Source organism: Astatotilapia calliptera, chromosome 23 (genome assembly GCF_900246225.1).
Source record: "Astatotilapia calliptera chromosome 23, fAstCal1.2, whole genome shotgun sequence".
In the NCBI taxonomy this organism is placed as follows: domain Eukaryota; kingdom Metazoa; phylum Chordata; class Actinopteri; order Cichliformes; family Cichlidae; genus Astatotilapia; species Astatotilapia calliptera.
Window position 1 is genome coordinate 43,656,304 of NC_039323.1, and position 121,233 is coordinate 43,777,536.

At 42.2% G+C, this 121,233-nt stretch overlaps 1 protein-coding gene and 1 pseudogene across 1 annotated transcript; both read left to right on the forward strand.

The window, feature by feature from the left end:
• Positions 1-11,667: 11,667 nt before the first annotated feature.
• donson (DNA replication fork stabilization factor DONSON) lies at positions 11,668-34,017 on the forward strand. Its single transcript, XM_026158226.1, has 12 exons — positions 11,668-12,528; positions 12,656-12,730; positions 12,858-13,052; positions 23,591-23,769; positions 24,790-24,865; positions 24,936-25,038; positions 25,403-25,505; positions 32,021-32,158; positions 32,244-32,442; positions 32,544-32,613; positions 32,710-32,840; positions 33,302-34,017. The coding sequence occupies exons 1-12, from the start codon at positions 12,106-12,108 to the stop codon at positions 33,440-33,442; spliced, it is 1,833 nt and encodes a 610-aa protein (XP_026014011.1). The 5' UTR covers positions 11,668-12,105; the 3' UTR covers positions 33,443-34,017.
• Positions 34,018-61,150: 27,133 nt separating this feature from the next.
• LOC113015865 (protein NLRC3-like) lies at positions 61,151-98,598 on the forward strand (annotated as a pseudogene).
• Positions 98,599-121,233: the final 22,635 nt, after the last annotated feature.

The window sequence follows — 121,233 nt, forward strand, 5'->3', positions numbered from 1 at the left end:
TCCGCGTCTGTGAATACCCATGTGTGCATACCTGTGTGGATCAGCATGCTTGCATTCCAAAGGTTTCTCCATGTAATGATCTGCTAGGGAGTGTGGGGGGGCCACAGCCCCGTCCTCCAGGGTGTGAAGCGGGTATGGAGGAGATCAAAACTCCAGACATCCAGAGGCCCCCAGAACACAAGAGACCATGGAAGACCAACAGAGGGGCAGCCGCGCCACTGTTCCAGTAAGAGCTGAGGAGAGTCCCAGATGAGGGCTCGCCCAGCAGCTGCGGAGCAGAAGTCAGGGGGAGTTGCAGTGACGCGCCCGTGAGCTCCGCCGGCCCCCAGCTGCGCCTGAGTGACCGAGCCCCAGGCCGAGAGGCCGGGGGCACCCCACCTCCAAAGGGGCCCGAGCGAGCCCCAGGCCCCAGGCCCCGACAAGCGGCCGCCAAGGAGTGAGCCGGTGTGTACCCGGACGCCCACCCCCAGACACAAAGAACCACCAACACACCGACACCTGAGGGAGTCCGCCACCGGCAGGGGAAGTGGTGGTGGGTGGAGATAGGCCTCCAAACCTTGGAGGGCCTGAGATGTCCCCAGAGAGGTGGCGCCTGACACCCAACCTGACATATAGACACAGACATACAGGCACACACAGACACAAACATCCATTCTCACCCTCATGCTCTCATATGCACTCACTCCACACTCAACCAACGTGGAGACAGACATAAAGAGACGCTGTACACACGATCACACTCCCCAAGCGTACTCTACAAACCGGGTCTAGGTACCCTTGTCCCTGGAGGGGGGAATTGCACCCAGACCCAGGTGGTGTTACCCCTTTCCCTGCGGTGGGGAGAGGCAGACCACCCCGACTCCGCAGCAGCAGGGAGGTCCCACACCCCAGACCGCAGTCGGACGGCCAACTCCTCCTACTAGCCCTCCCGCTCCAGCAGGCCGCAGAGAATGGGGGTGAGAGTTGGTACACCTTAGAGAGTTGGTACTCTCTAAGGTGTGTAGCATGATGTTTCCATCTCATGACGACAGGTATTGGTGCTTTCTTTTGAGTTTTGATATATGACACAGTATACACTATATTGTCAAAAGCATTTGCTTGTCGGACTTCACATACATATGATATCCCATTCTTAATCGATTAGGTTTTCCACAAGGTTTAGGAGTGTGCTTATAGGAATGTTTTAGCATTCTTCCAGGAGTGCATTTATGATGTGAGTCACTGATGAAGGACGAGAATGCTTGGCTTGCAATCTCCACTCTAACTCATTCCCAGGTCTATATGCAGGCCAGTCCAGTTCTTCCACTCCAAACCGCTTTGTGCACTGGTGTGCACTCCTGTTGGAACAAAGTTTGGGGCTTGAAATTGGAATACTTTGATATCCTAAATTATTAAGAGTTCCTTTAACTGGAATTAAGGGTCCCAGCCCAAGTCCTGAATAGCTACCCAACACCATAATCCCCCCTCCACCAACCATTACACCTGGCACAGTGCAGTCAGACAACTAACTCCTGGCAACAAACCCAGACTTGCCCATTAGACTGCCAAATGGAGAGGCATGACTCTTCACTCCAGATACCACATCTTCACTGCTTTAGAGTTTAGTGGGAGCATGCTTTATTTTTATCCAACACTTTGTGTTGTGCTTGGTTATGTAAAGCTTAGATGTAGGTCCTCATTCATGGAAACCCTTCCGATTAAGCTCTTTGTTCTTGAGCTATTCTGAAGGCCACATGAAGCTTGGAGGTCTGTAGTAATTGACCCTTCAGAAAATTGAGTACTGAGCAGATGATCTATTGGACTTAGATCAGGCAAGCATGGAGCCCAGTGCATTATATTATTTCCTCCATCCAAAAGGATGAACTACTGTTAATACTAGAGATGGACCGATCCGATATTACATATCGGTATCGGTCCGATACTGACCTAAATTACTGGATCGGATATCGGAGAAAAATAAAAAATGTAATCCGATCCATTAAATATCACGAAAGCACCTCACAAAACTTGCAACACGCCGTAACTCACCTCAGAACGTTAGCACGTCGGAGCAGTATGCATCACGTGATAGAGCGGCTGTGGCATGCAGGACCTGTCGGTGGTCTGGATAGCATGTGGAGCTTCGCTAGCAACCCGGCATTTCATCTCCGACAAAGTTATCCCGAGAGAAGTATAGCAAGTGTGTAAGTCCATCTCTGAATGTTAGTAAAGCATTCCTGCGTTAAGCTTAACAAACGATATATGGAGCGACTGCCTCTTCTTGCTGCTACTTCAATCATGAAACTGCTTAACGATCAGCTGATCGGCTTTTCTGTCACGAGTCCGTGTCTCTAGTTTGCTTTTGGCCCACTTTGCACCAGAAAGAGGAAACCAGCGGCTGAACAACAGCAGCACGTTTAAGCTTGATAAGCTGTTGTTAGAATTTATTTAATATTACTTTCTACTCCAGGATCTTTTTCTACGTAGCTGACGCTGGTAACTGTGCAGGGGCGGATCTAGCAAAGTTTAGCCAGGGGGGCCGATAGGGCATGAACAGGGAAAAGGGGGCACAAAGACATACTTTTCTTTCTTATTCTCATTTAAAATGTCGAGCTTTTAATAAATAATTATCTGACACCCAAAGTTTTAATTTGATGCAAAATGAATAGAAGTCAATTACTGTATATAGTAACTATTAAGTCTAATATATATACCCTAGTAAGCTATAGTACTTTTTCCTTTGGGAAGGTACCATCTGTGCAGTCTGCAATTTTGTTGAAGAAAGATGTTGAATCTATTTAATATTTCTTGAAAAATAATTGATTTCTGTGCATTTTTTTTTCACACTGCATCAAATTAAGGTTGATTACGTTGATTAAGCATCATGAGGTGGAGTGTGAGGGGTGGTTCCCTATTTTTTATTTATTTATTTTTGTTGTTGCTGGGAGTTGGAACCCTATTAGTTAGGTTGCTTAATATTTACGCTAAGTACTCTTTAAAATACCAGAATAGGGAGGATGGTGTAGGTTTAAGTTTATTAGATTGATCAGTATTGCTGAACTATGAAATATTTTTTTTTTTTGCATATAGGTATAACAGAATAGCTTTAGTGTAGTTGTTGTTTTAAACTTGAGTATGAACTTATACAAAATGCAGCAAGATATTTAAAAAAAAACAGTTTTGTTGATTAAAAAACACTATATCGGATTCATATCGGTATCGGCAGATATCCAAATTTATGATATCGGTATCGGTATCGGACATAAAAAAGTGGTATCGTGCCATCTCTAGTTAATACATGAGGGAGGCCATTGTCATGCATTGTCAAAGGAAGTCAGAGCCCACTGCACCAGTGTAGTGTCTAATAATGTGTTAAGACAATTTAATCCCAGTATCTAATGGTGGTCAGGGTGCCATTGCCTAGCCTGTAGAGGTCTATGCAATCCATTCATTGATTTGTCTTCCCAGATCATTACTGGCACAGTACCCAAATGGTTATGTAGAACGATGATACAAACAACATAAATGACAATTGGACCTTCACACCACTGGCCTGCTGAAGGTCATTTTGTAAGGGATTGGCAGTGTTCATCCGGATACTGTTGCTGCTGACTGTTTAAAAAGTTTTTGTTCAACTATCCAGAGTAGCTGTGTGTCTCCTAGAATCTCCTCCATGCTCCTGAGACTGTGCTGGGAGACACAGCAAACCCTCAGGCAATGGTAGAGTCCAGGTATCGCCTCATGCTACCCATAGTGACACTGAGCCTCGCCAAATCAAAACTAGTGGAAAAAACTCTCTGAAAAGATGAGGATAGAGTCAGCCAATTGTTTCCCCCTTATTAACACCCCCCACACAACTGACCAGATGAGTATCCCAGAAATGTAATACTGTACTCTGATCCAGGTGCTCCATTTTTTGAGCTCTGTATGACTGATGACAGATTAACAAGGAGCTGGATTCTCATAAAGTCTCAGTGATCATCATGACAGGGAAACAGGAGCTACAGTGAGAAAAAAAAACCTGAGACTATTTGTTTCGCTGTTTATGATTTTCCTTCAATAGTCTGAACAAACTCGTTAAAAATTTAAACTTGTATTTTGAAATTTTCATTTGTAAAATTTCTCACACAAATTTGAAATTACAGTTACAGTTTAAATCTCCAAACCTGTATTCACATTTTATTCATGTTTATTTATTATTTTAATATTTACAAACACAGCTCTGTGAGCTCTTAAATCAGTGAATACAAGTGCTCAACTGCACATATTTACATATTCTATGCTTTGACTTTTGCAACACTTGTTGCACTTGTAGCTGAAGGGGGGAAGTGGCGGTTGGGGGTGTGGGGGTGGAAGTCAGCCAATCAGAAAGCAAAAGACTGAGAGGTCTCATTCGCAGCTGCCCTCATCTTTACTTCTACTTGCCATTCACAGTGGAAAGATTTTCCACAACTTAAAGTACATTTAATAGAAAAACCTTATTTGAAAAAGACAGGATATAAAAAGACCAAGAAAGAAACATGTCACTTGAAGTCAAACCATCTTCCACCATCGCAGGACCTGTTGAAGTGAAATTTATAGATTTACTTTTACTTTTTTCCTTGTATTGACTGCATAACATACGTGATATTGTCTGATTGGTCCTGTCTGATCTTCACTGTACTAACCATGGTTTTCGCTGTTCCCCTGAATCTCCAGTGTCACCCACCATGCTCATGACCCAACCTAAACGCCACTGACACTTTCATCATGCTTCATGACCAAGCACCTACCTACTTAACTCCCTGCATTTCACCTGTTCAGCCTGCGCTCTCCTGCTGCCCTTCTTTCATCTCCAGAGGCCAGTTTTAATATATAAATCAATGTAAATATATCCCTTTGATTTATTTGGGTCCACGTGTTGTCAAATACAATGATAATATAAGCGCATTAGTGTTTTAGAGATTCTAACTAACCCTCCATCTCAAATTAAACATCTGAGTTCAGAGGGAACTGCCACAGATACCAACTACAAACACTGGAGACTCCTGAATCTAAATAACTACAGATCCACTTAAACATTTATTTATATCACGAGTTTCAGAAATACCTTAAATGTGTTCAATATTCCTTAACAGCATATATCAAATCTTCAGGCTCTGACATCCATCTGAAGCACTGCGCTGGTTTCTGCATTAATGCCTTGTGACTGAACAAAAAAAGAATCACTCTTAGACACGCATTTGTCTACTTTTAATACAATATAATGAATAACACATTGAACAAAAACAGTAAACCCTTAGTATTAGTCAAACTTTACATTAGAAGTTGACTTTTTTTAAAGTAACTAGTTAACATCTGTTGCTCTTAAAGCCTGTTGAGTTCAGGGATTTATTATACAAGTGTGAGTATGAACTTGGTATAGTTTCCTTTTGGAATAATAACCATGGGCGAATCAAAATGAAAGTACTGAGGAAAACTCTGGTCTGTGTACTCTGGTGATGCTTGAGTGAAAGTGTGATAGTCCTGTGGTTTATTGTCAGGGGTGAACTAACAGTTCTGTTTTACTGCCAACAGTGGGACAAACTAATACTGCTGGATTGGCATCTTATTTTCATGTACTGGACATTTAAAATATGTTCTATTGAAAGTCTCTTTAGATATAAAATATGCTGTGAAAGAGGATCCTCTGCACTCCCATGGAAATCTTACATATTCATACTCTTTTAAGCTTTAAAAAATATTTTTAAATAGATCTTTTTCTATATATTAATATGTTTAGTATGGGATCTCCTCTTTGGAGACCTTTACTTACTTGGACTTAGGTCCTCCTGTGCTGTTCAGCGCATTGGGCGGCAAGTGTCCACCAACATACTCGATCGGCTGCTTCGGCCTCATCCCATGCAATGTCTATGGTGCATAAGTCATCGATGAAGGTCCTCCGCCATGTTGTATGGGGGCGGCCTGGTTTGCGTCTTCCATGGGGTGGGTTCCATGTGATGGCAATCTTGGGCAGTTGATGTGGGGGTTGACGTAGAACATGACCTCCAAACCGCACACGCCACTCAGTCACAATGTCCTGGAGGGGACGTGTGGCAGTTCGATGGTGTACTTATTCGTTGGTGACATGGTCCCGGTAGGAGACCCCCAGAATACGTCTTAGCCATTGCTGCTGGGCCACATGGAGTCTTTTTGCGATTCTGGCTGATGTTTTCCACGTCTCACAAGTGTAGATTGCAGTAGGTATAACGATGGAGTTGACCACGATCTTTGGGGTCGACCAGATTGGCCGGAGCTGCTGAAAGACCGCACCTGCTTTAACAATTCGACACACAACGTCATGCTCAGCATCTCCATCACTTGCCAGGATGCTGCCCAGGTAGGTGAATTGATTCACCTCCTCCAGTGGTTGCAGTCCTACCGTAATGGGGTCCTGTTTCGTCACGTAACCTGTCCTCATGACCTTGGTTTTGTTTCCACTGATCCATAAGCTCACTTTGGCTGCCTCTTGCTCCAAGCATGATGTCATAGTAGTCATGTTTTTCCGGACGTCAGCCAACAAAGCGATGTCGTCTGCAAAGTCGAGGTCCTTGAGGCATGTTGGTGGATGCCAAGGTATCCCAAAGCCATCTTGGTCCATGGCACTCTGCATAACAAAGTCAATGGCAAGAAGGATGAGGAAGGGAGAGAGGATACCCCCTTGCCTCACACCGGTCTCAATGGTGAAGAAATCCGTGTAGCCATCCTCTGTGCGGATGCAGCAACTGGACCAATAATTGTGATAATCTGATTAAATGCAGGGAAAAATGTTGTGCAGCTTATTTCTTCGCTTAACAGCACTTACACATAAAGAGGAAGTCTTTAGCCAGCTAGGAGCTACATTTCATTTGAACATATCAAATCACCAGGTCTATGTTATCATCCATCAAGCTTTTGTCCTCCACTGGGATCAAAACTCCCAAATATTTAACAATATTTTTAACTGGGATATTTCTGTATCAGCAATGTCTTTTAAAGCAAGAATGTCAAAATTATTTAAATTAAGGTTTAAGCCTGATGTTAATAACAGATCAGACTTTGAGATTTCATTTGTGTCATTGTGACACATTGAGGGGCAGGGATAGCTCAGTAGGTAGAGTGGTTGCCCCATGATCGGAAGGTCGGGGGTTTGACTCCACTGAACGGCTCCCCTGAGGTACCCCTGAGCAACGTACACATTATTATTATTGTGTTTGAGAGAGTGGAAAAGCACCATTCATATCAGTCCATTTGCCATTAATACAATCACTTTTTTCTTATACTTATGTGCTTTTTATCTAACAGTCACACACATTCGTACTCAAATGGATGCATCAGAGAGCAGCTTGGGGTTATTTATGCAGTCGGGGATCAAACCACTAAAGTGACCCCCACTCTACCTCCTGTGCTACAGTCACCCCAGAGACAGTGACTTGTGTATATTTAAAGATAATGCAACTAAACTTATGGTAGATTATTGAAAGGTTCAGAATTTGGCTTACCGCTAAGAAGAGATGGGACGGCCATAACGAAATTCCCCTCTTAATCGGAGTGATGGCAGTTTCACCGATGATAAGGTCTTGATTGCTTTGATAAAAAAAGTTATCAAATTTTTAAAAATTTAGGGTTAAAGTTAAAATTGTGGAGAACTGTAGAGAATCAAGAATAAAATCAGGTGACTGCCAACAAGCCATTATTTGTAGTTAGCTCCAAAAACAGGTGAATATTATTGAGATATGAATGCCACTCATGAATCCACAGTGGGATTCCTGAATTCTTTTATTTGGATCAGTGTTTCAACGCTTTGCTACTATGAAAATTGTCATTTTATAATCATTGTTGAGTGTAATTGGTCTCCAGTTATCAATAAATAAAGGATCTTTGTTGGTTTGGGGAATTAAAGGGAGATGTCCTTTCTTCAATGAAGGGGACAGTTCTTCTTTTACAGATCGCTTCATTAAAGAGAGCAGCTAATCATTTAATTGGTAAATTGACAGCAGAAACATCATTATTTTTTCTATTTTTGAGCTATTTTTATGTGCTTGTTTTTTTGCCATATGCAGTGGCTATCTTTCTCATTTAAAACCTTAGAAATTCCCAGTATTTTCCACATACATTACTTTTTGAGGCCAAATTCCAGGACTTTCCTATAACATCCTTGATATCTGATATGGGCTGTTCACTCTTCAGAAGTGAGCTAGTCTGAGCCTAACCCCTTCTATTGTTCCACTTACTGATATTTGGTGTCAGTGTCAAAATGTTGTGGTCTTTCAAAATAGCAGGAAAAATGTCTGCCTGGTTTATATTCAGTGATTATAGACAGAGTAGAATCTTTGGATGTAAGCCGTTTCCACAGCGCTGCTCTGACCACTCTCGTTCTCACCAAAATGAAGCTTCTTCTCTTTCAGGAAGGAACTGTTGTTTGCTCTCTTTCAGATGTTTCTCACAGAGCAGAGGACGATGATTGCACATGGCTCGTCTGCCCAGCGTGTGCGTCACATCAATCATTGCCTTCTGTCTGAGCTCGGTAGCAGCTTTCTGACAGAATCAGGATACTTTCTGTCTCATGTCCTGTTCTCTTGTTCATTCTCAGCGTACAGATGCAGACGCCATCCTTTTTTGTAGCACTCCGCTTCAGATAATCTGTTACTGATATCACTTTGCTGTTTTTGAATATTTTCTCAAGAGCTTGTTTTTTTCTTTTGTTAATGCCATTGATTTCTTCATAAGCAAACTCTAGTCATGTTTAAGCTTCTCTATCATATTGGGACCACGTTTTCTAGCTTGTTTGCCTTGTTTACCTCGATTGTGAGAACACTGATTATATTAGTGTGGAACAGGGCATTGGTGTTCCTCTTTTTGACCCCTGGCCTATTTTGAAATTCTAACCAGGAAGGAGGAAACGGGTTAAACTGGACCACAACCATAAAATATAAGAAAATAAGATGTATTAAATTTTATATGCCATGGGACAGATTTACTAAGCGAGGCAAATTATTGTGATATCAAAACTTCAGTGTGGAGCAATTTATAAGCAATGGTGCAGTAAGAGCACTTCAGTAAGACCAGTACAAAATACTGGCTCAAAAATCCAGTGTAAGCTCATGACCGGACCTGGGGCTTGCAGAACCTTGGCCCCTTTGGGAAATGGTCATGGAGGGAGTGGTTCCCTCTTCCTACCACTTTCCGCTGGACGATGCTGCCCCTCCCTGGGATGTAGGGAGGGGCAGCATCCCAGGGAGGGATCAACGGCACGTGGCTGGATGTTCTGGTGTGGTTGTTGAGCCGCTCCCTTGCTGGTATGGGATGGCTTGGACCTCTTCCTTGTTAGGGGGCTCTGGCTCAGGTGCTGGCCAATTCTTGGGCGCCTGGAACCCTGGGACCCTGTTCTCGGCTCGTGCCACTATCCTTTTATTATATTTTCCCTTATTTCTTCCCTCCTTCCCCCTTTTATTTCTCCTCTTGCCTGTACTGCCTTAGACATTGTCATACTATAAAGGGAGTGCAGAATTATTAGGCAAATGAGTATTTTGTCCACATCATCCTCTTCATGCATGTTGTCTTACTCCAAGCTGTATAGGCTCGAAAGCCTACTACCAATTAAGCATATTAGGTGATGTGCATCTCTGTAATGAGACGGGGTGTGGTCTAATGACATCAACACCCTATATCAGGTGTGCATAATTATTAGGCAACGTCCTTTCCTTTGGCAAAATGGGTCAAAAGAAGGACTTGACAGGCTCAGAAAAGTCAAAAATAGTGAGATATCTTGCAGAGGGATGCAGCAGTCTCAAAATTGCAAAGCTTCTGAAGCGTGATCATCGAACAATCAAGCGTTTCATTCAAAATAGTCAACAGGGTCGCAAGAAGCGTGTGGAAAAACCAAGGCGCAAAATAACTGCCCATGAACTGAGAAAAGTCAAGCGTGCAGCTGCCAAGATGCCACTTGCCACCAGTTTGGCCATATTTCAGAGCTGCAACATCACTGGAGTGCCCAAAAGCACAAGGTGTGCAATACTCAGAGACATGGCCAAGGTAAGAAAGGCTGAAAGACGACCACCACTGAACAAGACACACAAGCTGAAACGTCAAGACTGGGCCAAGAAATATCTCAAGACTGGTTTTTCTAAGGTTTTATGGACTGATGAAATGAGAGTGAGTCTTGATGGGCCAGATGGATGGGCCCGTGGCTGGATTGGTAAAGGGCAGAGAGCTCCAGTCCCACTCAGACGCCAGCAAGGTGGAGGTGGAGTACTGGTTTGGGCTGGTATCATCAAAGATGAGCTTGTGGGGCCTTTTCGGGTTGAGGATGGAGTCAAGCTCAACTCCCAGTCCTACTGCCAGTTTCTGGAAGACACCTTCTTCAAGCAGTGGTACAGGAAGAAGTCTGCATCCTTCAAGAAAAACATGATTTTCATGCAGGACAATGCTCCATCACACGCGTCCAAGTACTCCACAGCGTGGCTGGCAAGAAAGGGTATAAAAGAAGAAAAACTAATGACATGGCCTCCTTGTTCACCTGATCTGAACCCCATTGAGAACCTGTGGTCCATCATCAAATGTGAGATTTACAAGGAGGGAAAACAGTACACTTCTCTGAACAGTGTCTGGTAGGCTGTGGTTGCTGCTGCACGCAATGTTGATGGTGAACAGATCAAAACACTGACAGAATCCATGGATGGCAGGCTTTTGAGTGTCCTTGCAAAGAAAGGTGGCTATATTGGTCGCTGATTTGTTTTTGTTTTGTTTTTGAATGTCAGAAATGTATATTTGTGAATGTGGAGATGTTATATTGGTTTCACTGGTAAAAATAAATAATTGAAATGGGTATATATTTGTTTTTTGTTAAGTTGCCTAATAATTATGCACAGTAATAGTCACCTGCACACACAGATATCCCCCTAAAACAGCTAAAACTAAAAACAAACTAAAAACTACTTCCAAAAACATTCAGCTTTGATATTAATGAGTTTTTTGGGTTCATTGAGAACATGGTTGTTGTTCAATAATAAAATTATTCCTCAAAAATACAACTTGCCTAATAATTATGCACTCTCTGTACCACACATAATGTAATAACTGAAATGACACAAAAAGAAACGAATAAATAAACTGATAAAAGATACACATGAACAAGAGGAGCCTATAGCGAATTTATAGAGCTGATCTTGAAAAGGAAAACTGTACTCACTCGAGAGGATGATACAACCATGTTGTTCCCTCTATCTGCAGCTGAGCACTGGTTGGCTTTTCCCCACAGAAGAGCGTTCAGCATGTAACAACAGATTATTTAAACCATATACTAACCTTTACAGGCTACTGTATAGTGTCTGCAATGATAAATAACGCTTTCAAGTTTGTTTGTTTTTTAGAAAGAAAAGACTACTTCATCTGAAAACAAAATGCAGGTACACAGTGAAAGACCAGATGTCCCAGTTTCACACTGGAACTTGAAAGCAGCTTACATTTGTGGATCTGTGCGAAGCTGGCGACGTTAAATTTGTCTCAAATCCCCTCTAAATTCCAGGTACTCGTCACTGTATATCCGCCGGTAAGGCACAGGAAGCCGCTGCAGTATTCTCCTGGATGATAGGCGTCGCCACTCAGACAATATTGCCACATAAGCGCTGATATAGGAAGAGAAGAAGTCAAAGCCGGAAGTCAAGGCTTTGCCTTGTGTTTTTCTGAAAAGGTCTTTCCACAAACCCTCAAGTTTTCAAACTGTTCCAACATCTCCTTGTGTATACGTCTCTGATTATTATTAAATTATTAATTTAAATCATACAATTCAAATGTAGTAAAACCCGACACGACGTCACATCCTGACGTACTATAACGTCCAAAGTTCCCGATGAGTAAAGGCTCCAACAGATGCAATAATTGCATTTAACACTGTAGATTATTGTGTATTTATTTTTAACGTGCGTCACAAAAACAAACGTAAGGAAATGACGTCCGTTTAGCTCCTTTTCACAGCCATTAACACGCGGGGACTCTTTACGTCAGCACGCTGCGCGCCAAATTTTTACAGCGCAGAAAGTGCAAAACAAAAACAGCCGCGGGTCCTGCGCTTTCTAAAGGAAACAGCGCTAAAAGCGGATTGTTTGGGGCAAACTGCATCTCCACAGGATGTCGGAACACTTTGGATACTCACCCAGCTTCAAGCGACCAGCGGAAATTTTGCGAATGAGGTGCAAAAGAGCCCGAAGCGACACCGGTGCCGGGTCCACAGACCGCCCCGAACAAAGCGGCTCATCTCCGACGTGCGTGCGGACTTTCTCCCCGGAACCGCTCTCCGGCGCCCAAAACCATTCCGGGGTTGGAATAAAACGCAGGAACCCGTTCGCAAAAATAGAAAACACTTACAGTCCCAAGAAGAAACGTCTGACTTTCAGCGACGCCAGCTGTAACCCCGAAAACTCTGATAGCTCCGGGATCACAAACAATGAGAGAGATGAAGAATCATCGAAGAGAGAAGGCACGCTAGATCTGGCTCTCAGTTTCAGGCTCGATGAGGCACAAAAACAGGAGTACCGACAAGCTTCCAGCCAGGTTGGTCTCGGTCCTTTGCACCGCCCGTATCATCAGAAAGCTCCTGTGTTTATGTGGTAGAGATGTAAACATGAAGGGAGACACTATAGGACCCCCTCTTACCTTTCCTGTCTGTGTCCTGCTGCAGAAATCTGGATCTCTGTCTGAGAGTGATGTGTTGTTGGAAGAAGAACCGGAGCATATTAAAAGCCCCCTGCTAAAGGTGGGGATTTTTTCTGTATTTTTTTAAATGCTGACTGACATATCTGTGAGAATTGTCACTTTTTCCCAGGTTTTCTGTTGTGCAGTGTATAACCGTGTATTCAAAGGATTCCCCTCTGTCCTTCTAGAGCCCCCAAGCCAGTGCTCCCACTGCAGCTCCTGTGTGCACCCAGTATCCAGCAGACTGGAGCCTGAAGACTCGTCTCCTCCTGACCTCTCTGGTCTCCCTTTCATGGGCAGAGCAGCTCAAAGCTCAGGAAGAAGCTCAGGGGCTCAGCCAGCACTGCAAGGCACAGTTCAGTTCCCTGCCACACAGTCCACAGGTAGGCTCATTGCATACATGTGGAAGATGGACAGGCACACAATAGTCACATATGTTGAGACACCAGTGACACCAGTTACAGCCCTCCAAATAAATATTTTTTTCAGCACTTGTTGAGCCCTCACCATGTCACGACTTTTCGATTTTAGACCTACTTCAGATGTTTAAACCTAAAATCTTGTTTTTTATTCAGCCAGATTATTTTTTCTGTAACCAAATTAAAAAATGATATCACAGAATAACAGAGATGATCAGTGTCACCGTTTCCATGTAAACCTGGATCAGTTTGATGATTCTGAGTCTCAGTCTAAAACAACGATTTGCGTCTTAATAATTATTATTTATAATAATAATGAAAATTGCAGGTCCCTGCTGTCATTAGTAGGGGTTTTGTATAAATGAGCTCTTTAGCCAGTAGGCGTGGATGATGTCAGGGCCTGGTGCTGCCCAACGCTTCATGCTTGAGACTCTTTCATGGATGTCTGCCGCTGTGATGCTTAATGGATCCCGTTCAGAGATGCTGCTGTGGTCCGCTCTTAGAGCCACTGAACACTGAGCATTGCTGTCACGGGTTGTGTCCTTCTGCTGTATACTCTTCCGATATTGCTCCATCTCCAGCACCTCACACCTCAGATGATTTGATTTTCATGGCTTCGATCTCTCTGGTGTACCTCTTCAAGCTGCTAGCCAAGGCTGTGAGTCTTTGATGATCAGGTATGACCAGCTTGCTGTACTTCTTAGACATCCCTTCCTTTATCACACCTTTCTGCAGCTCCGATACTTCCCTCTATGCTGCCTTGACCTTGGCCTCTAGTTTCCTTCTCCATGGAGGGTACTGCTCCTTGTGGGTGCTCATTTTGTTGCCAGAAATCTCACTGATCACTGCTGTTGTGGGGTAGATCAGTTGGTTGGTTACATTGATGACCACAGTGGGGATTGTCTGTAATGTTGCATTCACATCGCACGGGGGCTGCACGGCCTCGAGTCCTTTCTTTTTCTCAAAAATCGACAGTGCACCTTATGTATGAATTCTGGTTGTGCTTACTGACCGTGAACCGATTTTATGTGCTACACGGCGCTCAGCAATCTGTCAAAAATGTTGTAGTACGACTTTGGTAGCTACGAAGCTGCACCGCTTGATGGATTGTCGGAGCATTACGGAGTGATACGTACTGTGCTTCAACGCAATACTACCGGACTGTGTGCGTATAAGCACCACAAATGGCACCTGTTAAGAGACGTGGTTATGAAGCCAATTTCAAACTCCAGGCTGTCAGTCGCGCAGTAAACTTGGGAACAGAGCAGCTGTGAAATCTGTCTTTGTTATTTTTTTTTTTTAACATTTATTTATTGGTTTTAACCGGTTTTACATGGTGCACCGTGAGCATTAAAAATAAATAAATAAATACATAAATAAAAACAAAACCACAACAACAACAGAAACAACATAGTAATAGAAACAAAAACAAAGCAAATCATAACAAAAGGGAAGGACAGATATACAAATCAAGTTAGAGTTTCAGGCCGTTAAGTCCACAGCGTGCACGCTGCAGTTCTCCAGAAAGTTGTAGAATTTTGACCATAGAGCCCCAAACTTGTCCAGTTTATTTCTTAATGCATAAGTTATTTTCTCCATAGTTAGTATAGATGTCAGTCCATTAAGCCACTGAGATAGTCCACATATTTTTTGATTTTTCCAACTCAGGAATACAGCGCTTGGCTTCCACAAGTCCAGTCGTTAACAGAGCTCTGTTGTTTGCAGCAGGTACAAAATTATTCGGGTATATATTTAAAATACATATTTTAGGATGAAGTGGAATCACATCACCAATAATTTGACTCAACAGATTTATTACCTTTTCCCAAAAGATTTTCACATGTGGACAGTCCCATATACAGTGAAATAAAGTGCCTGTCCACTCCACACTTAATACAGGAGTCTGGGATGTTTGAGTTAAAATGATGCATTTTTGACGGAGTAAGATATTGTCTTGTTAACCATTTATATTGAAGTAGTCGAGATTGCACATTAATTGTCTGACTCTGGGCTAGGGATGGGTATTGATAAGATTTTAACGATTCCGATTCCATTTTCGATTCTGTTTAACGATTCGATTCCTTATCGATTCTCTTATCGATTCTTTTTTTTTAAAAAGGAGAACACTAAAGTCGATTAGCTTAGAACTGTGTTTTATATCTTCTCTTTGAACAAGATAGAAATTTAGGAGTAACATGGCCTTACAAACCCAACAGTGAGATCTTAAGAGATCCACAGCCTACGGCTCTTCAATGGGGTGTCACAGGGTCCCCAGGAAAAAAAATGTATATGTAAAATAATAAAATAAATATTCTCCTGTAGCAATAACAAAGTTTAACATAAATTATTCTGTAGCAATTACACAAGAATATCCAGTAATGTCCCTGCCTACAATTAAACACATTCACTTACCAAAGTGAAATCGGGGGCATCTGCTGTGGCAAATGGGTGCAAGTCTTTGACCACAAACTTAGACACTGCTCGGTGACATTCGTCTATCCTGGCCTGAAAGGAGACGCTACCGGTAGACTGCAGTGAGAACTGCCAGCATCTGAGCCAGCCAGACTCTGTCTCTCTCATCATGGTTATCTAAATGCAACGCACAGTAATAGCAGGTTTTGTAATAAGGTAAATTGCGCTAACATAATGTGCAATGCTAATTGATTAGTTACCTGCAGTATTAACGGGAGAGGACGTGGAAACGCTACCGCTGCTGCTGGGTTGAGCTTCGCTAGTCCGGAGCGGATCAAAAACACGACATTCGTTGAAAGCAATCGCGTGTTTTTTGAGCAAATGCTTTTGCATGTTCGTAGTGTTTCCTCCCTTTGATGAAATCTCTACTTTGCAAGTATTGCACGTTGCCCTGTTGTCATCCTTTCTCATAAAGTGTAACCAAACTTTTGAGCGTTTGTGCCGCTCAGGCGCCGTGTTTCCTACTGGGTAAAAGACGTTACTCAACGTGATGACGTCATTCGGGGCGACTGGAATCGATAAGGGAATCGTTTATAAAAGTGGCAAACGATTCCAAGGAATTGAAACAGTGGGAACCGGTTCTCAGCAAGAACCGGTTTTCGATACCCATCCCTACTCTGGGCCAAGGAGCATGATTTATACCACTCATCATCAGATATGTTCATTTGCAAATCATTCCTCCAAGCCTCTAAAATAGACTGTGTTGATTCTTTGGAATTGCCCATAAATAATTTGTACAATGCAGAAACTCGGCCTCTCCCATTTAGATGCTTTATAACTGTGTTCTCTAGAGAGGAGTAGGTGGGGATTTCTAAGCTGTTACCTTCTGTGGTTAAGATAAAATTTCTTAATTGAAGAAATTTAAAAAAATGTTTGACAGGAATAGAAAAAGTACTTCTAAGTTGTTCAAAAGACATAAGAGTATTATTCCTAAATATATCAGACACTTTTCTTATACCTTGATCAAACCAAAATTTAAAACCTGCATCCGCCCTACCAGGAAGAAAGCTGTTATTTCCAAATATCGGAGTAAACCTAGACAGCTGTATCATTTCTCCCAAGTAGTTATGTGTTTCTAACCAGATCATTATAGTGTTTTTTTTAAAAAGGGGTTCTTAGTTTGCTTATTTACTGTCTTCCTGTCGGCTGAGTAAAGATATAAGTTCGGGGGAATTTTGATTTCTGTGGATTCCATAGAAACCCACACTGAAGTCTGCTCATTAACAAAATAAAACATTGCCGCTCTGATTTGAGCAGCCCAGAAGTACCACTTTAAATTTGGAAGTTGTAAACCCCCTCTTTCATAAGGAAGGTATAGTAATGAGACTCTGAGTCTTGGTCTTCTGTTGTTACAAATAAAGTTTCGGAATAGTTTTTGCAAATCTAAGAAGAAAGAGTTTGGTGGAGAGAGAGATACTGATTGAAAAAGGTAAAGATATTTTGGCAAAATTGACATTTTTAGTATATTAATACAACCAATTAAAGATATAGGTAGTTTCATCCATCTGTTTAGAAGTGTAGTAACTGACGTCGTTAAGGAATTATAATTGGATGCCAGAATATTTTCAATTGAGTGAGTTAATTTCACACCCAGATAAGTAAACCCATGTTCACTTGTACAGCTGCTGTTATTGTGTATATATATATTTATAATTCTTCATACATTCTTATATATTTCTATACTGTATATTGTGTATTTTGTTGTACAGTTATTTTATTTTCAACTTTAACTTATATATTTTATCTTATTCTTTCCCAGTTAAATTTACCCTTTTTAATTTTCATATTTATTTCCTATCTTATTCATAGCCTTTTCTTTTTTTTTCTTTAGGTCACGAGCAGTTGTCTAAACATTTCACTGCATATCGTACTGCGTATGACTGTGTACGTGACAAATAAAATTTGAATTTGAGATAGCAGAAAGGGAGTGTTGATTGGAGGATTTTGTCGTTCATTTTTATTCAAAAATAATATTTCGGATTTATCAAAATTTATTTTATAACCCGAAAATGTACTAAATGTATTAATGAGACTTAATATGGATGGTATTGATTTGTTTAAATTAGTGCAGAACAGGATCACATCATCTGCATATACAGGGCTATAGAGTGCGACCAAATTTTTCAGTGGTGCGACTAAAAAAAAAAAATATTTGGTTGCACCTGTGCGACCAACTGTTCGGGTAGCAAAAAAAAAAAAAAAAAAAAATCTGCAACCTTCCCTGTGGTCAACAACAGACACACATTTTGCCCCTATCGTGGACTAAACCAATTAGAGATAGTCGGGGCGGGACCTCTCTGATTGGCCGTGGTCCAGTTGAAAGTGCAGGTGGAAGTGGGAGGTGAGTAGCTTGAATAAAGCCATATCAATTCATTAAATCCTGAATCGACTTTTAAATATAACTGTGTTTTGCCAGAAACGCCAGATTCTCAGATTAAAGCTCACAAAACCATTTCAACAACAACCAAACAGCAAACGAGAGCAGGTACACGGACTCCACACAAAGACGTAAACACAGAGCCAATGCATCAGAATCAACTTTGTCTTTCTCGGCTTTCTCACCCGCTGTCGGAGCTCAGCGATCCTGATGCGTCCGGTCCGCGCTGTGATTACGTCTTTTTGCGCTGATTCTGAGCTGCAGGTTTTGTCTCTCCAACCAAAATTCACCGAGCCAGCAGCAAAAGAAGCAGCAAACTGCGCTTCACATTTGATCAATGTTGTCATGAATTTTGCTGTTTTGCTTCCACGACTCTTAAAATCACACTCCATGCACAGCTAGCTCTCTCTCTATCTCTCTCTGTACTTCAAGAACAGTTTCCCGTCTCCAATCTCTGTTTTCTGTATTATTCATTCGCTTATTACCCACCAGTCTACCGTTATTTACAGTGCTGTGGCTGCTGTCTTTTTTTTTTCTTTTTCTTTTTTTCACTTAAATGACCTCGGACAAGAAAGCCTGTTTTTTCTGTTGTTCAATGCTGAAGAAATTTAAACTTTATATGCAGAACATTGTAGAATATTTTTAAGGTTTTCTGCTATAAAAAGCCAGACCAGGAAAATCTCCTTCATGTTTTTCTGTGTTTTATTCTCAGTTACTTTCACACAAAGGCATCTGCTGTGATGTTCACAATTCTGATGAAGTCAGTACTGATAAATGATCAGAATTATAATATTTCTGACTGTCTGAGGCTAAGTTGAATCGAATCGGGACTTTGAAAACCGGAATCGAATGGATTCTAGAAGTCAGTGATGATACCCAGCCCTAGTGAGCAGCCTAGGCACGACAGACGTGGATGTAGCTGTAATAGGAAAAGAACTATTGCTAACTTTTCTGTTAAGGCCTGATCCTTCTGAAATTCATAGCCAGTGCTCTGACACGGTGTCATCAATCTTTGAATGCTGAAAAAGCACAGTGTATCCAGAAAAACACATTATATTATATCAATTATTATAAAATTTGTGTGCGCCTAACTTTTTAAAGTTAGGCGTACCGGTACGCCCATGGCAAAAAGTTAGTCTAGAGCCCTGATATAGGGCAATACGGTGGTCAACATTGCCTACTTTAATTCCTGATATGTTTTTATGATTCTGAATTGCCATCGCAAGAGGCTCAATTGCCAAGGTGAACAAGAGAGGTGACAAGGGGCACCCTTGTCTAGTTCCACGATATAATCTGAATGATGCGGAAAAAAGACCATTAATTAAAATCTCTGCTTGAGGGTTGGAGTATATCAATTGAATCCATTTAAAAAATCTGTTTCCAATACCAAACTTTTTCAAAACTTCAAATAAGAACGGCCATTCGATCCTGTCGAAGTGTTTTTCCGCATCCATTGAGATTAACGCATTGTCTCTTTTTTCTCATAAATGATATTCATGACCCTCCGTATATTGTGAAACCCCTGCCTCCCCTGGATAAAGCCGTTCTGGTCTGAATGAATCATCTTAGGCAAGAGTGTCTCTAGTCTTATAGCTAATAGTTTGCAAAGTATCTTGTAATCATAATTCAACAGTGAGATTGGTCTATAAGAACTACAATGTGTTGCATATCCAATAAAGGCTGGATTAATTTATCTTTAAATATTTTAAATATTTCTATTGGTATTGTGTCAGGTGCAGGAGTTTTGCCCCCTTTCATGTTCCTTATAGCATTAGTAATTTCTTCTACTGTTATATTAAGCTCTAGTTCATCCATATCGTTTTCTGGTAGTCTAGGAAAATGCAGTTGATCCAAAAAGATTTTTTGTTTTGATGAAAATGACTTTAAATGCTCAGTTTTGTATAGCTGTTTATAAAAAGTACAAAAAGAGTCATTATATGTTTAGGATCAGCTGTGATCTGTCCTTCATCTGTAGTTATAGAGTTTATTGTTCTTTCAGCCTGAGTTTGTTTAATACGCCAAGCCAGTATTTTACTTGCTTTTTCACCCTGTTCATACTGTGACTGTTTCAGTCTTAGTAAACTTTTAGTAGCTTTATTTAATGACAAAATATTAAATTTAGCTCTGAGTTTATTTAACTCTAGAATTTGAGCATTAGATTTGGATATAAATATCTCTTCCTCAATATCTTTTATCTTTTTCTCCAAATGAACCAGTTCCATCCCGGATGCTTTAAAAAGCTTGTAAAACTGATCATTTGCCCTCTCAGGAAAGCTTTAAAGGCCTCCCATTTTATAGTCGCCGTAGTTTGAGTAGTGTTATAAGCAAAATAATAATCTATTTGCTTTCCAATATATTCTAAAAATTCTGGATCCTTTAACCAGAAAGATTGCAGTCGCCATCTAGTGGTAAATAATGGTAAGTTAGGTAAATTTAGTTGAAAGGAAACGGTGGAGTGATCTGATATAACAATACTATCATACCAGGATTTAGTTACCATGGGTACCAAAGATGCAGAAAGTAAGAAATAGTCAATTCTGGAAAAAAAACAAAAAGCAAACAAACAAAAGAAAACAGAGCCGCTCTCTAATAATAAAACTAATAAAATAGAAAAGTTAACTAAGAGTGGATGGTCAGATATTATAAAATAATAACAGTAAATTGCCACCACAACGAAAAAGAATTAAATCAGGCCATGACACTTCTATACTCAAAGTATATTTGTTATTCACTAACTATATGGCCTGGAATTAAATTATCCTTAAATCCAACATTACAATCATGACAACAGAAGCTTTACCGGTAAGTGAACATTTGCCTTTCAGGTCGTAACGTTCTCTTGTCCATTTGGCTTGAGCTGTTGTACATATGAACTTGCCTCAGATGGATTAACAAAAATATGTCGGTCCCCTTGAAAGGTTATCAACATCCTTGCTGGGTAGATGAAGCCAAAACGGAGGTCCGGGATGCGAAGTGTTAACAGCTGGGTTTTTTTTACCGGGTCAAACAACCTTCGTTGTTTACAGAGCTCCACTGAGAAATCTGGAAAAAACATGACTCTCTTGCCCTCATAAAGTACGCTGCCCTTTTGCCTGGCGATTCTTAGAACCCGAACCTTATCAGCAGAGTTTAAAAACTTCATTAACACCTCGCGGGGCCGTGTTGGATTTACTGTTGACTTTGAAACATCCCGGGGTCTCCCGATTCTGTGGGCTCGCTCAATCACTATGGGTACTGGGAAAGATTGAATCCCAAGCACCTCTGGGACCCACTTAGTTAGGAATTCACACATATCTGTGCCCTCTTCTCCTTCACGGAGACCCACCAAGCGAATATTATTTCTTCGGCTGTCATTCTCCAGCTCTTCTACCTTGCGTGTTAGTATCTCCAACTTCGTTTCCAAAGTATTCGTAGCTTTAACAGCAGCAATGTCGTCCTCGTTTGTTCCAATTCTGTCCTCTGCCAGCGCGACACGGTTTGCCAGAAGTTGTATATCACATCTTGCGGCATTGATTTCGGCAAGCACAATATCAAATCTTTTCCCAAAGTCTACTTGCATTAACTGAAGTACGGATGTCGGGACAACTTCGCTAGCATTAGCATCCGTAGTTAGCTCATCTTCCGTGATCTCGCTAGCTTGTTGTTCCGGATCTTGAACCAGGTTAGGCTTTTGCTGTTTTGAGTGTTGCTTTGTAGTTTTGGGAGGCATCGTATATATTTTTTTTGAATTTGGCACTTCCAGTAAAGCTAGAATTTGATGTAAATTCGATTAAATTAGTAGTGAACTTCTTGAAAGTTAGGAGCGGCTCTGCCACGCGACTGCTCAGCAGCGAACCATAGCGGAAGTCTATGGTCTTTGTTATTATGCTCAGCGTCTGTTAGTTCACGTTTTGACTGCACAATTGTGAGCTTTTTGTTATGCACAAAAACAACATTGTTTTCTTTTATTTATGGAGCATTATTATTTAATAAATGCTCATAATTTATTTCTGAGTAATTTTTTCATGTACATCTGTGCTGTATGATAATGAAAGTGCCTGTGTGACATCTGGGACACAGCTTTGACTAAGAACTCTCTTTTTGTTCTTACTTTATGGCTTTAAAAAAATATCGAGATATATATCGTCATCCAGCTAAAGAATATCGAGAAATGAATTTTGGGTCATATCGCCCAGCCCTACTTCACATAGTCTTCGTAATCATTGAGGGTCCAGATTTTCCTCTCAGGTCAGCGGCTCTTTCAAATCTCTAGTTGCAATAGCAGTTGCTTCTTCTGCATGTTGGAACACTGAGCTACTAGTTATTTCACCATTAGGTTTTAATACTTGTGCTTATCACACAAAATGCATGTGTGTATTTGTTATTAGTCAATACCAGATGACAATTAATCTGCACCAGTTTAAGAGCACCAGAGTGAACAAATTATCTCCAGAAGTATAGAACTAAATACACATGTGTAACATACTGTATCGTTAAATAATCTCGTCTGTAGGTCTGCCACAAACGATTATTTTGATAGTCGACTAGTCACCGATTATTTTTGCGATTAGTCGACCAATCAGATCATCATCCATTGGACGTAAAACGTACAGCTTATTGCACCAGCAGCATCTGCTCTTATATAACTATCATTAGCTTACAGCTTTAAGTGTTTACGTATGTGCTAACTAAAAGTAAAGACAAGATGAATTAAATTTTAATGAAATCTGCAGGTTGTTTCAGTGGAGTTTAATAAACTCAGCCGTCTGCTCCTTACTATCTAAAATATAACAGGACACCGGAGTAAATTCTCCAGCATCTCACACTTCTGATAATCAGCTGTCTGCTTGACATTTATTCAGCTGTGTAAAAACTTTAATCTCAGCCAAACCGATTTACTCAGGAACAAATAAAATACTGAAAAAAAGCCAAACAATAACATTTGTAAGTTATCTGAATGACTTGTATATCCTGTTTAACCTGAGTAGCAAAAGACAGCGGTGGGTTTGAAAACGATTTGCCGGGAGTCCGGTGTTCTCACGGCTCTAGTGAGCCTAGCCCCCGGTTAGCTATCGAGCTAGTGGGTAACAGACGTCTCCGAAAACGTCAGAGCGCTTTTGAAAATATGTGGTGTCCTGATAAACTGAGCAGATATTTGAGGTTTACACAGCTACATTCTCGCCTGAAAATATGTTAAACGTTTATTTTGTGACCCAGAAAGAATAATAAGAGTAATATTAAAACTAACTAGCTGCCGCCATTGTTGGAAACTGAGCTGGGCCGCGCTATGAATTGTGGGACACAGCTTCTTCTTCTTCAGGGTTTAACGGCAGCTGGCATCCTTGTACATGCAGTGCTGCCATCTTCTGTTTCAGTCCGTTATTACACTCTTAAATCCTACTACTTATTCCTGCGTCTTTTGGGATCTTACAAAGCTTCAAACAACGCGTCGACTATTAAATTTGTCGTCGACGATTTTAATACTCGTGACTAGTGACTAATCGTGGCAGCCCCACTCGTCTGTTACTGTTACTTTACTGGAGCAACTGTAACCCACATAATTTCCTTAGGTATTAATAAAGTATGCTGATATGGATACCCGACAGCTCTTAGTTTATCTTGGGTTCTTCAGTAGCTTGTTCCTCAGCCCGACCTGTCTCTGTGCCTGCTATAGGATCCCAGGTCCTGCTCAGAGCTACGTTGTGCCTTCCAGCAAAGCCTGGTCTACTGGCAGCATCCCTCCATACCCTGGCTGTCTCTGTTCCCTAGGATCAACGCTGAAAGGAGCTTCTTTGGCAAGAGCGCCCCCTGGGCTCATGATGCAACAATACAGCAGAGTCTCATGACAGAATGGTGAGGCTGACAGGGTGACAAGGTTTTACTGCAATGATTCATTTTTCTCTCTGTCCTGATTTTAAATGAATCAAGATGCGATTGAATCACAGACTTTCAGCTTTAACTCGACGGATTTTAATAAAAATATTGTTTGTTTAGGAATTGCAGCCATTTTTATGTATAACTGACTGATAGGTGGTTTCACTGATATGTCCTATTGATAAATGAATCATTAAAAAAAACTGAACTTGATTCTAAGATTTGAGATCTTTACACTGGAGGTCCGAAGAGATGTAGATGAAAGAGGTCATTGTTAGGCTGAGTAGCCCCAATAAATCTGTCAGAGAGAGAAGGAAGTTATGACCTCCTTAGACTGTGTTTTAGTATCAGGGACCTTTTTTTCCGCCGAGTTATCAGCTCTGTCACAGTTAGCTAACACAAACCCAGTCTGTTAGCAGCAGCCAGCTAACCATCGGACCCAGTGACATCACGCTCTGTACTAGCGCTAAACATGTTTAAACACTTCTTTCCTGAATCCAGCTTCACAGGTGGGGTTAAATCTCACACAGCAGGGTTGCACATTAAATGAACCTTTGTACAGTGAAGTGTTTCATGGCCAAGTAAGAGCAGCCACACAATGAAGTAGCATTTTTAGGTGGAGCTCCATGGTGATGCTCTGCAAAAAGACTTCTGACATTGTTGTATCTCCTGGACCAGGTGACGTGTGCGTGTGTTCAGCTGTGAGTTTGAATGTAACTTTACTGTAGCTGTGACAAACAGGTCAGGTGTAGTTATAAAGTGAAACAGGTGTTTTAACGCCAGCCTGTATCCAGTAAAGGTTTTAGTGGAGCTTCCAGGAACAGGTGCTGCCTTGTTGAGGTCTTTTTTGTAATTCAAAATACTCGATGCAGCCAGAGTCAAATGAATGCTGTGTGTACTGTGAAACTGCTGAACACTGGCTGCTGTGTTCTGTATACTGTACATGTATTCAGTGGCATTATTCCCACACTCCTTCCTTTGTCCATGTTTGTTGCTCAGGTCCGTCAGTCTGTCATCTCTCTACAGTCTGTTAAAGGCCAGACTGTGTCCGTACTTCTACCTCTGTTCCTATCAGGTAGGTGTTAATATGCAATCTGAACTGTGCTCAGCAACACCGTCCTTCAGCTCATCTGTTTCATTGTCAGTTCACAGTGTTGTTCCGGGCAGCAGGTCTTGGAGGATCCAGCAGCATCACTGCTTTCATTTCCCCCACAACGAGGGGCCTCAGAGAGGCAATGAAGGCTGAAGGTGAGAGCTGAACTGTAGCTTTGGTCTCAAAATTAATTTTCATTTGATACATTTACAGCCGTAAAAGGCTGATAAGGTATTGTTGTCAGCCGGCCGGGCAGGCAGCGTGGACAACCAACATTTTCTTTCCACTCGTCTGAAATGTGACATGTAGTGGCAGTAAAATAGTCCACAAACCTGACCGCTGTATGAAAAAGCTTGGCCTGTAGTTTATTCTTTAAGACATGACTCAAATAAAAAAGTACAAGAAAAATTAGCTGTAGGAGTCAAACAATGTCAGACCTCTAGCCTGAGGTTAGGACTGAACAGAGGACATGACAGCTTCATCATTCGCTGCTCCTCACTGATCAGTTTACCCATATAGGTATAGAGTTCACCCTCCCTCTGCTGGAGGAACAGAGGAGGTGCAGGGAGGCACAGAAGCAGACCATTCACCAAGAGGAGGAGCAGGAGGAACAAGAGGTCACGTAAGTGCTGCTCTTTCATTGTCTGTGCTCAGTAGGGCTGGGAGCTGTCGGGGTTCTGATTCTGATCACTGTTTTGAAAATATGTGTAAAATATCAGTTTGGACTCACTCAGCAGTTTCCACACAGCTTCATATCATTCTAGAATAGCTGACTTCTCATACAGCTAATAATAAATAATAATACTTCCTTTTTTAAAATGAAAAATCATTGGGTAGTTCACATCTGGCGGAGCTGCCAGATGGGAAAGATTTTTAAAAAGACGATTGAAGAGACAAACACGATGTCTGAGCGGCCATGAGCCAATTTAATAGTAGATGCGTCATTTGATGCTTTGTAGGATCCCGAAAAACGCAGGAATAAGTAGCAGGACTTAAGAGTGTAATAACGCCTGAAACAGAAGATGGCAGCAATGCATGTAAAAGGGTGCCAGCTGCTGTTAAACCCCGAAGAAGAAGCGGAAGAAGCAGCAGCTGATATGGAAGAGTGGAACTCGAATCTGCATTCATGAGCAGACCTGGAGGCTCCCACCATGTGGAGGCCTTGGAAGGATACAACATCTGATTCTATAAATGATTTTATTAAAACAGCTCAAGAGCCCTGAGTGGAGTCAAACTCAGAATACAGCAGCAAAACCCGAAGCAAGACATTTGATCCCAGACACCAGCCCTGCTGCCACAATAAAAGTGTACAGGCTGGTAGTGTACAGCAGGGCAAACAAGGCAGTGAAGGATTTAAGGAGACCAAGGGGATCTGCTTCACAGGACACCTCGAGGCGGAAACTGAGAAGCGCCCAAGTCAGGACTAGAGATGGCACGATACCACTTTTTTATGTCCGATACCGATATCATAAAATTGGATATTGGCCAATACCGATATGAATCCGATATAGTGTTTTTTAATCAATGAAACTTTTTTTTTTTAATGTATTGCTGCATTTTGTATAAGTTCATACTAAAGTTTAAATAAACAAACAAACACTAAAGCTATTCTGTTATACCTGTATGTAAAAAACACACTGCACCCAAAATATTTCATAGTTCAGCAACACTGATCAATCTAATAAACTTAAACCTGCTCCATCCTCCCTATTCTTATAATATAATATAATATAATATAATTATTGTGGGTGATTTTAACATCCATGTAGATGCTAAAAATGACAGCCTCAACATGGCATTTAATCTGTTATTAGACTCAATTGGTTTCTCTCAAAATGTAAAAGAACCCACCCACCACTTTAATCACACTCTAGATCTTGTTTTAACATATGGCATCGAACCTGAACATTTAACAGTGTTTCCTGAAAACCCTCTCCTGTCTGATCATTTCCTGATAACATTTACTTTTACAATAATTGATTACACAGCGGTGAAGAGTAGACTTTATCAAAGTAGATGTCTTTCTGAAAGCACTGTAACTAAGTTTAAGAATATAATCCACCCACTGTTATCATCTCCAATGCCCTGTACCAACACAGAGCAAAGCAGCTATCTGAACGCTACCCCAACAGAGGTCGATTATCTTGTTAATAATTTCACCTCCTCACTACGTACGACTCTGGATACTGTAGCTCCTGTGAAAACTAAGGCCTCAAATCAGAAGTACCTGACTCCGTGGTATAATTCTGAAACACGTACCCTAAAGCAGATGACTCGTAATCTGGAGAGGAAATGGCGTGTCACAAATCTAGAGGATCATCATTTAGCCTGGAGAAATAGTTTGCTGCTTTATAAGAAAGCCCTCCGCAAAGCCAGAACATCTTACTATTCATCACTGATTGAAGAAAATAAGAACAACCCCAGGTTTCTCTTCAGCACTGTAGCCAGGCTGACAAAAAGTCAGAGCTCTTTTGAGCCAACCATCCCTTTAACGTTAACTAGTAATGACTTCATGAACTTCTTCACAAATAAAATTTTTATCATTAGAGAAAAAATTACCAATAATCATCCCACAGATGTAATATTATCTACAGCTACTCTTAGTACCATTGATATTAAGTTAGACTCTTTTTCTCCAATTGATCTTTCTGAGTTAACTTCAATAATTACTTCCTCCAAACCATCAACGTGTCTTTTAGACCCCATTCCTACAAAACTGCTCAAAGAAGTCCTGCCATTAATTAATTCTTCGATCTTAAATATGATCAACCTATCTCTAATAATCGGCTATGTACCACAGGCCTTCAAGCTGGCTGTAGTTAAACCTTTACTCAAAAAGCCATCTCTAGACCCAGCAGTCTTAGCTAATTATAGGCCAATCTCCAACCTTCCTTTCATATCAAAAATCCTTGAAAGAGTAGTTGTCAAACAGCTAACAGATCATCTGCAGAGGTTTATTTGAAGAGTTTCAGTCAGGTTTCAGAGCTCAGCACAGCACAGAAACAGCTTTAGTGAAGGTTACAAATGATCTTCTTATGGCCTCTGACAGTGGACTCATCTCTGTGCTTGTCCTGCTAGACCTCAGTGCAGCGTTCGATACTGTTGATCATAATATCCTATTAGAGCGATTAGAACATGCTGTAGGTATTACAAGTACTGCGCTGCAGTGGTTTGTATCATATCTATCTAATAGACTCCAGTTTGTGCATGTAAATGGAGAGTCCTCTTCACACACTGAGGTTAATTATGGAGTTCCACAGGGTTCAGTGCTAGGACCAATTCTGTTTACATTATACATGCTTCCCTTAGGCAGTATCATTAGAAGACATAGCATACATTTTCACTGCTATGCAGATGACACCCAGCTCTATCTGTCCATGAAGCCAGATAACACACACCAATTAGTTAAACTGCAGGAATGTCTTAAAGACATAAAGACCTGGATGGCCGCTAACTTTCTGCTTCTTAATTCAGATAAAACTGAGGTTATTGTACTCGGCCCTGAAAATCTTAGAAATATGGTATCTAATCAGATTCTTACTCTGGATGGCATTACCTTGGCCTCCAGTAACGCGGTGAGGAACCTTGGAGTCATTTTTGACCAGGACATGTCCTTCAACGCACATATTAAACAAATATGTAAGACTGCTTTCTTCCATTTGCGCAACATCTCTAAAATTAGAAATATCCTGTCTCAGAGTGACGCGGAAAAACTAGTTCATGCATTTATTACTTCCAGGCTGGACTACTGTAATTCATTATTATCAGGATGTCCAAAAAACTCACTGAAAAGCCTTCAGCTAATCCAAAATGCTGCAGCAAGAGTCCTGACAGGGACTAGAAAGAGAGAGCATATTTCTCCTGTTTTGGCTTCCTGTTAAATCCAGAATTGAATTCAAAATCCTGCTCCTCACATACAAGGTCTTAAATAATCAGGCCCCATCTTATCTTAATGACCTTGTAGTACCATATCACCCTATTAGAGCGCTCCGCTCTCGCTCTGCAGGCCTACTTGTTGTTCCTAGAGTATTTAAAAGTAGAATGGGAGGCAGAGCCTTCAGTTTTCAGGCCCCTCTTCTGTGGAACCAGCTTCCAGTTTGGATTCGGGAGACAGACACTATCTCTACTTTTAAGATTAGGCTTAAAACTTTCCTTTTTTCTAAAGCATATAGTTAGGGCTGGACCAGGTGACCCTGAATCCTCCCTTTGTTATGCTGCAATAGATGTAGGCTGCCGGGGGATTCCCATGATGCATTGAGTTTTTCCTTTCCAGTCACCTTTCTCACTCACTATGTATTAATAGACCTCTCTGCATTGAATCATATCTGTTATTAACCTCTGTCTCTCTTCCACAGCATGTCTTTATCCTGTCTTCCTTCTCTCACCCCAACCGGTCGCAGCAGATGGCCGCCCCTCCCTGAGCCTGGTTCTGCCGGAGGTTTCTTCCTGTTAAAAGGGAGTTTTTCCTTCCCACTGTCGCCAAAGTGCTTGCTCATAGGGGGTCATATGATTGTTGGGTTTTTCTCTGTATCTATGAAGCGCCTTGAGGCGACTTTTGTTGTGATTTGGCGCTATATAAATAAAATTGAATTGAATTGAATTGAATTATTCTGGTATTTTAAATAGTACTTAGCAGAAATATTAAACAACTTAACTAATAGGGCTGCAAACTCCCAGCAAAAAAAGAAAATAGTGAACCCCCCCCCCCACCCTCCACCTCATGATGCTTAATCGACGTAATCAACTTTAATTTGATGCAGTGTGAAAAAAAAATGCACAGAAATAAATTATTTTTCAAGAATAATTAAATAGATTCAACATCTTTCTTCAACAGAACTGCACAGATGGAAAAAGTAGTATAGCTTACTAGGGTATATTAGACTTAACAGTTACTATATACAGTAATGGACTTCTATACATTTTACATCAGATTAAAACTTTGGGTGTAAGAGTCAGATAATTATTTATTAAAAACTAGACATTTTAAATGAGAATAAGAAAGAAAAGTATGTCTCTGTGCCCCCTTTTCCCTGTTCATGCCCTATCGGCCCCCCTGGCTAAACTTTGCTAGATCCGCCCCTGCACAGTTACCAGCCGTCAGCTGCGTAGAAAAAGATCCTGGTGTAGAAAGTAATATTAAATACACGTTTAAGCTTATCAAGCTGCTGTTGTTCAGCCGCTGGTTTCCTCTTTCTGGTGCAAAGTGGGCGATAAACAAACAGGAGAGACGGACTCGCGACAGAAAAGCCGATCAGCTGATCATTGATCAGTTTCATGATTGAAGTAGCAGCAGGAGAGAGAGAGAGAGAGGCAGTCGCTAACGCTGGAATGCTTTACAAACATTCAGAGATGAACTTACACACTTGCTTTACTTCTCTCTGGGATAACTTCCTCGGAGATGAAATGCCGGTTTGGTAGCAAGGCTACAAATGCTCAACCAGACCGCCGACAGGTCTGGCGCGCCACAGCCGCTCTATCACGTGATGCATACTGCTCCCACGTGCTACGGTTATGAGCCGAGTTAGGAGTTGTCGCAAGTTCTGTGAGCTGCTTTTTTGATATTTAATGGATCGGATTACATTTTTTATTTCTTTTTGATATCCGATCCAGTAATTTAGGTCTGATACGTAATATCGGATCGGTCCATCTCTAGTGAGGACATATGAGAGCTAACAGAGCAACCCTGCAAAGCTTCCAATGGCTGTGCTAAATTACAACTTTGCAACTGAAGGCAACAGTTTGAAAGAACTGCATGGCAATAATGAAGAATTTGGGTAAGAGAATGTGCAGGTAGAGAAGTCGACACCAAGCATGTGGAGTAATGCCATCGCTGGAATGTTTAATAACTGATCGTGGTTCACATTTCACTTTTATGGAACCACATTTTCTTGGTTCCTGCGTGGACAGAACTCCGGTTCTCAGCGGAGTCGCCTTCTCACAGAATTATTCACTGAAGCTGGTTCGTGTGGACGTTCATACAAGCGCAGTACCACACTATGGATTCAAATACTGGATGGAGCAGCCAAGTACTGGCAACACTTAGTACTACAGATGTTTCTTCTAACATTCATAGTTTCCTGGCCTTTGCACTGGATGCTTGGACCGCTGACAGCAAGGCGAGTGCACCAGGGAGTGTCTGGCCTTACTATATCATTGAACCCAACTTTCAATGACTTGGTGGGTTATGACTGTTTGTATGTGCATGATGACCAGGTACCCCTATGACTAACATAAGCATAATTCAGACTATCCACTGAATAATGAAACATTTGGTGAAAGATCGAATCTAAATGGACAAAATGCACAGAACACACTTTAGAAGTTGTTGTTTTTTTTCCTGTTGCATTAAGGGGGCTCTGCTGGGTTAGCTACATTATCCCTCGCACACCAAAATAGCTAACGCTAAAATGAAGTTCTTCCAGTTCTGTTTTCTCTCTCTCATTCTTTCTGTTTGAAAATATCCATCAGTGTGCTTCATAGTTCTGCTACAGCTCACGTAACTCAACTGTTAGAACAAAAACCAACCAAATGCAAAATCAAGTACGTAGTATGATTACCCTTCATGTAAATGGTTTGCACAACCCAATCAAGAGGAATAAAGAAAGGATTTAATTAGATTGCAGCAGAGGCTTCGGTAGTCCGAATACACAGTGGAGATTAGGATATTCATGCGTCAGATACAACAGATCTAATACTTTTAAGAGACTCAGATGCCTGGATTATTCTTGTTAATTAGGTTAAATTAAATGTTAATTAAACGGGGAATGACTGGAATAACTTTTTGGGCAATAAAAAGAAACCTGCACCCTACAGACTTAACACAAGCACTCTACAAAAGATAAGAAAAGTAAAAAGTTTAGTTATTTTTATGATAAAGACCCAAGGACCATAAAACTGTTAGCAAGGAGAAGCAGGGAGCACCACATATGAAAGTCTACTTTAACGATGGTAAGTTAAGCCATAAAGGCCTGTAGAAGGAACTAGATATAACCAGTCGTCATGCTTTAAATATACCATAAGGAAAAATGAGGCACTATTAACCTGGAAATTGTACAAGTGTAATCAGTCAGACATAAGAAGAACCTTTTGTTGTGGTGTTTTTGTGCCATCGTGTGTAAATGTGGTCTCAATGTATAGGTGCTCCAAGCTGAGCGATACAGTTGATGGAGGAGACCATGATGGAGACTACAGAGATGAAGACAGCACTTTGTCTTGGCTGAAGGAGATGGGAGTCCAGGACAAAATCAAGAAGCCAGACCTCCACACCCTACACCTGTATCCTCATTAGCACTGTCACGTTAGTCTGTTTTACATGTACTCTGTGTGTTTTTCTGTGACAACTCCTTGACCTCTTCTCTAGTCATAAGGAGGGCCACGTCATGTCTGTGGACCATAAGCCTGAGTCTGTGATATGTGTGAAAGGACTTCACACTTTCACTCTCATCAACTTCTTCATCAATTGGAAGGGTGTGGTTGCTTCATCCGGCTCCCAGGCAGGGTTACCGCCCACACTGTTGGCTCCCAGTGCTTTTAGAGGAGCTACAATGCACACTCTGAAGGTGTTTGGAGCACACACACGAAGCTCTGTCTGTAACCATCTCACGTATCATTTATACTTCTGAGTTGAATTTGACACTGTGTGTGATTTATGCTTTGATAGAGCCGTTGTGTGAACGTGAGAAGTCAAGTTGGTTCTTCCTACCAGAACATCAGCAGTCTGGAGATCACAGGTACGCAGCTGGACAAGCAGACTTTTGTCTCGTATCAGTTCTCAGCTCCCACTGTGTGTGTTAGTGTTCAGTATACTTGTACTTGCCACACTGCAGGACCTGTCCTCCCCTCGTCTCTCCATGCTATCCTAACGTTACTTCGGCCTGCGCAGAAAGGAAACTTCTCAGCTGCGCTTTACACACATACTCCTACCGCGGTTATGAACGTACACAGCACCAAGCAGCAGGTAACACACAGAAAACATGAAGCTGCTTTTTGTTTGATTCATGAATGTCTTGCATGTATGAGCTGTAGCCTGAATGTGATCAAATCAACTTTAATGTCAACTTTACTTCTTAGCAAGCAACCTGCAGATGATGCCTAAACCATAACCAGGGTTATCTGCATGTAACGTGTGAAGCCTCTGTCTTCTTCACACAGTCGGGCCAGCCACTTAATTCACGATAATTTACTAAATGTACCCACTGAGGCGCTCAGGTTTCTGGCACGTGCATTGGTAATTTAAATAATGCAGATGTTGAACGAGCTAGTTTGCATGGCTGGTTTTGCTGTTTGTCTGTTAACCTGTGTCAACGTGCTGTCCACAGCACTTAGTGCCAGCTAGCAACCTCAGATTTATTCTAAAATAGGAGTTGGAGAGAAAGTGTGAATTAGTGTAGGGGTATTTATTCTGTGAACACTTTGCAGGTTGGCGAGGCCTCGGTAGAACTGTCCTCTTGTGGTCTCCATCCTGCTTCCATCCAGCAGCTGCAGCAGCCTTCCACCCTGGGAAAGACAGCCCTGACACACATCACCATGAACAACTACAGCTACACATGGAAGAACTAAGAACGTGCTGAGAGTTTACACAACACAAAGAAGTTTGCATTAATTTGAGTTAACAGCTGCAATCCTGAAACTCAGATTCCACTGTGACGCTGTGTGCATACTGGAAGAGATTCACAGCTACACGCTGACCAGAAAGTGAAGGGTGTTCCACGACTACAGCGGGCAAAATAACCACTGGTGATGTGAAGTAGACGGGATTCAGAATAAAAGTTTATTCATTTTCAGGCGTCAGGTGAAAGCCTGAAGTGCTACCTGTGGGAATGAAGAATATTGTTGATTTACAGGGTAGTGGTATCTGGGCAACTGGGGCCTGGAGCGTCAGCAAGCGACCAACCACCAGCTTCAAAGCAATGTGTGATGAGCGAATCACTTCCGGCATGTACACAGCTTAAGTGTCTGTTTATGTTGAGGTTTCTTTTAAGCAAACTTTATTGCACTGCACCGGATGTGATTATTTATTAAACTCTATATTGCTTAATTACTTTTAATCTTTCTTCTCATACAAGATTTATCAACGATAAATGCTGGAATGTTTTCAGGTACTGGAATGCTGATGAAATAAATTGTTAAAGTTACTGAGCTCGAAAGATTTATTAACTGCAGTATCAAGAAAACATGGTGAGCAAGTTTCTTGCTTTGATTTTTTCAACATATTAGATGGGTGGATGAAGTCATTTATCAACTCCAGTTAAATAAAAGGAGAACATGAGGAAAGTAAGAGCGAGGCCGTCTGCCAGGACTGCTTGAACAAAAACCTTTTGGGCATTGACTGTCACTGACAGTCTCCATTAAACACAGTTCTTTCCTTAAATACATGCAGGAGAGCACATAAGTGGTCCTACAGGTGCACATGTGCTGTCAAACTAAAAGACGCGCACCAGATAAGAAGTTGCAACGCGCGTTTGCGTATATAAGATTTTCTGGAGGAGGACAGACATTTGTTTAGAACTCTTAAAAATGTCGAAGAAGCAAGCTCCTTTAAATGGACTGATTCTTATAGAGCGCTTTTCTACTCTCTCGGAGTACTTAAAGCGCTCTATACAACATGCCACATTCACCCAATCACACCCATTCTCACAAGCACTTCATCTATACTGAGTGCTATCTAACTACATTCACACTTCGACGGACGCATCGGAGAGCAACTTGGGGTTAGTATCTCAAATTCAAATTCAAATTTATTTGTCACGTACACAGTCATACACAGTACGATATGTAGTGAAATGCTTAGACAACTGCTCGTGACCTAAAGAAAAGAAAAAGGCTATGAATAAGATAGGAAATAAATATGAAAAATTAAAAAGGGTAAATTTAACTAGGAAGGAATAAAATGTAAAAAATTAAGGTTAAAAATGAAATAACTGTACAACACAAATTAGAATGAAGGTTAAATTTAACTGGGAAAGAATAAGATAAAATATATAAATTAAAGTTGAAAATAAAATAACTGTACAACAAAATACACAGTATAGAACTATATAAGAATGTATGAAGAAATATAAATATATAAAAATATATATACACACAATAACAGCAGCTGTACAAGTATTAACTGGAAATGAAGAATATAGTGACCAGTGTTGTGCAATCCCCATTATGTCTTGTGCAGTGCAAATATGCTTAAAGTGATTTAAGTGATGAAGTGAAAACAATGTCCAGAATGTCCAGTGTGTGTGTAAGAACTATATGTGTGGGTCAGTACTGTGTGGTGGTGTGATTGAGAGACCGTATCGCCTGCGGGAAGAAGCTCCTCCTTAGTCTCTCTGTGTTGGTCTTCAGGGAGCGGAATCGCTTTCCTGACCTCAACAGAGAGAACAAAAGAGAATCTTGCCCAAGTATACTTGACATCCAGACTGGGGGAGCCTGGGTTCGAACCTCCAACCTTCCGATCAGTAGGTGACCTGCTCTATCTGCTGAGCTACAGCCACCGAAGAAATTACTTTGGTGTTCCTCCACTTCCAAAGAAATGTCAGCAGGAGTACGAACAGCAAAAGAAGTGCGTATTCTCAGAAAAGTGGTTGCAGGAGGTGAGCTGGGTTCAAAGCAATGAAGAACGCACAGAGATGTGGTGCAGAATATGCTGTGAAAATCATTTGTTTGAAGCCAGCTCACCTTATCTTGCGTACATAAGATAAAATCTTATGTAAGCAAACGTGCGTTGCAACTTCTTATCTGGCGCGCATCCTTTATTTTAACAGCGCATGCGCACCTGCGGACCACTTGTGCACCCCTGAATATATGTACACTAACACAATCATTCATTACCTAGGGTTACCTCTTAAAGTCTTCAAACACCGGAAGAGACACCCAAGCACAAAGAAAAAGCTCAGAGAGTGGAGACTGCACACAAAGGAAGCATCGGTGATCATCGGAGACTCCAATGTGGGCATGATCCCTCCATATGTAGCGGAGGGAGTACAAATTGACAGCTTCCCAGGAGCCAGATGGGGCCATGCAGAGATCCATCTAGATGAAGCAGACTATGACACATCGGTGGAGAAGCTGGTTCTCTCCTTCGGCCTGAATAACAGGCGTCAGAGGGATAAAAATGCACCAATAACGGAGCTGAGAAGGGCGCTGAGGTCAGCACAAGAAAAGTTCCCCCAAGCTGACATTTATATCCCAGTGATTAACTTCTCTTCTGCTCTTCCCAAAACAGAACAAGACACATTATTGCACATAAACAATTTCATTACAGGTCTAAAGGAGCACATACCTGCACTCCCTGCGGATAAATTCAGTATGGAATCAGACAATCTCCGCTGGACTGACAAGACTGCAGAGCACATGTTGGATCATTGGAATGATCATGTTAATGGGGCATCTCCATGAAACCAATTTGAGTGACTGATTTTATGTATTTCTGTGCTTGAGGGAGGCTTCAGATGCCATTATGTGAGAGTTTAACCCCAATACAACCCACTAGAGGGTGCTGTAACTCCAATTAAGTGAATTTTCCCCTTCTCTTTACTTTTTTCTTTTTTCCTTCACTTTTTACTTGTATAGGCCCTTTTATGGCCATCCCATTATAAACTCCTGGCCCTGAGGCCTTCCCTAACCTTAACCCCCTTTAACCCCATGCAGGGACTTCATTCCGGCCCTAAACCTAACCGCCTGGAGCCCCAACCGGACATTGGGCCCTAATTTCAATCCCCATCTTCTTCCAGTCCTAAACCTAACCTCTGGGTTCCCTAAGCCCAGCTTCAACCCCCTTATTCGGGACAAGAGAGGACACTTCCCTCCTGGAGAGCAATCCGTGAGTGACGTGGGGGCCCGGGATGGGAACAGGTATGGACTGTGCATGTTCCCCCTTTAGTTCCCCCTAACCCGCCCGTGCCGCCTGGCCCCCCACTCGGGTCACCCTATGTCCTCACATTGCAACAACTGAGAGGAAAAGGGGTCCCCAACTAGGGGCATCAGCTGAACTGGACAATAAAAAGATGTGCCTTTTGTGTATTTTGATTGTGTACATAGCTCAGAGGATCATTATAAGCTCTGTACATCCATTATTGTTTACAATCTGAAGCCCAATTCTGATTTGATGTTTTTTAATAATAATAATAATAAATTTTATTTATGAGCGCCTTTCAAGTCACCCAAGGACACTTTACAATAGGATAAAACACTTAGTAAAACAATGGCAGAATAAGAACAATAAAACAAAAGCACAAGGTAAAATTAGCAGTGGATTCACAGTGAATATGCAGATTTGAACAGATGAGTTTTGAGTTGGGATTTAAACTGGGGGAGAACCAATGTTTCTTATTTCTGGGGGCAGAGAGCTCCACAGCCTGGGAGCAGAGCAGCTGAAAGCTCTAACCCACTTATTGGGACAATTTATGTTATTATCAGTGTTGGGTAAGTTACTTTAAAATAGTAACTTAGTTACATTACTAGTTACTTCTCTCAAAAGTAACTCTTACTAGGGTTACTAGGGAAGTCAAAGGAGCTTGCAAAGAAAAGCGTCTGGACTTCTTTAAGTTACTTGAAGACGTTTCACCTCTCAACCGAGAAGCTTCTTCAGTTCTAAGGTCAAATGGTGGAGAGTCCCAGATATAAACCTAGTGGGAGTTTCCCCCCACAGAGGGACAAAAGGACCCCTGATGATCCTCTAATCGCCTGAGCCAAGGTGTGAAACTGGGTGTGGGCCGCAATCAGCCAGAGTTTCGGGTGGGTTCATTGTGAAACCTGGCCCCACCTTATCATGCGAATTCCTGAGATCAGATGGCCCAGGATGTGAGTGGGCGTTAAGGCGTCTGGGATGACTGAGAACCTTCACAGACATAGTTACTAGGGAAAGTAACTTTGGTTTTACTCAGAATTCTCTTGTTAATGTGTTTCTTCCATAACTTTGCCAGTCTTCTAGCTTGCTTACTTGCCACGAGTGCACTGTGCCACCTACCAATAGAAAGGAAAAGATAATGTGCATATTTCCACGAGAGAAATCCCACGCCTGGACCGTCATTGACTGCTGCCATGATTCTAGCCTACGTCACAGCGTCATGTGTGCCTTTTACATCCAACACAAAAACTGCAGTCGTGGTGCTTTGATTGTACTCAGAACTCGGAAATTCTGCCTTCTGAATAGGAAGATGTAGGTAACACCAGACTGCAGATGAGCTGCATACAGGGCTGGACTGGGACAGAAAATTGGCCCGGACATTTTGACTAGAGACCGGCGCATTATAGGAAAAATAAAGCCTTTGAATGAAAACAAACACTGTTGTGACAGTGATGTACACTGTTCTGATGGTATATATGCATCAATCTATCAATCGTTTGTTGTAAGATTCAGATAATTATTTTTTAAAAGCGAGACATTTTAAATGAGAATAAGATAGAAAAGTATTTCTTTGTGCCCCCCTCTCCCTGTTAATGCCTACCTGGCCCCCTGGCAACACTTTGCTAGACCCGCCCCTGCACAGTTACCAGCTGTCATCTGCTTAGAAAAGGATCCTGGTGTTATTTGTCTCTCAGAAACAGTTCATAACTTCAACTCATTCATGTCACCTAAAAGGTAAACCTGTTTCTCCATCACAGCTCTGATGATCCAGTAAGGACATCTCCTGGTTTCATCTTCATGTTTCCCTCTCACCAGATATCCAAACCGACATCATGACCAGCAGCTTTTTTGCAGCTGTGGCTCCAGCAAACATCAGCTGATACTAGAAATTAATATTAAATAAATTCTAACAACAGCTGATCAAGCTTAAACCTGCTGCTGTTGTTTAGCGCGACATCCGCTGGTTTCCTCTTTCAGCGCAAAGTGGGCGATGAACAAACAAGAGAGACGATCAGCTGATCATTGATCAGTTTTCATGATTGAAGTAGAAACGGGAGAGGGAGGGGGGAGAATGAGAGGAGAAGAGGCAGCTGTGCAGCAAAGACACAGAATAACTCCAGCTTTGTGTCTTTTCCATTGTAGCTGAATTACGGGACAAACTGTTCCTTTTCACTTCAATACGAAACGCGTAATATTTTCTCTGAATACCAGACGGGACGGTTGGCAACTCTAATAACTTATGAACAAAATAAAGTTCAACATCATTAACTTCATAGCACCCACCCAGCTGTATAGAAACTCCGTCATGCTAGCTAGTACGCAGTACGGAAAAAGTCAGCATAACGAAAATAAACTCCACCTAAACTTGGTTTATATCTGACCCAGAGAGACTGCAGGTCATAACTTCTTACCTGAAGTTCAGTTCACACTCGGACCGGCGGCCGCCTCAGGTCTCTTTTCCTCCTGCGTCCCTTTCCCTTCATCCACCTGCTGGCCTCCACCACTTGCTAATGTTACTGAATCTGTGGAAGCTCCGCGATAGCCACCACACGAAGTAACGAGTAACGACCCTATCTAAATCCCAGTAACGACTAACGAGTTCCTGATTTTGGCATAATAATTAGTTACCGTGCTCGTTACCACAATAATAACGTAGTTACTGTAATGCGTTACTTAATAACGCGTTAGTCCCAACACTGGTTATTATGAGGACTTTTTATGGACAAGCATGATGGGCTCAACATAAAAGAAACTTTTTTGAGGAAGCCCATGTCATGGCAAACTGTTCTATGGGTTATACTCATGACATGATAAGTATGTTTATATGTTTTACAGACTTTGAACGGCCATTTTGCCTTACTACTGTTCATTGGTACGGTCTTATAATGTGGAGATTGATAATTTGTTTTCCAACGGTTCCTGAAAGCAACATGCCTGTGTGCGACCAATCAGAACGGTGTTTTATAAGGACCTTTGACCCTAAGCATGAGACTCTTTGTTATTGGTTATTTTAGCTGGGAACTCTAAGCATTATGGGAAATGTGGTCTGATTCACACAACACTGCATGGACTTTCTGTTGAGCACACACACCTCCTGCTTCGAAAAAAAAATATTGAAACCGAAAAAAAAATATTGTAACTGAAATAAATGTACTGAAAAATCTTGTATTGAAACTGAAAAAAAAATTGATAGTGAAAAACAATTAATTGAAACTAATTTCTTTGTTTCCGCTTACAATTTTTTTTTTCAGTTTCAATCCATTTTTCGGTTTCAAACCATTTTTCAGTTTCACTCTGCTGGCACTGTTTTGGCGTCGGGGGTCGCGCTGGGGGGGGGATTCCGACCCAAATGTATTTGCATATATTATAATGCTGACCAATGACTGGAGAAAACACTGACGACGCGGCTGCGGTCACGGACAAACTTGCATGTGTCTGTTCTAGTGATGGGATTTCCGGCTCTTTTTAGAGAGCTGGCTCTTTCAGCTCGAGTCACTAAAAAGAGCCGACTCTTTCGGCTCCGAACCGGCTCTTCAGGTTGTTTTGTTGCTTGAATTAATTTATTATTAACAATAATATAAAATTATGCACAAAAGGAATTACTAATGTAAAAAAAAAAGTGGTTTTATTTATATATGTTTTTATATAAATATATGCGGTGGCCCCTAGAGACAAAGCACGTACAAACTTCAAAACATGTACAAACTCCAAAACACATTTCTAGCGTTAACTGAACTTCCAAACAGAGCTACCTAGATCACTGAAATTACACAATTGAAAGCATATGTGTATTGTTTGTGTATTTATACACAAACACTCATATATATTCAAATAATTTAAAAAAAAAGTTCGTTTACCTGTTACTACCACACACCAAATCCGGTCGTTGGTACTTGCTGGCTTGTGTAGCCACTAGGTAACAAAAGCTCAACACTGCCCCCTAGCATCCTGGAGCACGTGTTTTGAGTTTTTATGTGCTTCTGAGTTTTTACTTGTTTTAGAGTTTGTACATGCTTTGGAGTTTGTACGTGTTTTGGAGATCATACGTGTTTGTACGTGTTTTGTCTCTAGGGGCCACCGTAAATATACTTTTATTTATTCACTCCACATAAAATGTAATAAATAAATCATATAATACAAAAATCAACTATTCACATTTCAGCTTTTAACTATTTAAATTTTCAGCTTTTTCCTTTTAAACAAATTTAAAGTGAAACAACACAAAACACTGCAAACCACAACACAATTAAATATAAATTCCATCCATCCATCCATTCGCTTCCGCTTATCCTTTTCAGGGGCGCGGGGGGCGCTGGAGCCTATCCCAGCTGTCATGGGGCGAGAGGCGGGGTACACCCTGGACAGGTCGCCAGTCTGTCGCAGGGCCAACACACAGGGACAGACAACCATTCACACTCACATTCACTCGCACATTCACACCTATGGGCAATTTGGATTATCCAATCAACCTATCCCCACAAGCTGCATGTCTTTGGACGGTGGGAGGAAGCCGGAGTACCCGGAGGGTAAATTAAAATATGAAAAAATATGAAAATTGAAAAAAAAGAAAAAAAAAGAAGATGCACATTCTCTGTCATATGGACCTGCATGAATAAACTTTCTGAATCCTTTATCCGTTGTTGTCCCTGGCTCTCTTTCGCTGTCTCTCCCTCTCGCTCTGTTCCTGTGCTACTGCCAGTGTAAGGTGTGTTCACACCGAACTATCGCGAGCGAAAACGCTCCAGACGCCCCTAATTTGACGTGTGCACATTCGCACTTCAACGCGTGTCCAAGAAAAATCCATCGCGCCTCAAAATTGCATATTTTGACGCGCATGAACCGGAAATGTGGGAGGGATGTGGAAAGAAGTTGTGCCAGACGGTATCTTTGCAAGCTGTCGTGCTAGCGTTTGAAGAGACAGTCTCCCTTCTCTATTTACTGTGGAGAGCAGAGCAGCGGCGTTAAGGACGTCCTCGCCGTACCTGGGTCCATCAGGTCCTCCAGAGGCGTGAGCAGTTTGGTGAGTTTCACCACTTGCTCCAGGAGCTGCGCCTGGATGACGGCCGATTTCAGCAATACCACCGTCTTTCACTCGCCCAGTTTGAGGAGCTGCTGTCGCGCGTTGGTCCAAGCATTGCCCACCTAGACACCAACTACAGGCGCTCAATCCCACCAGAGTGTCTGTCCGTCTGCCTGAGGTTAGTAAAAGTGTTTAATACGGTAGTCCTTTATTGATAGCTGTGCTAATATATGCTAAACTATCGTTTATAGACTGCTAACATGGAAGTGCTATGCTATCAATGAATGCCGTCTGTGTTTACTGAAAGCAAACTGTGGTATTGAGACGACTGTTTATAATATTTCTAGTGATACTCGAAAGGTCTCATCAAGTCCTGATTTAATTCAATTTATGCTGTTATCAGTGTTTGATAGCATGGCTGTGGTGTCATATCAGTGTATGCTCTCGGTGTTTGCTGATATCAAACTGTGGTATGAGGACCACTGTGGGTTAATCTTTGTAGTGATACTCACTCCTTTTTCTTCTTTTTTTTTATTTAGACCTGGTTTAATTCTGGGATAGTTGAATATTTGTATATAATCCCTGCAGCTGTCAGACTCTATAACAGGGGTCACAGCCTTTCTTAAAACTGAGATAAAATTGTGAACAGTTCATCTTTTGTTATACGATAATAACAATTCTATCTTGATAAGCTATGTCTTATCACAGCTTAATTTTTCAAAAAAGGCCTGGGTCGTGTAGCAGCCAACAACTCCTCCAGAGAGGCTGCCCTGGTGAGAAATTCATGGCCCACTTCTCAGCGGCAGAGGGAGCTGTGTCTTGGCAGCCAAAAGAAAAGCCCATTTGAAGTCCCAGTGACTTCCCCACAACGGCTCTGAGCCACCCACAAACCTCTAAAGAGCGTTCCTGCCTTTTTAAAATTTTCTTAATAAATGGAGCTCTACTCCAAAATAAACTAACCTGTTTTTATTCTCTTAAATAACTGGTCTTCACTATGTTCCTATATATTAGTATTTTTTTTCATTAGTATAATATGAAATAAATTCTACATGTGTCAAGTCGTGTGCCAACATTTGCTGTGTAGTAGAACTGAGACATTAGTCATTATAAAAATTTATTTGAGTTAATATTAAAATTCTCAAACAGAAGAACATTAAACATAAATATATAAAATATAAGTATTTACAGAGAGACAGGAATAAAAAGGACCAGCTGCTCTCCAGAGCAGGAACAAGGCTGAGGAGGAAATGCTCCATTGGAGACTGGTGTGGCCTCTTCAGGGACTCCAGCATGGCCAGCTCCACCGCCGATGGACCGTCCTGGGACCCGTCCTGGGACCGTCCCTCATCTGCCTCGTAGCCGTCCTCCCCTGTGGGCCTGTAAAACAGCACAAAACACAAAGAAATGAGAAGGCTGCTACTAGATTTTAATTTTCAACATTGAAAACAAAAAACAGGATATAATCAGTTTGGTTGTAGACATTTAGTAAAACGTAAAAGTATTATTATGCCGCGTTTTGTCTTCATCTGCCTGCCGCTTTCGTGCGCCTTTTTCCCTCCCGGTGCAGGTGTCTATTTCCGAATGAAGGTCATAGTTATGGGTGTTTTTGTGCTGTTTTTTCTATTGGACGTGATGGTTATCAAAACCAAACATGATAAATTTGGCAAGCGCAGGAGACACGACACGGAGGAGATTTGTCAATCAGGCTGCAGAATGCAATGCTGTACGGTGCAATAAAAAAATCTGTGAAAAAGCAAGGCAGTGACGGATGAACAGCGGGACCACTGTGTGCTGTTTATTACTAAACATTAAAATATATTCCTATATGACAACATGCATAAAAGCAGAAAGCTATTTGTACACCAGTGGGAAAATAGCGGGACGGTAGGCGGGCTTTTGTGCGGCTTCCCCGGGTCAGTGAAAACTTTCAAAAGAGAAATGAATGAATTTACCAGGTTGCCCGATCGCTTCACATATCTTCCTCCATATACAGACATTCCTGTCTGTACAGAAAGCAGCTGGTGTGTACAGCTCCCGATTGTTTGCTACGGCGTTGATTAGCCTTTCCGCCATATTGAATGAAGTATGAGGGCTTTGGCTGGATCTGCCCCTTTGACCTAGGTCAGAGCCACGTCACCAGGCTCCTGATTGGTTGTCGCAGCGCGATTTGACGCTGGAGTTCAGATTTTTCCAACTGGAGCGGTAGATGCGAAACGCGCGTATGCACAAAATGCAACACAAAAACTCACGCGCGTGGCTTTTGATCTCTGATCTCAGACCTGCACAGCTTCTGTTTTAAACACTGAATGTACTCAGCTACATGAAGAGCACATGATGTTTTCTCTGACACAATTAAATAAAACCTGATTAAACTCAAAGGTTGTTACTTGTATTTGAACTAAAAACTTGTGATCTGGAATTCTTTCACTGTTTTTTGACAATAGTGTGTTATTTATCATAAAGTAATTCAGAGTCATTCATACCAGAGTAACCAGAGAGCACAACATATATTTAACTTTCTACAGGACTTAAAGATATATTATGTAAAAGTCCAGACCCTCGGAGGATTATCTGAGTACTTCTAACTAGAGATGGACCGATCTGATATTACGTATCGGTCCGATACTGACGTAAATTACTGGATCGGATATCGGTGAGAAATAAAAAAATGTAATCCGATCCATTAAATATCAAAAAATCACCTCACAAAACTTGCAACACGGCGTAACTCGGCTCATAACCGTAGCACGTGGGAGCAGTATGTGTCACGTGATAGAGCGGCTGTGTGTATTTGTAGCCTCGCTACCAAATCCCAGAGAGCGTAAAGCAAGTGTGTAAGTTCATCTCTGAATGTTTGTAAAGCATTCCCACGTTAAGCTTAACAACCGATATATGGAGCGACTGCCTCTCTCTCTCTCCTGCTGCTACTTCAATCATGAAACTGATCAATGATCAGCTGATCGGCTTTTCTGTCGCGAGTCTCTCTTGTTTGTTTTTGGCCCACTTTGCACCAGAAAGAGGAAACCAGCGGCTGAACAACAGCAGCGCGTTTAAGCTTGATAAGCTGTTGTTAGAATTTATTTAATATTACTTTCTACACCAGGATCTTTTTCTACGTAGCTGATGCTGGAAACTGTGCAGGGGCGGATCTAGCAAAGTTTAGCCAGGGGGGCCGATAGGGCATGAACAGGGAAAAGGGGGCACAAAGACAGACTTTTCTTTCTTATTCTCATTGAAAATGTCGAGCTTTTAATAAATAATTATCTGAATCTTACACCCAAAGTTTTAATCTGATGTAAAATATATAGAAGTCCATTACTGTATATAGTGACTATTAAGTGTAATATACCCTAGTAAGCTATACTACTTTTTCCTTTGGGAAGGTACCATCTGTGCAGTCTGTAGTTCTGTTGAAGAAAGATGTTGAATCTATTTAATTATTCTTCAAAATTAATTGATTTCTGTGCATTTTTTCCCCACACTGCATCAAATTAAAGTTGATTAAGTCGATTAAGCATCATGAGGTGGAGGGTGGGGGGGGTTTCCTATTTTTTGGGTTTTTTTGCTGGGAGTTTTAGAATCCTATTAGTTAGGTTGCTTAATATTTCTGTTAAGTACTCTTTAAAATACCAGAATAGGGAGGATGGAGCAGGTTTAACTTTATTAGATTGATCAGTTTTGCTGAACTATGAAATATTTTGGGTGCAGTGTATTTTTTGCATACAGGTATAACGGAATAGTTTTAGTGTTTGTTTGTTTTTTAACTTGAGTATGAACTTATACAAAATGCAGCAAGATATTAAAATATAAGTTTTATTGATTAAAAAACACTATATCGGATTCATATCTGTATCGGCAGATTTCCAAATTTATGATATCGGTATTGGACATAAAAAAGTGGTATCGTGCCATCTCTAATTCAGACCAGGCCTATTTTCACACCTTCTGCATTACTTCTTGCTAAGCAAAGACAAAGCAAACTGTTTTTCACCTCTACCCCAGAAACTAATCTACGTCATGTCTGTGTCTGTAAGCGTGCATTAAAAAAAAACTGTTGGTATGCAAGTACAAAAGTTTCCAAGCGAAATGTGTCTTAACTCTGACCTACAAGTGAACCTTCATGTTATCTGTGTCTAGAAGCATTTTGTTTTTACATTGACCGTTTACTTATTCTACTAAAAAAAATCAAAGAGAAAACAAAACAAGCATTTTCAATCAATTAAGTTTAAGCATAGAAGCAATTACTTATGAGTAAGTTTTATCATAGCTAAATTATCAAGCTCCCTTGATAAAGCCCCTTATTTCAAATTAAACCCAAAATCACCCCCTCCTGACACATCTCATGTGTCAAATACGCTAAAGCCAGCTACTGAAAAAGAAAATACTGAAAATACTTCACCACCCCTTATAAAAATGACAGGAAAAACTTAGTCACGTCATTTCTCTAAAACTCTCAGCAATTCTCCAAACCTGTGTTTAGGAATAAGATCAGTCTAATCATCCTGTTAAATCTTTTACACCACTGGCTTCATTCAAACCTGCCTAGAAACAACACCTGTTGTTAACACTAACTTCATTTTAAAACTCACATTTCCTGTGTTATAACATGTTCTTGATACAGCATATTTTGATTTCATTTTGCTCTTCTTAATGTAACGGTAGATTCTTATTATACTTTATCATACTTAACCAAACTATATATGCTTTTCTTACTTTGATCCTGTTTTAACCCTTTAAAGCCGCAACCACAGTGCTAGCGCAATAATTTTTTTTGCATATGAAACCAGAGGAGTTGTACTTACATCTTATGCCACCAGCTTGTCCTAAGTCACAGTTTCCTTCCACATATATCTTTGCAAAAACTGACATAGATGCTTCTTTCACTCCTCTTTCAAACCATCTGTCCTCTCTGTCCAAAATGTGAACACTGGCATCCTCAAAGAGTGACCTTTGTCCTTTAGATGCAGATGGACTGCTGAGTCTTGTCCTGTGGAGGTGGCTCTTCTATGTTGTGTGTTTGTGAAGTGGCTGTTTGGTCTCTTCGATGTAGAGGTCTGGGCATTCCTTGCTGTACAGCATACACCACATTGTTAAGTCTGTGTTTTGGAGTTTTGTCTTTTTTGTTTGAGTCACTGAATCAGGAACTCTGCCTCCTTTTGTTCTCACACTGGGTTTAATGAAAGAAGGTTTCTGTTTGTCCATTAAAGTTCTTTGTTGTGATCTTTTAAAGGATCCTGTGATGATCCAGAGCCTGGTTTGTCTACAGGAGTCTCTCAGTGACCTGAGCAGCAGCTACAGCTCTGCTGGCCTCTGTGTTCACCCTGCAGGAGACGTGGAGACCCGCGTCACCTTCTGCAGCACTTAGACACAGCTGCAATGAGGGAAGGTCAGTCATCCTTTAGCAGGATATCATTCAGGCTGTATTAGCATCACTGTGACTGTTATTGTGTGTGTTTGTCGGAGGTTTCCTCTGCAGGTCTCAGACAGCAGCAGAAACATCAGCCTCCCTGTCAGTGGAGATCAGTTCTTATGTGCTGTTGGCCAAACTCAGCGCCTCCCCGACTGCTGAGGATCTGGGATATGCCTCTGGGATTATCAGGTGGCTGACTGGGCAGCAGAACTATTACGGAGGCTTCTCCTCCACTCAGCTACTACACCACCCGAACAGTACGAAGCTCATCTTTGAGTTCATACAGTCTTGGACCAAATCAGAAGAAATAATCCTGAAGCTTTCATGTTGTTGCTGTGCTTTTCTCTCAGATATGCAGACTTGTTTTAGGAGGCAGGGATGTTTTTATTCTTTATTTACAAGATGAAATCGACTTTGGTCTAAAAATGTGTTGTTTTAACAGAACAGCCTTCTGTGCACCAACTACACATAACAGCCTGTAAATAACAGCTCACCTGCAGTCTGTAAGTTTATACCTGTGATTTCTCTACTTTGTTTCTCTGAGATCATCTCTGTTAAACATGTTTAACCTGTTTAACCTTTATTTAACCAGGAAGTGAAGGTTAGAAACTCTTTTGTGAGAGTGTGTTGAAGTGACACAGGCAGTTTGAACTTCATGTCAAAATGAATCCATCCTGTAGGACACAGTTGGAGGCTCTTCAGGCTCTCTGCTCCACTCTGATGTTCAGTCCTGAAGGTTGGAGCACAGTGACAGTTCAGGCTCCAGCAGTCAGCTGACATTTGATAGAAATCAGGGCAACAAACTGCTCTACCAGGAGGAGGCGCTGCAGGACGTGTCAGGAAAATACAGGCTGGAGGTGAAGCTGCATGTGCTTCAGTGCAGCTCAGTGACAGCATCATGTGACCAGGTCCTGGGGCCCGTTCTTCGTACCTCGCTAAGTAAGTTAGCTGGATTAGATTGTTGACGATTTCGCGTGATCTTGGATCGTTCGGTTCCCCGAAGCTCATCCGGGACTTGCTGCCATAGCAACAGAGCCGTAAGCTAAAACCTGCTCGGGAGCAGGTTTACTTTATGTAAACAGGATTAGATCGCGGCCACGCAGGTATGTCCGCTTCATTTATACGAAAGCAACAGCGATATTCCACCACTGTTTCACCATAAATAAATAACATCAATGTAACTAAAGATAATGCAGCACTTGATCCTTTTATTGATTTCACACAGATACATACAGGTCATTTCCTAAAAAAGGGAAATGTACTATTAACATTCTATTACATGTATGTGATTATTACAGATGTAATTCATATTTCAGAGTAGTAATTGTAAATTACTTCGTGTAATCAAGATGAGAGACCACGGCTATAAAAGCGAAGGTGGATTTGGGAAGTCTGTCGCAGCCATGTCCTGTCCGTATACGCGAGCAGCCCATTGTGGAAGGTGCAAGATTGATAAGGAGAGTCCTCAGAATCCAACGTATATTGCCGGACAGACAGGATCCTTTAGCTCAGCGCGACAGTGTGCTCATTGAGAGATATCGATATTCCCGTGAGGGTATTATTTACATAACCAACTTGTTGACGAGGGGGTGCAGGACCACCACCTGTCTTTTTTTCCTCTGCCCTTTTCTTGGTTGCTGTTATGAACAAACTAACAGAGTATTACAGGCCAGTATTACCTTGCCAAGAGACGAAAAGCAATCTAAGAGATAAATATTACCATTCTGTAGAATACTCCTGTATTCCACTTTTACTTGTTCCCATGTTCTTGTGGGTCCTGTTGTGGCTCTAATGTGAAAGGGGATATAATATAACATATTATAATATAATATAATGCCATATGATATTGGACAATATAGTGTCATATGATAGATCTACCCTACCGCCTACTGGTGTTGGCCAGAGGGGCCGATGGCGCGATATGGCAGCCTGGCTACAACCGTAGCTGCCTCCACCAGTGTGTGAATGTGGGAGTGAATGAATAGTGGTATCGTAAAGCGCTTTGGGTGCCTTGGAAAGCGCTATATGAACCCAATCCATTATTATTAGTATTATTATTAAATTACCTACGAGTTTGATTTGTCAGCAACTTTCTGCCAGCCCTCTCTCCTTGCTTCTGCAGCCTTTGCAGTTTTCTCTTGCGTTTTAATTAAACTCTGAAACTCCTGAAATCCCTCACTCATGAGTTCTTGCTCTGCTGCCGGAAAATACCGAGCGCGCCCCTTCGACATTTTCGCCGACCAATCAGCGGGTTGCCGATCAATGTTTCTACTATCGATGCGTAGCCCCTTTTACGACACCCAGTGATGTCACATTACTGCGTCCAGCTGTACTAATCGTCAACAGCAGGCGTGTTCGGGGAACCGGATTAGCGAGCTCACGGTTAGCGCGATGATTTGATCTTGGATGTGTCATTTGATCTTGGATGTAGTAAGCGACGTACGAAGAACGGGCCCCAGGTGACGTGACTGTCTGAGAGGCGGAGTTAAACTGTGGCTGGTAAGCATGTGGAGGAGGAGCAACAACATGACGCTGGAACATCATCATTGCATTATACAGTTTCCTCTCTAACTGGATGCTGCTGTGAACAAGAACAGCTGTGGAACCAGGGTCCTGAGTGTCATCTATGGATGAATGCAGGTCAGTGTGTTGCTGGTGGAGCTGATGAATCACAGTGTCCATCTCACGTTGGAGTTTTTCTTTTTTTTCTTTTTTCTTTTTTTGTTGTTGTCCCGTTTGGATCTTTAGCCATCAGAGTTGTTGTCTTAAGGCCAAGAAAGATGCCAAGCGGATTTCTTTTACCAAGTGGATCATCATGGCCTTGCCATATTGGTCCATTTGATTGACCTTTATTATAATTATGTATTTATTTGATTTGATTTTCGGTTGTTACAGACGGGACAGACATGACTGGGGGATAGGACAGGGAGAAAGAATGAAAGAAAGAGAGGGAGAGAGAGAAAGAAAAACAAAGGGGAGAATAGACGGTGAGAAAGGGGGGAAGAAAGACAGAAAAACAAACAAAACACCTGGATCACCAGTATGGAGAGAGAAAAAAACAGAAGAGAAAACAAACAAAAAAGAGCAACATAATAAATACAGCACCATCACAATAAACCAGCTAGCAGTAGATAACAGTAGATACTAAATATTAAACGATATTGTGCAGCACGCAAGATAGCGCACAATGTGCTTTGAGGCAGCAGCCAAGAAAGGTGTAGTCCGTGTCTGTGAACACCCGTGTGCACACCTGTGTGTACACCTGTGAGGATCAGCATGCTTGTATTCCAAAGGTTTCTCCATGTAACGATCTGCTAGGGAGAGCCATAGCCCCGTCCCCCAGGGTATGAAGCAGGTATGGAGGAGATCCAGGCCCCAGACATCCAGAGGCCCCAGAGTACGAGGACCCGAGGAGGACCACCAAAGGGGGGGAACCGTGCCACCCTCCTGGGAAGAGCTGAGTAGAGCCCCAAACGAGAGGTCACCCAGCAGCTACGGAGCAGAGGTCAGAGGGGGTTGCAGTGGCGTGCCCGCAGGCTCTGCCGGCAGCCAGCTGTGCCAGAGAGGACCGAGCTTCAGGCCCAGAGGCCAGAGGGCACCCCATCCCCTGGAAGGGGCCCAGCCAGGCCACAGGCGCCAGGCCCCGCCAATCGGCCATCAGGAGTGAGCCGGTACATACATGAGCGCCCAGCCCCAGTCGACAAGAACCACCAACACACCAACGTCTGAGGACATCAGCCACTGGCAGGGAGTGTGGTGAGGGGAGATAGGCCTCCGTACTTTGGAGAGCCTGAGATGTACCCAGAGAGGTCGAGTCTAAGACCCAACCTGACATATAGACACAGACGAACAGGTGCAAACGTGCATTCCCACCCCATATACACAACCAAATACTCGGCACTCACCCAACGTGTAGACAGACACAAATAGACACTGCACAGACAGTTGCACTCCCCAAACATACTCTATATCCCAGGTCCAGGTACCCCCGCCCCAGAGGGGCAAGCCGCACCAAGACCCAGGAGATGCAACCCTTCTCTCTGGGGTGGAGGCAAGCTGTGTGCTGTTCTAAAGTGCATTTAAAACACAGGAGAGCATGGTTCCTGCTTCCTATCAGAGAGCAGCACGGCTCCTCCCGAAAACCCTCAGTGTCTAAATGCATTTAAAATTGAGGGTAGGGCACCAGTGCCAGAGGTGGGTTGGAATACACCGACCATCCTCTGGATGCTGTAAAACGTGCCCACCCCCAAGGCCCTATATGTATGTGTTATGTGAGAGTGTGAGTAATGTGGATGTCTAGGTTGCAGAATAAAATTGAGGCACAGGCGGTCAGAAGGGGACAAAGGGGGAGTGCCTCCCCTACACCCTGGTGACATACCTGCACCCCAAGCCCTGCGTGTGTGGGTGGGTGTGGTAGAGCGGGAATAGGGAGGCAGCTGAGGATGGGGAGGGAAGAAAGGGAGGGGCAAGCGGCCCCTCCCTGGGGCCAGCTCCCCCGCTGACCCCAGTCACAGCTTTTCTTCAGCTGCTCTGCTCTTCAAATGTAAGGTATCAACGGCTCTGCTTTTTAGCTCCGTTGGAATATCACCTTCTTCTGTCTGACAAATATTCATGAAACAAACCTGACAAAACAAAAACAGCAGCAGTAAGAGTAAATTGTACTTATAAATTCACAGAAAACCCACCTTTGAACTCTAACTAATTGTTCATCAAGGCATGAGTACAAGTGCAAGAAGACGTCACAGACATGTGTAAATTGTCCCTGTGATGTGAAGACGGTGGACTGTGGTGGCCACTGCAGACTGTTGGACTCTGTTACAATCTTCTTCAGTCTCCTGTTACAGTTATTTATTTATTTATTTTGTTATCATTTATTCATATTTATTTTTCAATGAAGATGACGACCAACTGCGGCTTGAGTCATTGAGTTTACACCAAGCACAGGTGACCAAGAGGTTTTGCAGGTTTTTCCTCCCTACTGCTGTCAGACTCCACAACATGGTCTCTGCAGAGGACCCCACATGTGCAGACAAACACACACATCCCATACACAATTGTAAATCTCGTCCTGTCTCCTTGATGTGCAATGACACCAAGTGCAATTTTTCCCCTTTGTAACAAAGTATTTTATTCGACGTATTATATTATGTCATTCTGTTTATCTTAGTCTTATTCTACTCTTTTTCTCTTTTTTCTCTTAATCTTTTACTGCTCTTGTACTTTCTGCCGTGGCCATCTGACATAGTGCTGCTCATCCAGATCACATCCAGGAAACTTCCAGCCGTGATTGGCCCGTGCAGGCTTGTGATCAGATGCTGATTCTAGGAAGCACTTGACTTTCTTTTGTTTTGTGTCCTCTTGGGATTCAATATCACAAGGTGTCACACGCTGATCCATCCTCCTCCTTCTCTTCCGCCTTCTGCTGGGTCTCTGAGGCTAAAGCAGCTGGACTGATGCTTGTGGACATCCATGGGGGAAGAAGCTGCTTGCTGAGACGGATCCACGTCCATCATTTCATTTAAGAAGCCCAGCTAACGGACAAGATGCTGGAAAGTCCGCTGGTCCTTAAATGTATCCTTGTAGACCTCAGTGCAGCGTTCGATACTGTTGACCATAATATCCTATTAGAGCGATTAGAACATGCTGTAGGTATTACAGGTACTGCGGTGCAGTGGTTTGTATCATATCTATCTAATAGACTCCAATTTGTGCATGTAAATGGAGAGTCCTCTTCACACACTGAGGTTAATTATGGAGTTCCACAGGGTTCAGTGCTAGGACCAATTCTGTTTACATTATACATGCTTCCCTTAGGCAGTATCATTAGAAGACATAGCATACATTTTCACTGCTATGCAGATGACACCCAGCTCTATCTGTCCATGAAGCCAGATAACACACACCAATTAGTTAAACTGCAGGAATGTCTTAAAGACATAAAGACCTGGATGGCCGCTAACTTTCTGCTTCTTAATTCAGATCAAACTGAGGTTATTGTACTCGGCCCTGAAAAGCCTTAGAAATATGGTATCTAACCAGATTCTTACTCTGGATGGCATTACCTTGGCCTCCAGTAACGCGGTGAGGAACCTTGGAGTCATTTTTGACCAGGACATGTCCTTCAACGCACATATTAAACAAATATGTAAGACTGCTTTCTTCCATTTGCGCAATATCTCTAAAATTAGAAATATCCTGTCTCAGAGTGACGCTGAAAAACTAGTTCATGCATTTATTACTTCCAGGCTGGACGACTGTAATTCATTATTATCAGGATGTCCTAAAAACTCCCTGAAAAGCCTTCAGCTGATCCAAAATGCTGCAGCAAGAGTCCTGACAGGGACTAGAAAGAGAGAGCATATTTCTCCTGTTTTGGCTTCCCTTCATTGGCTTCCTGTTAAATCCAGAATTGAATTCAAAATCCTGCTCCTCACATACAAGGTCTTAAATAATCAGGCCCCATCTTATCTTAATGACCTTGTAGTACCATATCACCCTATTAGAGCGCTCCGCTCTTGCTCTGCAGGCCTACTTGTTGTTCCTAGAGTATTTAAAAGTAGAATGGGAGGGAGAGCCTTCAGTTTTCAGGCCCCTCTTCCGTGGAACCAGCTTCCAGTTTGGATTCGGGAGACAGACACTATCTCTACTTTTAAGATTAGGCTTAAAACTTTCCTTTTTGCTAAAGCATATAGTTAGGGCTGGACCAGGTGACCCTGGATCCTCCCTTAGTTATGCTGCAATAGATGTAGTCTGCCGGGGGATTCCCATGATGCATTGAGTTTTTCCTTTCCAGTCACCTTTCTCACTCACTATGTATTAATAGACCTCTCTGCATTGACTCATATCTGTTATTAACCTCTGTCTCTCTTCCACAGCATGTCTTTATCCTGTCTTCCTTCTCTCACCCCAACCGGTCGCAGCAGATGGCCGCCCCTCCCTGAGCCTGGTTCTGCCGGAGGTTTCTTCCTGTTAAAAGGGAGTTTTTCCTTCCCACTGTCGCCAAAGTGCTTGCTCATAGGGGGTCATATGATTGTTGGGTTTTTCTCTGTATCTATGAAGCGCCTTGAGGCGACTTTTGTTGTGATTTGGCGCTATATAAATAAAATTGAATTGAATTGAATTGAATTGTATGGCTGTTTTTGTGCACAGCCTGGATTCTCAGTTTGTGTCGTAGGGCTTCAGGGTTCAGGATCAGGTCTCAGTGCTGCTGGCTGAACTTTGTCTCATGTTCTGAGTCTTAAATAAAGTCAGTCAGGATTATTTCTTGTGTCGAGTCTCATGAAAATTTTGTGATGTCAGCTGGCAAGGATTCAAAGCAGAGCTCAGAAATCTGAATCATATTTGAGTTATAAATGGAGTTAAGAGAACGAGCTGTTGATGAAGCGAGCTGTGTACAGGAGGTCAAAGGTCAGAGCTCCTGTGGGTCTGAGGGCGGCCTCACGCTGGAGAAGGATGAAGGAGTCTGATCTGAGCCAGTGTTTGACATCAACACATCAGCACTGCTATCAGTGAGCTTGTCACTGTGGTGGTTACAGAGACTCAGTGGGTTGACTCAGGGCGACCGTGGCTCACTGGGTTGGGAAGCTCATCTGTAACCGGAAGGTTGCCAGCTCTCTCTGTCTTGGTCGTTGTGTCCTTGGGCAAGACACTTTACCCTACTGCCTACTGGTGATGGCCAGAGGGGCCAATGGCAGTTTGTGCTTTGACCTCCAGAGGGCGACAAATCAGCACAGACAGAGAGCTCCATTCAAACTTTGCTGCCATCAGTAATAATTCTTCAAATATAATCATCAGTGTTTGAGCAGCTATGATATCAGGGACAATCTAGACACGTGTGACAATACTGAACATGTCACATGACACACCTTAAACATCATGTGATCCACTCTCAGTTTTGCGACTTCAATCCACAAATAAAGCTGCTGCTGGCTGAGTTGGTTTGAGCTGTGACTCGTCTGCAATAAGCCAAACTGAGCCCCACTTGTGTTTGTGTATTTATTTCAAAAGAAAAACAACAAACTTTCCGCTTTTATTCAAAGCAAATAGCGCATCTATGAACTTTTATCATTTGAGAACAGGACTGAAAGATAATGTGATTATTGTCTGAATATTGTGTAATGTGCAAAAACCCACTGACTCAACTTCTTCGTTGAGAATGCCAGCATCAGGTAAATAACATGTGACCACGCCCCCATGCAATCACCTGTGGTGCAGGAACAACACCTGTGCCACCAAAAAAAATAAAACATAAACATTCACTTTGGCTCTTCCACTCAGTCTGCATTTTCATTCATGAATTCAACAGGTTGAAATGGGCTTTGAAGAAACATCAGTTTAGTGCTGAAATATTCAAACGCTGCAGGAAGAAGAACAACAAAGTGATGACAGATGTTTGTGCTGCAAACAAGATATCAAGCAGGAATAAATCACGACCTGCCAGAGGTTTGAGAATTTCCAAGGACTATTTGAATGCAGCACACAGTGTATCGATGCTCCCGAGTGTCCTCAAACGCCGCATTAGGCTGAAAGTTTACTTTCACTTCCTGAACTTCGTGGAGTAGAGCTTGTTGTTGGTGTGTAAAGAAACTGTAAGTTTTCTTTGTTCCCTCCTTTAACAGTTTGTCTTTAGGACCTTTACTGTTTGTTCAGCTCATGTTTGATTTCTTCACACAACAAACTGTGTGTTTGTATTTCCGGTGTTCCAGATCTACTGGCGTTTAGATCAACTGGCGTTAGTCGAACAGATGTGTGGCAGACTTGCGTTTCAGGAGCTGCTACCGACAAACCAGCAAAAAAAACCGCCATATGTGTCATCTGTGACACATATGAGGTTATCTCAAACACACCCCGTCAGTCTTGATGCTGTTGAACAACAAAATGTCTAAAAATGTGGCGAGTTTACCTGATGATATCCTCATGCGTGACGCGATCGCGAAAACAGCAAACAATTAACACCACGTTGATGTTGTTCACAGGACAGCAAGAGTAAACGATCGGGAGACTCTTGTCGTCGTTATCGTTCCCCTCGCACGGTTTATTTCTCCGATTTCAGCGTTTTTGCTTCACAACTACAGCGAGCAGTTTACTTTGTGCACTAACATGGAGTCGAGTCAACCAGCGCCACCTCTGGCCAAGTGCCACAGCCTACAGCCAGATCAACTTGTGACACACATCTGCAGCACGTTTGAATTCGTGTCATGCACAATACATTTGTACCTTTCAATTGTGTCTGTTTGTGCGTCATGCAAATAAACCTTTGAAAAGAATGAAATGACACTAATATTTCACTAGTGTTGTAACATCACATGTCGTTAGCGTAGTCTGTCTGTGTCTTTTCTCTGCGAACAAACATGTTAGAGTTGGTTGTTATATACAGTTTGTATAAGTGTGGTTAATCTAATAAACATTTGTAAGGAGATGGCAGTTACTGTGAATGTACAGCAGGTGATTAGTAATAAACAGTCAGACAATGACCCTGACAATCTCATTCAGTCTTGCAGATTGAATGCACCTTCTGTGGAAAGTGGTACCACACAGTGTGTGTGGACTTCCCCTGTGCAGAAGGCAACTACAAATGTTGTGGGTGCTAAATAAACAGAAAAAAATTGATCCCTGTTGTCTTTGCTTACTGATTGTTTTTAGTGTTGACAATCCACATTGCCGGGATTGCATCTGTCAACATGTTTGTGGGTAGATCTGGATGTACCAGGGGTTAGTGCAGCCACTCAGCCTCTACTCAATGGCTGTATCCCAATTCAGGGTCTGCAGCCTTAAAGTATGCAGCCTCAACGATCCTCAAGGGCCGCGTACTCAAAGACTGCTAAGGCCGGAAGTGCGAGGCTTGTGAAATGGGACGGTCTAGCCTCCGTTGCGCTGATACTGTTGTTTGTCAATAAAGTTTAAAAAAAAAATAAATAAAAGAGCCTCCGTTGCGCTGCCCAGGTTGCCTAGCAACCATGATACTAACCACTGGAAACGTGTCATAGCTTTGTTTGACAGAAATGAAGGAGAAAATCTTTTGTTCATATGTTTGTTTGTTTCTACATGAGCTTTGATCATTCTCTGTAAGATTAAGCTCAGCTATTGGACGGCGTATATTTTAAAGTAAAGGCTTTAAAACCAAGTTAGTACAAACGTCACTAATGTCACATAACTTTGCCGACATGTGGCCAACAGTAATGTTTAATGTTCTTCGTTATTAAACATTTGCACATAAATAAGTGACATAATATTCAGTACTTAAAGTGTACTCTTTGGCCGCCCCTCATCTGCCGTTTTTTTTCTGCAAATTTATCCACACCCATCGCCGCGCTATGCATTCTGGGGTATGTTGGGCCACGAAGTCTACACTGCCACAGCCTTAAAATTCAGGGGAATGAAGGACGCATTTCAGGGCCGCATTTCGAGCAGCCTTCGGCGCGCCGCTGTGACGTAATCGGCCTTGAAATGCGTACTTTAAAGCTGCAGACCCTGAATTGGGATACAGCCAATGTCATCATAGCAGCAGGTGCAGATGTGTCACAAGTTAATCTAGTAGTAGGCTGTGGCACTTGGCCACAGGTGGCAGCAGTGGACTGACCTCCATTGGAGACTGCTCCAGCTGCTATGTGATAGTGGATCTGCTAAAAATTGAAGATCATAAGCAAGTTTTGGAAATTAACCCTTGTATTATGTTGAAGAACAAACAATTGACATTGATTTTGTTGCGGGTCATTTAGATCCGTACTGTGTAAATCCACTCAGAATTATCCAAAAACTGCAATAAAACAATAGCAACTTTATTTTCCATTAGATAAACATGTAGAACACAGACATACAACAGTTAGACTTTCCACAACTATTTTAGGAACAATTTGGTTTTTCGTTCTTGCAAACATTTCTTTTGAACTTGCCCAACGTTCTCAGTTTTTCAATGCTCAACATTTTCTATTTTGTCCAGATGATGGACAGAATGTAACTGTGTGCTTTCTGCAGATGTACTTCTTGCATTTCTCACAAAAAGTGCTTGTTTTCAAACAGGAACCTTCCTAACTAAGATTTAAAACAAAAGATTTCTACGTCTCCTCCAGTCTCACAAACAGATGACAAACCAAGCGACACACCTGAGTCACTGACTTTCTTAAATCCACTCACTCTCACTGGCTGTTTATTACTAATCACTGTGTAACTGCTGTGAATTCACAGTAACTGCCATCTCCTTACAAATGTTTATTGGATTAACCACACTTATACAGACTGTATATAACAACCAACTCTAAAATGTTTGTTCGCAGAGAAAAGACACAGGCAGACTACGCTAACGACATGTGATGTTACAACACTAGTGAAATATTAGTGTCATTTCATTCATTTCAAAGGTTTATTTGCATGACGCACAAACAGACACAATTGAAAGGTACAAATGTATTGTGCATGACACGAATTCAAACGTGCTGCAGATGTGTGTCACAAGTTGATCTGGCTGTAGGCTGTGGCACTTGGCCAGAGGTGGCGCTGGTTGACTCGACTCCATGTTAGTGCACAAAGTAAACTGCTCGCTTTAGTTGTGAAGCAAAAACGCTGAATTCGGAGAAATAAACCGTGCGAGGGGAACGATAACGATGACAAGAGTCTCCCGATCGTTTACTCTTGCTGTCCTGTGAACAACATCAACGTGGTGTTAATTGTTTGCTGTTTTCGCGATCGCGTCACGCATGAGGATATCATCAGGTAAACTCGCCACATTTTTAGACATTTTGTTGTTCAACAGCATCAAGACTGACGGAGTGTGTTTGAGACAACCTCACAAGTGTCACAGATGACACATATGGCGTTTTTTTTTTTGCTGGTTTGTCGGTAGCAGCTCCTGAAACGCAAGTCTGCCACACATCTGTTCGACTAACGCCAGTTGATCTAAACGCCAGTAGATCTGGAACAGCGGTCTCTCCATTAAAGTCAGTGTGTAATGTTTCCTGGCTAACATCAGCTGTTTGCAGCTTAGTTCCAGCACAAATCTGCCGCTCCATAGTTCACGGCAACGGACTCACAGCTGGACCAACGAGGCCGAGTGTGTCCGCCACTGAGCTACGTTCATGTTTGTGTTCTTATAGTTTGTACTTTGTGAGTTCACTAGTGATGTGCGGATTGATCCTGAAATATCGATTCCTCCGATACCAATCATTTATGTTCTAGAATCGATTCTCACATTAAAATATCGATATTTTAGTAATTTAGAGTCAATTTGTAGTTTATCATTAACAGGAACACAGTGGAAAGAAACTATAACATTCGGATTGTCTACATTCAAAGGAACTACTTCCTCTTCCGCGTTTCATAGTCATGTGCGAAATACGGCTGTATAATAACTCGCAGCCGCTGGCGTGCGCACTCACGACAATGGCTGAGCGTAATTGTGCGGATGTATTTTACCTCCACAAACAGCTGAGACCTAGTTTGCGATACATGTGGCAAAAAAGTGCTCCAAGAGTGAGGTGTTGTGGCCATACTAGGGAGACATTCAAAAGGGCTGTTGGGGGGGGGGTGATAAATACATTTTACAGTGTGTATTTATCGGACGTTAAATGTCACTGTTATTATTGGCCGGCCCGGAAACAGCGGGGGTGTCCAAATTCAGAGGCTGCTTCCACCTGAGGACCCGGCCTTCGCAGTCTAAAGAAAGCCGGGTAGTACGGCACGAGCTCCCTCGGTGGAGTGAAACTCTGCCGTCTGCTCCTTGCTATCTAAAATATAACTGGGCACTGATGTAAACTCTCAACCGTCTCACACTTTGTTTAATCAGTTTTCTGTTTAACGTTTATTCAGCTGTGTGAAAACCCCGGAGGAACCCTCCCGAGGGATTAAAAAGGTTTAATTTATTCTAATCTAATAACTTTAATCTCAGCTAAACCGATTTACTCACGAACAAATAAAACACTGAAAAAGCCAAACAATAACATTTTTAAGTTATCAAAGTGACTTATATATTATGTTTAACCTGAGTAGCGAAAGACCGCGGGGGTTTGAAGACGATGTCGGTCGGCTCAGATATTTGAAGTTTTCACAGCTACATTCTCACCTGAAAAATATGTCACAAGTTTTTCTGCGACCCAGAAAGAGAAATAAGAGTAATATTAAAACTAAGTCGCTGCCACCATTGTTGGAAACTGGAATTGGCTGGGCCGCGCTATGAGTTCTGCGATATGGTTTTTCAATTTTGTTGTCCGGGTGGAAAATCGGGAGAAATTCGGGAGAATGGTGGCTCCGGGAGATTTGCGGGAGGGGCACTGAAATTCGGTATTCTCCCGGAAAAATCAGCAGGGTTGGCATGTATGGTTGTGGCAACATCACTAACCTTGTCAAACACCTCAGAGTAAATCATATCACAGAATATGATGAGCGTATGTTGAGACAAACTGAAGAGGAGGAGAGGGACAGGTGACGTCTCTCACGGAGTCCTTTAGTGCTGCAGGCAGGCAAGGTGCTCAAATAGCACAACTTCAGTTTTTTTATTTCTATATGATGAACTCTGCATTATTAAGTGATAAGAACAAGTAATTTGATGTAATCATTATGATGCTATAATTTGAGATACAATAAATAAAATACGTTTTTGTACAAAGTATCGGTATCGGATCAGTATCGTCGATACCACCCTGAATATTACTTGGTATCGGATCGGAAAGAAAATCAGTGGTATCGCACATCACTAGTGAATGCATCGTGTGTGCTTCACGGTTCCATCTAGTGGACTAATAGTAAAGCAGCTTCCTCTGCCTCACACTGCTGTCTGACTGCATTCAGCTGACACTGAGATGAAGCAGGAAAGAAGCAGCTGATATTTGGACAGCACACATGATGGAAAGGAGGATTTCAGTTGATGTGCACATGAATGATTTGTGTTTCCTCTGCAGGTGAAGGTAGAAAGTGTGTGTGAGCTGATGTGAATTCAGCAGCATGGATCAGTGTGAGGGCAGAGAGGAGGGAATCCCTCCCTCTAAAACCACTCTGTGTGGGGAACATAAGAGCCCGACCAAAGCTCAGAGGTGAGATGACCATCTCTAACTGTCCATGTTAGAAGTCTCCATGTCACAGCTCAGCACTCACATCACTGCTCCATCATTATTCACAGGAAGAAACGAGGAACTAAACGCAAACATGAACCTGAACCCAGCTGTGTGTCCTTAAAGAGTGATGGGTCTAAAGATCACCCCCTCATTTATTTTAAAGTCCAGCCTGTGTCTGCTGCAGAGAGGTGAGCTGCTAGTAACATGATCTCTTTGATTCCAGGTTGGTGTCTGATTTAAATAAACTGTTTGATGTTTCCTGGTCTCTAAACTGCATCTCAAAGGAAGTAACTGAGTGAGGAATTCCTTTATTCTATGAAAAATGTCCAACATTTAGACTCCTGCTGCTCACAGTAGGACCATCAACAACACAGACTCACCTTAAATGCATTTAATGTAAGGTACAGATATTTGTTTAAAAATGTTGGCAGTAAAAGTAAAAAGTTGTCATAAAATCACATTTAAAAATTTAAATTAAATTTAAATAATTATATTATTTAAATTGCACCGTGCCAGCACGGTGGTTAGCACTGTTGCCGCACAGCAAGAAGGTCCTGAGTTCAATTCCACCATCAGGCCGGGGTCTTTCTGTGTGGAGTTTGCATGTTCTCCCCGTGTTTGCGTGGGTTCCCTCCGGGTACTCCGGCTTCCTCCCACCGTCCAAAGACATGCAGCTTGTGGGGATAGGTTAATTGGATAATCCAAATTGCCACCAGGTGTGAATGTGCGAGTGAATGTGAGTGTGAATGGTTGTCTGTCCCTATGTGTTGGCCCTGCGACAGACTGGCGACCTGTCCAGGGTGTACCCCGCCTTTCGCCCTATGACAGCTGGGATAGGCTCCAGCGCCCCCCGCGACCCTGATAAGCGGAAGCGAATGGATGGATGGATAATTATATTTTTTTATCCCACAAAATACATTATGGCTCAATGTCTGTGAAATGTGAAAAAAAAGTATGTCATTTATTTTAAATTAATAATTTAAAGTAGTGGTCAGTCTCGAGTCAGAGGTGATGGTCAGAGAAGTGATTACTAGTGATGTGCGATACCACTGATTTCCTTTCCGATCCAATACCAGGTAATATTCAGGGTGGTATCGATGATACTGATCCGATACTTTGTACAAAAACGTATTTTATTTATTGTATCTCAAATTATAGCATCATAATGATTACATCAAATTACTTGTTCTTATCACTTAATAATGCAGAGTTCATCATATAGAAATAAAAAAACTGAAGTTGTGCTATTTGAACACCTTGCCTGCCTGCAGCACTAAAGGACTCCGTGAGAGACGTCACCTGTCCCTCTCCTCCTCTTCAGTTTGTCTCAACATACGCTCGTCATATTCTGTGATATGATTTACTCTGAGGTGTTTGACAAGGTTAGTGATGTTGCCACAACCATACATGCCCACCCTGCTGATTTTTCCGGGAGAATACCGAATTTCAGTGCCCCTCCCGCAAATCTCCCGGAGCCACCATTCTCCCGAATTTCTCCCGATTTTCCACCCGGACAACAAAATTGAAAAACCATATCGCAGAACTCATAGCGCGGCCCAGCCAATTCCAGTTTCCAACAATGGTGGCAGCGACTTAGTTTTAATATTACTCTTATTTCTCTTTCTGGGTCGCAGAAAAACTTGTGACATATTTTTCAGGTGAGAATGTAGCTGTGAAAACTTCAAATATCTGAGCCGAACTCACTGAGTTATAGAAATAATTCTGCTCTGACATTATAATCAGTTTTGATTCTGGTTGATTGTCTGACTGTGTTTGTGAGCTGAGAGGAAATGAAAATGAGTTTGTAACAAAAATCAGTTTTGTCCAGTTATCCTGTAAAAAGCTGAACTCTAATCTAAGAGGATGTTACTGACAGGAAACAGCTGCATTATCTGCAGTCTGTGTGATCACAGCTGCTTCAATCATGTTTGTGTCTGCAGAGGTCAGAGGTCACAGTCTGCAGGATCCAGCTGTCCATCTGTGAGGAGTGACTGGTCCAAAGATGATCCTCCACTCTTCAGTGCTGAACCTGGACCAACGAGGTCAGAGAGCTGTGATGACTCCTTTACATGTTTGTGTTTCGTGGCTAAATATGACCTGAAACATCCTCAGATTGTTACAAAGATTCATTAAAAAGAAAACGATGAAAGAGAAAAGCTCCAAATGTTAGACTTGGTCATTTGCTGTTTGAGGACAGTGATGCTCATATCTGTGGGGAAAGTGTGACCTGAGTGGGTTCATGTTTGTCTTTAAAGAACAGAGCTGCTCTGATTCTCTTTGTGTCTGATCTGTTAAACAGTCTGAGAGGTCACAAAGAGACCTAGCAGCTAAAGCCTGGATCATACTGGCTGCTGTTAATGAGACCACTATTAACATACTCGTTTATCCACTTTGAGGAATATCCAGCAAAACTCTTTCTTTGATTATTATTTATTAAAGCATTTAATTAGGGCTGTGCGATATGACGAAATATATCGGATGACGAAATTAAAACATCTATCATTGGTTTCGTGGTGTTGCAAAATGTACTGTTTATGGCAATATGTTTTGGTCACCATGCAGGCACAGAAACACCAGCATGGCCAGTGAAGATGAGGCACTTAATTCTCTATAAACGTAATTACTATTTGATTCATAGTATGAAGGTAAAAAGTCCACTCATTCATTAAATATGCAAAATATGTTGTACAAAACAATACATTCAGTGATTTTCTATTTTTTTTATTTATTTATTTTTAACAAACTGACTCATCATTTCATTGACTCATTGACCTCGGACAATGTTATGGTTTTAAAGCAGTGATCTGCTTCTAGGAGTGATGATGCCAACCCCAATACACACCAAACACACTCATCTTCTCCCACTATTGAGTAATTTAACAAGATAAACTTGATCCAACTGGCCTCCTCTGACATTTTTGGACATTTATTTTAATGTTTTGTTTTTTTGTTTTTTGGCAATCATTTTGGCCGTCTTATAGCTCGTGACATGGATTTTTGCAGGACATCTTCTTTTTAGCCAAATTTGAAATATGCTGTCTTTTCCTGTTACATGTCATCCAAACTGTGATGATGCATTTCTCACTCTTTCAACACCTTCGTGGATAAAAATGTACACGCACAAAGTCTGCCACAAAATCCTCATACAGCAAAATTTTTCAGCTTTTTTTTCATAAAACACATAAATCACTGAGCTCTTTCCAAAATGATCAAACATTAAATTATTTTCAGGATTTTAAGCCTTTAAATGCCAGTTTAAACATTTGAATTATTCAGTATTTATTGAAAAATCTCACAAAAACCAAATTATTTCCCGTATAATAAATATCATGGGGACGGGACATTTGTAGTGATCACAGTCTTGGATGTGTCAAACATCAGAAACAAAATTGGTTTATAGCATTATTAATTTTTGTGTGTTGCCTCTCGACACGTTTGTGGACAAATGTCTCATCCATTTCCATTCAAACTACATTTTTAATCTGTCTGCCACTGCAGGATAAAACCATCCATCCTGTAATGTCAGCATTTTCATATGAAAACATGAAACCATTGTCACATGACTCCCGTTATGTTATGGAGTCATGTGAGTGATGGAGTGATTTGTATGGATGTGTGTGTGTGTGTGTGTGTGTGTGTGTGTGTGTGTGTGTGTGTGTGTGTGTGTGTGTGAGTGAAACATTTTTCAAATCAGTCTGATTCATCAATGGGAACATTTCTGATGTAAAATGCACCAACACTGAAAACTTCACAATAAAACCCCCCCACATCAGAACAAATGAAATCTGAACAAATCAACGCTTTGAATATGTGTGTGTGTTTGAGACAAAAAGATAAATGGATTGAAAGAGAGAGAGAGTGTGCGTGTGTGTGTGTGTGTGTGTGTGTGTCATATTGTTGCATCAGGATTTTATGGCAGATTTTGTGTGTGTACATTTTTGACCACAAAGGTGTTGAAAGGGCAGAAAATTGGAGAGTCTGAGGGTTAAATCCTATTTATTGTTCTTCTCTCTGATCATTGAGGAGACTCGACTTCAAATACGAGACTCAAAAACTGAAATGAGAACTAAAATCAAACCAATGAGAAAAGGACTTGATCACTACTGTGTGTAGAATGAAAACAGAAGGAAGTTGTCAGGTTTCAAACACTTCATGAATTTAATGCACAGTTACATTCAGGGACCTTCTGGTCTCCTGAGAGCATTAGCTGATGGTTTTACCTTCCAGTGAGGGAATTTTTCAGTTTAATGAAGTCTCAAAGTTTTCTCTGAGCTTCTGCGACATAACTTACATAACTACTGAAAGAAAGAAAACAGACTGAATATTGTCGATATCTTCAGAATCTGAGAGTTTAAAGCTGGACAACTTAATTCAGATGATGATATTTGAGCAAAAACTTCTGGATCTTTATCCTATGCTGGGACTAATTCTTCATGGTTCCTCCACAGAGTGGACCAGGAGAGCTCAGAGAGTTCGGAGATTCCCAGTGATCACCTGGACTCCATATTTATGGTCTGTACATGTACAACAACTACTTTTACATATATTCTGTTCACAGTCATCTCCATGCTGCTCTTTGTAGTAGGGATGGGCATCGTTTATGTTTTATCCGATACCAGTGCCAAACCAGTACTTTTGAAACCGTGCCGGTGTTTAAACGGTGCTCGAACTTTTAAAAAATGCTATGCGTTGCCAGGTTTGTCGTCAGATTTGAGGTGTTACCTCCTTTGCACAGTATCACAGTATCACCTTAAAGCACTTGTTGTCACGGTTCTGGGTCATTTCGACCTAGCATTTTGAGTTTCTTATGTTTTGGTTTATTTTTGCATTATGGATTGTTTTGGTTTCTTTGGTGCGTTGATTATTATGATAAATCTATGTTTTAGTTATTCTGGTGAGGGATTTGTTGTTCGGTTGTGTCTCATGTTTAGTATAGTTTGAGTTCCATGTGTTATATTCTGTCTGCCTCTTAGTGTCGAGTCTCCGTCTTTGTGTGGTGGTCTCGTTTCCTGTTTTATTGTGAAAGTCCGTGTCTTATGTGAGTGTTTCAGTTTTCCTCCCTTGTCTCATCTTGTCAATTACTTCCACCTGTGTTCCCCACCTGTGTGTAATCTCCCTGTGTTCTCTGAGGATATTTAAGTCGTGTCTTCTGTTGTTGTAGTTGCTGGTCCGCCTGTGAATTTACCGTGCTTCATTCCGTGTGTTCTCCCTGCTATCTACCTCCATATGCCTCTGCTGACTCTCCTTTATGTCCGTGTTCATGTTTGCTGTTTTGTAGTTTAGTTTTGTTCCCAGTATAGTTTAGCTTTCTCTGTTTGCCATTTTTAATCCTGTGCTTCGTTTTTCAATATACCACCTTCACACCTCCTCGAGTGCCTGCAATTGGATCCTCCTTAATTTCTCTCCACACGGCTCATCCCACTCGCCGTGACACTTGTTGCAGGCTGCTGAGTTTGCATCTTTTGCTGTGAAGTACAGCCAGACTTTTGACCGCTTCGCCTTGGGCATTTTTAATTTGTAGATCTGCTCTAAAAGAACGTACATACCTACGTCCGCCTACTGTCCTTGAAAAGGTAAAATGATTGGCTAAAATCAAAAGTGTATGACATCTCAGGAAAAAAAAAAGCACCGAAATGTGTGCTGCTTTTCAGTCTGGTTACTACCGTTTATGACAGAACCGGTGCCATTACCGGTACCCATCCCTACTTTGTAGACCAGTGGATTGTCATTGTGTCCAACATGGATCTGATGTTTGGCTCCATGATTTCAGTCTGATTGGCTCATTCATAAAGTATTCTGTTCCAGCTGCTGGAGGACAACATCATCACTTTTGTGAAGAACGAGCTGAAGAAGATCCAGAAGGTTCTGAGTCCAGGTTACCCGGAATGCTTAGAGAGTCAGAGGGAGGATGATGAGCAGAAGAGCAGCAGAGAGGCATTTTTGAAGATTACAGTGGTCTTCCTGAGGAGAATGAAGCGGGAGGAGCTGGCTAACCGTAAGCGGATTTCTAAAGGGATTTAATATGATGGATAATATTTAGAAATGTCAAGATGTGAAACGCATGTGTTAAGTAATTTCTTAGGTGGAATGAAATTGAACTGAAATTGTCATGAGTATTGTGTAAAACGGTGTGTCAAACTCAGTTGCACAGGGGCCAAAACTCAAGGCACACTTTAGGTCGCGGGCCAAACAAGATAAACATTTATTGAACACACTAAAACAATGTTTTTGAAACATAAATATGAATAAAAACAGACAGGAATATTATTCCAGAATAAATAAATTTAGAAAAAATAAACTTTAAATAGAAAAAATAAACAAAAATTGTGCTTTGAAGTAAACGCTAAAATAACAACAAATCAAAACAGTGAGATTTTGTTGCTATTATTCCAATTTATAAAAAAATTAAAGTATTTTGCTCTTCATAAAAATATCTGCTGTCAAAATGATAAAAATTCAAAATATGAACATGATGCAAAAAAACTTCTGCTTTTCAGCAAAAGTTAAAATAACAACAAATCATAACATTTAGTTTTCTTTGCTCTTATGCCATTTTGTCAGACCTGGGCCCTATTTCAGGAAGCCGGTTTAGAAAACTCAGAGTGAAAAACGATACTCAGGGTTGAGTAACCCCGAACTGTCCAACTCGGAATATTCGGTTTCAGAAAGGCTGATAACAAGTAGTTCAATCAACGCGGAGTTGCTTTAACCCCAAGTTAAGCGCGCGCACGAGGATACATAAAGCCCTGATTAGTGGAGCACAGATTAAGCGAGTCACCATGGAGACGGAGGGAAAGAAGGCGCGGTCAATGTATTTTACAGCGCTTGAGGCCGAAATTCTGATGGCAGCATATGCCGATAACATGCAAATTTTGCGGAAAAAAAGTAACACAGCCTCAGCTGCAAAAGAAAGGGAGCATGCATGGCAAAACATAGCCGACAGAGTCAATGCGTGAGTGTTAATTTAAACATTGATCTAGGGATTTCCACCCATTTAACACGTTATTTTATTATATTATATTTTATTTTTTATTTTATACATTTTATTTTGTGACGTGATGTGAGCGCAGGTGCAACCCAACAGGCCAAAAAACGTTCCTGGCAGCAAGTAAAAATGAAATATATAAATATAGTCCAAACAGGTAAGGTGTAATTGTATTACGAGCCATAGTGCTTGGTCTGTTTGTCCCATGTAAATCAATTGCAGTTAGAGGCTACATTAATTTTCTTTCTGTAAGCACTTATTGAAATTATCTGAGCACATTACAAGTACATATTTGCTTACTCTGTATGCTCAAATGTGACCCGTTATAGCCAACAGAAAAAAAGCGGAGGCCCGAAAAACAGGTGGGGGTCCTCCACCACCACCACTCACAGAGCCTGGCCACTTGGCTTCCACATTTGTGATAATATTGGCAGCATCACATATGATCTTCACAGTGCAGAGAACACAAATTAGCATCCATTACTATAGTGAAATAATTTGTTAGTTTGAAATGCTACAGGGAACTATGTACCTGCACATTAATGCTGTGGAAAGACTTCCTGTTCACATAGTCTCCTTCATTTACTGAAGGAGCAATGATTGGAATGTGAGTGCCATCTATACAGCCAATCACGCCTGGGAACCGTGAAAATAAATGTAAAATTTAAGTAGTAGTTCAAGTATCACCACATCATGAATTAAGTTTTGTTCATCCTGCTATCTACAATTTTGTGGAATCCCTCTTTGATGAATCTTGTGGGTCTGTGACCGGGGAACACCACAGACGAGTGCAGGAGACGTTTCAGTGCAACTGTAACATTCCTGACTGCCCGACAGACGGTAGCCTTGGAAACGTGCTCAGCGTCACCAATATTATACAGAAAGCTCCCGTTTGCAAAACACCGAAGTGCAATACAAATAATATGTACAGAACTGAGACGATGTGTCACATGAGCAATATTAGGCCTGAGGATGTTCTTCAAATAAATTATAGATTGTGCTGAAAAACGGTAACGCTCACACAGAAAATCATCAGGAAATGATAAAATGTCCAAACGCGCTCTAATCACTCTCTCCCGGCGGAGAGCTCTGCGGAGAATTTGGGCTTCAACATCTACTGGCTCTTCAAGGAAGGGGCACGCCATGTCTGACACTTCCTACAGTCAGGTTTCCGACAAAGAGGCGGAGAACGTCAGGGTTAGTTGAAGTAAACCTGCTAGGGGGCAGGTTAGCTTCACAGAGTGTGTCGTCATAGTAACTCACTCAGGATTAATCTAAACTCACTTTGTGAAACTGAAAACCCAGAGTTTTCGTTAACGAAGGGTGTACTTACTCAGAGTTTGCACTAAACCGGCTTCCTGAAATAGGGCCCAGGATGCTTGGCATTTTTTTTGGCAACAAGTTCGTTTAAGTTTGGTGTGAGAGCTTGTGTTGTAGAGATTCTCAGGATGGACTGCAGGTGTTCATCAGCAGAGATGGGCAGTAACGCGTTACTTGTAATGCGTTACTGTAATCTGATTACTTTTTTCAAGTAACGAGTAAAGTAAGGGATTACTATTGCAAAATCGGTAATTAGATTACCGTTACTTTCCCGTAGGAACGCTGCGTTACTGCGTTACTAAAACCGTGATTTTTTTTGCGAGAATGTCTCATGACAGTGATGTAAGCAAGTTCGCCGTTGGTGACAACAGCTGTGTGCAGATCAACAATGGATCATATATCGATTGTGGGAGAGAGTATGAGCGTGCAGCGTTTAAAGCGTGGAAGTACTGACCTTACTTTGAGTTTGATTCCATAAAAAGTGACAAAAACATTAACGTCCGTTGTGCGTGGGAAGAAAACTTTTTACAGGGAAAAAAACCCCTAAACTTCTAAGCAAGCACCGAGTGCGCAACGACTTAACGGGAAACTCACAGAGAAACTCGCGGATTCTTCAACTGACCGCAGCACACCTGCACCAGGGTAAACCTCCGCCTACCCCCAGTCCTGCTTTACAGGTGAAAATAGAGCAAAAGGACCGCTAAGTCTTTGACTTTATTTATTTTCTGCTGTGTTTTACTTGCATCTATTTGAAAGAGTGAGTGTAAACACAAAAAATATTTTATTTTATGTGCTGGAATGTGCAGAAAATAGGTTTAAATGTTAAACTAATTTATTCAAGTCAGAGAATGTTGCATATAATTATATTTTTGCTTGATGCATAAAGTTAAAAGATTAAAACTGATAAAACAAGTTAAAGAAAGAGACTTTTCCATTTGATTACATTTTGTATGATGGATTATATAGAAAAAGTAGAATTGGGCTGAAAGATCTATCGCTTTATCACCTCTTCAGGTTGTAAATTGTGTTTTTAAAAAGTAACTAAGTAACTAAGTAATTAATTACTTTTGAAAATAAGTAATCAGTAAAGTAACGGGATTACTTTTTGGGGGAAGTAATCAGTAATTAGTTACTGATTACTTTTTTCAAGTAACTTGACCAACACTCAATCTTCATCAGTGAAAACAGCTTCTCACACAGATATGTGCTACCAAACATGCACAAGGTTCCAGCCGCATGTAGACGGAGCTGGGGCATTGCTTCAGGAATGGAATGAATAAACTGTGCCCTTCAGTGTCGTACTTTGCCTTGAGTGTCCCATTATACTGCAGCTCAATCAGCTCCATCTGAATCTGTACAGGTGCAGTTTCCACGTCAACTGTAAATGGGTTGTGATGCAGCTCGAAATTCTCTTTCTGTGCTTCAAAGTTACCAAAGTGCAGTGCGCTCAGTTTATCAGCATTTGGGAACACCATTGCGCTGACTTGGTTCAACATTACTTTCATGTCGGTTACACTTTGACATACGTTTTCAAAAATGTCTTTTCCTGTCGTCCCGTGCGTCGATTTAATGTCCAATATTTCCACTCCACGGATGAAGATGGCCAGCTGTGCAATGTCCATCATGTCTGTACTTTCATCCACATCAAGAGAGTATGCAATAAGGTTTTTGCTTCTTTCACACAACTGTGTTCTTAAATCAGTGGCCATCTCACAAACCCGATCAGCAATCATATTTCTCCTCAGACTCACATTTGCCAAAATCTGCGTTTTGTCTGGACACAAGGCGTCGCACACCTTCATCATGCAGCTCTTCAGAGTGGTACCGGGCTGATTTGGCTATTTCCTTTGCTACAATAAAACTTGCTTTCACAACAGCTGCACTTTGTGATTTTGCTCTGGTGAAAAACGTTTGCTGAAATGTTAGATTCTTCTTTAGCTCTTCTACTTTCTGTCGTTTCTGCCCTGCATTTAGGTTTTTCAGCTTATCCTGATGTTTTGTCTTGAAGTGCCGTCTTAAATTAAATTCCTTAATTACACCCAAATTAGCTCCATAAATAAGACACACGGGTTTAGCAGCAATGTCTGTAAACATATATTCAGCCTCCCACCGGTGCTGAAAGGCTCTGTTTTTAGAATCAACTTTTCTCTTCGCCACTGTGAGGGGCTAGCTTCGCAATAACAGAAGTATGACTTGATTGATGCGGGAATGTTCCCAGGTAGCCTAGCGTTCGACAAGGAGGCTGCAGCGCTGTATTAATGGATCTGTAGTTTGTGTATTATCAGCACCTCATATCGCCGGGCCATGCATAACAATAATAATAAATCTATATGAAATGATGTTGTGGGCGGATATAAATGTACGCCGGGCCGGATGTGGCCCACAGGCCTTGAGTTTGACACATGTGGTGTACATGAACTGATTTTTCTTTTTCATTTTGTTTTTTCATTTAGAACTTTCTTTTGGCGCTTGTCAGCGTAACCTTAAATCTGCACTGAAGAAGAAGTTCCAGTGTGTGTTTGAGGGGATCGCTAAAGCAGGAAACCCAACCCTTCTGAATCAGATCTACACAGAGCTCTACATCACAGAGGGAGGGACTGCAGAGATCAATGATGAACATGAGGTCAGACAGATTGAAACAGCATCCAGAAAACCAGACAGACGAGAAACAACAATCAGACAAGAAGACATCTTTGAAGCCTTACCTGGAAGAGATGAACCAATCAGAACAGTGCTGACAAAAGGAGTGGCTGGCATTGGGAAAACAGTCTTAACACAGAAATACACCCTTGACTGGGCTGAAGACGAAACCAACAAAGACATCCAGTTCATATTTCCATTCACTTTCAGAGAGCTGAATGTGCTGAAAGAGGAAACGTTCAGCTTGGTGGAACTTGTTCATCACTTCTTTACTGAAACCAAAGAAGCAGGAATCTGCAGCTTTGAAGACTTCCAGGTTGTGTTCATCTTTGATGGTCTGGATGAGTGTCGACTTCCTCTGGACTTCCACAAAACTACAATCCTAACTGACCCTAGAAAGTCCACCTCAGTGGATGTGCTGCTGATAAATCTCATCAGGGGGAAACTGCTTCCCTCTGCTCGCCTCTGGATAACCACACGACCTGCAGCAGCCAATCAGATCCCTCCTGACTGTGTTGGCATGGTGACAGAGGTCAGAGGGTTCACTGACCCACAGAAGGAGGAGTACTTCAGGAAGAGGTTCAGAGATGAGGAGCAGGCCAGCAGGATCATCTCCCACATCAAGACATCACGAAGCCTCCACATCATGTGTCACATCCCAGTCTTCTGCTGGATCACTGCTACAGTTCTGGAGGATGTGCTGGAAACCAGAGAGGGAGGACAGCTGCCCAAGACCCTGACTGAGATGTTCATCCACTTCCTGGTGGTTCAGGCCAAAGTGAAGAAGGCCAAGTATGATGGAGGATCTGAGACAGATCCACACTGGAGTCCAGAGAGCAGGAAGATGATGAAGTATCTGGGAAAACTGGCTTTTGATCAGCTGCAGAAAGGAAACCTGATCTTCTATGAATCAGACCTGACAGAGTGTGGCATCGATATCAGAGCAGCCTCAGTGTACTCGGGAGTATTCACACAGATCTTTAAAGAGGAGAGAGGACTGTACCAGGACAAGGTGTTCTGCTTCATCCATCTGAGTGTTCAGGAGTTTCTGGCTGCTCTTCATGTCCATCTGACCTTCATCAAGTCTGGACTCAATCTGCTGCAAGAACAACAGAGAACCTCGATGTTGTCTAAGTTAATTAGCAAACCAAACCTACAATCTCTCCACCAGACTGCTGTGGACAAGGCCTTACAGAGTCCAAATGGACACCTGGACTTGTTCCTCCGTTTCCTCCTGGGTCTTTCACTGCAGACCAGTCAGACTCTCCTACGAGGTCTGCTGACACAGACAGGAAGTAGCTCACAGACCAATCAGAAAACAGTCCAGTACATCAAGAAGAAGCTCAGTGACAATCTGTCTGCAGAGAAAAGCATCAATCTGTTCCACTGTCTGAATGAACTGAATGATCGTTCTCTAGTGGAGGAGATCCAACAGTCCCTGAGATCAGGAAGTCTCTTCACAGACAAACTATCTCCTGCTCAGTGGTCAGCTCTGGTCTTCATCTTACTGTCATCAGAAAAAGATCTGGATGTGTTTGACCTGAAGAAATACTCTGCTTCAGAGGAGGCTCTTCTGAGGCTGCTGCCAGTGGTCAAAGCCTCCAACAAAGCTCTGTAAGTAAATATGTAATCATCGCTTCATTCTTAAAATCGCAATTCTACTAAACATCAGGCTTGCTTAGTTCAAAGAACCTAGCCTTTAAAAAAAAAAGTAAAAATAGTGAATTAAATGATCATCGGTCAGTCAGTCAAATACGATACTTTTAATATTTCACTTCAGCAGGATGTGTCAACATTTCTGACACATTTTTGTCTATATCTCTTATCAAAGTACAATCCAGGCCCAGCCAATAAGAACATGAGCTCTGATCCTTCAGCCCCTCTGACAGGTTTATTATCGTCAGCTTGTTCACTTGTCTCCAAATCCAGCAGTTTAGTTCTTTTTTTTCTAAAGCATATACTTCAGCTACCAGACCTTACCTGCATCTTCTTCTGATGTTTGTAATCCAAGTTCTGGTTTGTGTCTCATCTTCAGTGCACATTGCTCATTTTTTATTATAAATCTCTGCTGTGACTGTCCTGTTTTCATCCAGGATGGAGGGAAAAACTTGGGCTTCATAATTGAAATTGCCACTCAGGTCCTGTTTCTTGACAGTATTCATATCTAACTGTAAGGCTGCCATAACCTGGCTTCCCACAGAATTATAGTGGGTTCTCTCTGGGTATTCTACAGTTTTCTCCTACCGTCCAAAGACATGCAGTTAGGTTACCTGGTGATCTAAACTGCATGCAGGTGTGAGTGAGGATGGTTGTCTGTCTCTCTGTGGGATAAGTGGAAGAGACTGGATGGATATCTGGTTTACCTTTGATATTTCCTGACAGCAAACATTCTCCATGAAGTCTGCATTTTGGCTCGTCCCCTTTATACACACCTTTATCTGGAAGAGTTTTATACAGCTAGTTTTTAAAATCCAGTGTTCCTCACTGAACTACTGTCACTAAATCTACCCGCTCTTCACTGGTTTCCATTTAGATACACTGGTATTATTGTGTTTCTACAAATACAAAGTATTTTCTTCCTGTTAAGGAAAATATTCTAAAACACTTCTTCAGTAAAGACTCAGAGGAGAGAAACACAGACAGTTTTACTTGTTGCTTAGCAAGGGCAGCTCTGAGCTCTCACACGAGAGTGAGGGCTCAGAGACTCGCGCTCAGAGACTGCCCCGGTCTTTATTTTATAGTTCCAGTGTGTGTGTGTGTGTGTCCTGCTGGTCAAAGGGTCATAAAAGGTACATCCTTGGTCAGGAGAAGGGTGAGGAAGTCCAGCAGTTAAAGCACTTAGACTAAAACTGTCAATGGAAAATTGTATTTAGTAGTCAGTATAATCTTTTAGTGATATAAGTTTGCTTATGGTAGGATGCTGTTTGTAGTTATTTGTATTAGGAAATGTTTAACCATGTATACTTAGAGGCATATAATTAATTGTGTAGTGACAGGATGTGTGCACCCCAGGAATGCACCCCCACGTCCTGGGAGCATGAGAGCTCATACCTTGTCTTATTGTTTTACGGCAGGATTAACGTAGCTATGTCTGTTTTAGTTTAAGTGCTTCTTTACATTTAGATGAACTGCAGGACTTCCTCACTGTGTTATCTAGGGTGAACCATCTAGGGTAAGGGGGAGGCTACCCTCTTCCTGACCAAGGATGTTTGACCCTTTGATCAGCAGTAACACACACACACACACACACACACACACACACACACACACACACACACACACACACACGTTCAATGGAGTATAAAATAAAGACCAGGGCAGTTCCTCACCGGAGTCTCTCAGTAGGGAGCTGCCCTTGCTAGCAAGAACTCTGTGTGTTTCTCTTCTCTGAGTCTTTACTGAAGAAGTGTTTTAGAATATTTTCCCTAACATTTACTTGGTCCTTCGAGCCGGATTTAAAGGTCCACATCTCACTATGTTGATATGGGATTGTGAAAGCAATATGCCAACATAGGAGAGTTGTCTCGCATGTGTTAAGAAAGGTAAATGTGCTTGTAGCAGTATAGAAGTTACTGCATGCGGTACTCTAATAGTCAGGGTGTGTCCCAAAACTATGTCGGCAGATTTTTGCACTGCCTCTGCAGCTGCTGCACACGCTTGTACACAGGTTGGCATTCCCGAGGCCACTGAATCGAGTTTGCTTGAATAATAAACTGCCGCAAGACTCTCTTTCACCTATTTCTTGCAGGTTGAAGCCAGGTGATTGGATCCTTGTTCGAGTACTCCAAAGGAAAAATTGGAGTTCGCCACGGTGGGAGTTGGAAAAAACAAGCTGAGAATTGAAACTTTGGATTACCGGTTTGGACTTTTTCTGAACGCTTCATGTAAGATCAACGAACAGCAGAACCAGGAAATTGATGCATTACGGATTACAGCGATGCAACATCAAGTAGCTCTGGACATGTTATTAGCAGAGAAAGGGGGACTTTGCGTCCTTTTTAATACCACATGCTGCACTTACATACCAGACGACGTGCATTCATCAAACATGACTGACGCCCTGAATGTTTTGAGACAGATCCAGCAGGCTCAAAATCAGGACTATGTAAGTGATACAAGTGACTGGTTCTCTTGGCTATACACTGGCTCCTGGTTACAGGTGCTAAAAAGACTACTCATCGGAGTTGGGATATTTTTACTTTTATTTTGTGTTATTGTAACGTGTATATTGCCATGCCTAAGACTCATGATTAACCGCATAATATTTTCTACTGTTGCTGCATATACAGCTGTGACAAATGATGATGATAATTTTGGCCTGTTGGAACATGAAGACTTTGTGTGATTAATGACGATGTGACAGAAAATGTACAACAAGATGTTACAAACTGGTATCTCACTTCAAGTTTTACTGACAACAGGAGGGAATGTCAATGGAAAATTGTATTTAGTAGTCAGTATAATCTTTTAGTGATATAAGTTTGCTTATGGTAGGATGCTGTTTGTAGTTATTTGTATTAGGAAATGTTTAACCATGTATACTTAGAGGCATATAATTAATTGTGTAGTGACAGGATGTGTGCACCCCAGGAATGCACCCCCACGTCCTGGGAGCATGAGAGCTCGTACCTTGTCTTATTGTTTTACGGCAGGATTAACGTAGCTATGTCTGTTTTAGTTTAAGTGCTTCTTTACATTTAGATGAACTGCAGGACTTCCTCACTGTGTTATCTAGGGTGAACCATCTAGGGTAAGGGGGAGGCTACCCTCTTCCTGACCAAGGATGTTTGACCCTTTGATCAGCAGTAACACACACACACACACACACACACACACACACACACACACATACGTTCAATGGAGTATAAAATAAAGACCAGGGCAGTTCCTCACCGGAGTCTCTCAGTAGGGAGCTGCCCTTGCTAGCAAGAACTCTGTGTGTTTCTCTTCTCTGAGTCTTTACTGAAGAAGTGTTTTAGAATATTTTCCCTAACAAAAACAGACGTAACTATGTTAATCCTACCGTAAAACAATAAAACAAGATACGAACTCTCCCATGCTCCCAGGACGTGGGGGTGCATTCCTGGGGTGCACACATCCTGTCACTACACAATTAATTATATGCCTCTAAGTATACATGGTTAAACATTTCCTAATACAAATAACTACATGCAGTATTCTACCATATGCAAACTTATATCACTAAAAGATTATACTGACTACTAAATACAATTTTCTATTGACATTCCCTCCTGTTGTCAGTAAAACTTAAAGTGAGATACCAGTATGTAACATCTTGTTGTACTTTTTCTGTCACATCGTCATTAATCACACAAAGTCTTCATGTTCCAACAGGCCAAAGTTATCATCATCATTTGTCACAGCTGTATATGCAGCAACAGTAGAAAATATTATGCGGTTAATCATGAGTCTTAGGCATGGCAATATACACGTTACAAAAACACAAAATAAAAGTAAAAATATCCCAACTCCGATGAGTAGTCTTTTTAGCACCTGTAACCAGGAGCCAGTGTAAAGCCAAGAGAACCAGTCACTTGTATCACTTACATAGTCCTGATTTTGAGCCTGCTGGATCTGTCTCAAAACATTCAGGGCGTCAGTCATGTTTGATGAATGTACGTCGTCTGGTATGTAAGTGCAGCATGTGGTATTAAAAAGGACGCAAAGTCCCCCTTTCTCTGCTAATATCATATCCAGAGCTACTTGATGTTGCATCACTGTAATCCGTAATGCATCAATTTCCTGGTTCTGCTGTTCATTGATCTTACATGAAGCGTTCAGGAAAAGTCCAAACCGGTAATCCAGAGTTTCAATTCTCAGCATGTTTTTTCTAGCTCCCACCCAGGGGAACAATGAATGGAGTACTTTCTGTCCAGTCTGGGGGCAGTATGAAATATGCCCGTTGTCCACATAACCAGTCCATTCCTTGCACCCAGTACGTGCGGTTAGAGGGTCCACTCATGTTCACAGGTGGGCCCTCTCCGTGGCCTGCAGTTTGGACACAGTTTGTGGTGTCTCCAAGGGGTCTGTTACCTTTCTCTTGCTGGTAACACATGGAGTGGTTCTTTCCTGGCACTTGGTCCAGGAACACCGGGAAATGGATAGAGATATTCCGATTTGTCACATTGAAGTCGATCCAAAAGAGTTGATCACATGTTGCATTACTAAGTCCAACAGCGTGTGAGATTTTATCGTCGATGATGATTCGGCTGTGTTGGAATCCAATGCTAGCAAAGCTGGCTGCACACTTTGCTTGAGTGTTGTTCATATATTCGCCATATAATGTGGGGTGTGTCGACGTGCTGGGTAGATGAGAACAGACATAACAGTCTGTATTTGCCGATTCTGCCTTTGTTCTGTCGTGGATATAACGGTACCAGGCATTATTCATCCACGGATGAATGTGATCTTGCGTCATGTCCCTTAGGTGAGAGTTGTCGTGTGTCCATCTCTTCTGCCTGCCTCCTGGTTCAGCTGCTGTTGAGGTTAGCTGAAGTCCTGTAAGGGTGAGCATCGTAGTCAAGGTAACCAGGAGGGTCCACCTCCCCATGGTTGCACACAGATCCATCACACCTCACACTTGGTTGCCCTAGAGTTGATCAGAGGCTGGAGGTTGGAGTGCGAGCTTACCCTACGGGGGCTCAATCAGCACTCCCCCCTCACCAATGAAGCAACCAAGTGTGAGATTTCTACTGTGCTGTCTTGGGGGTGTCGGGGTTTTCCTGGGACCTCGACCTTTTTGCAGTGGCTCTGATAAATCCAGGAGGGTCTCTCCGCTATTTTGCAAGTCAAGGTGATGTTCATAGGAAACTGCTGTCATCACCACCATAGCTTCTGGTTCCTGTGCTTTCACAGAATCATGATGTCATCCTCGAACTCCTTCTGCGTTGTCGATGGAGCTTGGCACGCTCTCTCCATCCCTCGAGTTTTCATGTTCCAACGCTGCTGAAGATTTAAGGCAGAGCACGTCGTACACCTTAGTTGTCTTCCTCAGCATCAATATTGAATCTTTCATTTTATTTAAAATCTTGCTGTGGGAAGTCTCCTCTTGATCTCCTGGAAGCTCAGTAGCACAGCTCTCTGTGTCATGTCTGCTGTGCTGAAGATGATCTCTGATCCTCCTGAAGTCTCTCTCCTGGCCTCAGCTCCCAAGGTCTGATCTCATGATGGGCCCCAACCAGCTTGACCTTTGACCTCAACCACTGCCTGGGCTATGCCTGGAATGTTTCTCGCTTCTCACTGCTGCACCTGTATTCAGAAAGACTTCTATTTGGAGAGCATGTCAACAATCATCAAACCACATTCTTTAGTTCAGTGAACTTCACTAATAGGCCATCAAAGCCTCATCTGAACATGGATGCACCACTTGCATAGATTTAATACTTGTAAATAAACAGCTAATCACACAAATCACTGCAACAATAATAGTAAACATTGTTTAATGTTAATTCTGGACCCCACCTCTTGACGCATGGACACTCTCATGCGTCAACTCACCAAACCTGGATCCCTGTCTTAAAAACTGGCTCCACCAGGAGCCTGCATACACACCATCATGGCCTGGAAAACAAGATCTGGAAATAAAATCAAACTTCACACTTATAAACAATATATCAGAAGAGTAATAAGCATTCAACATCAGCAAGACAAGTGTCATGTGCAGGTTTCCTCAAATCAGGAAACTACAATTATTTCCCTAATTTGCCTCAGACATGGATCATCCCATGTGCTCAGTTAACATTAATGTAATCGGTGACCGCCCTTAAGCAAAGTCACCCCACTCATATATCCCTATGGGCTCAAAGTGGCCAGCTAAGAGCCCATATTCAACTTTCCCATAAACACCGTAACCTCTTATTTGTTTTACTCATGTCACTTGTCCGCTTCTGCCGAATCCTCCACAGCATTCTCAGAGAAACAAACATTAGCAATACACATTGACTGTGGTCAGACGGAGGTTAGACACAGGTCAACAGGTTCCAGAGGTGCCATAAAAACACCATAAAGGTAGCCAGCCCTAGCTGTGGAAAGAATGACAGTCACATATAAACCCAGAAATCCTATAGTAGAAAAACATTAACTAATCCTCTTAAAAATCACATGCTCAAACACATGAAAAACTGTAATGCTGTAGAAAAGAAAATACAAATGTTAACGCTGCGCAGGCGTATGCATACTTTGTTACCGTTACCTCTGTAAGCAACACAAGGTAGTGAATAACACCCCTGGTAGATGCACAGACACAGAAAATGGCATTTCACAGGTTAAATCATCACACAACCTCAACTGTTGCTGTCATCTTCCTGCTCCTGTAACAGAAGACACATAAATTCATCTGCACCTTTGTCAGGTGGGGGTTAACTTTGAGTCGTGTTACATCAGTAAAGTCTTGTCAGCTTTTACCAGTTAGTCAGTTTTTTTCCTCTTTCACTCATACATTCATACATGCATTCTTTCTTTCTTTGCTGATAGTGGAACCTGTCGTCGCATTCAGTTTCCACTCTCAGCAAAATGACGTTATTTCAAAAAGAAAAAGAACTTTAGATCGGATTACATCGCTGAATCCTTTTTGGACAGGAACTTGTCCCAATAAGTGGCTTTCTCCAGAGCCCATTTTAATGTGGAGAAACCCACCCGCAACGGCCCTCTTGACAGGTCGTATAGCACTTTCAATTCCCGACGTGCAGATCTGCTTAAAGAAAAGAAATAGACAAACAAAATCAGTGCTTGTTCAAAAGATAAAAAATGAAAAATAACAGATTATCAAACAAAACTTTCAGTGCACTGTGAAAGTATCAAAATAAAAAGGCCTTGTTAAATCATGACACAAACTCCTCATCAACTTCACAACAGGAGAAGAATCATCAGCTAGATTAACTCCAAACCAACCATCAGCTGCACAACCCACAACATAACCCTAATGTCTTATTAACTATGAGTTTAATCACCAGGTCTGTGCTCTTCAGTCATTTAGGTCACAGATCTATTTTATTCAATTTTCCTTTTTCCCTTCATCATAAAACATGTGACATGCTGTCATGCACTTCACAAAAGAAGTTTGTTCTGACGTATTCAGAGTTGTGTATCTAAATACAGGATTCACTCGCACATCAAAACAGGAAACTCAGTGTTTTAGAGTTTCCACACAACACAACAAACACCAACACATCTCATTCACTCGTGCTAGAATTCAGTCACCTTTCATTAATCTAAAACCGATCAACTAATTTGCATATCAGCTATTAACCCACTAAGTTGACAGGACAACGGAAAAGCATGTTCAAAATAGTATCACAAAAGACAATTTCCCTCATACAGTAAATCACTTGCTGCATCAATCAAGCAGGAAGCTTCTCCCAATTTACCATTTTAACACTAAATTTATTGTCTGATCACTGGTTGGTCAAACCAGGATCCTTTTTCCCACAAAAGTTAAACTGTTGTCCTGCAACCTAGAGAGTAAATTTTTTTTTTTTTTTTTTTTTTGGATAAATTCAGTATTTGATAACAAGTGTCTGCTAAATTGACACTATTTTAACACTGATGAAAGATAACAAGCTAATTTTCATTGCATGTGTGTTTGTGTTATTAGGCAGGTCTAATGCATGTCTGTGGAGCTGCATATCCAGCAGAGCATGTAATGTGCTATGAGTTCCACTGGTCTTTGCATCACACGAGGTGACTTGAACAAGATGATAAACAGACTCACGCTTAAGATGTTGTCTAATCTTCATGAGCTCTCTTGTGTTTGGAGTATTAGTAGGGTTAATGCATGTTCTGCTTGTGTGTGATTTTGTATATGTTTCTATTTTCGCAGTGTTTCAGACTCCTTCACAATTTTCCCACTTAAGCAGTCAGTTTTCTTTTCCCAGGTTTGCTAACCCAAATTTTAATTTCCCACATTTAATAACAGCATTCCTCTGTGTTTCCACTTACTCACACTCTGTTGTCATCTCCCACAACAGTCCAACAGCCGGCAGTTCTCCTTCAGCTTTGTCCTGTGTTCCACTGTCTCTTCTTGCCATTTTACTCCAAAGGTGGCAAATGTCAAACTCCAACAGTCTCCTCAGTTCTCCTCAAAAGTTTTCTTCACATGCATAGTGAAGTTGCAGCTTGTTGTAAACACAGTGCCATTCATCCGATCAGTCAGGATGATGGGTTTGCTCTTCTTCTCTGGTGCTGTTTGTCCACATTGCTGCTGCTCGCTGGGACTTTTTGTTCAGGATTTTGCTGCTGTCTCTTTACCTGCCATGTTATTGCTCTTTGGAGCTGCATTTCTTGTCTTCAGGGAGGTGTAAGAGCTTGCTTGCTTGTGAGGTTGAGAAACACATGGCACTGTAAATAAGTCAGCCAGAAACTTGGCCTGCATGTTTCCAATGATGTTAAACTATAACTTTCTTCCGACTGCTGCATGTGGAAAATTGATTCAGGTCTGCTTTGCACCTGAAAGTGACAAACTAAGACATTTTCGTTATTATCATCACTGCCTAATCAACACACATCTCTCTCTCTCTCTCTCTCTGTGTGTTTTTGTGAACCATCCTTTCTTAAAAGCATAAAATGACATTGTAGTTTTTTTTCGGCTGATCAACACGAAACCTTTTTCCTATGATTATTTTTCTTCGTCTACAATGTAATTTTTGTCTCTTTTTCACTCTTTTTTTTCTTATAATAGCTGGTGACCTGCAGAATCACCGCTCACAAAAGCAATCACCCCTACACAGCGCACAAAACACTGTGACGTCAGACACATTCACACTCACTTTTTCATCTGCGTATATAAATCACATGGCTGATGATATGTGCCATGGTGATCCATAAATATGATCACCAGTTTATTTAACTATTTTTCAACCCAACAAAACAAATAAACAAAACATAATGCTGATGTTATGAACACTCTACACACAAGTCAAGATGCAGGAAAACTGCTCACGGCCACTATGCATTCTTCTCTCTTTCTTTTGGATTAGTCCTGCTCCGGCTTGCTGTTTTTCTAGACCTTTCTCATCAGGTGTTAATTTTACTTGTTTATCACCCATTTTCAAAGATTTTGCTGGGCCGTCACTGGCACGCTTGACTTCAGAGTGGTTTACTGATACGGCCTTCGACTTCACCCTAACGGTGAAGCGGTATCAGTTTTATGAGATGAAACTCAACCGTTCTCCTTTGTCACCAGAACGTGAGCCTCAGCAAAGAAAACAAAAATGGAAGTAGTTCAGCAGTGTATTGTGCTGTAAAATCAACTTACTTCCAGACACATACACACACATAGACATTTGCGCGCTAATTTGTCACGAGATAATTTCAGCTACCTCTTAAACTGGTCAAAACACAGTTCCTTTCGGCGAACTTAAACCTAATTTGTCACGAGATAATTTCAGCTACCTCTAAAACTAGTCAAAACACAGTTCCTTTCGGCGAACTTAAACCTAATTTGTCACGAGATAATTTCAGCTACCTCTAAAACTAGTCAAAACACAGTTCCTTTCGGCGAACTTAAACCTAATTTATCACGTTACTTAAACGTATTTTTAATTTATCACGTTACTTTAAATCTTTGCGGCCGTCTTTATATACCAAATAGTGTTTCTCACCCCCGATGTCCCACTGATGGTTCGGATCACCAGACTGAATCCCAGCACCGTGGACCTGGTCACCGGCCCAGACTCGAATTCACGCTCTGGGACTCTCTCCTCGTCTAAGAGGGTTGTGCACAGACTTCGGTGCCGGCTCCCCACGGCGTCAGGAATCAGTGCTGGATCCTGGAACAGAGTCACAGATAACAGTTCTGATATATTCTGATCCGGCTCGAAGGACCAAATAAATGTTAAGGAAAATATTCTAAAACACTTCTTCAGTAAAGACTCAGAGGAGAGAAACACAGACAGTTTTACTTGTTGCTTAGCAAGGGCAGCTCTGAGCTCTCGCACGAGAGTGAGGGCTCAGAGACTCGCGGTCAGAGACTGCCCCGGTCTTTATTTTATAGTTCCAGTGTGTGTGTGTGTGTGTGTGTGTGTGTGTGTGTGTGTCCTGCTGGTCAAAGGGTCATAAAAGGTACATCCTTGGTCAGGAGAAGGGTGAGGAAGTCCAGCAGTTAAAGCACTTAGACTAAAACAGACGTAACTATGTTAATCCTACCGTAAAACAATAAAACAAGATACGAACTCTCCCATGCTCCCAGGACGTGGGGGTGCATTCCTGGGGTGCACACATCCTGTCACTACACAATTAATTATATGCCTCTAAGTATACATGGTTAAACATTTCCTAATACAAATAACTACATGCAGTATTCTACCATATGCAAACTTATATCACTAAAAGATTATACTGACTACTAAATACAATTTTCTATTGACACTTCCACAATTAAATTTTATAATTTTATTTAGGTAATATTGCATTGTCATGCACACAGACTTATTATATTGATAGGCTCAACATATAAGCAGATTTCATTTGGTCACAAATATTGTTTTTTTTTTCAGGCTGAGCAGCTGTAACCTCTCAGAAAGAGGCTGTGAAGATTTGTTGTCAGTCGTCAGCTCCCAGTCCTGTAGTCTGAGAGAGCTGGACCTGAGTACCAACAGCCTGAATGATTCATCACTAAAGCTTCTGTCTGCTGCAGTAGAGAGTCCACACGCCAAACTGAATATGCTGAGGTCAGATCAGTTTGTATTCTTTTTAGTTTTGTTTGTTTACTTGTTTTTTTGTTTTGTTTTTATCAACTGAGAAAATAAATCAAACGATTTAACCAGTAAAGATCAACTTTATCTATGTATTGTTGTTTCTTAGAATTTTTCATATTTTCTAAGTTAAAGTGAAGTTTTACTAAGCTACTCAACACAAGACAATAAGTTATTGCACCCTGATTACACTTTAACAGCAGTCTTTGTTCATGGTTTTATTTTCAGACTCAATATCTGTGAACTCTCAGAGGAAAACTGTGAAGCTCTGTCCTCAGTTCTTAGCTCTCAGTCCTCTAGTCTGAGAGAGCTGGACCTGAGTATCAGAAACCTACAGGATTCAGGAGTGAAGCTTCTGTCTGCTGGACTACAAAGTTTAAACTGTAAACTGAAAACTCTGAGGTCAGATCAAAAAACATTTTGCTTTTCAAAATTAACCAATAAAATAGTTTGTCCAAGTTCATCCATATGATGATGTATCTTAATATGTTAAGGTTTACTTCAAAATTAAAAGACAGGATTTAGTATTATGAAATTTGTTAACAAACTTGAGTATTTTGTTTTATAGATTGTCTTTTGTTTTTCAGACTAAGTGGCTGTAACCTCTCAGACAGAAGCTGTGAAGCTCTGTCCTCAGTTCTCAGCTCTCAGTCCTCTAGTCTGAGAGAACTGGACCTGAGTAACAATGATCTGCAGGATTCAGGAGTGAAGCTTCTGTCTGCTGGACTACAAAGTTTCAACTGTAAACTGGATACTCTGAGGTCAGATCAAAAAACATTTTGTATTTTTCAAAATTAACCAATTAAATATTTTATCCAAGTACATCCATATGATGTTGTATCTTAGTAATGTTAAGGTTTCCTTTACAAATAAAAAGACAGGATTTAATATTATGAAATGTGTTAATAAACATGAGTATTTGTTTTATAGATTGTCTTTTATTTTTCAGACTGGGTGGCTGTAACCTCTCAGAGAGAAGCTGTGAAGCTCTGTCTTCAGTTGTCAGCTCCCAGTCCTCTAGTCTGAAAGAGCTGGACCTGAGTAACAATGACCTGTGGGATTCAGGAGTGAAGCTTCTGTCTTCTGGACTAAAGAGTTCACAGTGTGCAGTGGAAACTATCAGGTCAGGATTCCACAGATGATCATTTGAATGATATTATTCCATAAACAGGTAACCTTTATAGAGTTATCAGGTGAACTTTTATTTATATTTGAGTGGATTATTAGATTCTGAATTACTGTGCAAATCTTTTCATAATCCTTTGTTTGTTTGTTTGTTTAAAAAAATGAATCCACTGGCTAATTTAGAGACTTAGGGCTCCTTTGTGCCCATAATATATAAATTTTGGTTCACTGTCTGTTTTTTCCTCGCAAAGAAACATCTGGAAAATTCCAGATGTTTCCTTCAGCAAATCTTCCCATTTTATTTCTGTCTGTATTTTGTAGGATGTTTACGGAGCTGCTGGTTCATTAGCATTTGATTTGTAGAAGATTTTCTTTCTAAAAATATTTTCACATTTACTACTTCTGTCTTAAAGACTGTCACTTCACTCAATCCTCAAAAATGGAATCATCAGGAATCTGCTGGAGCCCCTCACCCAGTTTAGAATAGAATAGAATAGAATAGAATTCAACTTTATTGTCATTGCACACAGGGCAATGAAATGCAGTTTGCATCAGAAGTGCTTTAGTGATATAGATATATTACAATATATATTAGCAATAATATAGATATGTGAGTATATTACAGAAATGGGTCTATTATGGTATGTTATAATGTACACGGTATGAAGTATGTTGTGAATATTCTACAACTATAAGTATGTACAGGCTGTAGTGAGTACAAGCTATGTACAGGCTATGAACAGGATATAAATATGAAAAACTATACAGAATATGAAATAAATAACTTTACAGAATCTGAGATATACAGCTATACAGAAATGGGAACTATGCAAGTTGTAAACAGTTGTAGGATTAAAGATTATCAAATGTACAGAATGATTATTTACACAGAGCTATACAGTAGTGCAGTTAAGATAAGTGAGGGTGTAGATAGTTTCTACAGAGGCTATATAAAGTGCTAGTGGTTGTGAGTGGTGGTTCAGTCCATGTTATTATTGTCTGTTTGAGGGTACAGTTGTCCATTGTGGGTGTGTGTATGTTCAGTCCATGAGTTTACCGTGGGTCAGATGTCAGGAGGCAGAGTTCAGGTGTCTGACAGCTGTGGGGAAGAAGCTGGTACCTGGTGGTCTTAGTCCAGAGGCTCCTGTGGCGCCTCCCAGAGGGCAGGAGGGTGAAGAGTCCATGTGATGGGTGACTGGGGTCTTTGATGATTTTCCCAGCCCTTTTCAGACACCGCTTCCTGTAGATGTCTTTTATGGCAGGAAGTGGTGATCCGGCGATGCGCTGGGCAGTTTTCACGACCCTCTGCAACACCTTCCGGTCCGAGGCAGAGCAGTTCCCGTACCAGACTGTTATACAGTTGGTCAGGATGCTCTCGTTGGTGCAACGATAGAAGTTCACCAGGATGTCTGAGGACAGGTGGTTCTTCCTCAGAGTCCTCAAGAAGAAGAGGCGCTGGTGAGCCTTCTTGACCAGCTTCTCATGTTCCTTTTTCCCGATGTTGTTATCACTTGTTATTAGGGGTGTGTATTGGCAAGAATCTGGCAATACAATATGTATCACAATACCGAGGAAATGATACGATTCATTGGGATACTAAAAACCAGACGATATTTGTGTTTATTGAGACTGAATTTAATTGTAGGAAAACTCACATTAAACAGTCCAAACTGTTAAATTCTTGACATGAGCTATCTCAGCTAAAATAGAGGGATACGGGTTAGGGTTAGGAAACAAAAACACTCTCTTTAAGTTCAAAATGAATGGCAAAATTAACATCTGCCTTATCAGAAGTCATGTCAAACAAACAAAAACTACTTTACTGAAACTTTTTCTTTAACATGAAAAAAGTAAAGAATGTAACACTGAGCTCTTACTTATTGTGTACTTTGATTTTAAAGTACTAACCCAAAAAACGCTCTGCAGCATCAAAATGAAGCACTTTTTATGTTATCTTAACATAAACAAATATAAATCAAAAAAGAAATTGCTTGAAGAATCCCTCCAAGTAAACACTGACAAACAAAGTGCTATTACAATGAAGTGCGAATAAAATAAAGTACAGCCCTGCAGTCTCTATCAATGGAACACTTTCTGTGCAACCTGAAAAAGGGAATTTACTCATCTAAATATAAGTGCTTATGGGACCCAACCAAAATATCAAACATTCTCAGATCTGAGGTTATGCATTTACTACGTCTCCTGCAGAGGGGAAAACTCTCTCTGCAGAGACACTTGTTCCAGGAATTCACAGGAAACTCCTTGCTACTTTGGATAGCTGAGGGTATTTCTGTTCATGGTCCTTCCACCAACTGAGAGGATTTCCTGTGAGAGGCAAAGGGGTTTCATCTCTGTACCTCTTGATCTCAGCTGCAGCAACATCATCTTCTTATTTTGGTGCAATATTGTCACCAGTAGAGGCAAACGTAGCTCTAAGCAAGTCCACCAATGCACATGAGGTCCTTGGTGTCTTTAGGGGTGGCTGAGGGATGGAGGCAAAGCTGTCCTTGATATGTGGGTGATGAGCCTCCTCTGTGGTGTTCTCCTCCTCTACCTGTTTGTCGGTCTCCTTATTCTTTTGCTGCTGAACATCAAATCAAACTACTATTAATGTCACAAAGTCAAAATTCAAATCCAAGATTCACCCTGTTCTGCACTAATATTTGATGACAAATGTCATCAATATACTTTTTTACTTTATTCACTTAGGTTTGCACTTGCTTATAACTTTAGTTGAATTTTTCCAAGTAAATTCATTCATTGTTGACTTCCATTGTTTTGCTTCTTTAGCAGAGCCACCACAGTGTCCAATAGTCTGGAATAGATCTCTTTGGTCTCTGCTTTAGACAGGAAGGGCAGGTCCTTAAACCCAGGATCAACAGTTGGTGCCGTGCACAGGGCCTCCCTCTCATTGACAGATCTCTTTCCCAGATCTTTTGCTGTGGCAGTCCTAATGTCCCTCACTGTCGCTGTATCATCAACGCTTTCTTGTGCCTGACAGCTTCTTCTGCACATGTGAGGTCAGACTCACTGAATGTGAAAATGTCTTTTTCACTCTTCCTGACTTCTGCAGAAAGCAGAGCTGCACAGATGGCTGGCTGCTGTTCTAAAAATTGTTCTATCACATCATAGGAGCTGTTCCATCTTGTAATTATGTCCGTGATCAACCTGTGAGCTGGTCACTGAAAGAGGCGCTGTTTCTGCTTCAACTGATTGCTGGCTGTGGTGCTGCGTCTGAAAAAGTCTGTTACACGTCAGATCCTCCCGAGAAGTCGCATCCTCCCGAGATGTCGCACCACGGATTGTATTTTCAGTGCTTTCTGTGAGGCGAGATTCAGACTATGTGCAAAACATTGTATGTGCGTCATGCTTACAAGTCTCACTGCGACAGCCATGTTTAGTGCATTATGGGTAACAACAACTAGGTCCTTTGTGTTCAATCCCCATTCAGTCACAGTGTCGGTTAGCAACGCTGCAATGTGTTCACCTGTGTGACCGTCATGCATGGCTCGGGTTTGTAGTACATGGACTAAAGGTTCCTGGTCCGTTATGTGATGTGCTGTAACAGTTACGTACGATTCAGTGGCTCTCCAAGTCCAAGCGTCGCATGTCAAAGCAACTGCTGAGCTGAAAGAGTCCAGCACTGTCACTTTGACTTCTTGGTACAACTTGTCCGTGATGTGTTGTCGGGAAGGAACGGTGTAACTGGGCTCGAGCTTTTTAATCATTTTACCAAATCCTTTAGGGCAGCACGGTGGCATGGTGGTTAGCACTGTTGACGCACAGCAAGAAGGTCCTGAGTTCAATTCTACCATCAGGCCGGGGTCTTTCTGTGTGGAGTTTGCATGTTCTCCCCTCAATTGCCCATAGGTGTGAATCTGTGAGTGAATGTGAGTGTGAATTGTTGTCTGTTTCTCTATGTGTTGGCCCTGCGACAGACTGGTGACCTGTCCAGGGTGTACCCCGCGTCTCACCCTATGACAGCTGGAATAGGCTCCAGCGCCCCCCGTGACCCTGATAAGCAGAAGCGAATGGATGGACCAAATCCTTTATTCTCCACAACACTCAGAGGGCGCATGTATTTCCAAATAAAAACAAGGACCGACTACTTATTTTTGTTGCACGAGTTGAAGTTGCTGGTAGTTTTGAAAAGTTAACTTCTTCAATTGTACGTTGAGCAGGATCACCTCGTTTCCTTTTAAAATTAGCATTTGACGCCACGTCGCTATGGTGTCCAGACACATGTGCTCGTAAATTTGTTGCGTTACCCGAATATTTGACTCTGGCAGTGCAGATTTTACAGACTGCATAGCTCTTGTCGTAGTCTTTACTGCCTTCTTTTGTCCTGAATCCAAAATAAGTACACGTGTCAGCTTTGAAAGCTGCTGGGGCCGGCTGTATCCTCTCCTCTTCAGTCATCGGTGACTGTGCGAATCAGGCCTTCAGGTCAAATATTTGTTTGGGCCAAGAAACACCCTTGTGTTTCTTGGCCGGGTAATGCGGGCATCATCCATACCATGTCCTGGAACACAAAATACAAGCTTTTAACCCTTTAAGACCTACCATAGAACCAAGTCCGCCAGAGCTTATATTATATTTTTACATGCTGTAGTGCCATTTTTGGGAGCATTTCAAGTTGCTATACATCAATACAACCATTACAGCCTAAATGTTAATAATATGTCTGTATTAAGTGCATAGTAATTACATGAATTGCAAAAAAGTGCAATAAACTACAATAAATTGAAAATCGTTTTTGGTTTTTTTTAACATATATTTCTAGTTAGAGAAATTTAATAGGCTTATCCCTCAAAACTGTAAATACAAAAAGTTGCACAAAATAGTTTCCCACCACAAGAAATTTATTTTGAGTGTCTTCATAGTTTTATTTTTGAAATACACCAATTTTTATATACTGCAGGAAAAACGAAAATAAATATTATAGTGCAAATTTGCAAAAAAGCAGCATATGCATCAAAATAAACTATTTCCAGCTGTGCTATATGAGTTCTAAGCATCCCAGAAACGACACAGAAAGTCATAAAGTCAAAGATAACTTTTAAAAACACCAGTACAGGCTCATGATGGTAAAAAACTATTTCCGCAAAAATGACATCACTTCCGGTTTCGGGCAGGTCATGGCGGACATGCGAAAGTTCGCGCTGACGTCTATTCTAACCTAGGAAGTGTTATGAACAGCTGATCGGATCGGCAAAGCGTGTTTCTGGAATATTATGTTTTTGTTGCTGCAAGCACTTTTTATGCAGTTTTTGCAAAGCTATATGTGGAAGGAAACCGTGACCTAGGACAAGCTGATGGCATAAGAAGTAAGTACAACTCCTCCGGTTTCATATGCAAAAAAATTTATTGCGCTAGCTTACGTGGTTGCAGTGCTACCGGGATTTAAAAATAGTTACACAAAACAGAGCATGCCCGCTCCGACCAGCTTTAAAGGGTTAACATCACTTTCATTGTTATGTTCAGAGGCAGATCGCTCAAAGGCAAATGAACATCATCTCTGTTTATTAGGGATGTATAAGATTGAACTATATTTGTAAAATGTGTTGTGTAATGTAGAACCTAAAAATGGTTCTGGTTAAACTAACTTGTTAAAATTACCTGCAAATGAAAGAGGAAGAGAAATAACAATTTAACATAAACCAGTGACACACTCCAGGGCCTGATCAACCCTGGCAGGGCCTCCTTGGATGAGGGTGTCTAGTGATAATGGCCGAAACACCTGATGAATCCAAGGTACACTACTGATGATGTGTCCAAATTTAAAATGATAATCTAGATTGATCTCTAATCCCTAAACCCAACCAAGGAAGGAAAATGGCAGATTAGCCTGGGTAAAAGACCAAAAGTTGAGGCACACAACGACTGCTGGCAAAGTTTCTGGGCTGCCTTTCCTCATAACAGCTCAAGAGTCTCTCCATCTAAAGCAATGCATTATCAGGGACTGTAACATCTAGTTCTTTTAACTGAATTAGTTAAACTAACTTGTTAAAATTACCAGCAAATGAGTGAAACGTGGATAATTTTCCATCTTTTCAATCTCACTATGTATTTAAAGATGTATCCCTGTCTTGTCTCAGCTGGGTCCTCAGTTAGTGTCACAATCCTCAGTCTAATAAAGACACACTCCAATAATGTTATTGGATTTAATAAGGATGGTTTATTTATTTAACTTTCATTTGTGAAAGTTAAGTGATAGGTGTATACCCTGGCTATGACTTATCAACATGTTTGTCTTGTGGTCAATAGGCATGTTTAGCTCTGCGGGTGACTCTATAAACTTGTTATTTAACACCATGCCGATCTTTTTTTTTTCTTATTTAAAATCAGCTGATTCAGTATTGCACTCACCAATGGCCAGATGAAGTCTCAGCCACTTGTTCAGTTGAACCGCCTTGATGATTTTAGCCCCGTTGTCAGTTGTTATAGCAACCAGTCCCGTCAGGTTGAGCTTCCTGGTTATGAGGGCGTCCTGCAGGGCTTCAGCTACAGTACTGTGCAAAAGTTTTAGACAAGTGAGAAAAAATGCTGGAAACAAAGAATGCTTTCAGAAATGGAATTGTTAATCATTTATTTTCAACAAAATGCTGTGAATGAACCAAAGAGAAATCTAAATCAAACCAATATTTGCTGGGACCACCCTTTGCCTTCTTCTAGGTAAACTTGCACACAGTTTCTGAAGGAACTGGGCTGGTAGGTTGTTCCAAACGTCTTGGAGAACTAACCACAGATCTTCTGTGGATGTAGGCTTCCTCACATCCCAGACACACTCCATGATGCTGAGATCAGGGCTCTGTGGGGGCCGTACCATCACTTCCAGTACTTATTGTTCTTCTTTACGCTGAAGATAGTTCTTAATGACTTTGGCTGTGTGTTTGGGGTCATTTGGGGCCAATAAACAATCATTTATATGTATCTGCTGTCCGGTGTGGTCTTGATGAAAGTAGCTGGTCTGGAGACGGGCACGTTTCAGTTCCCAGTCTTCCATCAAATGTATAGTTACACTAATGTATGGCTCGTCCTGCTGGACCGCATATCGGTGGTCAGTGCGAAGTGAGACACTTTGTTGAGTCGGGCAGCGAGACTCTCTCTAACTTCAGGATACATGTTTGAAAATACTTCTCTTACAAAGTATTTCAGACTAGGAAAGGTCAGCATTTCTTTGAAACTGAAGTTTCATCTGTCTTCACAGCAGAAAAACAATACAGGCAAAGAATCTACAAAAATGATCACTCAATGAAAACAACCCACTGCATATATGCTGCAATATTCACTGAGCAATTGAAGAAATTGGGTGCTTTACTTAAATATATGGACTCTTCTTCACTGAAAATCAAACATGAATAAGGTGGTAATGAAAATGAAGTTATTAAGAATGTTATATGTGAGCTTACTAATGAAGAATATGTATCTACATTACATAGTAAGGAGGATTAATAATATTCCTTACTATGTAATGTAGAAAAACACTGATCATTCCATTGTTGGATTTTCTCTCCTAAAGAAGAAAAACAGAGACATTTTCAGTGAAGAGTTCACAGGTAGATTTTTTTGTGTCTGCAGTCTGTCAGGCTGTCTGATCACAGAGGAAGGCTGTACTTCTCTGGCCTCAGCTCTGAGCTCCAACCCCTCCCATCTGAGAGAGCTGGACCTGAGCTACAATCATCCAGGTGACTCAGGAATGAAGCTGCTGTCGGTTGGACTGAAAGATCCAGGCTGGAGACTGGACACTCTCAGGTATGGAGAAAATGTCTGATAGAGGAGGAAGAGCTGGAAACACTTTCTGTTCCTGTCTTGCGGATGTGACATGAGCAATCACGCGTGCAGCAACACTGTTCATTTGCTCACAACAAAAACACTTGTCTACTAGAAGAAGAGCAAGGGTTCTCCAAGGAGAACTTCTCTGAGAACAATAACACTGGTCACCGCATACTACTCTGGTTTAATCAGTTCTAATGAAGGTAACTCCAGGTCTCTCTTTTCATTGTTCAGTAAAATTACAAAACCTCCCGACATATTCCTTTCCCATATGTATTCTGCTGAATTTGTAATTTTCTTATCTCTTTTTTACCCATAAAATATCAGATATCCATCGTCAACTTAACTCTGCAGGAGCTTCCGACTCTGAAGTAGGCTTCCTGTCACTTTCAAGCTTTACTCTTCCCTCCATAACTGATGTATCTAATCTTATTAAAAAATCTAAATCATCCACCTTTCACCTTGACCCTCTTCCCACTATGTTAGTTAAAGCTTGTCTTCCCTCGTTAGCTCCTCTCATAACCAGTATTATCCATTCCTCCCTTAACACTGGAATCATTTCTTCATCTCTGAAAAAGGCTTCTGTTATTCCAACCAGGGTTTTAATAGTTTTGCAATTTTCATTAGTCTTTATTTTATTTAGTTTTGACTTTAGATTTTCAATTTTATATCAGTTTTAATTAGTTTTTACCAACTGTTTGCTAGTTTAGTTTTTTTTTTTTTGAAAATCCTTACTTTCAGTTTAGTTTTGATTAGTGTCAGTTATAGTTTTAGTTGTGTTTGCAATAATTAAGTGTAACAAAATACCAGTTTCATCATATCAGTCATTCTCTTCTGTTTATCCTTGGGTATGTTGCTATTCCAGCTACCATACCCAGCACCCTGGACAGGTCGCCTGTCTGGCCTAACACACAGAGACAGACAACTCACATTCCCACCTATGGGTTCTTTAAATAAATAAATAAATAAATTAGGGCAGATGAACAACCATTGATACCAGGCAACTATAAAATGTATATCTTGGCCCCAATGAGACTATTAACTCTTGCAGCACCGGGTGTTCGTAATTTTGGTTCAAGTGAATTGATAAACTTTTTGAAGGCAATTGACTTACACAGTTAAGTAGATATCCCCGTCCTGTTGTCTCGGGATGCATCACGCTGCCTTGCCTGGTGTTAGCTTCTGTTTCTGGGGATGAGTGTTGAGTGTGCTCCCTTACCTTCTCAAGGTAAGCTAGGTTAGCCTTCTTGTGTGAGTTTTTGAAGTGCACTTTAAGGTTTGTGGGATTTTTTTCCCTTTAGAAATGTCCCTCATAATTTGTCTCTTTCCACTACAAGACACTTGCTTTATCCAAAACACAGTCATATTCAAAGTAATTCCAAATTGGACTCGGGCGCTTTCTCCCAACTTTTCCTGACATGATTCTGCGCGTGGACGGAGCAGCAACACAGACGACTCGACTAACGTACTTGCCACCTGCTGGCATAATGAGACAGCAAGAAAAAAATCTGGAAACTAAACTTCATTTTCACCCTTGACTATTGTATGACACACACACATCAACGCAAACTAAACACATTTTTGCTATAAATTTAGTTAATTTTAGTTAGTTTTGTGAACACTCATTACAGTTTTAGTTAGTTTTCCTTTTTTCGTGAAGTCTCGTTTTTATTTTTATTTCCGTTAACGAAAATGTTTTTTCACTTTTAGTTTTAGTTATTTCGTTAGTTTTCGTTAACGATAATAACCTTGATTCGAGCTGTCAAAAAGCCTGGTGCAGACCCCAGTAACTTTGATAATCTTCGCCCTATATCAAATCTCCCCTTTATTAAAAAAATTCTTGAAAAAGTTGTCTCCAAGCTTCACTTACACCTCAATTTCTTGAAGGATGCAGACTTCTTCCTGTACCACTGCTTGAAGAAGGTGTCTTCCAGAAACTGGCAGTAGGACTGGGAGTTGAGCTTGACTCCATCCTCAACCCAAAAAGGCCCCACAAGCTCATCTTTGACGATACCACCCCAAACCAGTACTCCACCTCCACCTTGCTGGCGTCTGAGTCGGACTGGAGCTCTCTGCCCTTTACCAATCCAGCCACGGGCCCATCCATCTGGCCCATCAAGACTCACTCTCATGTCATCAGTCCATAAAACCTTAGAAAAACCAGTCTTGAGATATTTCATGGCCCAGTCTTGACGTTTCAGCTTGTGTGTCTTGTTCAGTGGTGGTCGTCTTTCAGCCTTTCTTACCTTGGCCATGTCTCTGAGTATTGCACACCTTGTGCTTTTGGGCACTCCAGTGATGTTGCAGCTCTGAAATATGGCCAAACTGGTGGCAAGTGGCATCTTGGCAGCTGCACGCTTGACTTTTCTCAGTTCATAGGCAGTTATTTTGCGCCTTGGTTTTTCCACACGCTTCTTGCGACCCTGTTGACCATTTTGAATGAAACGCTTGATTGTTCGATGATCACGCTTCAGAAGCTTTGCAATTTTGAGACTGCTGCATCCCTCTGCAAGATATCTCACTATTTTTGACTTTTCTGAGCCTGTCAAGTCTTTCTTTTGACCCATTTTGCCAAAGGAAAGGAAGTTGCCTAATAATTATGCACACCTGATATAGGGTGTTGATGTCATTAGACCACACCCCTTCTCATTACAGAGATGTACATCACCTAATATGCTTACTTGGTAGTAGGCTTTCGAGCCTATACAGCTTGGAGTAAGACAACATGCATGAAGAGGATGATGTGGACAAAATACTCATTTGCCTAATAATTCTGCACTCCCTGTAAAGAGAACTAAGACTGGGGAGAAAGTCGATTTTCCAGCAAGACGACAAGAAAAGTTCCTCAGAAATAGTTGACAGAGAACACACCCAATCCCTGAGCAACCTGAGCTTGGACTCTTTGGAAATAACAATTTAGCAGCTGCTCCCAGAGGTGCAGCTGCTAAATATGGACCTACAAGGCCTGGATATTTATGGAATCACTGATTTTATCTGATAGATTTTTAGTCATTGACAATATTTGAAAAACTCTGTTTTCAGTCTGACATAAAATATACTTTTTTTAAATCAGCAAATCCTTGTTTAAAAACAGACAAATGACTTAAACCATGATTTTCTTTATTGACATAATCAAGGGGTGAGACATCCAGCTAGCAGTGCCATAAGGCTTAAAGGCTGGTATAGTGCAGTATAGTGCTGTACTAACCTGTTAAAGCTACAGCTGAACATCAGTCTGCTGGAATCACATCTGCTTCTTGTCCAGTTGTTACCTTGTGTGAAGAACACAGACATATAGAAACTCTCCAGCACAACATTATGAGCTCCAACTTAGAAGTTTGCATTTCTAATGTCCATTGTTGCATTGCATCCCACAATTACATAGTAATCTGCATTTATTACATTACTATTACTATTATAACTACTCTTCTTCTTTTTCTAATAAATCTGTATATTTTCATTATTTCTATGGTTTATCTCATTTTGATCTAAGTTCAGTCTTACTTGTGTGTTTGTGGACACACACAGAGAATTTCAGTCTGTGTGTGTGACAAAGAGGCAGACCGGAGCAGCTAACATTCAGAAATGGCAGCTTAAATACTGGAAGCTCTGATAAGCTAAAGGTGCTAAGCTCATGCTGTTTATCGGCCGTGTTAACATCAATATTTCATTCTCATTCTGTTGTTTTACAAGAATAAGAGAAAAATATGTACTTGAACACATTTACTGTGGATTCAGCTGTGAATGACACCAGGAGGAGAAAAACAACTGGCAGCAAAAGCAGGGAGGTGTCCTTTCCAGCTAAACAGAAGGGGAATATAAAGATAATGAAGGTCACAGTCTGAATCAGTCATATTTCATTCAATACAGTGGTGCACTGAAAGATTCAGGATCAGTCCAAATCATCAGGAATTTGATCCACGTATGGATTGAAGTGTATTTGTGAAAATATTGGACTGTTCCTCTATCAGTGTCTAACAGTCTGTGTATGAGAGCCATGTAATGTCCATGTGTGCATGCTGACTGTGCTGCTCTGACCCCCCTCCTCCTTTCAGGTTGGAGCCTGCTGGAGTCCGATGGTTGAGACCAGGTCTGAGGAAGTGTAAGTGTGTTTATAATGGGATTCATGAAAACAAAGCAGCACACATTCAACCATTTTCAAACTGTCACATCACTCATTCACGTCTCTGATGTCAGGAGTCATCATCAAAGTGTCAATCAATGAACAGATGATGGATCAATAACTGCAGCTGGATTGTGTTTGTTCTCTCCATCAGATTCCTGTCAACTCACAATCGACACAAACACAGTGAACACAAAGCTCCAACTGTCTGACAACAACAGGAAGGTGACACGTGTGGAGGAGGTTCAGTCATATCCTGATCATCCAGACAGATTTGATTACTGGTAACAGCTGCTGTGTAGAAATGGTCTGACTGGTCGCTGTTACTGGGAGGTCGAGTGGAGAGGAAGCGTTTTTATATCAGTGAGTTACAGAAGCATCAGAAGGAAAGGAGACAGTTATGACTGTTTGTTTCGACGGAATGACCAGTCCTGCAGTCTGTACTGCATGTATGATGGTCCTCATTCTGTTTGTTACAATCAAAAAGTAACATCCATCTCCTCCTCCTCCGTCTCTAACAGAGCAGCAGTGTATGTGGACTGTCCTGCTGGCACTCTGTCCTTCTACAGAGTCTCCTCTGACACTCTGATCCACCTCCACACCTTCAACACCACATTCACTGAAACTCCTTATGTAGGGTTTGCATTTGATCCTTATTCCTCAGTGTCCCTGTGCTGAGTGGAGTGTAAAGAGTGTCTTCTGTTAGAAAAACACTGACTGTTGAACAGATAGTTCAGTCTGTACATGTCTGTCTCTTTCACTCAGAAACACGTTTTCAGATTCATGGATTCAACTAGTTGATGTTTGAAACTGTTCTAAATGATTCCTTGTCAACTTCTTCCTCTTCAGTCCTTTAAAGATGGAAGCTCCCATTATTCCAGGATCCACATGTTGTTTTTCTGTCTTTTTCCACTCAAAGCTTCACAGTGAATATGAGTATGTTGTGTTTCTCTGAAGCTCAGTTCACAACCAGCTCCTCTGCATTTTCAACAAGTCTCAGCTCATTAAAAATAAATCCAAATGTTTGATTTCTCTTTCTTAATGGGATGTTTCCAAACTCTCCACCTGCTCTTCAAATTCAAATTTTATTTGTCACACACACAACCATACACAGTATGACATGAGGTGAAATGCTTATAGCTGTGCAATGCCTGACCATTAAATGACAGTAGCTTTACAGTGTGATATACAAATTTACAGGTCATTAAAATTTTACATATTTAACTTAGAAATTTAAAGTAAAAATGTGCAAATAACAGTTTACGTAAGAGATTATCAGTCAAAAGAGATTAGAAATTATAGGAAGTGTGCAAGAAGAAAAACCAGAGTGCTTGTGGTAATGTGATGTGTGTGAGAGTCCAGTCCTATAGTGATGTGATGTGTATGGGAGAGTCCAGTCCTACACACCTGGTTCAGGGCCTGAATAGCCTGGGGGAAGAAGCTCCTCCTCATTTTCTCTGTTTTGGCCTTAACGGAGCAGAAGCACTTCCCAGATTTCAACAGTGAGAAGAGTCCATTGTTGGGATGGGAGAGGTCCATCATAATCTTCCTGGCTTTGGTCTTGCACCGCTTGGTGTAGATGGACAGCAGGTCAGGAAGCTCTGATTGAATGATGCATTCAGCCGAGCGCACCACTCTTTGCAGATCTTGTCTGTCCTGCTCGGTGCTGTTCTTACTGTTTCACCCATTGTTGGAAGCTCATCATTTGAAAATGTTTCAGCCATATAAGCTGAAAATATTGGCTCAATAGTTTTGAATGCAGTTCTAAGCAGAATCTGATTGTGTTGAGGGATCATAATGCATGTGGCTGATCTAATAAACAGCAAAGGCTTCACTCTGCATTTTAAACTAGTCTTGTGTTTTTCAGGCATTTTCAACAGTAATATTTTGCAGTTTGTTGGTAACAGCTTGGTTTTACTGTTCTTAGAAATGTGTAAACATTCCTATATAAACCTTTTCATATATTCTGTATCACTTTGTTTGGTTAAAGAGTTTGTCTACTGTGCTGAATCGATGAGCTAAATAATAAACATCGGCTTTTTTAACTCATTTATTTTATTTGTCATTTTTGATATGAAATAAACTTGGTTGGTTTCTCACAGTGTTTTGTTCATATGTTACACAACTATTGCACAGACTTATATGGCTGTTTCTTTTTCATGCTGTAATGTTGGCAGTGAACCTCTGACAGTCTGTCCTGATATGATTTGTGCTGAAGTGACTAAAATATGGTGGTGGTGGTGTGTTGACAGTGTAACAGCAGCATTGGTGTGGTGTGAGAGTCCAGCTTCAGCCTTTATGTTGGACACGAAGATCTTGTAAACAGAAACACTAATAAAAAAATCAATCATGAATAATTGTTGTTCAGAGATTAGTTCCTGATGCTTGGAGAAACTCCATCTTTATCACAGCTCTGATAGGGCTAGAGTTCACTTTCACAATTCAATTCAACTTTACTTCTATAGTGCCAAATCACAACAATAATACAGTGTCTTTCTGCCTCTGTCATTCTCTTTGGAGTGTGTCATCAACTAAATAAGATAACAGTAATTAATTATTGCCTTTCTGGGCTTTAATTTTTAAAGTTTCCAAGGGGCCAATCAGGCCCTGTCAGGTTCAATCGTCTTTTAGAGAGCTAAAGAGGCCCTATTTGGGTTCATGGAAATCTAACGTATGTCCGTGACTTTGAAAATTTCACTCAAGAGCCACCCCGGACGGTCTGCACTTGGGGGGACGAAGGCAGTGCCCGAAGGCCGCCTGCGACTGCCCCAGCCGCGGAGACGCGGAGGTCACCGATTGATTGCATGTCTGCGCTTGGGGGGACGAAGGCAGTGCCCGAAGGCCGCCTGCGACTGCCCCAGCCGCGGAGACGCGGAGGTCACCGATTGATTGCATGATCAATATGTCCTGCTTAACTCACAATTATTAACTTTTAGCTTCTGCAAGTTTAAAGTATTAATATCATCAGGTTCAATCGCATTTTAGAGAGCTAATGAGGCCCTATTTGGGTTCATGGAAATCTAACGTATGTCCGTGACTTTGAAAATTTCACTCATTAACTCACAATTATTAACTTTTAGCTTCTGCAAGTTTAAAGTATTAATATCATCACATAAATGCTTCTCCTTCATTCGTTTCCTATATTTGTTATCATGTATTCCCACATACCTGCACCTTGTTCTACGAATGAGGCTTCCTCTCTGGCCTGTCTGCCACCTGCTCTCTGTGCTCCATGTGCTCTGCCTGGTCTGACTTCCTGGTTCCCATCATGCACTTGGTCGATCTCCAGGGCAACCACTGTTGTGTCCTTGAACTGCCATCATTAGCTTTAGCCATAGCGTAATGTTAGCTTCCATATTAGCATCAACGAAACTCAATATAAAGTTGACTAGTCCCATGTACAAATTGTCCTTTATCATGTGTCACTGTCATATAATTGTTAGCATTAGCTTAGCACCTTGGCTTTCTTGTTAGCATTAGCTTAGCACTTTAGCTTTCTTTGTTTTTATTGTTTTAATGGCACCCCCTTCTCACATTCCAGTATTTGTCTTTCTTTGTTTTTGTTATTTTAATGGCACCCCCTTCTCACATTTCCTTTCCAGTATTTGTCTTTCTTTGTTTTTATTATTTTAATGGCACCCCCTTCTCACATTTCCTTTCCAGTATTTGTCTTACGTTTGTTTTTGTTATTTTAATGGCACCCCCTTCTCACATTTCCTTTCCAGTATTTGTCTTTCTTTGTTTTTATTGTTTTAATGGCACCCCCTTCTCACATTTCCTTTCCAGTATTTGTCTTACGTTTCTTTTAAGTGGGTTAGGATGAGTGTTTGGGCCCCTCCTCCAATTGGAGGCGGGCGGTGCACGGGCCATCCCTCGGTAAGGGGCCTGGACCTTGGATTGTCCACGGCGTCCGCCATGGCGCACCAGGGTCCAGTCAGAAGTCCATCCAACCATGGTGAGTTGGATGGAGGCGAGTGTTTTTTAATTGGTTTCTCTACCAAAATTTAAATTAAATTTTTAAAGTAAATTTTTAAAGCTTTAACTTAAATACGTAATTTTTAACCTAAATTTTTAAAGAAATAAAATAAAAAAATGAATTGGTTTTGAAAAAAACCTTTTAGTTATTAAAGAAAAAAGAAATCAAATTTATAATAGGCCAAATAAATGAATTTGTGTGCCTACAGATCGTCAACTTTTCTTTATTATCAGGTGTGTTTCCAGAATCACTAAAAACTGCTGTAATCAAACCTATACTGAAAAAGGACAATCTTGACAAGACACAAATGAACAACTACAGGCCGATCTCAAATCTCCCGTTTTTAAGTAAGATCATTGAAAAAGCAGTTTCTCAACAGCTCAGTTACTTCTTAAAACAGAATAATTGCTACGATGCCTTCCAGTCAGGTTTTAGACAGAACCACAGCACTGAAACCGCTCTGACCAAAGTGTTTAATGACATATGTCTGAATACAGACAGTGGAAAAATGTCAGTCCTAGTTTTACTGGATCTCAGTGCAGCATTTGATACAGTTGACCACAACATATTACTCAAACGACTGGAGAACTGGACAGGTCTTTCAGGAACTGTACTAAACTGGTTCAAAACATACGTAGAAAACAGGAAATACTTTGTATCAATAGGTAACTTCACATCTGAGCAGACAAGTATCACATGTGGAGTTCCCCAAGGTTCCATCTTGGGACCCCTTCTGTTTAACATCTACATGCTCCCACTGGCACAGATTATAAACAACAACAAAATAAACTATCACAGCTATGCAGATGACACACAAATATATATCACAATGTCACCAGGAGACCGAGGCCCTGTACAGGCTCTTGGTAAATGCATTGAGGAAATCAATGACTGGTTGTGCCACAACTTTCTCCAGCTAAACAAAAACAAAACTGAGGTAATAGTCTTTGGCGCCAAAGAAAAACGATTACGGGTCACCAGAGAACTTCAATCTATACATCTAAAAACCACAAACCAGGCGAGAAATTTGGGTGTAGTGATGGATGCAGACCTAAACTTAGAAAAACACATTAAGACAATAACAAAGTCAGCTTACTATCACCTCAAGAATATATCAAGGATAAAAGATCTGATGTCTCAACAGGACCTGGAAAAACTAGTCCATGCATTCATCTTTAGTAGGCTTGATTACTGTAACAGCATCTTTACAGGTCTACCTAAAAAATCAGTCAGACAACTACAGCTCATTCAGAACTCTGCTGCTCGAGTCCTCACTAAGACCAAAAAAGTGGACCACATCAGTCCAGCTCTGAGGTCCTTACACTGGCTGCCTGTCCGTCAGAGGATAGACTTTAAAGTTCTGATGCTGGCCTATAAAGCTCTGAATGGTTTAGGACCAAAATACATCAATGACCTCCTGACCCAGTATGAACCATCCAGATCCCTCAGGTCATCTGGATCCGGTCTTTTATCAGTTCCCAGAGTCAGAACCAGACACGGAGAAGCTGCATTCAGCTTTTATGCTCCTTATATCTGGAACAAACTCCCAGAAAGCCTCAGATCAGCTGAAACACTCAGTTTATTTAAATCCAGGTTGAAGACTCACCTGTTCTCAGCTGCATTTGAATAAAGCACCAAATCCACACTTTAAGCTTAAATTTCAAAACTTACATTTAACTACTGATTTTATCTACTGTTCTGATTTTATCTGTTTTGATTTTATATACTGTTTTGTTTGTTTGTTTGTTTGTTAATTAGTTAGTTAGTTTATTTGCTTGTTTTAATCAATTTTAAATCATGCTTTTTATTTGTTCTTGTTTCTAATGTCTCTGTAAAGCACTTTGAATCACCTTGTTGTTGAATTGTGCTATACAAATAAACTTGCCTTGCCTTGCCTTATGTGGCAACGTTTCGACCTGTGAAGGTCTTCTTCAGGCCTAGGCACACACAAAAAAATAAATGGGAAACAGGCTTGCTCTCAGAGGTCTGCTCTGTCCGATGGTTTGGAATGAAATGAGCAGCGAGTGCCTTCCCCTTCTATTTATACCCTCCCACTTTTTTTCAGTTCGATTTTAGTTTTAGAAAGCCAAAGTAGTGTTTTTACCTTTCCGCTTTTAATTTTTCGAATAGAATTTTTACAAATGTAGTTTTTAATCACTCCTCACTGGCAAAAACATGTTTTTAGAAAGATTTTAATTTTTTAACCATGTAAACAATTTATAATCGTAGAAACAATTTTTTAACCACATTTAACCATATCTACTGTATTTTTTTATTATTGTGTATGTAGTATTTTTAACCCCCACTGTATATGTAATATATGTGTTCTATGTTTTTAATGTAAGTCATGAATTGAGTGTTTTTAATTAACTGTAAGTAATTTTTATCCAGTAATTAGGGTTAGGGCCAAATCAAAAAATATTTAATTATGAATTATGAACCCCATTAAGTAGGGTTAAGGCCAGAACATCAAGTGGTTAGGAGAAGGTAAGATGGGGGCTCGGTCGCCGCAGGCGATCGAGCACCAATGCACTGGCCATCCCTGCTCCCGGCTCAAGGAACCATGTCTCCAATATGGTGTCCTAAAAAGGATTGTGTTGGCATCCTGGGCATGAGACCTCCATTGTGATGAACCCGAGATAAGAGGGGGGGTGGCAGGAGAAAGGGGTAAGAAAGAGAAAGAGTGTGAGAGAGAGAGAGAGAGAGAGAGAGAGAGAGAGGGAGGGAGGGTGGAGTTTGGAGTTGAGGGTTGTCCCAATATAGGGTTAAATGTGGTTAGGTTTAGGATTGAAATCAGGGTTGGGCTTCAAGGATGGAATTAAACTCAGCACAGGGTTGGGACTGGTTAGGGTCAGGATAAGTCTCATGGTCAGGATGCTCCAGTAAACATATACAGACAGGCGGAGTACTGGTAACAATGATGATGATAAGGAACATAGTAATCACAGTAATAACAAAACAGTAATAATAGACAAGTATGTACATTATGTGGACTTTATATCCTTTAAAAACTTTTTTCATTTAACCCCTTAGGGTGTACAGTGTCCAGTTTGGCAATCCAGAGTCTTTCAGCCTTCCTCCTCTGCTGAGTAGTCCATCTGGGATTTGCCTGTGTTACTGTTGCTCTGACAGATTCCCAGCCATGTGACAGGAAGTGTTTCACCAGTTGTGTGTGTGTGTTCTTCTTCCTTAACACATTGTACCTATGCTGGGTGAATCTTGTCAGGATTGTGTTGCTTGTCTCACCCACATACTGAATCCCACATTTGCTGCAAGTGATCATATATACACAATTCTTGGAGCGTGGAGTCCCATTAGCTTGTGAGCAGAATACATTTCCATTTGAGAAACTACGCAACCATTTCTGGTGCTTAAAAAATTGCCCCTGGTCTCTGAGTTTGGGCTCAGAGAGAGGTGAGATTTTTGCCTTAATGAGGAAATCCCTCAGGTTTTTATTCCTCCTAAAGGCAGCTATTACCTTGTGATCCCCCAGCAATTGGGTTTTCTGGACAAGATCCTGAAAATTGTTTCTAATCACTCTGATTAGTTTGCACGTTGATGGGGCATAGGTCAAAACAACAGGCAGGACAGGTGTCAAATCAATGGGTTTTGTCTGCAGGAATGAATTAAAGCATTTCCTAAGGAAAGAGCGACAGTACCCCCTACTGGTGAGAGCTGAGAATAAAATTTTGGTCGCTGCTCTGAAGTCAGTCTGTTGTGTGCAAATTCTGTGAAATCTCAACAGTTGTGACTTTATTAAACCAGCAAAGGTATGTTTTGGGTGGAAACTTGTTTTGAATAAAAGAGCATGTGTGTCTGTGGGCTTGAAGAATACTTTAATATCCAATTTGTGTGTCTGTGGAAAATTTGGGCCTTTGAAAGTGGTTGTATCCAAGAAATCAATTGTGGTTCTATTAATTGTAGATTTTAATTTGATCGAATCATTGTGGCCATTCAGAGTGCTTAGAAAGGTTTCAAAATCTTGTTCAGAGTGTGGCCATATGCCCCAGATGTCGTCAAGAAACCGGTAATAGTACAGTGGTTTCTTGACACATTTTGCCAGGGCTGCAGTTTCCCATTCAGCCATGAAAATGTTGGCATATGCCGGCGCGAATTTTTTGCCCATGGCTGTACCTTTAATTTGCAAGAAGAAGTCCCCATTGAATTCAAAGTCATTTCTCGTGAGGTTGATTTCTAATAATTGTAATAATTCTTTTTCAGGTCTTTTTTTGTCTGGGTATTTTTGTAAAATATTCCTAATGGAGTTTATTCCCTCCTTAATATCAATGTTGGTATAGAGGCTGTCAATGTCAATTGAAAAGAGAAATGATTCAGTGGGGACTTCTGTCTGCTTAACCTTTTCCACAAAGTCATACGTATCCTTAATGTAACTGTCATGCCTTGTAGATAAGGGATTAAGGAAGAAATCCAGATATTCTGCAGTGTGGTAAGTCTCACTTCCGCAATCAGACACAATGGGACGTCCGGGGGGCACTTGAAATGGTACAGACCACTTTGCTGGGTCTTTGTGGATCTTAGGTAATAGATAAAAGAGCCTTCCCCATGGTTCAGTGGAGCCCAATAAATAGGTTTTTTGTTTCAAATTAATGAACTTTTTTGGTATAGATTATCAATAACTTTCTCCACAATAGGTAATGTGTCCAAATAGATGGGTGTTTTTAATTTAGAATAATAGGTTTTATCATTTAATTGTCTGTAACCCTCTTGTAAATATTGATCCCTGTCCAGGATGATTACAGCGCTGCCTTTATCTGCTGGTTTTAAAATTATGGATTTGTTTTCTTTTAGTTCCTTTAGAGCTTTGATCTCATCTGTCTTTAAATTTGGTTTAACGTGGCCAATGTGGAAATGGTTATTAAAATATTCATAGTCAGCTCTCACTAAGGTGGACACTTCCTGTGGGAGCTGACCTAATGGAGGAGACCACTCAGACTTAGGAGTGAAAGGCTGGGGTTCTGCATCAGACTTCTCCCCATAATGTATAGCCAACTTAATTCTCCTGTGATATTGTTGAATATCATGCTTACATTGTAATTTGAAATTTTTGTCATGACCTACTGCAGGAATGAAATTAAGACCCCTATTCAGGAGGTTCCGCTGGGCAGTGGAAGGCTTAAAATGCTTAGACAAGTTAATAACACCAGAACTTACCCCCTCCCTTTTATCAGCTGGGCTCATGGGGACTCCACATTTACAAAAGCATTCCAGTGCTCCAACATATGCAAAGCCGTTACGTCAGTCCAGTGGATGTTGTCCCTTCCTGTCTCAAAACTGTCAGCAGGAAGAGCCGGTATGTGGTTCACCAGATCTGTAATGAAAGTGTTTAAGTGTAGGAGTGTGTCCTGCTCACTCTGGGGCAGAGCTGAGGAGAAGTTCACAACTGGAACGTAGATGTCAGCTTCAGGAAATTCATTCTGGGCCGTCAGTAGTGCCTTTTTCAGTTCTGTGATTGGTGTGTTCTTGTCCCTCTGTGATCTGTTGTTCAGGCCAAAAGATAAAACTATTGTTTCCACTTCTACGCTGGCAGTGGCTTTTTCCAGCAGGGCCTGTGCATGGCACCATTTTGCACCGGGGAAGCTGTCAATTTGCACGTTCTCCGCTGAAAAGGATGGGAGTGTGCTTACATTTGAGTCACCAATGATGAGTGATGATTTCCTGATGTGGAGGCTCCAATCCTGCAGCTTCTTCTGCGTGTTTGGGTGTCTCGTGAGAAGGTTCGGATGTTCAGCAGGTGAAGCAGGTGCAAGGGGAGGAGACTGGGAGGATTCCTCCATTCTCCTCGTCTGGAGGCGGGTCTGCACGCAGGATTTCAGTCTGTCCTGTGTGGTGCGTGGCAGGCCGAGATGTGCAGATGTGGAAGGTTCAGGCGCTGTTTTATTGTCTTTCATGGGCCTGGTGGGGATGGTGTCTTCCCCCTGAGTGAGGTCCATTACCTCGATCATTATGTCATCTCCCGGTTGTGGGGACTGAGTGGGCGGGGGTGGCTTCTCCTCAGCAGAGGTCGTGCGAAGCGCGGCGAATACTCTCTCCACCCTCCGGTCTTTTGGTGACATTGGTGTGGGTTCAGGAGGATCTTCATGGGGGGTGGGGGTGATGGGTCTTAGATCGTCGTCCTCCTCACCTTCGCGCTCTATGAAAGGTGACCAGTCACCTCTGATGGGGTCAGTCATGGTGGTCGCCGTTGCCGTGGTGACAGAGCGCGCTGCAGGTGGAGCATGCACCTGTGCGGTCACCGTTACGGCTCGGCTGGCTCTGGGCTGTGGCGCGGCAGGCTGTGGAGTTGGAGCTGGCTGCAACACTTCCGTCAGAGGTTCGGTCGAGTCGAGTGTTATGAGGTCCTCTCTCACCTCTGGTTGTCGTGTCGGCTCGCTGGTCACGCGGCTCTGTCCTCTCGATTCGGTGTCCGCTCTCAGGTCTGCCAGTCTCGCTATGATGGCTGCCTGGGTCTGGTCCAGTGACTCCGGTCGGAGGCGGCGGCCCAGATTGCGCTTGGCCCAAGATGACGCCACCTCAAAGGGTCCTTCCCAGTCCTGTTTAGGGAACTCAAAAAGGCGTTTTAGCTCCACCTCCATAGCCATAGAATAATGATCGCGGAGAATCAAGAGTGCTGTGTATGCCCAGTTCTTCGCATTACCCTCTATTCGAGTCTGTGTTTGTTCGCTCGGTGCAGCTGGCTTAATGACAGTCATTAAATTCTGTAAAATTTTATTCAGGGAGGGCGGATATTTGTCCCTTGAAACGTTTTTAAGGTGATGAACAGATTTGATTAGTCTGTGAATAATCCGCACTTTAGCTGAAAAGTCTGTGTCATCAGATGGCACGGCGTGTCTGGGAGGTTCAGGTCGTGAAAATCTGGCACGTTTCACATACCGTCTGTCCCATGCTTGTCCTCGGTCAGCCAGGCGCCTCTGCTCGTGTTGATCCCCGTGACGGGCAGCATAGCGGGTCGTAGTTGGTCGCTCTCTGCTCCGGCGCTGCCGCCATGTGTGGGGGATTAGGATGAGTGTTTGGGCCCCTCCTCCAATTGGAGGCGGGCGGTGCACGGGCCATCCCTCGGTAAGGGGCCTGGACCTTGGATTGTCCACGGCGTCCGCCATGGCGCACCAGGGTCCAGTCAGAAGTCCATCCAACCATGGTGAGTTGGATGGAGGCGAGTGTTTTTTTATTGGTTTTTCTACCAAAGATTAAATTAAATTTTTAACGTAAATTTTTAAAGCTTTAACTTAAATATGTAATTTTTAACTTAAATTTTTAAAGAAATAAAATAAAAAAATGAAGTGGTTTTGAAAAAAACCTTTTAGGTATTAAAGAAAAAATAAATCAAATTGTAATAGGCCAAAGAAATGAATTTGTGTGCCTATGTGGCAACGTTTCGACCTGTGAAGGTCTTCTTCAGGCCAGGCACAGGGTTAGGGTAGGGGAATTGATTCCTCCTACGAGGGTAGAAGGAAGGTGCACGGGCCATCCCACGGGAGAACCCCCGATCCCTGTCTGGGTTCTCAAGGAAGGGACGTTGGCGTCGTCTTCCGTAGCGGACGACTTGCCACTCGTCCGCCATGACGAGTGGTTTTTAATTTACTATTGTAAATATAAATGAAATAAAACAAACTTGTTTTTAAACAACTAAAAGAGAGCCCAAGGCTTCAAAATCCCTGAAACTAAAATACCGTAAATTCGGTCCCAAACAACGAAAAGAGAGCCCGAAGGCTTAAAAATCCCTGAAACTAAAATACCGTAAATTCGGTCAGGGTTAGGTGTTAAGAAAAGAATCAGGCCACCAGCAAGCTGGTAGCCTGAGGTGCACGGGCCATCGATGGGGCCGGGTGGTGGTGTCCCTGCCCTGGTTCAAAAAATTGCCCATATCTAGGGTTTTAGTGCACATTTAGCATTCACTGGGCCGTTCGCGACGTTTCGGCATGTTTTTGCCTTCTTCAGGCCGACCCAGTGTGTCTTGTCTTTGTCTCTCTGTTTTCTGTTTGCCTCTCTTGGCCTTTTATACTGTAACGACCGTGGGTTAGTGGAGCTAAACTGGCTAAACTGCTCACTAGCTAAAACGGCTAGCGGGGCGCTAGCGGCTATCGCTACACTTCACAGCGAGTGGAGAGCGCTCGTGCCTCATACACCGCACGACCCCGAGCGTCTCAGCAGCAGACTGATAATCCCCAAATGATCCAGCAGGAGGCAGTAGTGGTTCACACCAGTCATTTATTTGCCGTATTTTTTTCACACACGTAACACTGCTGACACCGAACCCCTATCACGCTCCCACCACATAGAGTCGCGGTGTCAGCCAACTATGCCAATTCACCCCCCTCCACAGAACACACATCAACTTCACTGTGGCTTACATTAACATAACACTAACACAACATGCAAATCAACACATATGAACTAGCAGAACGATAGAAAACACAGAGACAACACAATACCCAGAATGCACCTGGCTAACAACCCCAGCCAGGTCATTACACAGCCCCCTCCCAAAAAGGTTTAGTGTCCCCACAACCTTAACTGTCCACAATGTAGTCCAGCAAATGTCCGGGCCGGCGTCGAGTACGCTCCGGCCTCGACTGGGAATCCATGGCGCCCCCCTCCGGGCCGGGCGTAGGGGGCGAGGAGTCCCCAGGCTGCACACCAGCCTGCGGGTTGGGGGCAAGCGGATGGTATGGCGCCAGCCGGTCCTTGTGTAGCAATTCAATTCAATTCAATTCAATTTTATTTATATAGCGCCAAATCACAACAAAAGTCGCCTCAAGGCGCTTCATAGATAAGCGCCTTGAGGCGACTTCCCCGCCCCGGCATCCGGACTCTGAAGACCACCTCCGACAGCTGCTCCAGGATTTCGCCCGGGCCTTGCCAGTGGCTCATGAGCTTGGGGGTCAGCCCCCGCTTCCTCTGGGGGCAGAACACCCAGACCCGATCTCCGGCCCCCAGCATAGGACCGTGCGCACGGGTATCATACGCCCGTTTCTGGCGGGCCCCGGCTCCCTCCAATGTCCGTCTTGCCAGTTGATGCACCGTGTGCAACCGCTCCCTGAGCCGCCGGAAGTAGTCCATCTCTGGTCCACCAGCAATCTCCGGCTCAGGGGGCGCTCCGAACACCAAGTCCACCGGGGTCCGGAGCTCCCTTCCGAACATCAACGCCGCAGGAGTACACTGACTTGACTCCTGCACTGCTGTTCGATATGCCCACAAAACAAGGGGCAGGTGTTGGTCCCAGTCCCTCTGATGTTGGCTGGTCAGGATGGCCAGCTGGGTGGCCAACGTGCGGTTGAACCGCTCAACCAGACCATCGCTCTGAGGATGGAGGGGGGTGGTCCTCGTTTTTCTCACCCCCAGCCTCCGACACACTTCTCCCAGCACCTGGCTCTCAAAGTTCCTCCCTTGGTCGCTATGGAGCTCCTCCGGTACACCAAACCGCGTGAACATCTCATCCACCAGAGTCCGCGCCGTCGTCACCGCACTCTGGTCCGGCACCGCGTACGCCTCTGGCCACTTTGAGAAATAATCCATCGCGACCAGGACATACCGGTTGCCGGCATCAGTCACAGGGAATGGACCCAGGATATCCACTCCAATCCGCTCCATTGGCGCCCCAACTAGGTATTGCTGCAATGGGGCATGGGAGCGCTGGCTGGGACCTTTCTGCGCCGTGCAGTCGTCACAGCAGTGGACGTGGATCTCCACGTCCTGACGACACCCCGGCCAGTAGAACCGCCGTCTCAGCCGTCGCAACGTCTTGCCATTCCCAAAATGGCCAGTACCTGCAGCCCCATGGACCCAGCGGAGGACCTCAGGCCGCAAGGCCCGGGGAACCAGGAGCTGGAGTATGTCGCCTCCCCCGTCTGGCGCTCGCCACCACCGGTAGATTACACCGCCATGGAGCTCCAGGCTGTTCCACTGGGAGTACAGCGATTTTGTCTCGGGCCCTTGGGAAGACACGGCGGACCAGTCTGGCCGTGTCCCTGCCTCCATCCAGTCCCTCACCATCTCCAGCGCTGGATCGCTCACCTGGTGCTGCTGTAGCTCCGCCGCGGTGAAAGGTTCCTGCCCTTCACCCACACCCTCAGGTTCTGCTGCTGCCGATGTCGGACCCCGGTCCAGCTCCTCCATGCGCCTGCAGTACCGGCACTCATCCGCAGAACAGGGGCGCCTGGACAGGGCGTCAGCGTTGGCGTGTTGCCGCCCTGGTCGGTGCTGGGCCTCAAAGTCGTACTCTTGTAGTATTTCCAGCCACCGGGCCACCTGACCCTCTGGCTGGCGAAAGTTCAGCATCCAGGTTAGGCTGGCGTGGTCTGTCCTGAGCAGGAACTTAGTGCCCAGGAGGTAAGGTCGGAAGTGACGAACCGCCAGGACCACAGCCAACAGCTCACGCCGGGTAACACAGTAATTCCTCTCGGCCCGGCTGAGGCTGCAGCTGTAGTATGCCACCACTCGCTCCTCAGCCTCTCCCCTCTGGGAGAGCACCGCTCCGACCCCCACGTTGCTGGCGTCGGTGTCCAAAATGAAAGGCTGGCTGGGGTCAGGATACGCCAAGACCAGGGCACTCACAAGGGCAGTTTTCAGCTGCTCGAAAGCCGTTGCACAGCCCTCCGTCCAACCAAACCGCTGACCCTTGTTTGTCAACTGATGCAAGGGGCTAGCGACGGTGGCAAAGTCTTTTACAAACCTCCTGTAATAGGAGGCCAGCCCCAGGAAGCTTCGTAGCTCAGCGACGTTCGATGGGGTAGGCCAGTCCCCCACAGCAACCTCCTTCTCGGGGTCAGTAGCCACCCCCTGTTCGCTCACCACATGTCCCAGGAACTTCACCTGGCGAGCAAGAAGGTTGCACTTGGCCGGGTTCAGCTTTAGTCCGGCCCCGCGGATGGCAGTCAGAACCTCTCGTAGGTTGGCCACGGCCTGTTCAAAGTCCTTAGCATGAGTCAGCAAGTCATCCAAATAGACCACGCAGCGGGCACGGGGAATGTCTTTGAGGACCCTTTCCATTAACCTTTCGAACGTGGCTGGTGCATTGCATAGTCCAAAAGGCATCACCTTAAACTGCCACAGTCCTTGCCCTATGGTGAATGCAGTCTTGGGCCGCGCCTCGGCAGCGAGCTCCACCTGCCAGTACCCACTGCGGAGGTCTAGCGAGCTGAACCAACTGGACCCAGCGATGTAATCCAGTGCGTCATCGATGCGAGGTAACGGGTAAGAGTCCTTGCGGGTGACCGCGTTCAGACGCCTGTAGTCCACACAAGGGCGCCAGCCCCCTGTTTTCTTCCGCACCATAACCATAGGTGCGGCCCATGGACTATCCGAGGGTTCAATGACGCCATTAGCTGCCATCTCTTTTATCAGTCCCTCGGCAGCTTGGCGTTTGGCGAGGGGCAGGCGGTGGGGCCGCAGCCGGATTGGAGCAGCTGCTCCAGTGTCTATAGTGTGTTGCACCAGGCCCGTCCTTGTGCAGTCCTCTTCCCTGGCGGCGAAAGTGTCCATAAACTCTGCCAAGAGGCTCTGCAACTGCTGCTGCTGTGTCGCACTGAGGTGCACCCCACTTCGCCGCCCAAGCTCCTCTACTGCCGCGACAGTCTCAGGTGACGGGGAGACTGCCGAGCTAGGCGGCGACTCTGGCTGCGGGATGTTGGCCCTGCTTACGTCCACCCCCTGGGTCCTCTTCCGCACCCTTGCCGCCCTCGGCCCCTGGCTGTGGCATGGAGCTGCGGGGCGTTAGGGATGTGGAATTGAGTCTGGTCCCGAAAGGGTCCAGACGGTGCTCGGTCCATCCCTCCACTCCTGCCACCTGTCCCCCGCTGGACACGTCTACGGGAAGGCAGCCGCCCTCTCCCGTGACGCACCACCGTCCAGCCTTCTGAGTCCATCCGGGACCCCATGGATGTTTTTTGTATCTCTTGATGTCGCCTTTGTTATCTTTATTTAATAATTGTTTTAATGTGCTATTTATTCCAGTTAGATATGTAAATTATGTGTATATGAATTTACAATCACAAACAAGGCGAGAAAAAAAGAAAAAGTAAAAAAAGTAAATAAAATTTGTTTTTAAACAAAAATAGATGAAATCAATAAAATTGTTTAATTTTTAATAAGTGAAAACCAATGAATTAACGTGCCCACTGCCGCGACGTTTCGACCCAAGATAGGTCTTCCTCAGGCTGGGGCACAATGAATAAGCTGGGAATGCACAGAGAGAGAGAGATGTTGCCTCTTCAACGGTCAGCTCCCAAATGAGCTCCTCTCTACTGTGCAGCCTTTTATAGGCTTGGTTTCCAACGTGAGTTTTTTTCGAATTTTAGGTTAGGCAATGTATTTTGAAATGGCTGGGATGGTTTTAGACCAAAATGAATGTGTGTTTTTTAACCTTTGTAATAAAATTGCATGAAATGTATTTTTATTTTGTATATTATGTGAATTTTCAAAAAACTGTATTTTTAAGTGATGTATATGAGATTTTAAATTTGCATATTTAGGTTTTAAATCCAATCGTGTTTTTATGAATTTTCAAGTGACGTATATTAGATTTTAATTTTGCATTTTTATGTGTTAAATCCAATCGTGTTTTTATGAATTTTGGTGAGTTATATAGAGAAATGAGTTTATGATTTGAAAATTGTATTTGTGTTTTTAGCCAAATTGTGTTTTTATGCTTCTTGGAGTTGTGTATTTAATCAACATGTATTTTTAGGGGTTTTAATAAAGTTTAATTTAATAACATGGGTTAGGGTTAGGGTAAATAATTGGGTTGGGGCCACAATCATAGTGGTTAGGGTTAGGGCAAAACATGGGGGTTGGGTTAGGGTTAGGGTGTGGGGAAAGACTAGGCCCGGCTATGCCGGAACCTAAGTGCACGGTCCATCACTGGGACCGGTATTGGTGCCCCCTGTTCAAAAAATTACCCTTAAGCGGGTGTAGTGCACTGCGGTGGGCCTTCGCGACGTTTCGGCTCAATGTGGCCTTCCTCAGGCAGGGTTAGGGTTAGGGTGTGGGGAAAGACTAGGCCCGGCTATGCCGGAACCTAAGTGCACGGTCCATCCATGGGACTGGTATTGGTGCCCCCTGATCAAAAAATTACCCTAAGCGGGTGTAGTGCACTGTGGTGGGCCTTCGCGACGTTTCGGCTTCTCTGAGCCTTCTTCAGGCTGGCCCACCCGCTTTTGTGTTCAGATGTGCCACTCTGGGCCTTTTATACTCTTCCTTTTTCATTTCTGTTTTTCTTAACTTTTTCTGTTTCTTAGTTTTGTCTTTTTCTCAGCTTTGGCTGCTTTAGCTCTCCCTTGTTCTATCTTTTTCTGTTGTTCTTTATCTTTCTGTTTTTCTTTATCCTTCCCTTTGTATTTCTGTTATTCTTTATTCTTGTTCTTTATTCTTTCCTTTTTTCTTTATCTTTCTCTTTATATTACTGTTGTTCTTCATTCTTTCTGTTGTTCTTTATTCTTTCTGTTTTTCTTTATTATTTCTCTTTATTTCTCTTGTGTTCTTTTCTTTATTCTTTCTCATATTTCTTGAAATGGCACCCCCTTCTCTTTAGACATCCCGTCCTGTGGTCTGTATTTTTCTTTTATGGCACCCCCTTCCTGTAAATCCTTTCCTTATGTATTCTGTTCTTTCTTTCTGAACTTTCTTGTCTTTTTCTCCTTTTATTTAGGCTTTCTTAGAGTTCCCTTAGAGTTAGGGCTAGAGGGGGAGGGGGGAGGGGGGCAAAGGGGTTAGGGTAAGGATAAGGTAGTGGGTGGGGGGCTCCCCACAATGAGGGAGAGAGGAAATGGGCAGGGGCACCACCAATCCCAGGAGGCACAGGCTGGTTAGGGTGTGGGGAAAGACTAGGCCCGGCTATGCCGGAACCTAAGTGCACGGTCCATCCATGGGACTGGTATTGGTGCCCCCTGATCAAAAAATTACCCTAAGCGGGTGTAGTGCACTGTGGTGGGCCTTCGCGACGTTTCGGCTTCTCTGAGCCTTCTTCAGGCTGGCCCACCCGCTTTTGTGTTCAGATGTGCCACTCTGGGCCTTTTATACTCTTCCTTTTTCATTTCTGTTTTTCTTAACTTTTTCTGTTTCTTAGTTTTGTCTTTTTCTCAGCTTTGGCTGCTTTAGCTCTCCCTTGTTCTATCTTTTTCTGTTGTTCTTTATCTTTCTGTTTTTCTTTATCCTTCCCTTTGTATTTCTGTTATTCTTTATTCTTGTTCTTTATTCTTTCCTTTTTTCTTTATCTTTCTCTTTATATTACTGTTGTTCTTCATTCTTTCTGTTGTTCTTTATTCTTTCTGTTTTTCTTTATTATTTCTCTTTATTTCTCTTGTGTTCTTTTCTTTATTCTTTCTCATATTTCTTGAAATGGCACCCCCTTCTCTTTAGACATCCCGTCCTGTGGTCTGTATTTTTCTTTTATGGCACCCCCTTCCTGTAAATCCTTTCCTTATGTATTCTGTTCTTTCTTTCTGAACTTTCTTGTCTTTTTCTCCTTTTATTTAGGCTTTCTTAGAGTTCCCTTAGAGTTAGGGCTAGAGGGGGAGGGGGAGGGGGGCAAAGGGGTTAGGGTAAGGATAAGGTAGTGGGTGGGGGGCTCCCCACAATGAGGGAGAGAGGAAATGGGCAGGGGCACCACCAATCCCAGGAGGCACAGGCTGGTTAGGGTGTGGGGAAAGACTAGGCCCGGCTATGCCGGAACCTAAGTGCACGGTCCATCCATGGGACTGGTATTGGTGCCCCCTGATCAAAAAATTACCCTAAGCGGGTGTAGTGCACTGTGGTGGGCCTTCGCGACGTTTCGGCTTCTCTGAGCCTTCTTCAGGCTGGCCCACCCGCTTTTGTGTTCAGATGTGCCACTCTGGGCCTTTTATACTCTTCCTTTTTCATTTCTGTTTTTCTTAACTTTTTCTGTTTCTTAGTTTTGTCTTTTTCTCAGCTTTGGCTGCTTTAGCTCTCCCTTGTTCTATCTTTTTCTGTTGTTCTTTATCTTTCTGTTTTTCTTTATCCTTCCCTTTGTATTTCTGTTATTCTTTATTCTTGTTCTTTATTCTTTCCTTTTTTCTTTATCTTTCTCTTTATATTACTGTTGTTCTTCATTCTTTCTGTTGTTCTTTATTCTTTCTGTTTTTCTTTATTATTTCTCTTTATTTCTCTTGTGTTCTTTTCTTTATTCTTTCTCATATTTCTTGAAATGGCACCCCCTTCTCTTTAGGGTTAGGGATGTGGAATTGAGTCCGGTCCCGAAAGGGTCCAGACGGTGCTCGGTCCATCCCTCCACCCCTGCCACTCGTCCCCCGCTGGACACGTCTACGGGAAGGCAGCCGCCCTCTCCCGTGACGCACCACCGTCCAGCCTTCTGAGTCCATCCGGGACCCCATGGATTTTTTTCTATCTATCTCTTGATGTCGCCTTTGTTATCTTTATTTAATAATTGTTTTAATGTGCTATTTATTTCAGTTAGATATGTAAATTATGTGTATATGAATTTATAATCACAAACAAGGCGAGAAAAAAGAAAAAGTAAAAAAAGTAAATGAAATTTGTTTTTAAACAAAAATAGATGAAATTAATAAAATTATTTAATTTTTAATAAGTGAAAACCAATGAATTAAAGTGCCCACTGCCGCGACGTTTCGACCCAAGATAGGTCTTCCTCAGGCTGGGGCACAATGAATAAGCTGGGAATGCACAGAGAGAGAGAGATGTTGCCTCTTCAACGGTCAGCTCCCAAATGAGCTCCTCTCTACTGTGCAGCCTTTTGTAGGCTTGGTTTCCAACGTGAGTTTTTTTCGAATTTTAGGTTAGGCAATGTATTTTGAAATGGCTGGGATGGTTTTAGACTAAAATGAATGTGTGTTTTTTAACCTTTGTAATAAAATTGCATGAAATGTATTTTTATTTTGTATATTATGTGAATTTTCAAAAAACTGCATTTTTAAGTGATGTATATGAGATTTTAAATTTGCATTTTTATGTTTTAAATCCAATCGTGTATTTATGAATTTTTAAGTGACGTATATTAAATTTTAAATTTGCATTTGTATGTGTTAAATCCAATCGTGTTTTTATGAATTTTGGTGAGTTATATAGAGAAATGAGTTTATGATTCGAAAATTGTATTTGTGTTTTTAGCCAAATTGTGTTTTTATGCTTCTTGGAGTTGTGTATTTAATCAACATGTATTTTTAGGGGTTTTAATAAATTTTGATTTAATAACATGGGTTAGGGTTAGGGTAAATAATTGGGTTGGGGCTACAATCATAGTGGTTAGGGTTAGGGCAAAATATGGGGGTTAGGGTTAAAATTAAATTGTAGTGGGTTAGGGTTTGGGGAAAGACTAGGCCCGGCTATGCCGGAACCTAAGTGCACGGTCCATCACTGGGACCGGTATTGGTGCCCCCTGTTCAAAAAATTACCCTTAAGCGGGTGTAGTGCACTGCGGTGGGCCTTCGCGACGTTTCGGCTCAATGTGGCCTTCCTCAGGCTGGCCCACCCGCTCTTTGTGTTTAGTTCTGCCACTCTGGGCCTTTTATACTCTTCTTTTTTACTTCTGTTTTTCTTAACTTTTCTTTTTCTTAAATTTTTCTTGTTCTCAGCTTTGGCTGCTTTAGCTCTCCCTTTTTCTATCTTTCTGTTATTCTTTATTCTTACGGGACTTTCTTGTCTTTCCGTTATTCTTTATTCTTTATTCTTACGGGACTTTCTGTCTTTCCGTGTACTTCTATTTTTCTTTATTCTTCCTGTTATTCTTTATTCTTACGGGACTTTTCTGTCTTTCCGTTTCTTTCTGTTTTTCTTTATTCATTCTCTTTATTTCTCTTACGGGACTTCTTGTCTTTCCGTCTTTTCTGTCTTTTACGTGACTTCTTGTCTTTACGTGACTTTTTCATATTTCTGTAAATGGCACCCCCTTCTCTTTAGACATCCCGTCCTATGTTCTGTATTTCTCTTTATTCTTTTATGGCACCCCCTTCTTGTAAATCCTTTCCTTTTGTTTCTGCTCTTTCTTGGCTTTTTTCTCCTTATGTAGGCTTTTTTTCTCCTTATGTAGGCTTTTGTGGTTCCCTCAAATTAGGGCTAGAAGGGGAGGGGGGAGGGGGGCAAAGGGGTTAGGGTTAGGACAGGGTAGTGGGTGGGGGGCTCCCCAGAATGAGGGAGAGAGGCAATGGGCAGGGGCACCACCAATCCCAGGAGGCACAGGCTGGTTAGGGTGTGGGGAAAGACTAGGCCCGGCTATGCCGGAACCTAAGTGCACGGTCCATCACTGGGACCGGTATTGGTGCCCCCTGTTCAAAAAATTACCCTTAAGCGGGTGTAGTGCACTGCGGTGGGCCTTCGCGACGTTTCGGCTCAATGCGGCCTTCCTCAGGCTGGCCCACCCGCTCTTTGTGTTTAGTTCTGCCACTCTGGGCCTTTTATACTCTTGTTTCTTACTTCAGTTTTTCTTAACTTTTCTGTTTCTTAGTTTTTTCTGTTTCTCAGCTTTGGCTGCTTTAGCTCTCCCTTTTTCTATCTTTCTGTTATTCTTTATTCTTACGGGACTTTCTGTCTTTCCGTGTACTTCTATTTTTCTTTATTCTTTCTGTTATTCTTTATTCTTACGGGACTTTCTGTCTTTCCGTGTACTTCTATTTTTCTTTATTCTTCCTGTTATTCTTTATTCTTACGGGACTTTTCTGTCTTTCCGTTTCTTTCTGTTGTTCTTTATTCATTCTCTTTATTTCTCTTACGGGACTTCTTGTCTTTCCGTCTTTTCTGTCTTTTACGTGACTTCTTGTCTTTACGTGACTTTTTCATATTTCTGTAAATGGCACCCCCTTCTCTTTAGACATCCCGTCCTATGTTCTGTATTTCTCTTTATTCTTTTATGGCACCCCCTTCTTGTAAATCCTTTCCTTTTGTTTCTGCTCTTTCTTGGCTTTTTTCTCCTTATGTAGGCTTTTTTTCTCCTTATGTAGGCTTTTGTGGTTCCCTCAAATTAGGGCTAGAAGGGGAGGGGGGAGGGGGGCAAAGGGGTTAGGGTTAGGACAGGGTAGTGGGTGGGGGGCTCCCCAGAATGAGGGAGAGAGGCAATGGGCAGGGGCACCACCAATCCCAGGAGGCACAGGCTGGTTAGGGTGTGGGGAAAGACTAGGCCCGGCTATGCCGGAACCTAAGTGCACGGTCCATCACTGGGACCGGTATTGGTGCCCCCTGTTCAAAAAATTACCCTTAAGCGGGTGTAGTGCACTGCGGTGGGCCTTCGCGACGTTTCGGCTCAATGCGGCCTTCCTCAGGCTGGCCCACCCGCTCTTTGTGTTTAGTTCTGCCACTCTGGGCCTTTTATACTCTTGTTTCTTACTTCAGTTTTTCTTAACTTTTCTGTTTCTTAGTTTTTTCTGTTTCTCAGCTTTGGCTGCTTTAGCTCTCCCTTTTTCTATCTTTCTGTTATTCTTTATTCTTACGGGACTTTCTGTCTTTCCGTGTACTTCTATTTTTCTTTATTCTTTCTGTTATTCTTTATTCTTACGGGACTTTCTGTCTTTCCGTGTACTTCTATTTTTCTTTATTCTTCCTGTTATTCTTTATTCTTACGGGACTTTTCTGTCTTTCCGTTTCTTTCTGTTGTTCTTTATTCATTCTCTTTATTTCTCTTACGGGACTTCTTGTCTTTCCGTCTTTTCTGTCTTTTACGTGACTTCTTGTCTTTACGTGACTTTTTCATATTTCTGTAAATGGCACCCCCTTCTCTTTAGACATCCCGTCCTATGTTCTGTATTTCTCTTTATTCTTTTATGGCACCCCCTTCTTGTAAATCCTTTCCTTTTGTTTCTGCTCTTTCTTGGCTTTTTTCTCCTTATGTAGGCTTTTTTTCTCCTTATGTAGGCTTTTGTGGTTCCCTCAAATTAGGGCTAGAAGGGGAGGGGGGAGGGGGGCAAAGGGGTTAGGGTTAGGACAGGGTAGTGGGTGGGGGGCTCCCCAGAATGAGGGAGAGAGGCAATGGGCAGGGGCACCACCAATCCCAGGAGGCACAGGCTGGTTAGGGTGTGGGGAAAGACTAGGCCCGGCTATGCCGGAACCTAAGTGCACGGTCCATCACTGGGACCGGTATTGGTGCCCCCTGTTCAAAAAATTACCCTTAAGCGGGTGTAGTGCACTGCGGTGGGCCTTCGCGACGTTTCGGCTCAATGCGGCCTTCCTCAGGCTGGCCCACCCGCTCTTTGTGTTTAGTTCTGCCACTCTGGGCCTTTTATACTCTTGTTTCTTACTTCAGTTTTTCTTAACTTTTCTGTTTCTTAGTTTTTTCTGTTTCTCAGCTTTGGCTGCTTTAGCTCTCCCTTTTTCTATCTTTCTGTTATTCTTTATTCTTACGGGACTTTCTGTCTTTCCGGTTTTTCTTATTTCATCTCTCTCT

Coding starts and splice junctions, on each gene's coding strand:
- donson (XM_026158226.1), top strand. CDS start 12,106: ATGTCGGAACACTTTGGATACTCACCCAGCTTCAAGCGACCAGCGGAA. Junction 25,039..25,402: donor AGAGGCAATGAAGGCTGAAG/GTGAGAGCTGAA, acceptor TTACCCATATAG/GTATAGAGTTCACCCTCCCT. Junction 32,614..32,709: donor CAGCAGTCTGGAGATCACAG/GTACGCAGCTGG, acceptor GCCACACTGCAG/GACCTGTCCTCCCCTCGTCT.